Below are 144,179 nucleotides of genomic sequence, written 5' to 3'. Positions count from 1 at the left end.
AATCCATTCGAAGGATCCAAGAGGACAGTGATCAAGGAATATGTAGAGTTGAACTCAGATTAGAGTGGCGCAGCAGAAACAGTGAAGGATCAGAACCTTCAGAAGAACCGAACCACAAAGAGAAAATTGAAGAAAACGCGGAAAAACCAAGTAAAAAGAGTTGAGCAGAGAAGTAAAGGATGGTTGCTCAGCAGCCATTGGATCATTAAGATCAACAACTAGGATTAAGTCGCATTGGTGGATTCCCTTTTGAAGACATCGGAATGGACCTTTGTAATAGAGCGATTGCGATATTGCGATTAAGTGACAGCCGTCAGATCTGACATCAGATCGACGGTCCAAATCTGATCGCTTATTGCATATCGGAGAAGCCAAAGGTCTAGTGATAGTGGAATAGCGACGGGCCAATACGCAGATAGGGATAAAATTGGTGATCGAAGAGATTGGAGGTCGGAAATCAAAGCAGTGGAAGTTAAGTGGAAAGGATCAAAGGAGGCAGACCCAACGATAACTATAGTCGCAGTTATAATGTTTTTGAGACCCGTTTATGGGAATCAAAGCGGAGTTTTAATGTAATTCATTTATATTATATAAGGTGCATATCTTAATGAAAAGTGACGTTAAAGATTCTGATAGTCACATATCGGAGTCGGAGAGGTGATAATATATATATGAGGAGTGTTGCGGAAGTCTCGATAGCGATTGCGATAGAGGTACAGCCTCGGAATATGTGCAGAAGTCGTACAAAAGGCGGAAAAAAGGTATGATTTGCATACGTTTCCTTTTGTAATGGGTTCTATAACGAATGGCACCGATAGAGCATTTTGATGCGATAATTATATGTAACCAATGGTTAAGAGGGAAGGTTATATATATGCGGGCTTAAAAGGGATAATGAGTGTTATAAGGAGGTGAATAGTCCCGATAGGAGGTTTAGGCGGGGTGATTGGTTCCGATACAAAGGAACTGTATAAGAGGGCCAAACCATTGATATTTTGGAGATTTGACTCCTTTGAGAGTCAATTACCTGGGACAGAGGTATTTATGCTTATTTATGCATATTTTTGGTATGTGTGGGGGTAACCCTACATCATTAGTGGTATCCTAGCAGATTTGTAATCAAAGCAAGTTTGAAATTAGAGCGAGGAAAGATTTCTGCGAAAGGGAGTTTGCACACAAAAGAAGGTCATGTGCATAAGTTAAATGGATGAATGATAGAGAATACAGTAGAAGACTGTAAGGGGAACTTTTGAAGTTCTTGGGAGACTGCAGCAGTTCCAACGGAGGCTTGGAATAAATAGGAACATAGGATTTCTTGAAGGAAAGAGAAAGCAAGATTTCTTAATGCAAGTTCTGAAGGGAGAGGACTTGGAGACAAAACAGAGAACAATCCATGATGGAATGGTGAAACAAGATCATGTTGAGATCTTGAAGGAGAGGTAATATGTTATGTTCTGTTTTAAATTGAGAATGTGTGTTTTTATATTAATGCACAGGTGACAGCAAGAGAAGATATGAGGGGAGAACCAGATGTGTTCTTGAAGGCAGAGTAAGGAGAATACTCTGAAGTAGAAGTGGCAGTGAACCTGAAGAATCCAAAAAGAGATTAGACAGAGAGGACAACTGAAGTGTTCTCAAGAGAGAGTGAGAGATTGCAGAAGCCTAGAAGGAGAAAAGGTGTTGCTCAAGAGGAGGTTCCAGATAGAGGACCATGCTTACCAAAAGACTAAGTGAGGAGAGCTTAGTGAGGTAAGATTGCAGCGAGGAGGACTGGATTTAGCAGAGGCTTGCTGCAGATGAGTGAAGAACTCATGAAGAAAGAGGAGAAGAAGATGACCACTGATAGCCATAGCAGAGGTTCAGAGAGAAGCCATAGCAGAAGAAAGATGAGGAAAGAGGATGCCAAGACAAATGGCAAGAGGATGAGTCAAGAGTAAATTGACAAAGAGGTTGCAGAGCTAAAAGAACAACTCGATGCATTAAGAAGAATGCTAGAGGAAATCCAGAGACTAAGTTAGGTCTTGAGGAAGAAGCCAGTGGAATGGCATGAGATGCAGAGAAGGCTACAGCAAAATCAAGTGAAGTGGCTGATGGAAAAACTCAAGGAAGTTGAGTTGGGAATGGAAGAGTCCATTTGCGAACCAAAACAGAGAGAAATTCTAGGAGAGACTGAAGATGAAGACTTGAAGACCGAAACTTCAAGCAAGGCCAAAGGGTCATATGGTTCTAAATCTGATAATTTGTGTATGCTTGCAGGTGAAACATGTAAAGAAGGACAATTTGCTGATATTGTCATAAAGAAGAAGGAAGACCAGTAGAATCTAAATTATGTTCTGAAAGAAGATGAGATAGATAGGTCTCATATGCAGTTGGAGGAAGATATTAAGCAACAAATTGAAGGGCTTGAGGAGCTTGAAGAGGAGACCATTGAAGAATTTTTGAATCATATGAAGGATTTAGAACAGTAAGAAGATATGATGGTTGAACCATCAAGTGGGACCATAGAGTCTATTGTTTTTAAGATTGATAGTTTGTCTGTGGATGCAGAACAAATGCAGGAGAATGTTAATGCAGATGGCAAGACAAGGATAGCTCTTGGGGAAGATAAACAGCAAGAGACTAAAGGAAAACTTGAAGAAGAAACTATGTTAACTAAAAACATAGTAAAGGATCATCAATTCACTATGATGATAGGCACAGTGGAAGTAGCCATGGAAGCTGTAGAGACAGTCAAGGAAAAAGAAGGACATCTACTGAAAGATGTTAAGAAGGAAGAAGTCTATGAAAAAGACTTAGCAAAGGGAGAAAGAACACTAACAAAAGAATGTTTTGCAGAGGATGAGCAATCTCTTGAAGCTGTCAGAAGTATGGAAGAGTATCTTTCAAAAGATAAAAACTCTGAAGTAAAGGAGGATGAAGAATGTCTCTTAAATGAGAGAAGCAGTGAATTATTGCAGCATAAAGAACTTAGGATTGGAAGTGATGATGAAACACTTGCAAAGTGTCACAGAGAAATTGCATTGCTGGAATATTTGCTGGAAAATTCAGAGTATGACAGTATGATTGCAGAAAAAGGAGTTCACTATGGTGAACAAGAGAAGGAAGACATCATTAGGATAGATGGTGTGGAAGAGAGACTAATGGACAATCTCATGAATTCTTTTGAGAATTCAAATCAGCATACTGATGTGCTGACAAAGGAGAAAGAAACAGAGCAGCAAACTGAATTGTTTCCAAAGGAAGATAAGGCACAGCAGCCTTATGTTTTTTTATTTTAACAAGTGTTTTGTGAATGCAGGTTTTGTTGCAATTGCTGGAGGAGATTTGGCACAAGTAAACAGCCAAATAAAGGTGAAGGAAGAGAATTCTATGGAAGAACTCAATATATGGAATAGAGAAGTTAATTTGTTGGATAGAGTGTTGAACAGTCATGATTCAATCATGAAAGAGGGTAAGGATGATAGGGAGGCAGCAAGCAAGGCAGCTAAAGTTAGCATAGGAGTCACAACAAAAGTTGAAGAAAACAAAGCAAAAGTCAGCATAAGAGACAGCATAAAAGTCAGCATAGAAGTCAGCAAAGCAACCAAGGCAAAAGATAAAGTAAGTAAAATAAACCAGCAGCTACAAAGAGAAAGTAACCAACAGCAGATTGAAGAAATAGTGGACAGCAACAACAACCTGAAGCAAAGAGAAGGAGGTAGAAATATGAAACAGAATATGGACCAGTCCAAAGATGTATTGGAAATAGAGATTGAAGAAATGTAGCAACTGATGATGAAGCAGTTCAAATGGAGGAAAATGGCAGTAACAGGAAGAAAGATCAATCAGAATTTGAACCTAATTGACAAGAAGAAGAAGATGGAGCAAAAGACAGCAGAAGTACAATAGCAAAAAGGGAACAAAGCATGTGCACAATTACAAAACAAAGTGTGGGATCCAGGAAAACCAAGATTGGAAGACACATGATCAGGAGATCATGAATATTTTCTACTTTGGGAGTCTTATGCAGGATCATTCACCGAAGAGAAAATCATTGTAATTAATTAGACACGGGGGGGCATGTATTTTAGGAAGTTGGATTCCTAAGTGATAAATTGATGTAATTTAGGCTTTTAAGTGCATAGAATAGGAATAAATTGGATAGTGTGAGATATCTTGTAAATTCTCTCAAATAAGGAGGACATGAGTGGGATTAATGACAAAAGATTAAAAATCAAATATGACTTTTAAACAGTTCAATGATTCGAGGAACTAAGGAGAGCTTTTTGGAATTAATTAAAACTAGAAATGGACATAGTAGACAGAGGATTTAGGAGTCGGTTCAGTAGATATAGGAGTCGAACCGGGATAGACTCCTGGCATACATGTAAGCCTATGGGCAGAGTCAAAGAAAAGAGGCCACTAACATCGAACATCAGGCCTGTGCGAGACATAGAGTCTCAAATGTAATCGTGTTTATATATATATATATAGATATATATATATATATATATATATATATATATATATATATATATATATATATATATATATATATATATATATATATATATATATATATATATATATTCATAGATTTATTCCCGATTGTGTCAATGTTGAAAGAGTATTGAATGAATGAATTTCATATGAATTCGTAGTCTCTATAACAGGTTTACAGGCAAAATTTTGCAGAACGCACAAAATATCAAACGATTCAGAGGAATTGTAAAAGGATCTTTGAATCCAAGTGAAGCGACAAAGTAAGCTCTGGAGAGAAGATGCAAAGCGAGAATTCGCAGAGGAGTTCAGCTTAGAGGAAGTTGAGTAGCGTAAATAGAATGCAAAGTTCTGAAGAACTACGTAAGGAGAGGAACGATTCGGAGGAATCATAATGGGTCATTGAATCCAAGAGGACAGTGATCAAGGAATATGCAAAGTTGAACTCAGATTAGAGTGGCACAACAGAAACAGTGAAGGATTAGAACCTTCAGAAGAATCGAACCACAAAGAGAAAATTGAAGAAAACACGGAAAATCCAAGTAAAAAGAGTTGAGCGAAGAAGTAAAGGATGGTTGCTCAGCAGCCGTTGGATCATTAAGATCAACGGCTAGGATTAAGTCACATCAACAGATTCCCTTTTGAAGACATCGGAATGGACCTTTGTAATAGAGCGATTGTGATATTGCGATTAAGCGACAGCCGTCGGATCTGACGTCAGATCAACAGTCCAAATTTGATTGCTTATCGCATATCAGAGAAGCCAAAGGTCTAGTGACAGTGGAATAGCGACGGGCTGATATGCCGATAGCGATAAAAGTGGCGATCAGAGAGATCAGAGGTCGGCAATCGGAGCAGTGGAAGTTAAGTGGAAAGGATCAAAGGAGGCGGACACAACAATAACTATAGTCACAGTTATAATGTTTTTGAGATCCGCTTATGGGAATCGGAGTGGACTTTTAATGTAATTCCTTTATATTATATAAGGTGCATCTCTTAATGCAAAGTGACGTTAAAGATTATGATAGTCGCATATCGGAGTCGGAGAGGTGATAATATATATATGAGGAGTGTTGCGGAAGTCCCGATAGCGATTGCGATAGAGGTACAGCCTCGGAACATGTGAAGAAGTCGTACAAAAGGCGAAAAAAAGGTATGATTTGCATATGTTTCCCTTTGTAAATTGGTTTTATAAGGAATAGCGCCGATAGAGCATTTTGATGCGATAATTATATGTAACCAATGGTTAAGAGGGAAGGTTATATATATGCGGGCTTAAAAGGGATAATGAGTGTTATAAGGAGGTGAATAGTCCTGATAGGAGGTTTAGGCGGGGTGATTGGTTCCGATACAAAGGAACTGTATAAGAGGGCCAAACCATTGATATTTTGGAGATTTGACTCCTTTGAGAGTCAATTACCTGGGACAGAGGTATTTTTGCATATTTATGCATATTGTGGGTATGTGCATGGGTAACCCTGCATCATGAATGTATATGCTTAAGGTGACGAAATGTTAAGGAATCTTCTACAATAATAGACCCCTAGCCAACTCATACACAACTGGGTCAAGTTGATCTCCTTGGGAAAGTAAGCCTCTAGTTCTCAATTATGATTTTTTTCTTAATTTTTGTCAATTATGAAATAATTATTATCTCATAATTATAATACTTTGGAAAAATAATTATGATAAATTGCTTAATTATGTAATTTCACCCTTTTAACATGGAATAACCCCCACATAAGTAAATGTAGAGGTGAAAAGGGGATGCATTCTAGCCAGCAACTGAGGTAAGTTGAACTTAGGTTTCTCTCACTATAATGGAGTGGAAAATAGGGTTATAACACAAAGGCTAACCAACATATTGTTAGAATGCATAATTTAGATAGATAACTTAGAAATTAGAGCCAAGAGTTCTCCAGCCATCTCCTCATGGAACCTTTGGATGCTTATTTAACCATACATTGACAAATCAAGATTTTTTTTCCATTAAATTAGTCATTCCCTTATGCTTACATCCACATTGGTGACTAAAACAACCATGTCCCTTCATGTTCTTACGCAAATCTTCATTTATTTCCTTGTAAAACCATTTATGGCTAACTCAAAGTATTTCTCCCTTGATACAAAATTTCCCTTGTTTGTCAATTCCTCCATAGAATAGATCCAAATACTTGCTTATGACTATTACCTTGTTCAAATGAATTAGCTTTCTAGACTCATTGATATTACACATGGTTCCAGATTGAACTTTCATCTTGGTGTGTGATAAACCCTCCTATCTCAAGCCCTTTCACTTTTACTCGGATTCTATGATATAATCCTTCCATCCCTAGAGTAGAATGAAAACAAAAGCCCCCAACATCATATGGGTCTTTCCAACTAGCTTAGACTTAAGTTTGTATATCTTTGCTCCTTACCCCATGAATTTTAATTTTGCTAAAGTTCCAAATGGAGCTAATTCCACCCCTTTTCCTATTATTTCTTTTGTTCATTGAATACCCTTAAAACCTTTCCATATCATGATAGATTCATCCCTTGTGCCAAATATAGACTTTAGAATAAGCTCCTCTTTGTACTTCTCCCTTCTACAAAAAAATTCAGTAGCTCCTCCTCCATTATTCCTCAATTACTAAATGGTACAAAGTAAATTAAATTGTTTTTCTAAATACTTTTGCTTTTTAATCACACTTAGAGTAGTAAGGTGCACCTATAACCTTGTATGGAATGGATGTGTATCGTCATGTATGTTTGTGATGTTAATGAACTAAGAAAATAAAATTTCATAAAACTTAAAAACAAGAGGACCATTATAATAATATGAAGAGTAAATCGTTAAAAAAAAACATCCATCACCTTGATCCACGAGGATCCTAAAAGGACAACTATTCAAAGTCCTCAAAACACAGTGAAACCAGTCTCAAATTGAAGATCTCATCATTTTGAATCCAATGGCATGAACATCACCTTAAACAGACATCATATGAAGAAGTTATGGCCCACTAGAGTTTTTCGAAAACAGTGAATTTTTTTGCACGCAAAACCCACAGTGACACTTGGCATGCTTACATCAGTAGTACGGATGTTGATGTCAGCAAGGTGGCGTGGTCGAATAGTTATAGAAGAGAAAACCAGAATGCGACACGTGGCAGCAAACGTCAACAACCCAATTAGTCTCCCAGTCAATCGTACAAGCCAATCAGGACGCGACATGTGTTAGCCCAGTTAGCATGCTAGAATTCACTAAGGAGGTGACAATTTGGACCAGTCTGGTGGCCGACAGTGTCAAAATTGTCTCATGTTTAAAATTCCCAGTGACCCCTAGAAATGCGATGGGAAACCAAATTGTTGGGATTAAAATAATATTATTTTAAAATTAGTCGGCGACTTACTAGGGGGTGGTTAACCCCGTCGACCAGTCACTAGCCAGCCAATGGCCAATGACTACATGTTTTTTGTATATAGTATAATAAACCAAACTGACGGCGGGTGTCAAACCCGCCCGACGGGTCCACCGGCCAGTCTGCCAATGGCGGTGACCAAAAACAACAACCTGCCAATAATAAACAACCATACACAACAAACTCACACCTTACTTAAACCACGAGGAATGGTTTGGGTGGGGGGTCAACCCCGCAACCTCCGCCAGCCAAACACCACCCACCACCAATGCGCCAGTGGGGTCCTTTGTTATTACTGTCAGTCGTTTGATCCAATCCTAGAATATTCCTATAAGGGAATCCTATAGGGAATCTAAAAGATTCCCTAGAGCTCTGGAGGTCACCTACACAGAACTAGGCCAAATTTATAGTCCCTTTTCACGATTTTTCACTAGGAATCCAACCGTGCGGTCTGTTTCTTCAACATATGTCTACATTTTTAGGCCATCCCCGGAAGTGGAGGTATAAGGTGTCATTTTGTAATTCCTTGTAATTTGATTTCGCTACCTATTAATGAAAGAGGCCTCCCTACATTGAGCAAGGCCCGGAGACGTAATCCAGACTGGGTGAACTTTGTTTTTAGGTTGTTTGTGTGCCTTTGATCTCATGGATGTATTAGATTTACGCTTCTTTTATGTGTTTATGCCACTTGGTTACATGCTCTTTTAAATGCAATTTTGTATGCATCCTTGAAGTAAAATATATGTATCAAGTTTTGTATTAGAGAAGGTCTTCTTGATGTGAATTGCATGAGTGAATGCTAACCATGAACAAGCTCCAAATAGGTGATAGAAAACTCAAATCCTTTGATCCTAAAGCGGGGTGTGTAGCACGAAGACAAAACATGGTAGATGAGGAAGCTCGATTGGAGGAAGAGCGAAATTATCGCAAGATTTTCTTCACCATGGCAGAGAAAGTAGACAAATTGTTCATGGGATATGAGAAGAAAATCAAGCCTGAGAAGAAAGAGCTCGATGATCATCCCTCGTTAAATCATGGAGGTGGAGGAGAATAGCTCCCTCCCTCTCCATATTCTAGGGAAATCTCTTCTTCTTCCTCTTCTCATTATTCTAACAGGCATCATAGGATTTGCATCTAAAAAGCCATTTTTTAAGCTAGATGTAAAGTTTGATTTGCCCACATATAATGGATAATGTAGTGCAGAGAAGTTAAACAATTGGATTAGACGAATCGAGGTCTATTTTTAGATTCAGCAAATCGAGGAAGATGAGACCAAGATTCAATTATCATCTCTTCGGCTGAGTAGCACACTCTCCTTTGGTGGGAGAGAAAGTTGCAGAAAGGTAGCAAAAACTTGGGTAATCTCCTTTCTTCTTGGTCCTATTTTGTTTCTGCATTAAAATATCAATTCTATCCTTTGGGTAATGGACAAAAGGATTTAATGGAATGGCAATATTTGAGACAAAAAAAGGGTCAGAATGTACAAAGCTTCACATAAGAGTGTAGAAAACAACCTTTAAATTTGGGCATTTCACTTGATTCACCAGAAACTGTAACAAAGTAATTTGGTGCTTTACATAGTTACATCATGAATTCTTTGTTGCTATTTGAGCCTACTACTATTGATGCGGCCACTGTGAGGGCTATTCACCTTGAAAGTAGGGGAAAGAATGACAAATAAGATCAACCCAATAAATCATCTTTCGAATCTCATAATGGAAAGTTCAATAGAAAAGGTAAGGGAAAGGACAAGAAGGCAGCTACAACCAAGAAAGAAGAAGGAGCAAAGCCATCTTGCATGCACTGCAAGAAGGAAGGCCATGATGATGAACATTGTTGGAAGTTTCATCTAGGGTTGAAGCCAAAGATATTTGGTGGAAAGAGAAAGAAAACGACAGTGGAAACTATGTAGTGGGACCTTGGATCTGACTCCGGTGACGAGACACAAATCATAGCAGACGGCATACAATGTACCCTTTCTCTTCATGCTAATGAAAATTATGAATTACATGCAAGTACAATTTCTTAAAATTAGTCTCCTCTATATGAACGAAAGAGGACTGAATTGTTCCACAATAGAGTTGTGATGAAACATACTAAAGTGGAAACCTTGTTTGATCTGGGCTCACAAGAAAATTTGATTTCAGAATCCTTGGTTAAGAAATTAGGGCTGGATACCAAGCCTCATCTGAAACCATACCCTCTTGGTTGGGTGTGTGACAATGCCAAATTACATGTAACTAAACATTGTAGGGCTAGATTTATGCTTGCATCCAAACTAGTAGATGAGGTTGACCTTGATGTTGTACCTTTGGATATTTGTGGCATTGTATTGTGGATTCCATACTTGTATGACAGGAAAGCAGTTTTATTTTGCCATCGAGATGGAGGAGATAAAGAAACAAGTGCAGGAATTGTTGAACCAAAGGGTCATAATACCAAGTTCTTCTTCATGCAGCTCACCCATTGTGTTGGTTCCAAAGAAGGATGGCATATGGAGGATTTCTATGGAATACAATGCACCAACAAAATAATAGTGAAGAATAGGTACCCTCTCCCTCGCATTGATCATTTATTAGATCAATTGAAATTTTTTTATCTATTTCACAAAACTGGACTTGCGCAGTGGCTATCATCAGGTCAGGATTGCATAACAGGATGTATAGAAGACTACATTCAAGATAAAACAAGGGTTGTTTGAATGGTTGGTAATGCCATTCAGACTGTGCAATGCTCCAACCACATTTATGAGGGTGATGAATGACATTTTCAGACCTTTTCTTGATTATTTTGTACTTGATGACATTCTTGTTTTCAGTAGAACATGAGAATATCATGTGAGTCATGTTAAAAAGTTGCTTGATGTTTTGCAAAAAGAAAATTTTTATGTCAAAATGTCTAAATGTGAATTTGGTAAGACCTCTTTGGTTTACTTGGGTCACATTGTCGAAGCTGGACAATTGAAACTAGATCCTTTTAAAGTTGTTGTGATTGTGAAGTGGCGTAAACCCACCAATGTTACAGAGGTTCGTATCCTTTTGGGTACAGTGTAATGCTAGAGAAGATTCATTGCCAGCTTCTCCATCATTGCATCCCCCTTGCATGCATTGACAAGTATGAATCAAACCTTTCAATGGGGAGTAAAATAGTAGAAAGCCTTTGATACACTGAAAGAGAAGATCATTATCGCACCAGTTTTGGCCTTACCTGACCTCCATCAACGTTTTGAGATGAAGACAGATGCCAATGGGTATGTCACAGGAGCAGTGTTGATGCAGTAGAGGAAACTTGTATGTTACCATTCAGAGACATTCTCCCAAGTTGTTATGAACTACCCTGTTACACTAAAAAATGTCACCTTGACTACTTACAGTTAGTATGGCTCAAATCAACAGTCATGCTACCCTCTTAGGCAAGTCTCATGCCTCTGTTATCCATCTCAAACTCAAAGAAGAGAGAAAGTCTTGTAAAAAATATGTTTATCTCTGGGGTCGCAGGTTCTCTCTAGCCTTACCTGCGGGGACGCTGACCATGTTCACAAAATATGCGTCCATGGACGCTCTGTATGTTAAGGGACAGGTGCGTCCCTCTGTAAAAGGCAAAATGCGCGAGTTTTATCTTGAAAAAGTTACTTGTGGTTACTTCTAGAACATTCTAGAGGTCGGTTTGATGAAATGGATGCGCCTCCAGTTGGTTCATGTATCTCTATTAAGGGGGAACTTATCCCATCAATAAGGGAGCTATCCCACCCATAGAGGGGGATGATCCCATTGATAGTGGACCTGAATAACCTCTTTACAGCACTATAAATAAAGGCATTGAGCCAGAAGGAGAGGAGGTTGGAGCTATACATTTTCTTTGGGTAAATGCTGCAGGATTTAGGTCTTCCATTAGAGCCTTTGTGAGGAGAGATTGTCTTCACTTGATTCTACTTGGGAGAGGGTGAGCTTTGTCAAAGTAGAGGAAAACCCTTGATGGACCCTGGGAGGAACTTGCACAACACCAAGGCCAGGTTGTAAGAGTTTCTTTGTTTCGTTATTAATACAAACTGGTTTATTTTTCTCAATAGCTTGTGTTAATGAGTTATTTCATGTGTTCCTTGGTCTGCATGTTGAATATATGTTTTATTATATGAAATGCAAGTGCTTGGTAATTGTTTGATTGTTTGTGGTTGCAGGAATTGACTTGAAGGAGGAGCTCATCCGGATCGTCAAGAACGGACTTCAACAACAGCGTTTTGGAATAAGGTAAGCCTAAACACTTGTAGTTTTCATGTTGTAAAAGGTGTATTTAGAGAAAGATCACTCCATTTTGTCTTGTTTGTCATTAGAACGTCTTAGACTTCTAGGAAGGTCAGTCGTGTCCGCACCCTTGACAGATTCCGTGTGACAAATTGGCGACTCCGCTGGGGAATCCATTAATGAGAGAGTCTTTTCCTTTATATGAACTTTGCTTTGAGAAAATCATTTTTATTTTCTGGTTTTTGACTGTGAGAATTAGTATTTGGGTGGCTTAGCTTTAGATTTAGTTAGATTGGTTTTTCTTCATTTTTCCAGAAGGACGCAGTCTCTGAGTACTGCACAGTGCGTCTTTGGACGCGCTGTTGCCGTCTGCACAGAGCGGGGCCGCACCTGTGACAACGGGTTGCCTGCGTCTTCCTGTAAAACTTAAGAAAATTCCATTTTTGCTTTAAATTGCTTTTAGATTTTGTTTTTCCTTAGTGTTTTCTGCCCAGATCCTTTAGTACCCTGTCAAGAATTTTCACCTGAACTTGTTTTGTGAGCTTTGAGTGTTTTAGTGGTTTTCAACGAAGTTTAGACCTAGGGTTTGATTTTTGGAAAGGCTTTGTAGTGACTTTGATAGTAGAAAGTTGTCCAGCCTTAGATCTCTCTGGTTAGTCAACCTTCTTAGAAGTCGGGCCTGTCGTAAAGTCTCCTTTTGTGAGCAACTTGCCATTTGAGTTGTTTTGGGTCAAATTTCGAATTACTTGTTTATAAAGTATTGATTTCCATTTTACAAAAAGAACAAAAAGATTAGAGTTTTGTTTTGGCTAGTTTTTGATTCTGCAATAAGCTAGTCCTTGATTTGATTGTGATCAAGTAAAACACCTTAGAAATAATCATTGTTAGTTTTGGCCTCGTTAAGATTGCTTAGAGTAAATTTGCCTTTAGTTTGCTTATGAGTGCATTTTCATAGATTTTAAGAGTTGTTAAGATTGATTTTTGGTTATATTAGATTTATTTGCTTTATTAAAAGAAAAATACAAAAACATCTTCTTAAAAAGTCTTGTTTCAAGTAGCTTTTTGTTTTCAAAAGAAGAAAAGAGTTTTTTCGTGCATGTAAAGAGAAGTTATGTTTTTATGCTTGGAAAAGAAAAACGAATTGTTTCTTTGATTGTCTTCAATTAAGAAGTTGCTTTTATAAAGATTGCATTCTCTCAACTTTTTAGTTAAGCAATTCATCGAAAAAGTAAAGTAGTGGATAAATCATTCTAGGTGCATTTTGTAGTGGTTTCGAGTCGAGTCAACACACCACTGGTTTCACTTCCATCACCTTTTGACTTAAGAAACAACCTTAAAAGTAACGCTTAAATTAAAATCAATCTAGTAATCTTTATTTTTCTAGGGCTCTGAAGCACCAACATAGCTTAGGCTAGGGTCTTGGAGTAGGTGAGTACTTAACTCTCCAAGACTACAAAACCAAACAGATAGTCTATCTTGAGTAGAACAAATCCAATTGTTTCAGTTACATTCTGGGAAAGCTCCTCTTAAAGGAGAAACACGAGCTCGTGTCCGAACCAGTGAGGGGATCATTCCTCCCTCGTTGGGAACGACGCCAGGCAGTACGTATTACAAACGGTAAACCTCGGATTAACCATTGTCGAGGAGCCAGGGGTCACTTATCGGTAAACCTTGGATTGTTGTCAAGGAGCCGGTAAGGGGATTGGAGCTTGCTACTCTGCCCTTGCGTGCTGTCGGAGTTTAGACTGTTCCCCCAGGTGTAATTGTTGTGATTGGTAACCTTAGTGGCCATAATATCTAGGATTCTACCCAAGGTGACGGTGGAGGGAAGGTCCCACTGTACCTGGAGCAGACGTCGGTTATACTCACTTGGATTTTCTGGGGGGTTCGCTTCACTTCGAGACGGTTAAAGTGGAGGAACTTGGTCCAGTCTATTCATTAAGCAGGTTGCCGGGGTAACTGTTCCACCCACTATTTCTGTACTGAATCCTGCGAGGTTGGGCCTAATCACCAACTAGCGCTTTTGGTCCGGAAGACTACTGTTTGTGTGTGGTTTGACGCTCTAGATTATTTAGGCGTGTGCTTCAAATTTGATTGGTTCTTTAGAAGACTTTAGGTGGTTTGATTTGAAATTTTTTACTTTGTTTTCGTGTGTTGTAGTTAAAATCTTTAATTGTGGCGGAATTACCGAGAAGGTCCCGTCGAATTGCGGGCCAGTCTCCTGAAGTTGTTTCTGTGGCCGAATTGTTGAGAAGATCCCGTAGACTTAGGGGATCCCCTCCTCGAGACAACCCAGGTAATTTAGAAGGGTTAAAGGTCCTTGTAACTCCTCCTAGTGGCAGTAGAGTAGGATCACCTGAAGAAGGAGAATTTCCTTGGTAGTCCATCCAGATTACCAAAGTTTAGAAACAGGTTACAATCCCGAAGCTGTTACAGTTTCCGAGCTTGCTGGTAGTTTTTCATCTGCCAGTGAAACAGGCGAAGAACCTGAAATTTCAGAACCTGTTACTCCAACTCCTAGTGTTCCTGATTCACCAAGAATAGAAAGAATTATCACCGAAAATCTTCCTGTTGGATTAATTGCTATAGAAGAACTTGTTCCAGAGGAAGAAATAGGCGTTTCTGATTCTGAAGATCTAATTACCCTTGATCTAAGGGAGCGTGAATCCATCTTTTACAGTCCTCCTAGAAGTGAATCTTGGTACCTTGCATTAACCAATTTTTTAGACAACTCAGTAGGTTTTTCTACACCTCGTACTCCGGTTCCACCTAGAGGAATTCATTCTCCTGTAAATATGTCTGGTCAGTCATCTGTGTTTTCACAAAGTCCTGAATCATTTTTACATGGCGGTCCTTCTGTTCCTACTGGGTATCAATCACTTTCTGGTACCTTTGCGGGAGCATCTCCTCAACCCATTGATCATGGGTTATTAGTTGGAAACAGTGGTAATGTACCATTGAGTATAGGTGAAGTTTATATGATGTCAGGTTCAACTCCCATTAACCAACCTCAAGGTGGCCAATTACCGCCTGGGGGGCAACCTTCGTTAATGCCTGGGGGGCAACCTCAAGGTACTTCATTTGTGACTGGGGGGCAACCTCAAGGGTATCAACCCCAAGGGTATCAACCCCAGCCTCAATATGTACCCCAAAGTCAACCTCAGTATCAGTATCAACCTCAAGGATGGCAACCTCAAGGATGGCAACCCCAAGGGTATCAACCCCAAGGGTATCAACCTCAAGGATACCAACCTCAAGGTCAAGGTCAACCCCAGTATTCGTATTTACCTCAAGGTTATCAACCTACGGGTCAATACCCTGGTCAAGGTTATCAACCACCTCAAGGGCAATCATATGGGACTGCACCTTACAGTTATCAACCCTATCCTCAATACGGCTATGGATCTCAGTATCCTCAACCTGTTACGAGTCAATACCCTGGAATGTTAACATGGGATCCGTCACAGGGTCAACAGATGTCGCAACCAAGTATACAGTCGGTACCTCAAGCAGGACAACCTGCAGTTCCTGGTCCACCCCAGCAACCGCAACCTGTCCAGTCAAGTGTTCAGACCCCTGTAACTTCTGTAGTTACTCAGCCGCCAATTGCACCTGGTACTCCACCTCACACGGCTGCAGCAACTACCGCTTCATCTACCATGCTTACTTCTGGAGTATCGGCAGCTCCGGTTTCTACTGTCCCTGTAACCACTCCTCAGACATCTGTACCGTTGTCTGGACCCACGGTTCAAACCACAGTCCAGATGCCTGCAGGCCAACCTGGTACAAGTACGGTTGTTACTACTCAACCTCAATTTGTTCAACCTCCGTACCAGGGACAGTATCAACCTGGGCAAGCTGCCCAACAACCGGTTTACCAGTATCAACCGTATCCTGGGTACACTTATCAACCACCTCAGCAACCCCAGTACGGTCCGGTTAATCCTGGTTTTCCAGGAGGATATAATATCCCAAATGCGACTCCTGTTCCTAGTTATCCTGGATATCCTCCTCCTGGGGCTGGTATTGTGACTCAGAGTTTTAGAGATCCTAACCGGCAGTTACCGTTTATTGCGACTTTAGATTTACCCGACTTGACGCGCCTAACGAACGATCCAATTCAATATCTTCCGTTCTGGCCGCCAATGCCAAATAAGTTGCCCAGCGATATACCCAAGTTCGAAGGTAAGTCTGGAGAGGATCCGTCTAATCACGTGATGACTTACCACCTCTGGTGTGCATCAAATTCCATCTCAGATGATTCCATCCGCTTACGTCTTTTCCAGCGTACACTCATTGGTCTCGCAGCCAAGTGGTACATTGAGTTACCACGGGCCTCTTTTTACAACTTTAGCCAGTTAGCTACCTCGTTCTTAACTCATTTTCAGTTACCAGTCAGATACGATAATGGTACAGAATTATTAACTTCGCTAAAACAATCGACATCCACGTACATTTCTGATCACATCCATGAGTGGAGACGTCGAAGAAGATTAGTGAAAGTTTTTATCCCGGACCAAATCTTAGCTGAATGGTTTGTCAAATCATTATTACCAAGAATTACTGAAGATGTAGCTAAGGCCGGAGTAGTTACTGAGGAGCAAGTCATTGCTCAGGCACAATACCTTGACTTAGTTTACACTCAGTCGGGTACGTTACACGAGAAAATTCCGGATCTTCCAAAGTCAAACCAAATCGCTGCTGCTCCTTCGGGATCTCATGCCGCTGATGGTATGATCGGTATCGTGACTACGAAGAGTAAGAAGAAGTCTTCCAAGGCCTCCAATACTCCAATTATCACTTTGCCTGATTCTCCGACAGGAGAGTCTTCTCCTCCTGAACTTACCGCCGACATTCACGCTGTAGAGTCATCTACGGCCAAATCAAAAAACGGTGGAAAGAAGAAAGGAAAGAAGAAGGCTAAAGCAGACAAGGCTCCAAAGGAGAAAACGGAAAAGTCGGAAACCAATGACGAAAAGCGCAAACCTCGATATCCTTGTCTTATTTGTGAAGAAGATCATTTTACGAGAGACTGCCCTCATCGGGCCGAGGTAGTGAAAATAGTCAAAGGTTCTCCCACTCCTGCTGTGTTAAAAAATCCATTTCCAGAGCAGGAGAATAAGATGATAGGTTCTTCTTCGAATGCCAGTGAAGAACCCATTTTGATGATGTCTCATGTCAGGATTGCGACTCGATCGCAAGATTATGGTAGTAAGGCTCCTGTTGATGGTAAGGAAGCAGAATCTTCTCACTCTAACCCATCAACCTCAGCTCCTGGTTCCGATCCACTACAGATCGAAAAACCTAACCCAGACTTAGTGATTAAGCCGCCCGCCAAGGGTGTACTTCGAAGGTCTGCTTTCAATCCACATGCGAGAGCAGCCCAGAATTACAACATTGTTGAAGACTTAGCTGTTTCACCTTCAGCAATGTCGGCACTCGAAGTGCTGCAATCATGTCCAGCGCAACGAAAATTGCTTTTGTCGGCTATTGGAGCTGTCGATGTTCAGGACCCGAACCTAATGATCTTTGATCTAGAAAGTAGTACACCGCGTCTCCCCCATCAAATGGCTTTCCAAATTCCAGTGATAGTCAAAAACAGGCCTATTCATCGGACTGTGATTGATGAGGGAGCTTCTACGTGTATTATGTCGATTCAATGTTGGAGATCGCTTGGTTCTCCTTCGTTGAACCAATCCCCCACCATCCTTAAGGCCTTTGATGGCCGTGGGTTCCGTCCGTTTGGTATTCTACAAGAATTGCCTATAGGGGTCGAAGGTAAAACCGTTAGTCTGGATGTGGAAGTGGTTGATGCCCCTCTAGACTACAACCTTCTTTTGGGTCGAAGTTGGTCATATGCTATGACAGCGGTCGTTTCATCGGTCTTCAGAGTCATTAAGTTTCCACATAACGGTAAGATCGTGACTATTGATCAGCTGACATACTTTTCATCCGACCCAACCTCTTTAGAAACTATCCAGCATGTTGGTAAAACGACAATCCCTTATAGGGACATTGGTGTAGGTTTAGTTAAGGATTCCGGTTTACTGGGAACTTTTCCTCTCCCTCCACTCAATGCAGACCCTTCGTTTGCAACAATTCATATGATCACGTCAGAAAACATTATTTATGATGATCCTTGGTATGTTCCCTCTGACTCTGAGCTAGACTCACTCGGTGATGTTATGCCGTTGAGTCCGTATGAGATTGCTTATGAAGCTCTTATGTCTTTTACCGACTTTCATTCAACCGACCAAATGAATGTGGTCAGTGAAGAGTCACTTTTCACCTCACCCTTAGAACGGATAACGTTTCCCGAAGAAGTGTCATCTGACGAACAACTTCGCGAAATCCTAAGTGTAGATGATCTACCATGGGAAGATCTCCATCACAGATCTTCGTTTTTACCTAAGGATGATGCATTTGAAAATGATTTTTCATCTATCTTTACCGCTGAATATGTCAAAGACGCTCAGGATCCAACGAAACATTCTGATTCAGAGCTGAATTTAGGGAATATTTCTCGTACTATTCCCATTGATATTTCAGTGAAGCCCGGAATCGAGGAGAACATTCATATAGGTGCCGCATGTACTGAAGAAGAAATCCAAACTTACAAGGCCCTATTCCAAGAATTCCGCGACGTGTTTGCCTGGTCTTACGAGGAAATGCCGGGAATTGATCCTGCCATTGTTGTTCATGAAATCAAAACCTACCCGGATGCTAAACCCATTCGGCAACGGTTGCGTCAGATTCACCCTCGAAAAGCGGCTGCGATTAAAGCAGAAGTCGAAAAGCTGTTGAAAGCAGGTTTCATTTATCCGATCCCGTTAACGGATTGGGTATCGAATATTGTTCCCGTCAATAAAAAACAAGGAACAATAAGAATCTGTATCGACTATAGGGATATCAATCGAGCTTGTCCAAAAGACAACTATCCTACGCCTTATATCGATCAAATTATTGATGATTGTGCCGGAAGTGAGATGTTTTCCTTCATGGATGGTTTCTCAGGCTATAATCAAATCAATATTCTACCTGCCGATCAACCAAAAACGGCATTCATTTGTCCATGGGGGACATTTGCTTATTGCAAATTACCTTTTGGACTTAAGAATGCCGGGGCCACTTTTCAACGGGCGATGTCTTATGCATTTCATGACATCAAGCACATTGTGCAACCCTATCTCGATGATTTGCCTGCTCATTCTTTACAACGAGCTGATCACCTTGTCCACCTACGAGCAATCTTTATGAGGTGTAGGCATTATCGAATTCGGTTGAATCCCCACAAGTGTGTTTTCTGTATAGAAACAGGTCGATTGCTGGGATTTGTTGTTTCAAAAGCCGGCATTCGCGTCGATCCCTCGAAAGTCGAGGCTATCATCAAATTGCCTCCTCCTTCGAGTTTGCGCCAACTCCAAAGTTTGCAAGGGAAAGCGAACTTTTTACGCCGATTCATCCCAAACTACGCCGAGGTCACTAAAGGTTTTACACGGTTGTTGAAACAGAACGCACAATTCTTTTGGGACGAGATTGCCCAACAATCTTTTGATGCACTGAAACACGCGTTGACCCATGCACCGTTATTGCATCCTCCCAACTACAACCAGGACTACTTCTTATACCTCGCAGCTTCGCATTCCACCATTGGAATGGTGTTAGTTCAAGAAGATGAATTCAAAGCAGAGCATGTGATATATTATCTTAGTAGAACCTTAAATCCCACTGAGTTAAAATATTCGCATGTGGAGAAATTGGCCCTGGCAGCCGTTCAAGCTGTCCAGCGTTTTCGTCACTACATTCTTCTCCGCAAGACTACAGTTATTTCGGATTGCAACCCTATGATTTATATTTTGACAAAACAACTGCTAGGGGGCAAGTACTCTAAATGGATTGTTATCCTGCAAGAGTTCGACTTGGAGTTCGAGAAGTCCAAGTCTAAGAAATCTTTAGTTTTTGCGGAATTGATGTGTGATTTCCCGAGTGCTGACACAGAGACTGTGGCAGAGGAGTCCATTGCGGACGAATCTTTGTTTCTTATTAGCACTTTAGATCCGTGGTATGGGGATATAATCATCTATCTCCAAACCCAAACCTTTCGGCCTGAAGCTTCCAAGGAAGACCGTCGAAAAATTCGGTTTCGATCCCAGCAATACAGAATTATTGGAGATACACTTTATCGCCGGGGGGCAGACTTAGTTTTTCGACGTTGTTTAACTCACGAAGAGGCTGAGAGAGTTTTGAATGATTGTCACTCTGGAGCATGTGGCGGTCATATGTCTGGGTATGCCACAGCTCAGAAGGTGTTGCGCGCTGGCTATTTCTGGCCGTCTATGTTTAAAGATTGTATCCTTGCTGTCAGAACATGCCACAACTGTCAAGTGTTTGATCGAAAGATGCGCGCTCCACCTGCTCCTCTCCACCCTATAATTGCCGCTGGTCCATTCGCCAAATGGGGCATTGACTTTATTACTTGTAACCCTCACTCGGCCGGGGGGCATGCGTATATCATCCTCGCGGTTGATTATTTTACAAAATGGGCCGAGGCGATGCCTACATTCGACGCAAGCGGCAAGACAGCTGCAGTTTTCGTATTCAATCATATCATAACTAGGTTTGGTGTCCCACAAGCAATCATTACTGACCATGGGAGCCATTTTCGAAACGTCATGATGACTGAGCTTACAAGCCAGCTTGGTTTGCGCCACGATAGCTCTACTCCTTATTATCCGCAAGCCAACGGTTTGGTTGAGTCAATCAACAAAGTTCTAGTCATCATGATTCGACGGATCATTGGTATCCATCGAACGAATTGGCATAACATGTTATTTTCGGCGCTATGGGCATATCGAACTTCAGTGAAAAATTCAACAGGTTTCACCCCTTTCCAGCTAGTTTATGGCTTAGAAGCTGTGTTACCTATTGAATGCGAAATCCCATCACTTCAAATGGCTGTCGAATTACTTCCAGCTACTTCCGAAGAGGAGAAACGGTTATTATACTTGGCTAAATTAGATGAGACTCGACGTGACGCTACTTTAGCTATCGAGACTCACGCGAAACGAATGAAAGCTCAGTACGATAAAAATGTAACCCCTCGAAGTTTTTCGGAAGGAGACCTAGTACTATTATATGATCAAGCTAACGATAAGCTAGGTGCCGGAAAATTCGTTCCCATGTGGCATGGGCCCTACATTGTAAAGCGAAAGCTAGCAAAAGGGGCTTATGAGTTAGTTGATTTTGATGGGGACTCTTTGGGTAAACCCAGAAATGGACTTTACCTAAAGAGGTATTATGCTTAAAATGATGGGTATGGAGAAATTTTTAGATAGGTTAGATTTTCTTTCTAGCTAGCAAGTGTGTTAGTTTAGTCAGTGTGCTTAGCTTAGCAAGTGTGGTTTTTCGTCATTATTCTGGCTTATCTTGGTTTTACTCTTGATATTGTAGATGTCGACGCCTCTCCAAACATACATTGGATTTGCTGATGGTGCTTGTCGTAATACACGGAATATCTCTTCCGCAGCTTGGGTTATCTATTCGCCCTCTGACGAGTTAGTTTCTATGCATGGGGTAAGCCTCGGTCAAACAACGAATAACATTGCAGAATACAGTGCAGTGGTTGAATTATTATCCGAATCTATTTCATTTGGAATTCGACGTTTGATAGTGAGGTTAGATTCTGAACTTGTTGTATTACAGCTTAATAGAGTTTATGCCATTAGAAATCCTGTGTTATTAAGGTTGTTTTTGAGAGTGCGTCTCTTGGAACGTGAATTTGATTACATTGAATATCAACATATTCCAAGGTCTTTGAATACATTAGCAGATGCAATTGCTTCTCGAATGTTGGACAGACATTTACGATAATCATGCAAGTAAATTTAAAAACATTTCATCACATATGTTAAACAAGATAAGCCGGTAATAGTGATATATATAGATAGAAGTGTGTCAAAAAATATATACATCGTCTTCGATCATAGGTTTAAAACACCTTATGATCGGCAAAATGATAGTACAAAAAGTCAAAAATGTCACATGTGACTACAAAAGTGACTAGTCAATCACTGGTGGTGCTCTCTGTACGACACCACTGCGCGGGCTACCTTACGCAAAAATCTCCTAAACGGTCCAGGGACCGCGACTACGAAGCGCTGAAGCCTGATAGGAATGTCGTCCATAGTAGTCTCAGGTATATCTGCCGTGAGACGCTCTAGATCATGCTCCAACTCAGCTAGTACTTCTGCTGTCGCATCCTGTGGGGCCGGTACCGGTGCAGCTGGATGTAGTCTATCATAAGGCCGGAGGTTGGCTGGACGCTGTGGACCAACATCTGCATTTTGAAAGATTTACTATTAGTTTTGAGACGATATATATAAAAAATACAAAAAATACATAACTAGAAAACTTGTGAAAATAAAAAGTACCTCTGTCGTCCCATTGTTCTCCCTGTGGAAGAACCATGTCCGGATCACCTCTGAAATCCATTCCGGCATACGGAAAGTCCTGTATCACAAAAAGCTGGCCCTCTAACCAGTCAAAATAACTATCTGAGAATCGAACTACTGTCGCACCCTCGTCAGGATGCCGGGCCATCACCGCAACCCATCGTATCAGCTTTGGCTGCTGAGGACCCAAGATATCAACAGTGAGTTGCTGAGGGATCAGCATTGGAATTCTCTCCAAGGCAAAGCTCACGACTATAGGCCCATATCCAAAAGTCTTTAGTCGTCCGTTCTTTGCCTTGGTCAGTTGGCTCTTCATATGAGCCGACACAGCTTCACACCAGTTGAAAATGGTGCCTTGGTAACAGTCAATTGCCATCCGCATTTGGGATCCGGAAGCAATGTGTAAAGCGGCCGCGCCGCAAATTCTGGTAACCGTGAACGCTATGACTTTGAGTTCCGGTAGAGTGATGTGTTTTATCTCTATGCCTTTTGAATGGTGAGCCCCAGGTGTGCACCAATTCTCGCGGAGACTATCAAGGGATTGGCCACCCGGCCTAGTCCCCGCAAGACTGAGTTGCTCACCTCTGTTTGGCAAGCCAGTGAGAAAGTATACATCCGAGGGCTCTATCTCGAGCTGGTGCCCTCCTATGTAAAAGCATTGTTCTTGTACGTTCCATCGCTCAACCAGCCATTCCAAGAATCTTACCTGGCCCCTCATGCCCGGTATGGTCCAATATTTGTATAATCCGCATGCTCTTAGGGCATCCAGGGAAGGTTGATGATTTATTGCAGCTTCATCTTCCTCTACATGCTCTCTTTCTCTCCAGTCTAACATGATTAATGCCCTGCATATCAAAAATAGCAATTAGAAATTAATTTGGGAATTTTTGGTGGTTTTTTGAGAGAGTTGGGGTTTTGAAATGCGCGTTTCTCGGAGGACGCACCCCGGCTTTGTAGCACAGGGCGCCCGGACGCAGCTGGCCTGAAGGCGGGCTGCGTCTTCCGACCGTTTTCCCGTATGAGAAAAAGTCGGGGGACGCAGGTCACCCGAAGGGCACCTGCGTCCGCCGAGAGGCGCATTCCAAAACCAAAACCCCCCCAAAAAATGAAACTAAAACCTAAAAATTGATTCTAAACGGATAGAAATGCAGAGTAGGATGTGTAAAATACCTGGATGAGACGGCGTTCGATTCCAACGGTCAGATTTTCCGCAGCGACCACGGGAAGTTTCTTGTCAAAAGCTCCTTTTTCAACCTCAACAGTGAAACGGTAAAAATGACATGGTAAAAGGTCTTTTTATAGGTTTTTTGGATGAATTAGTTCATTTTTTACCATGAAAAGATGTTTTTGAATGTATTTTTGCCTATTTTAAACAGGTATGAGTAATGTGTCGCTTTTGTGCAGGACAAAGGGATTTCGAGGGAAATTGTAATTTTTCACAAACAAAATTTCAGAGTCATCTTTTAAGCCCTTTTCTGACTCCTAAAACATGAAAAGATCGCCGAGTGTTTCTTTTTCACTCGTTAAAACGGAATTAAAAGACGGTCCCCTTTTAGCTCTTTTCTGACCGCAAAATCAGGAAAAGATTGCCGGGTTTTTGTCGTTTCGAACTCGATAAGGAAATAAAACGACGTGTCCTTGATCGCTTTTTACTTTTCAGGTTAACGACACTATTATGAAAGTACTCCTTGGTCGCAAGATCAAGCGGTTCCCCCAGGTATTATTTTATACTTTTTCGGGCTTGAGGGACACAAATATACGAAAAAGTTCAACGTGGAGTCTCCTTTAGTTTTTTCAGACTCTCTAAAATTGAAAAACGCCGAGTTTCTCCTATACTGGGCTCGTTAAACTTTTACAGTAGAGGACCTGTTCAATTACAAACAGGAACGAACCACTCCTTCCTAGGGTTCGAATTTAAACTAGGTTGGACTCGTCCGAAGGATGAGCTTATAATCAAGCATATGTTATCCTCCTCAAGCTTGTTAAAAATAAAGAGGTACTTGCCAGAAATGGTGGGGGAAAAAAGAGAAGAATGAACCTATTTGTCACCTTTTGTCTCAGAAGAAACTTTATTACCGCTCTTGAACACGACACTTTTCATTCACCTGGGTTGGGAAATCTTTTACCTCACAGTTGACCAAATCACTTTGAAAGTCTTTAACCGGGTTCCAGGGGTTAACTTTGAGTTATTCGTCACCAAGCCATCTGTTGTGTCGTTATGTGTTCAAGAGGTCTGCAAGAAAAAACTTTCATCTGCAAAATACTTGTCATCCATTTGACCATCCCTGAGTCAGTCCTTACAGCAACATTTCTTCAACTTGAACAATGATTTCGTGTTGCGGGCTTGCCTGCAACGGGTCGCTTTCTATCGACATCGACACATTATCTAGAAAGATGACTTAGGAATCGACAGTACCTTGAAGTCTGCATGCATCAATGGCAGGTTTCTCGCCTTTGACGTCAGTTTACATCATTGACTTTCGATCAGAGGATTCCGTGAAGTGTTCGACATCAAAACATCTATTCACATTTCACGGGTTGTGCTTGGTACTTTGAGAACCATTGACATTACTGGTGGTTTCTCTCACGCTTGTTAACAGTTTACATCATTGACTGGTAATCAAGTGGTTTCTACCATGTTCGACATCGAATCATTTAATCACATGGCTAGAATCGTACCAATTCGGGAAGTAGAAGTGAAGACCCTGGATCTAGTTTCTACCATCCAGGCTGCGAGGAGTTTTGTATTCATTATCTATGTAGACTAATCATAAACAGATGGCTGCGTCCATACTGTGTCTACAAAAGTCTATAAAAATGATGTACTGCAAGATCATTCCTGTATCAGAATAGTTAGTCCATTAGTTAAAGTTTTGAATCTGAGTATGGGAATGCCTACCTCAGTGATGATATAATCTTATCCATGTATTTTGTGTTGAAAATTGCAGGTTCCAACCAGGCCATCCACAAGGCAATCCTTGAAATGATAAAGCGCTTCACCCTTCCTAGAATTACAAAACCCTATTCTATTCCAGGCTTCGCACTTTAGGGGGCAATCTGTTACACTAAAAAATGTCACCTTGACTACTTACAGTTAGTATGGCTCAAATCAACAGTCATGCTACCCTCTTAGGCAAGTCTCATGCCTCTGTTATCCATCTCAAACTCAAAGAAGAGAGAAAGTCTTGTAAAAAATATGTTTATCTCTGGGGTCGCAGGTTCTCTCTAGCCTTACCTGCGGGGACGCTGACCATGTTCACAAAATATGCGTCCATGGACGCTCTGTATGTTAAGGGACAGGTGCGTCCCTCTGTAAAAGGCAAAATGCGCGAGTTTTATCTTGAAAAAGTTACTTGTGGTTACTTCTAGAACATTCTAGAGGTCGGTTTGATGAAATGGATGCGCCTCCAGTTGGTTCATGTATCTCTATTAAGGGGGAACTTATCCCATCAATAAGGGAGCTATCCCACCCATAGAGGGGGATGATCCCATTGATAGTGGACCTGAATAACCTCTTTACAGCACTATAAATAAAGGCATTGAGCCAGAAGGAGAGGAGGTTGGAGCTATACATTTTCTTTGGGTAAATGCTGCAGGATTTAGGTCTTCCATTAGAGCCTTTGTGAGGAGAGATTGTCTTCACTTGATTCTACTTGGGAGAGGGTGAGCTTTGTCAAAGTAGAGGAAAACCCTTGATGGACCCTGGGAGGAACTTGCACAACACCAAGGCCAGGTTGTAAGAGTTTCTTTGTTTCGTTATTAATACAAACTGGTTTATTTTTCTCAATAGCTTGTGTTAATGAGTTATTTCATGTGTTCCTTGGTCTGCATGTTGAATATATGTTTTATTATATGAAATGCAAGTGCTTGGTAATTGTTTGATTGTTTGTGGTTGCAGGAATTGACTTGAAGGAGGAGCTCATCCGGATCGTCAAGAACGGACTTCAACAACAGCGTTTTGGAATAAGGTAAGCCTAAACACTTGTAGTTTTCATGTTGTAAAAGGTGTATTTAGAGAAAGATCACTCCATTTTGTCTTGTTTGTCATTAGAACGTCTTACACTTCTAGGAAGGTCAGTCGTGTCCGCACCCTTGACAGATTCCGTGTGACAACCCCACATATGAAAAGGAGTTGTATGCCTTGGTCCAAAGCGTGAAGAAGTGGAAGCACATTTGATTGGAAAGGAGACCATTATTCACACCGATCACCAGCCCTTGTAGTACCTACATTCGTAAATCAAGCTTCTACAGGCATGTCATTTCAGGTGGATGGGGTTCCTTCAGCAGTTTCACCTGGTAATAAAATACAAAAATGGCACTAGCAACAAAGTGGCAGATATGCTTTCTTACCCTCCCATTTCGACATCTATAATTTTTCAAAATGCTTCTTTTTCTTTTGAAATTTATGTTGAATAGCATGTTGACGACAAATATTTTAAGGATATTTATGCAAAGTTGACTCACAGATCACAAGTAGACAATTACCATTTGCAAGGAAAATTGTTGTACCATCTTGGCAAACTTTGTATCCCCACCAATGAAAGAATACATGTAATCAAAGAGGCACATACCTTTCTTATGTTAGGTCATTTTGGTGTAAGGAAAACTTTGTGTCATTTGCAGAGGTTTTGTTATTGGCCTAACATGAAAAACATTGTGACTCGATATGTAAAGGGATGTGTGTTGTGTTCAGTTTGCAAGCCCACTAATAGATAATGGGGCTCTACATACCACTCCCTGTTCTGATTCGTCCATGGGAAAGTGTGTCAATGGATTTTGTTGGCGGTTTTCCTTTGTCTAGGAGAGGTCATAACGATTTATATGTCGTTATGGATCGATTTAGAAAAATGTGTGTCTTAATGCCTTGTAAAAAGTAGATCAGACTACTCATCTCTTATTCCAATTTGTATGGGTCTACTTTGGGTTTCCCACGTCCATTGTGTCTGATCAGGACTCTCATTCCTTAGATATTTTTGGAGGAGTTTGTGGAGAATGATGGACACCAAGCTGAAGAGGAGTATGGAATTTCATCCACAGACCAACGGGAAAATATAGGTTGTCAACCGGAAAGAGATACATTTACTCCAGAGCTATTGTGGAAAGCATCCCAAGTTATGGGATGAACAGCTTCCTTATGTACAACATGCATACAATAGGGTAGTGCATTCATCCACTCAGATCTCACTATTCGAGACATGCTTTGGATATTTTCCAATATATCCCTTAGACATGGTATTTGGGAGATATGAAGATTCCAATGAGCAAGGTGATAGGGACAAAGCATGGAAGTTCATTCATTGAATCCAAATGATTCACGAGGTCGTGCAGGAGCAATTGGAGAAGAGTCAAGCTCAATTCAAGGCTTGACATGTCAAGCACTTGGTTGATCACCAATTTCAGGTTGGAGAGAAGGTGTGGCTCCATATCAGCACGGACGTAATGAAATGGGAAGGAAAGAAGTTGAGAACAATCCAATATGGTCCTTTCACCATATTAGAGAAGATTGGAGACAATGCTTTTCGTCTCGACTTGCCAGCATACATGCAAATGTACTCAATGGTGAACGTTGAAAACTTGAATATTTATGAGCATCCTTTGATCACAGACACAAAAGAGGTTGGACAGCTTCCTACAGTGGACAATTTTTCACCTGAATACTTGGACAAGCTACTTTAAGATATCATTCTTGACAGGAGAAATAGAACTTCATGACGAGAAGACGTGGAGTACTTTCGTATCGGTTTCAAGGGAATGGATCCAAAAAGGCTCGTTTGATTGAAAATGAGAAAGTGAGGGAGAAATTCCCTCACTTGCCAATTGATTGATAAATATTTTGGTAGCCCAAAAGCTCATTAGTGGGGAGGAATGGTCCAGGAGGATCTTAAAAGGACAAAATTTCAAATTCCTCAAAACAAAGTACAACTAGTCTCAAATTGAAGAGCTGGTATTTTTGAATCCAACAGCGTGAACGACACCTCAAACCAACATCATATGAAGAAGTTATGGCCTGATGAAGTTTTCCGGAAACAACTAAAATTTTATAGGTAGGACCCATAATGACACTCAGCATGCTAAAGTCAGTAGTAGGATGTTGATTTTATCCGTACAGATGTTGATGCCATTAGGGTTATGTGGCCATACGGTCAAAGGAGAGCTAACCAGAACGTGACATGTGGTTGGTTATGTCAGCAGGCCAGTCAGTTACCCAATCAGTCTTATAGGCCAATTAAGACATGACACAGGTCAACCCAGTTAGCATGTCATAATTCACTAAGGAGGTGAAAATTTAGACCGGCCTAGTGGTCAGCAGTGACGAAATTGTCGCTTTTTTAAAATGCCCAATGACCCCTAGAAATAGGGTAGGAAACCAAACATTTGGATATTAAAATAATATTATTTTAAAATTAGTCGTTGACTAGCTGACAGGCAGTCAACCTCGTCGACCGACCAGCTGGTTGGCCAATGGCCAATAGCGGCATGTCTTATATATATAATATAATAAAACAAACCGACGGCGAGTGTCGAACCTGCCGACCAGTGTTTCGAAACTGGTGACCAAAATCAACAACCCGCCAATAACAAACTGCCACACACAACAAACTTATGGCAGACTTAAACCATGGGTAGCGGGTCGGGCGGGGGGTTGATCTTGCGACCTTCGCTAGCCAAACACCTCCCGCCACCAATGTGTCAGGGTCCTTTGTTATTACAGTCGACCGAAATGTTATTTTAATGCATCCATTACAGCGCCAGGGGGAGGAGGTCACATGAGGAGACCAGAACCCAGCATTGAACTATGCACATGAGGATCGAGGTGGGGAGAATATTCTTTACATATTACAGGGAATATTCCTAGAATATAGCTATAGGGGAATCTTATAGGAAATCTAAAATATTCCCTATAGCTCCAAAGGTAACATGCACAGAACTAGGTCGGCTTTATAGTAATTTTTCACCAGGAATCCAACCGTGCAGTCTGTTTCTTCAGTAGAGGTATACATTTTCAGGCCATCCCCAAAAGTGGAGGTATAATGTGTTATTTTGTAATTGTTTGTAATATGATTTTGCTACCTATTCATGAAAGAAGCCTCCCCACATTAAGCAAAGCCTGGAGACGTAGCCCACACTGGGTGAACTCCATTATTAAGTTGCTTTTATGCATTTCATGTCATGGTTGCATTTGATTTCCGCCTCTTTTATGTGTTTATGTCACTTGGTTACATGCTCTTTTAAATGAAATTGTGTATGCATCGTTAAAGTAAAAGATCTAGATCACACCTTAATTAGGATCCTTTAAGCACTAATAGATTCATACCTTTACTTATTTTTTATCCTCGTTAATGTTAATTAACCCAAGGTTAAGATGGACCCATGTTGCTTAATACACATGCATTTTATACAAAAATGAGTCGTGAAGATAACTAATACAAGCTAAGGCGAATGTTTAAATAATTTAGCTAATTCAAATTTTTTATTCCACATAAAATAAAGAGTTTTTATCTTGGAACTACTATGACACAAATATTAGCAAACACAATAAACAAGCCAAATGCCCAAGTGAGATTCCATATTAGGCAGTTGTTGGAATTATGCTTGTTATATGAAGGGGTAATTTACCTTAGGGGAGGCTCCCATCCATCCACTATGGGCTTGTATCTAGCCACGAGGGTTTTCAATCCTTTGCTTCCCTACTTAGGCTCTTCAAGTTGCTTTGGTTCAGAGATAGCCAAAGGGGAAGTCAAAAACTTGTCAAAACATCAAAACAAAGGACTTCAAGCACCTATTTCACCTTTCCTAATATTCATGAGCAACTCACCTTACGCTATGTTTATGTCAACAACCATGGATAAGTCCATAATGGGTTGCATGCATCGATGAGTGCTCCTTTGTGGCATTCCATTCATGATATAGGGTTCTTAGGTTCAATAATCCACAAGGTGGCACACATGTGCCATTTCTATTTCCACCTCCCACGCTTACACCTAGTTCTATAGATACATATGGACACGTATTAGGGACCTTCCATGTCAAATAAATTATGTGCAGTGTAGTTATTTAGTGAATAAACTCATTTTTTCATTTTCCAAAGATGATATAAACTATCTACTCTATTTGGTGCCATGTGTGAAATTCCATGACCCATGGGAGTGAATATCCTAAAAGCATTTACTTATATGTTATATTAAAAGGGAGAAATGAATAGTAGATCTTAAAGACCCTATCTCAAATTGATTTGGTATAATTATAGTACCAAAATATATACTCAATGGTTTATTTTAGCCAACACAATGAACTTTTGTATTAGGGAACACCTAAGTACTAATTCAAGCATTGGACTATGGGAAAATTCTCACTGGAAATTTGATCAATAAAATGTTGTGGATATTCCACTGGATAGTTTGTCACAACAAATCTGATAAAATTGTATTTAAAATCTGAAATTCTACACTATTACAATTTTATTAGATTTCTAGATCTATATATTTACTGTTAATAGTGCATGCATGCAAATTAAAATTATGCAGAAAATAGAGAACGATAAAATAAAATCTCACACACACATTTTTTTATATGGAAAATTATCTTCTAAGGAAAAAAGGGAACTCCCTAGATCTAGTGGCCTAATCTAGAAACAACAGGTGCAAAAAAAATCAATGTTTTCCTTAAAGAAATTAGAATATGGAAGAAAGATCTACCTGGAATCTGTAATAAGCCCTCCTCTTCTCTTTGCCTGTAAACCCCAACTCTAGCTCCAAGCACTATAAATGAAACCTACAAAACGACTAAAACAAGCAATGGGACTATAATATCCACATAACATAAACTAATGTCTCTAATCAAAGAGTCAAATGGCATTGAAATACATAAGCATCAACATGACACAAGTATAGGAAAAATGAGTGCTTTTTGTATTATTGAATGAAGGAGAGAGTTACAACCATTTATAGATGCTTGACTTTGTAGATGTCTCCCCAATTGTCTTGCCCTTCCTTGCGACAAAGAAACCTTCAAACTTAACCCCAATGCATTAATGGAGGATAATGCATTAATGGAGGATGATTCCTTAATCTCAAAGTAGCGGCGTGAGGGTACTAGTAATCTCAAAAATTCAACTGAGACTCAATGGGAGGAAGTGAATTTATAGGGTAAAAGTGGTAGTTTAGGATTTACCAATGTAGGATTGAGATCCACATATGAAGTAGGATAAGATATAAGACCTCTAGAGTAGGAATTCAAGATCTTTATTAATGGTAAATGGTTAAAACCACCATAGAAGCTTCTAGAAGTTTCGTAAATATTTTTTTATTTTTGCCGAAATTATAGAACCATCACATCTGGCAAGGAGAGAAACCTGCGTTGATCAATGCAGGTGCTCAATTATGCAACTTGCAACCATTGCAAGTAGACTAAAGTGCAGAGTGCGTTGGTGCCAAAAACATAGTTTTTGAGTTGATTCACCCAGAAACTCAAACTTTTTGGAGAGGTAATGCTTAGGGCTTTGCAAAGGGATAATGATAATATGTTAAGGATGTTGATTGATCTGATTTTTCAGGCCATTTGATTGGATGTGACAAAATTACGTGTAACACATTTGACACAAGATATGCTCTGGGAAACCCTTTTGGGAGAAAAACCCAACTAGAAGGTGAGGCCTCTTTTCTCTCTTTCATTGAATGGAAATATGGCTACGAGGACAAAGAAGTATGGCATTTGGCTTGTGGGCTGCTATAGTGCACAAATCCTCTCTGGGTTCTCTACCTTCTATCCCTCTTGATTATTTTTTCTTAGTTATGGAACAAATGTGCTCAAAATAATGGAATACCTTTTCCTCCTAGTGGCCTGGTTATAACACAACTTGATAGCCTACTAGTGGTTATGTTTGACTACCTCAACTCTTAACTAGAGTTACAATATAAACTCTTCTAGAGTCTTCTACATCATCGTCATAATGCTAGCCCCTTTTCCATAAATCTTGCATACAGGCTCTGATTGACATGATTCTTGCATCATTTGAAAGGTATCTGTGTGTAGAATAGGATGAGAAGGTGTGGTGCTAAAAGGAAAAAAATTTACCCCTATAAGGTTTCAGACCTTGTTTTTCCAAACTAGGTCTTGCAAATAAAATGGTCTTGTGAGATGATTCCTCCACATTTTCCACTCTAAAAGCATTGAGATGGACAAAAAATAATATAATAATCCAATTCAGATCACACCTCCTCATTTTTGGAGGCTTTTCATCCCCAAAATCTTATGTTGAATGAGGTGAGGAAATTTTTCCCTCCACCTTCTCTCAGGTGTACCATTTAGATTTGCATAGAAGTTGTTGTTATGAAACCAGCTCACAAAAAGATAGAAAAGGAAGATCCACGCCTTAGAATTCATCCTCTTCGAGGGGACAACCTCCTTTACATTACATAAATGAACAATTCTTGGATGATACAAATGACAAAACCTCCTTTCTATATATAGGAGTCTAGGGAGTCACAATATAATCCAGCCGACCTAACAATAATAATATAAAGCCACAAAAATAACAATAGAGGGATTCTATGGGGCACAGAAATAACAATATGGGGATAATAGGGGCACAACAATATAAATAAGGGGTATAACTACAATAGTAATGGGGTAATCACTAGTATTATAGGGACCCAACATGCCCCTCTCCTTCAAAAAAGTGTTGTCCTCAACGCTTGAGTAGTTCTGGATACTTCTGCATAAAATTCTCATCCTCCCATGTGGAATCTTCAGCGGATAAGTTCTTCCACTTGATAAGATACTCTGAAATTGATCGATTTCGTAGCTGTCGAGTTCTTGTTTCTGTGACTGCTTCCGGTTCCAATATAATTTTTCCTTCCTCGTCAAGTTCTGGCAATATTGTTTGAATTGGGAGCTTGTCACCTATAACCTTCTTTAAACATGAAACATGGAAAACTGGGTGCAATCGAGAAGCTGCAGGAAGCTCCAATTTGTATGCCATAGTACCAATCTTTTGCAACACCTTGTACGGACCATAATACTTTGGTGATAATTTATTATCCTTCTTAGCTTGCTTTAGGGACATTTGCTTATATGGTTGTAGCCGTAGGAATACCCAATCACCTACATCAAAACTTCTTTCACTGCGATGTTGATCTGCCTGTTGTTTCATTCTATTTTGTGCCAACACGAGGTTATCCTTTAAGAGTTGGAGGACTTGTTGTTGATGTTCGATGTGATGTTCCACTGCCTGAACCTTAGAATTTTCTCTTAAATATGATGTGATGGATGGTGGTTGATACCCATAAAGTGCCATAAATGGGGTCATTTTTGTTGCTGTATGGAAGGAAGTGTTATACCACCATTCAGCCAGAGGCAACCATTTGACCCATTGTGTCTGTTTATCAGATACAAAGCAACGAAGATATCCTTCCAAACATTTGTTTACTATCTCAGTTTGCCCATCAGATTGAGGATGATAAGATGAGCTATGAGCTAACTGAGTACCAAGACAAGAAAATAATTCTGTCCAAAAATTTCCAGTGAAAATGGGATCTCTGTCACTTACAATAATCTTTGGGTTTCCATGTAGCTTTTGAACTGTTTCCATAAATGCAGTAGAAACTGTACTGGCTTTAAATGGATGTGATAATGCACAAAAGTGTGCATACTTGGTAAGTCTGTCAACTACCACCATGATGACACTCTTTCCCTCAGACTTGGGTAAACCTGTGATAAAATCCATTGAAACCTCCTCCCAACGTTGGCTTGGAATGGATAAAGGTTGTAATAGACCCGGTGTCTTAATTGTTTCAACTTTATTTTGCTGGCAAACCAAACATTCCGCCACAAACTTTTGAATATCTGATTTAAGGCCATCCCAAAAAAATTCCTTCTTAACCCTGTGGTAAGTTTTTAAAAATCCTGAGTGCCCTCCTAAGGGAGAAGTGTGCAATTCCATAAGAATCTTTTGTTTTAGCTGGGAATTCTTACAGAGGTATAAGCGATCTTTGTACCATAACGAATCATTTTGCCAGCTAAATGTATCAGAAGTACTGGAATCTTGTTGTAGCTTTCGAATAAGTGCCCACACTTCTTCGTCATTCTTCCATTCCTCCCTTGCTTCGTTTATCCAATCTGGTTGGATAATAGAAATGGCACACAACAATGCTTCCACATCCTCATCCTTTCTTGAGAGTGCATCTGCCACCACATTTTGCTTCCCTTTTTTGTAGATGATTTCAAAGTCATAACCCAACATCTTTGTGACCCACTTTTGTTGCTCTTCAGAGGATAATCTTTGTTCTAAAAAGTATTTAAGGCTATCATGATCCGTTTTTACCTTGAAGTGTCTTCCCATTAGGTAGGGTCGCCATTTCTTAAGTGCATGGAGTATTGCCAACATTTCCTTCTCATAAATAGCTTTGCTTAAAAACTTTCCCTTGATTGGACGACTTTCAAAAGCAATGGGTCTTTCATCTTGCATTAGAACAGCACCAATTCCATTTCCTGAAGCATCACATTCCACAATAAAGGTTTTTGTGAAGTCCGGTGTAGCTAAGACCGGTGCTTGGCACATTGCCTCTTTAAGATGTTCAAAGGCCTTTGTTGCTTCCGGAGTCCATGAAAATGAATCTTTCTTCAATAATGTTGTTAGAGGTGCTGCTATTCTCCCATAATTCTTAACAAACTTGCGATAATACCCTGTCAACCCAAGAAATCCTCGCAGATGCTTTATGGATGTGGGGATTTTCCATTCCTTAATGGCTTTAATTTTGCTAGGGTCTACCTTAACTCCTTCATGAGATACAATATGACCCAAATATTCCACCTCCTGGACTCCAAAGAAACATTTGGATCTTTTTGCATATAATTGTTTCTCCTCCAATAGTTGTAGCACCCTGTCAACATGTTCAACATGATCCTTCCAAGACTTGCTGTAGATTAGTATATCATCAAAAAATACTAACACAAATTTTCTAAGGAATGGTTTGAAAATTGAATTCATCAAACCTTGAAATGTTGAAGGTGCATTGGTAAGGCCAAAAGGCATGACCAAAAATTCATAATGACCCTCATGAGTTCTAAATGCCGTTTTCGGAATGTCTTCAATCTTCATTCTGATTTGATGATATCCTGAACGAAGATCCAACTTGGTGAAGTAAATTGATCCATGCAATTCATCCAGTAATTCATCAATAACAGGAATGGGGAACTTATCTTTAATAGTGAGCTTGTTGAGCTCCCTATAATCCGGACACATGCGCCATGATCCATCCTTCTTGTGCACCAATACTACTGGAGCTGAGAAAGAACTTTGACTCGGTTGAATTATACCAGCCTCTAGCATTTCTGCAACCATACGTTCAATTTCACTTTTTTGGACATAGGGATATCTGTACGGCCTGATGTTTGGAGGAACACTTCCTGGAATCAGATGAATAGCATGATCATGATCACGCATAGGTGGGAGACCTTTGGGAGTCTCAAATACCTTGGAATGATTGTCCAGGACTTTTTGGAGATCTGGAGAAATAGATGATTCCAATGTGGAAACATCTAGCGAACATAATTGTGCAATTACACCTCTTTGCTCCTTTTTTAGAAGCTTTGTCATGCCATTAGAGCTGATTATCTTTCCTGGTTTCCCTGCAATACCCCTTAATTCAACTTCCTTTCCTTCCACAGAAAATTTCATGAAAAGTTCTTGAAAATTAAAAGCTATTGTACCCAAGGATTGTAGCCATTGGACTCCTAGTACAACATCAGCACCTCCCATTGGAATGGAAAGCATTGGGCTAGTCAATACATATTCTCCCATGGATAGCTTGATATTATGGCACTTTCCAGAACAATTTATTGTTCCTCCATTTGCAATCATCACTTGACACTCTGGTGCTGGATATAGGAAGCAATTCAATTCTTTTGCTACCCTACAATGAATAAAATTGTGGGTGCTTCCTGAATCAATCAACACTATTACCTTTTTCTTCTTGATTTGTCCTTCTATCTTGATGGTTTGAGGAGTGGTAATTCCCGCCAATGCATTACAAGATATGGTCGGATTTATTTGTTCTTCATCTAGGCTTTGTTCCTGGAATATATCCTCTTCTTTTGACCTTTCTTGCTCCTTTTCTTCTTCCTCTTCACAATCTATGTAGAATAATTTCTTCTCAGCACACTTATGACCTTTTGTGTATTTGCTATCACAATTGTAACAAAGCCCTTTTGCTCTTTTTTCTTCCAATTGTTGTGGTGTCAACCTTATAGGTTGTGGAAGACTATGGGCAACAACACTTCCGTCTTTATAGTTGTGAATGGTATGCTTCCTAGTTGCCATAATTTTGCTTTCCATTTTTCTTGCTAACCTGAATGCCTTCTCTAATGAATCAGGTTCCCAAAGGCGCACATCATGTTGGATATTATCCTTTAAAGACCCTATGAACACATCAATCCTATGCTCCTCTGGAATATCTTTTACCCTTATGTTCAATTTTTGGAACTCCTCAATGTGCTCCATTATTGAACCCTTTTGTTTGAGACTTATCAATTGGCTAAAAAAAGTGTTGCTTTTTGTATCCTCATAATGTGCTATCAATTCTTCCGTAAAAATTGCCCAAGTGATAAATTGTTTACGAGAACAAAGCCATTGATACCATACAAACTGATTTGGTTCCAAATATAAAGTTGCCATACGTACCTTTTGTGTGTTTTGCACATTATTGAGATCGAAGAATTGCTCCATCTGTAATATCCATGTGGCGGGATCCTTGCCATCAAACTTCCTCATATCGATTTTTGGAACATGGTGAGTCTTCGATCCAACATTAGAGTCTATGGAATCATGATTAACATTTCTTTTGTTCTCATCATGAGTTTCCTTTACTACCTTTTCACCATTAGTGACCCTTTCTTGTAGCAACTTCTTCAATTCATCCATCTTATCATCCATGCCATCAAATTTAGCGTCAATCTTAGCTTCCATGCCATCCATCTTAGCTTCCATTCCCTTTATCTTAGATTCCACGCCATTTACCTTAGATTCCACGCCACTTATCTTAGCTTCTGTTAGCTTTTGTGAGCGTGACATTTGTTGCACTTGTTCTTGTAATTTTGATATATCATGTAGCATTTCTTCCTCTTCTTCATGAGTCATGCTAGAGCTTTCAGGTTCCTTACTAGGTGTTTGCATTTTCTTTCCTCGGGGCATCAGTTACCGATAATAATGCTTTACTATGCCCTTTGAATTCCGTTAAACCAAGCTTACACAAAAATTAAAAAAAAAACTACACACCTTTTTTCACTTTATAGAAGCCTGATATTGAATCTGATGTATCTCTGTAATTTCGGATCATCCAATTCTGAAATTTCTACCTGTAGTAGCCTTCTACGTCCTCTTTCCAATGCCACAAGTCTGAGCCAAATTGGATTCTCCAAGGAAGAGTTATGTGAAATCTCCCACAGTGACTTGCTTTTAGACTGGTTCAGTAGAGCGAACTTGTACGACGTGCCACGAGTCACTGTTTCAACCTTTGAATCTGAAACACACACACAAGAAACTACAGTCCGTCCTCTTTCTGTACCTTTTTACGAAATTTCAATCCGATCCTCAGAGAGAGAGTTATGACGATTTTCCCCAGGTCACCTGTTTTGAATGTAATTCAGGAGTCTGCAAAAAGACCAACTTCCTCAGATCATATCTCCGAAAATATCGCGATAAAAGCTCTGAAATTCGGACCCAAGGTTCAGCGCCAATTCTTCTCAAATGGGTTTTTTTTGCGACTTCTGAAACGTCACAGAAAAAAGTTATAGCGAAAATTCCACGATGACCTGTTTGGAGCAGCGAAACCCTAGAATCCAAAGCTCTGATACCAAATGTTATGAAACCAGCTCACAAAAAGATAGAAAAGATAGATCCACGCCTTAGAATTCAGCCTCTTCGAGGGGGAAACCTCCTTTACATTACATAAATGAACAATTCTTGGATGATACAAATGACAAAACCTCCTTTCTATATATAGGAGTCTAAGGAGTCACAATATAATCCAGCCGACCTAACAATAATAATATAAAGCCACAAAAATAACAATAGAGGGATTCTATGGGGCACAGAAATAACAATATGGGGGTAATAGGGGCACAACAATATAAATAAGGGGTATAACTACAATAGTAATGGGGTAATCACTAGTATTATAGGGACCCAACAGTTGTCCTTTCAACCAAATCTGACAAAGGTCATGTTGCCCCTGTCTTGTAGTTCTAGACCTCTTCTCCAAAATTGTATCTTTTTTCAACTATGCCTAAGCATCTTGTGCCAAATCCTCCAAAGAAGGTAGGACATGTTCCTCTTTCTAATCTAGCATGGAAAGATTATGGAGTTTCAAGTTCTCTACATTCACAATTGAGTAAGTGCGCATATATGGTGGTAAATTGAGTCAATAGGCATTATCACCCACCTTTTCTAGTATCTCAAAGGGACCATACCTCAAAACCTTGATTCTCTTACCATGCCTCTGTATCCATTCCTTGTTCAACTATATCCATACTTCATCTCCCACCTTGAACGATTTACTGTCCAAAAAACAATTTTGTTGCTTCTTGCCCACTAATGGTCTTTTTACAGGGCATCAGAACACACATCTTGCTTAACCTGCCAACTACCATGAACAAGTAGTCATGTCCCTTTCTGGTTGTTGGTAAACCTCCCACAAAGTCCATGGAAATGATTTCCCAAGGATGAGAGGGTACATGTAAGGGATGATATAGACCTTGTTTCCTGTTGCTAGGATTTTTTGTACAACAAAGCATGCATCCTCTTATGAACCTAGATACCTTCTCTTGCATCTTGGGCCAATACACATACCTCTACAAGTTGGCCACAGTCTTCCCTACACCAAAGTGTCATGTAACCTTGGAGGTGTGAGCCTCTCTAATCAGCTGCAATCGCTCACCTTTAGGAACACATAGCTTATATACCATATAGATTAACCCATCCTAGAGATTATAGTCAACAATGTTGTCACCATCATGCACATGAATCTGACTTTGTAACTGTTGTAGGGAAAAGTATCCGACTCGGATGACCCTATCCCACTCTAAGGGTGATAGTACCTCAGCAACAACTGTAAAGAAAACTACTTAAGGTTTACTTCTTTACGAAAGCAAGAGAGAATGAGGAAATGCACTAACCGTTGCCTTGCGCTTAATGTCGAATCCAAACTCTTCTCTTTGGCTGCTTGCTCCCAGCTCCTTGCTCTTTTGCTGGCCCAGCTACAATGAGATCCTGCAAAATAACAAAGAAGGAAACTACAAGAAGCATGCATTCATAACTGATTCAAGGATTAGCATAAATCAAATATACAATCATCACAATACATCATTGAAACAAATGCATATAGAAGAACCTCAATAGCTTTTATTAATGAAGAAGTAAAGTTCTGAGAGAGTTACAACCATTGAAGGCCCCAATCCAGCAACACCTCCCAGCAGAAAGAATTTCTCCTCTTCACCTCCTTCAAGCAATCACCCAATAGCTCTATAGTGAAACCAACAGCATATCATTACTTTGCACAAAATTCCAGCCTCCTGAGCTCATAGGAGAGAGCTCAATATATAGATGAATTGAGAAAGGATGAGTCAGCTTGCAACTGATGTGTAGCTGCCTTGTGTCCTCTCTCTCTTCAGTTGATCTTCAGTTCTTGAGTCCACTTGGAGAACCTTGCTTCCACTTGGAGAAACAGAGCCTCTGACTCATCACAAGGCGAAATCCCTGACCCAAGTGTCATTTTTGGAAGATTCCAGAGCAATGACTCAGTGTGCCACTTGTCCCATCTCGCTCAGCGCAGGTGGCCTTTGTTCCACTTGCTTTGCAACGCAGGTACACCATGGAGGAGTTGAGTTTCAGCGCAGAAGCCTAGTGGAGCACCTGCTTTGATTTCAGGATTGCTTGTTTTTGAGTGTTTTCAGGTGGAGAACTGATCTGAGAGTTGTTGGTTTGCTGACCTTGTTCCTCTAGGGGTAGGAACATCATGTTTAGGGACTTTGGATCCCTTGGATTATTGACAATTCATGCCTGATGCTGCAAGGCACAAAATTGTCTATAACAGATGCCCCCTAAAGTATGAGGTCGTTTATCGGGTGAAATGCTTTATTAGGAGGATTCGAAGTTCATTCAATCTGCTGAGAAGTGTCCTGTAATAAGATACAATACAATACATTATTTTTCATTCTTTTTCATGATCTAGCTGAGGCGGGCATTCCCATGCTCAGCTTTATAAATACATTTTGGTACATAGAACAGACGATCGTCTGATAATAGACTGATAATTCTCTGCTGAAATTATCATCCTTTGAGAAGGATGATCATCTGCTGCAATGATGTACATATCAAATGTCTTTATATCCTGAATATATATCGCAGCCCGGATGGATGAAACTAGATCCGGGGTCTTCAATCTCTTCCGATCTTCACTCGATGTACAAGTCGATCCATGTGAGAATTTCTTGAAGTCGAACATGGAAAGACATCGCTTGATTACCGGTCAATGATGTAAACCGTTAACAAGCGCGAGAGGAATCACCGATAAGGATGATGACCCTCAAGGTACCGCAGTACAATTCACATGGTGGGAATAAAGGACTTGGCGTCGACCACCATGCAAAATCTTCTGGTCGAAGGTCATTGATGTATACCTGTCGCCGGAAGTGAGAAACTTGCCATTGAGGCATGCAAGCTTCAAAGTATTGAAGGGGGTGTTCCTAGATCAACTCCTTGGATAATGAGCTGATGTCGACAAGGAGCGATCCGTCAAAGGAGGGCCTTAATGAATCCCACATCAGTGACACGGAACGGAGCTAGTGATTGTGATGAGCTGAAAACAAACTGTGGTGTATGATTCAGGGTGGCGGTCATGAAATGGATGAAGGACAATGTATGGCAGTGGATGGGACTCGGTTGACTCTTTGCAGAACAACATCTCTTGAACATATAACGACACTGATGTGATGGATTGGTAGCATTACCCCAAATGTGGATGGTGTGGCGAGGACCATGGTGATGAGACCGGTGAATGAAACAACCCAACCCGATGTGATACGGAGGACAAAGTGTCATGTTCAAGAGTGACTTGCTACCATTAAAGCTGTGAGGTTCTCCCAATTTTTCCCCAGTCATTGCTGACCAGTACCTCTTTATTTTTATCAAGCTTGAGGAGGATAACATATGCTTGTTCTATAACCTGCCCTTCGGGCAAGCCTATCGCTATGTTTTAACGAGCCTAGCGATAGGGAAACTCGTTCTCGTCTAAAGACAAGTTTGTCGCTATTTAATGAATTTAACGAGTCTAACGACAAGGATAACTCGGTCCTTTTCATTTTTAGAGAGTCTGAAAAGGTACATAAAGTCAACTCCAAAATTCCTTTTTCGTCATCTAATCCCTTAAGTCCGAAAAAGTATAAAACAATACAGAAGGGATGAATTTTCAATTGCTTTAACGAGCCGAACAAAACAAGCGCTCGATCTTTTTGTGCAATAATCCCTCAGGTCCAAAAAGATTAAAATCTAGAGGAGGGATAGCTCTTCCGGTCGTTTAACGAGCTGGAAGGCCAAAACTCGGCAAACTTTTCATATTTTACGAGTCAGGAGAAAAGAGCTCAAAGAAGACTCGTCTTTTGAGGAACGAGTGATAAACAGGGATAGCAGCAGATTCCAGGTACAGGTTGGAATTTTCCAATCACGGCAGTGTCACAAGGATGGCTAAGTGAAATCACTCTTCGCAGCTGTTCCTCAAAATGGGTAAACAAACATATGGAGATGAACGATTGGCCAAATGAACGGATGGAGGTGAGACTGCAAGAACACGACCAAGGGCTTTAATATGGCTGTCAAAGGTTACATTTACCAAGGTTATTTACCGGTTCAATTTTTCTGGGTGAGCTTGAACTCTAGGGGAAGATTGCTCACAACTTATGTTTATTTTTTAACGAGCATGAACTATGTGCTAAAACTGCTCGGTAGATAAGTTTGCATGCCCCCAAAGTATAATAATGCAAATCGAGGTGCATGCCCCCCAAGCTTCATTGCATCCAACTCGGTGGTTGGAATGAAGGTTTACCTCGGGGATTTGTTTCATTTTTTAATGAGGTTGACACAAGATAGGAACTATCCTCGACTCCTTGTTTCATTTTTTAACGAGGTTGACACAAGATAAGAACCGTCCTCGGGGCCGACAAAATATCTAGGAATCTTCCGAATCTAACCAGAAGATTGGATTAGATTTCATTTTGTAGGTTTCCACCGTGGCCACTCCCGCCAGATTACTTGGAGGCGGTAGGGCGAAAGTACCCATTAAGGCAGGGTCTTTTAGGAGACCTACTCCGATATTTTGGAGCAAATGATTCCTTCCATGGATCATTGGAATGCTTCCCGTAACTTGTGAACTGTTGGGGAGAAAAGTTTGTTGGTCGACGATTGTAATTCCTTCTTGGAAGGGAAATGCAATCTTCCTGAAGTAGGTCGACACAACTGCGGCCATGGCATAGATCCATGGTCTTCCAAGTAGGATGTTGTAATCGAGGTTTCCATCAATTACTTCAACATCAATTCCTACTGTTTTTCCCCCCAGTTCAACTTGCAAGTTACTTAAAATCCCGTATGGAGTGTATGATCGTCCATCAAATGCTTTTAACGTCGTCGACGATTTCGACAAGGGTGGTGAGCCTAAATCTTTCCAGCAACTCATCGAAATAAGACATGTAGATGCCCCCTCATCAATAATTGTTCGATGAACAGTTTTGTTGAGGGCTTTCACTTGAATAAGGAAAGCTAGTTGAGCTGGTAACTGAGGGTCATATCCTTTATGATCAAAGGCCACAAGATTGGAACCCATTGGGCCAATCCCACCTATTGCTGATAATAAATCTTGCTCTTGGGAGGGGCAATTTTGTGGTACTTCAAGTGTCGACATAGTGGACGGCGATTGGGCCAGTTCCTCTACTATATTATAATTCTGTGCTCCTTTGGCACGAGGATTAAATGTCGATTTGTGTACTACTCCCTTTGGCGACTTTATCATTGGCTCAGGAACGATGGGTGGCACAACTTCAGTCAAAGTTGTTGTTGAACTACTAGGTCGTTCATTAACCTTGTTGTTCGACAGCTTTGGATTCCCGTAATCTTTATTCCTTGTCAAAGCATTATTCTGCTGTTTTGAGGTAGACAACATAAGCACTTGGGATCGGGAAGCATTTTGATTAGCAACCAGATTTTGACCTGGATTAGGAAACGGATCTGCTGAGGTTTTTGAATTCTTAAAGAGCTTCTTAACTTCAGCTATATGTGGACAATATTTTGTCCAATGATCCTCATCGCATATATGACACCCCGTAGGGGGTTTCCTTTTTCTCCCTGATTTTTTCTTCTTGCCCCCTGGTTGCTTCAATTGTTTGCCCTTGTCGTTCGACGCGGCATTTACTTCTGAGGCAAGAAGTTCCTCATTTGCATTTTGACTATAAATTTTGTGTTTGCCAATCACGCCCTCGTCGGCATGAGAGTCATTGTTTGATTTAGGAGGAGGAGGAATTGAAAATTCCGGTCTAGGGGCATCAGGTATTTTGTCGTAGAGCGTGCCAGACTGAGTATAAACCAAGTCTAGATATTGCGCACGAGCTATAACTTGCTCTTCTGTTACGACTCCCCCCTTGGCCACATCTTCCGTTATGGCCGGAAGTAATGACTTTATAAACCATTCAGCTAATAGCTGATCGGGAACATATGTTTTTACCATCCTACGACGACGTTGCCACTCATGTATATGATCAGATATGTGGGTGGCAGTCGTCTGTTTGAAGTTGGTAAGGAGTTCTGTTCCCGTTTCATACCTTATCGGCAATTGAAAATGGGTTAAAAAGGTTGTGGCTAAGGTACTGAAGTTGTCGAACGAAGCTCTAGGCAATTCAATGTACCATTTTGCCGCTGGACCCGTTAATGTCCTCTGAAAGAGGCGAAGTCTTATCGAATCATCATTCAAGGTGTTCGATGAACACCATAGATGGAATGTCATCACATGATTCGACGGGTCTTCACCCGGATTTCCATTAAATTTAGGAATATCTGACGGAAGTTTATGTGGAATCGCTGGCCACCAAGGGGCATAAGTAATTGGATCATTCGTCAGCCGGTTTAGATCTGGTAATTCTAGAGTTGCTACAAAGGGCAACTGTTGATTCAGGTTAGGCGAAGCATATCCAGGATAAGATGGGATTGCCTGAGCAATGGGTCTTTGCAGACCAGCATAATGCTGGCAACTTTGACAAGGTTGATGGGCGTAACCATTATAGTATGGTTGCCCATTACTTACAAAGACTTGTTGCTCAGGTCCTTGATATGATTGCTGGAATGGCGGTTGTTGACCAATACTGGATGATTGACCAGGATGAGGAGTCACAGTAGTTGTTTGAGCCTGAGTCGCTCCAGATAAGGAGGCACTACCCTGAGATTGTGATTGAGTCGTTGAGACAAGTGGTTGTTGTATTGCAACCTGAGATTGGGGTTGACATACAACAGGTGGAGCTTGTACTTGCGACACATTCACTATAGCAGGTATGGTGGGAATATTCGACACAGGGTGTACTGGTTGCATCGAATATACAACCCCTGGTTGTTGAGGCAGTATTGGTAACCAACCGCTGGATATAATTCCAGTTTGACCTGAACTTTGTTGTGAACTCACGTATGGGCATCCTCCCGGAGGAGGTAGTGAAAGGGCATACTGCCCCCCATATGGTATCAATCCGGAACTCAAGGGGATTGATTGCCCAGATTGACCTCCAAATGGATCAATTTGGCGAGTTTCAACATAAGAAATACCAGATGATAATCCGGATGAAGAAATAGGAACTAACCATGTCGTTGTCCCTGATTGGACTCCGGCTTGTTGTTGACAATTTGCCGTGACAGATGGTATACCAGCGAACATCGTTGGAGTAGCAGCAGGAGGCTCTGCTGCAGCTGTGTCGGACAACACAGTCCTAGATGTCGACGTTTGTTCAGACATATCTAGTCTATCCAAAAGATTTCTTAGCGATTCTACAGGAACTTCCACTTGTGGTGGACTAACTTCGAAGATCAACGAGGGAAGGGTGATGATTATTCCGCTTAAAATAATTTTTATAACGACGCTTTAGACACAACTTTGCTTTTTCATGTTTTAAGAGTCGAGAAAAAGCTAAAGATGACTCTAGTCTCCTTCGATGTTTTAACGAGCCCGAAGTGACAAATGCTCGGATGGACTTTTTCAGTTATAGAGTTTGAAAAAGGCCAAAAGAAACTGCTCTGGAGATCTAGGCAGAGGGTGTGCCCAACCTTTCGCAAAACCACGGAATACGTTTTACGGTACGTGTGGTCAATCTTCGTGAATGCTGTGTTCACTGCATTGCGATCAGTAGGGCGGTCGACACGGCTTCCTAAGGATAAAGGATAAATGCCTATAGGGGTCTCCCAATATATACGCGACGGTACCTGGGAGCACAAGTCCGTATTAGTGCTATCGTCCCTCAGGAGGAATCACCCACCTTCGTAGAGATCGACAGTCACTACGTTTAACGACGCCGGAACACGTCTCTAGCTTAGACCTCTATGTGTTTGCGTTATGTTTCAATGCGTTGTTAGGTTCATTCAGTATATTTTAAGTTGATCTTTTTAAAGTTTGCCTTTCAAGGTTCACCACGAGATGTATATGACAAAAATCCTAAATGCAGCCTAAGATGAGAAGCAAGCTTTTTCAAATCTTTTTGACTGATGAAAATCTTAACTACTGAGGGAGAAGAAAGGTAAATCTTTTCACACAGTTCATACAGCACAAACTAATGCACTTTCTCCTAAATCATCATGCAAACCTTTTTCAAATGCAAAATGCACAATGCATGTATTTTCTTTTCCCTTTCTTAAAGTTGATGTATTACAAAAAGAAAGTTGTTATTTAACTTTGATTTCGATTTAAAGCGAAAACCAACAAGCTAGTCCAAAATCAAAAAACACCTTAAGATTTACTTGTTTAATCACTGGAAATACATGAAATCAAACCATAATGACGAAAGTAAAAAGACTAATCAGCTATGGACAGCAAACAAGCTAACTCTTTAGACCAGCAAAATGCCTAACACAGGTTCAGATCTAAGAGGCCAAAGCAAGACTGGTTAACTTTCGTTATGGGAAATTGTAAATGATGTAAGAAATACAAAAGAACAAGTACAATTTCGTTATATAACAGAGGCGGAATGATGGCAAGTAAGGTTGGTTTCAGAATAGGTACAAGAAAGACAACTTGCTGCAAAAACTATAGTGAAAATAGGCAAGAAAAAGGGAGGAAACCCCAACTGCACAAGGCAAAATTGGGCCAACGCAGGTGCTGCTCAGCCAGTCTGGCTCTCAGCGCAGGTAGCCCCTTCGGGACCTGCGTTGCAAAGCAGGTAGCCTGTGTACTACCTGCTTTGGAAAACGAAAGTTGCGTTTTCTCAGTTTCCGGGTCACAATTTTCTCAAAAATTCACAGTTTTTGCTCAAATCAGAAACAATCAATCAAGCACACACTAAGGGATGACAAGGAAGGTGAAAAGCTATCACTAAGAGCTTACAAGGATCCTTGTAGATCAGCTCTTCAAATCATGAACATGCTCAGAAATGAGCTAGAGTGGTTGCCCTCTACTTCGCTTTTGATATAGTCAAAAGCTTTTCGATTTGGTACTCTTTTGTTCAGGAAATGAATAGCAAAATACTACAAACAATCAAACAGATACAATCCCCAGCGGAGTCGCCAGTTTGTTGTAGGGAAAAGTATCCGACTCGGATGACCCTATCCCACTCTAAGGGTGATAGTACCTCAGCAACAACTGTAAAGAAAACTACTTAAGGTTTACTTCTTTACGAAAGCAAGAGAGAATGAGGAAATGCACTAACCGTTGCCTTGCGCTTAATGTCGAATCCAAACTCTTCTCTTTGGCTGCTTGCTCCCAGCTCCTTGCTCTTTTGCTGATCCAGCTACAATGAGATCCTGCAAAATAACAAAGAAGGAAACTACAAGAAGCATGCAATCATAACTGATTCAAGGATTAGCATAAATCAAATATACAATCATCACAATACATCATTGAAACAAATGCATATAGAAGAACCTCAATAGCTTTTATTAATGAAGAAGTAAAGTTCTGAGAGAGTTACAACCATTGAAGGCCCCAATCCAGCAACACCTCTCAGCAGAAAGAATTTCTCCTCTTCACCTCCTTCAAGCAATCACCCAATAGCTCTATAGTGAAACCAACAGCATATCATTACTTTGCACAAAATTCCAGCCTCCTGAGCTCATAGGAGAGAGCTCAATATATAGATGAATTGAGAAAGGATGAGTCAGCTTGCAACTGATGTGTAGCTGCCTTGTGTCCTCTCTCTCTTCAGTTGATCTTCAGTTCTTGAGTCCACTTGGAGAACCTTGCTTCCACTTGGAGAAACAGAGCCTCTGACTCATCACAAGGCGAAATCCCTGACCCAAGTGTCATTTTTGGAAGATTCCAGAGCAATGACTCAGTGTGCCACTTGTCCCATCTCGCTCAGCGCAGGTGGCCTTTGTTCCACTTGCTTTGCAACGCAGGTACACCATGGAGGAGTTGAGTTTCAGCGCAGAAGCCTAGTGGAGCACCTGCTTTGATTTCAGGATTGCTTGTTTTTGAGTGTTTTCAGGTGGAGAACTGATCTGAGAGCTGTTGGTTTGCTGACCTTGTTCCTCTAGGGGTAGGAACATCATGTTTAGGGACTTTGGATCCCTTGGATTATTGACAATTCATGCCTGATGCTGCAAGGCACAAAATTGTCTATAACAGTAACTATTGAAACACCTCCTTGAATTCCTCACCCTTTGAATATGACTCTCTATATGCATCATGGGTGAATGGTTCCATATGTGTAAGAGTTACCAAAGATGTGATCTTCGGTGTGGGTGGCCTTGAAAGCATGTCGGCCAACTTGTTTGTGTTTCCATTCTTGTACTTGATCACCAAATGAAATTATTGTAGAAACCCCATCCACTTGTAATGTATGCTCTGTTGTAGCTTACTTTATGCCTACAAGTACTATAGTGGTTGGTGCTTTGTATGGATTACTATCTCATTTCCCATCAGATAGTGCTTACACTTCTCCACAGCTTGCACCAGGGCATAGATCTCCTTATCGTAGGTAGGGTAGTTAAGAATTTCTCCATGAAATGCTTTAGAATGGTAGCATACAGACCTTCCTCCCTACATCAAGACTGCTCCCACATCATACTCACTTGCATTTGAATCCACTTCATAGGGTCATTTTAAGTTTGGTAATGCCAGAACTTGTGTTTGATTTATCTTCTTCTTAAGCTCCTCGAAAGCCCTTTGTTGACCCTTTCCCCAATGGAAACTCTTACCACTTGTTGTTGTGGTGTGGAGCGGTGTTTCTACTATTGAAAATGAGGTTATGAATTTCCTCAGGTATTGTGGTTCCCCAACAAAACTCCTAACCAAAAAAAAAAATAGTAGGAATCTACTATTTCATGATGGCCTCCATCTTGGCTGGATATATCTTCATCTCTCCTCCACCTATCACATACCCTAGATACAGCAAAGCTTGTTGTTTAAACTCACACTTCTTGAGATTTGCTAGAAATTGGTGCTTCTTTAATTTCTCTGGCACGTGCATCAAATGTGAGATGTGCTCCTCCTAGGTAGAACTATATACTATTATATCTGTGAAAATTCCTACACTCGAAGGAACCCCTACTGCAGCAAATATGAATCTATTTCACCTACTTTTTATTTTTAAATTACATTGATCAAGTTATTCTTCTGAATACTAAAGAAAATTACTTATGCAGCCTACACTAATTAAATATTTGATCTCATGAAACAAAAAATAGAGCAAAGAACAAGATACATAGGACACACTTATTTTTGGACACAATAGTCCCCGAAAAAACCCGATGCGAGAAAACCGATGCATAAGTTCTAAGGGTTTATTATTATGCATGAGAAATATCTAAAGACAAATCTAGTATTCTCATCTAGCAATCCTTTACAGAGAAAATATTGGCAGAAAATCTAAGTGAGTTTTACCTCACTTCACCCAGCAGAATTTCGGTTGATCCGGAACAAGACTGGCTAACCCCAGATATTTTTGTGTTGGCTCTGCATCAGCCCTACATCACCTTCTCTACCCTCTATGTCAACTCTCCCGGCTGTTTCGGCAATTCACGACAGTTCCAATAGTTCTCGACAGTTTCAGTTGTTCCGGCAATTCTGGATTTTGTGTGACAGGCAGTTTTTCTGCGTCAGCTTTCGCAGCTATTGCTTTGCCTCTGTGTCAGCTCTCCTGGTTGTTTTGTATTTTCCAGAAAGTCCTTCTCCTGGATTCTTTCTTCCTCTCAGCTACAAGATCTCCCTAATCCATTTTCCTCCTGAGAACTTCTCACCTCAGAAAATTGATTTCCTCAATCTCTTTGTGTGTATTTCCAAATGAACCCCAAGCCTCCATTTTATACTTTTCTAGTTGAGTCTTCAACGGCTGAGATTAAGTCTCCAATCAACGGCTAAAATTAAAACATGACTTGATCCACCTTCCAGATCATTCTCACCCATATTTTGATTAATACCGATTAACTTTTTAATCTCCCTAAGTTTAGACTTAGAAACTCAATTAAAAATATTATTATTTTAATAAAATACAATCCGAATGGAATTTCACAAAACGGTTTCTGGATTCTTTATAACTCGTGTTCCTTAGCCTCTCCACAAATTTTCAAGGCTATAGTACTTCCGATGCTACCAAAAACTAACACTGCCTCTTAGCGAGGAAACTGCTCTAGCAACAATTTCCACCTGCATGTTGCTTTGTTTCTAAAGAACTTCCTTTCTGCACTGTTGTTGCCACCAACATTGTGTTGTTGCTGCTATTGTACTGCTTCCCATGACACTTCCACTTCCACTGTTGCATTTTTACTCAGATCCCTCTCAAACATTGCATATGCTATGCTGCTAGCACTGCCACTATTAACATTGCATCTATACTGCAACTCAGTTGCTGAGAGAAGCAACTGGAAAAACAAAAAAAAAAAACAAAAACCAAAAACAAAAAAACAAAAAAACAAAACAAAGCAAAAACAAAACAAAACAAATAAACAAATAAAAAAACAAACAAATAAACAAACAAAACAAACAAACAAGTGAACATTCGAACTCCTTGGTTACAAGTCCTCTGAGGAGAAAATTCCCCTTCTATGTGTCTTCGCTCTTTTCCAACGTATTTATGCCCCGGCAAAAACTGAACCCTTCAAGCACTGCATTGAGGCTGTGCGTCACTCCCTCTGCGTTTGCAAACTCACGAACTGGAAATCACACCTCTCTATTGTCTCACTTATAGAGAGATTTCCTCAAATCTGCTTCCCGGCAAGTAATGCACAATCCCTTTAAGGGGATTCGAATTACTGCCAAGTGCAACTTTCGACCTCACTGCTCAGCACTGTATCTACTCTTCCTGTGTCAACATCAATGCTTTAATACCATGTGAAAATTCCTACACTTAAAGGAACCCCTACTGCAAGCAAATCTAAATCTACTTCACCTACTTGATTTGTAAATTACATTTATCAAGTTATTCTTCTGAATACTGAAGAAAATTACTTTTGCAGCCTACACTAATTAAATAGTTGATCTCATGAAATAGAAAACGGAGCAAAGAACAAGATACATAGGACACACTTATTTTTAGACATAATAGTCCCCGAAAAAACCCAATGCAGGAAAATCAGTGCAACAGTTCCGAGGGTTTATTATTATGCAGGAGAAATATCTGAATACAAATCTAGGATGCTCATCTAGCAATCCTTTACAAAGAAAATACTAGCAGAAAATCTGAGTGAGTTTTACCTCACTTCACCTGGCAGAATTCCAGCTGATCCGGAACAAGACTAGATAACCCCAGTTATTTCTATGTTGGCTCTACACCAGCCCTACATTACCTTCTTTGCCCTTTGCGTCAACTCTCCTGGTTGTTCTGACAGTTTCGGTTGTTTCGACAGTTATGGATTTTGTGTAACAAGCAGCTTTTATGCGTCATCTCTCTCGACTATTGCGCTGCCTCTGCATCAGCTCCCTTAGCTGTTCTGTATTTTCCAAAAAGTCCTTCTCCCAGATTCTATCTACGCCTTAGCTGCAAGATCTCCCCAATCAATTTTCCTCCTGAGAACTTCTCACCTCAGAAAATCAATTTCCTCAATCTCTCTGTGTGTGTTTCCAAATGAACCCCAAGCCTCCATTTTATACTTTTATTGTTGAGTCTTCAACAGTCGTGATTAAGTCTCTTCTAAATGTCTAAGATTAAAACATGACTTGATCTGCCTTCTAGATCATTCTCACCCATATTTTGATTAATACCCATTAATATTTTTATTTCCCTAAGTTTAGACTTAGGAACTCCATTAAAAACATTAATTATTTTAATAAAATACAATCCAAGTGGAATTTCACCAAAAGGTTTTTGGGTTCTTTAGAACTCATGCGCCTTAGCCTCTCCACCAATTTTCATGGCTAGAGCACTTCTGATGCTACCAAAAACTCATAATGTCATCCAAGTAGACAATAACAAATGAATCTATAAAGGGATGCAATACATCATTCATTAATCTCATAAACGTAGCTAGTGGATTACATAGGCTAAATGGCATGACTAACCACTCATACAAACCTTGCTTGGTTTTGAAAGCACTCTTCTAGTTATCTTCTTCTTTGACTCGAACATGGTGATATCCAAGCTTTAAGTCCATCTTGGAGAAGTATTTTGTTTCCTGCCACTGATTCAACATATCATCTAACTGGGGCGGGGGGTACCTGTTCTTGAGCGTGATTTTGTTCAATGCGCTACAATATATACGCATCCTCCAAGTCCCATCCTTCTTTGGCATAATGATGATGGGTGACCCACACGATGATGTTCTTGGTTGAATGACATCTTGTTCCAGTTGTTGTTGCAATTGTTTCTTCACCTCACTTACTTCTATAATAGATTGCTTGTGCAACCCAATGTTTGGCAATGGGGATTCCGAAAATAGGTAGATTTAGTGCTCCACTTCCCTCTTAGGTGGTAGTCCTTTAGGCTCTCAGAAAACGTCCATGTATGTTGGTAGAAACTCTTCTAGTTGTTTTTATTTCTTAGTACACCCCTCCAGGGATGCATTTCCTCTTACTGACACTTCTACAAGCCAATTTTCTCTTAAAAACAATAAAACATACTTCTTACTGGAACTAATCAATTTCTTGGCTTGGTTCGCATTTACCAGTGATAATTTTTACTTCCCTTTATGTGCGTTGATGACGAACAATTTTCCATCTTTAATGAGCCGATATTGGTTGGATCTTCACGTGAATATTAAATATTTCATGTACATGTAGGGACTCCCAAACATGACTCCACATACATCAAGGGGAACCAAATCTAGTTTTAATTCATCAATAAAATCAGCATAGATGGAAAATCTAATTTTGCATTGTTTTGTTACCTTCAGCTCTATATCCTTATATACCCATCCCAATGGATATGGGTTTGGATGATCATGAACTTCGAGCCCCAACTTCTTTACCAGCTCTCCTGCAATGAGATTTGCCTGTGATCCTGAGTCAAACAAAGTATTAATCTTTGTCTTCTTGACTTGTATCTTTATATGGAAGACTTTGCTCATTTCTTTCTCTTCTTGTTATTGAAGGCTACTAAAATTCACTTCCTTCTGCACTGATGTAAATACAATATTCTCATCCACATTTGAGCTTATTTCAACTTGGTTGCTCGAATCAGTGGCCATGAGATTCTTCTTCTTATTACCTTTCCTTTTTTCTTTGGTTTTAGCTCTAGATGCAACCTCCAACACTTCTCCTTTGTATGGTCGTCAATGTTGCAGTGGTTGAAATGGTTGTTGGGATATTTACAGTGGTGTGCTATGGTTGTCTTATTTTTATCTTTCCCCCTTTTTGTTTCTTCTTCCTCTCCTTAGAAGCATCTTGTTTCTCCTTGTTGGGCATGGGATCCCCTGCAGTAGGTTTTGGGGCTTAAAGCCCGAGTTTTGGTCAATTGTATTGTAAGACTCCGCGAAGTACGGGCGCGAAGCGCGAAAGTCTAGGATGAGTCATACGGTTGTTCGCCCTAAGAATTGTAAAATAATGTAAAGTTGGGATTGTATAAATAGAGTGAGGCTCTAAGTGTAAAGATAGTTTTTGGCAAACAAGTAATAGATATATGTGAAGGAATGGTTAGAGAATAGAGGGAAATTTGAAGTGTATTGGTTCGTAGTAGTAGGAAGAGTCTCTGCAGCTGAGTGCACAGAGGCCTAGTAGAGTCCGCAGCTAAGTGCACGGACACTTGTAGCTGAGTGTGCAGAGCGGAGTTGGGTTTGTAAGTGGATTGTACTTGAAAAAGAATACTAATAAAGATAATTTGGATTCGGAATATTGTGCATCTATGTTTCTATTTATCTTTATGCATTTATATTGTTTATGATTACGCGCACTTACCTGAATGTTGAAAGAAGTAATAAGAATATTGGGCCCTCACAAGTTAATTTAAGCACCAATATAATAGCGCAGTAAGAATAGAGATTAGGGTAGTACTTTCTTCGTGCCCTTATAGAGGTGCATGGAGGTAGTGGCATAGGTCGCGAAGGACAGACAGTTGTGCGGAGTAGCGCAAGCGCACAGGTTCAGACCGTGAACCTCCAGAAACTTCATCAAGATATCCCTAGGGTGTGGAACCCTGGTTCCAACACTCTCCCATACTACTTCGGGTGAGACCTCAATCTACGCTCCGCGAACTATTGCTGAAAGGGCCAGTAGTACCGGGATTTGCTTGGCTAAATCAGTTCCGAACCTGGGTCAGGCCCCACTAAGCCAACAAATGGTTCAATTTCCAGGACCAGGATTTGCATAAGGGATGTCTGATGTTGTGCCACTGGAACCCAATAAAGAAGGAAATTGAAGGGTGGTTGGATAAGAAGATTCAGGAGTTCGCGACACAGGAAAACAGAACTCCGCAAGTACCTAAGAAAAAGTGGTTGGATCACTATAGATTTTCTTTGCGTCTGTTAGCACTCAAATCTGCCTCAGGCTGAGGAAATCAAAACTCAAGGCAACATTAAACCAAGCTCAGCCTCGTAGCTAGCCCTACGAGGACAGGAGAGGGCTCTCTCCAGTCGATCTCGAGAAAATGAGCAATAGGATGCGAGATGACTCCAAACTCAAAACTGATTTTAGGCTAGTAAATTGATAGAAAGGGTTTTTAATAAATGAGTGGGTTTTCTAGGCTGCATGGGGCAAAGACAGCAAGAGCAGAGATTTAATCAAAGGCACATATTACTCCATAAGGCGAGGTAGGAGTGAAGTTTAGCAATTAACTTTGAAATAATACGAGATGAAAAGACTATTTAAAGAGCTGAAAAGGGCATTAATTAATGAGTCCTTTACAGACAGAAGACAATTACACAAATACTGAAACGCTCATTCAAGGCAGAGCAAATAAATTGGGTTCTACCTCCCACACTGTAGAGCATTCTACTGGAAATGATAATGAATGAAATTATGAAACATTACAAAGACTTATGAAATAGAAGAAAAACATATGCTAAACTTTCACACCACAAGAATCTTACAAATCAGAGTTGTGCCATTTAATTCTTTTCTCTATCCTTCAACTGTACAATAAAAACTCTGTATTTCTCCTCCCCAGCTCTAAAAAAAAAACTCCTTTACAAATCATTTGCAATACAATAAATAAACTCTCATGTTTGAAAAAACAGATTGATCCAAAACAAGGGATCTGTTTTATCATTATTAACAAATAAAACTAAAAAACCAATCAACTTTTCTGAAGATAGAATAGCTTTCCTTCTTCTACTCGAATCTGTTGATGACAAATGAAAGGGCGGAAACTGTAGCTGAAGACACTTTAAATTTGCAACTGAAGACCAAAATGGGCAATCGAACCTATCTTTCTGCCATGGTGGATATCCTTTGTTTAAATTTTGGCTTTGACTTTACTTTGCCTTTGAATAAGAACTAATCTTTAATAAAAATAGCGCAATATCTTCTCCAATATCAGCGCATACATATCCAGCCATTCGTAATTGCCAATACTCATCTACATAATCACCTTTGGTTGCCTAACCAATATCACTAATGCGCCAGTTTGACCTTTCAATACATCGCTGCTAATGACTAATAACATGCAGGGATATACATGTTATCCGTGCGAGAACTCCAATGGCTGACATCAACGTAGACCACATTTTTGAAGAATCGATGTTTCTGCTCTTTTGCACTAGATGCTTTGGACAAAGCAGTTTCAAAAACACTGAAGGAATCTTGTGTAACAAAAGGTAGCGATAGAAGTACTTCTCTTGGTGCAGAATATCGGTTGGAAAAGTGAACAAAAATCTCACGACAAAGGCTGACAAGATCTGCATGGATCAAAACCTTGAATAACTGCGTCAAATAAATATTTTGCCACAAAATTTTGGAGTTCAAAATTGCTTGTCGAAATTGATATACACAATATCAAGACCATGTTACTTCAAGCTTCGAATGCTTTTGGGTAGAACATCATAACCACTCACTCATATACCATCGATTTGATATAAGTAGGATTCGATCATGAACTAAATCACTTAGTGTGAATACCGCAGTCGATACCCAGGTCCAAAACCTTTTAAAACCATGACCATTCAACGTTTAATCCTGTGAGGAATTGTGTTCAGACCAGTGAGCCACTTAGGCGTTTAAATACCTTAGTAGGGGACAAGACAAAAAAAAATTGGGCTCTGTCACTGTATGGGTAGCGCCCCTACCCAACGCGTAGCGCGCAGCAAGTGCATAGCGCACTTGATATTTAACACTGGCTGGTGAGACCCAGTGCGTAGCGCGCACTATATGGGTAGCGCACACCTGTATCGTTACCTTCTTGAAACGCTGACATTACTGATGGCTTGAATAGCTTCCCTCACATCATTTGTTATAGGAGAAGAATCTTCAACAATAAGATGTGTACACTCTGACATCCATTTCTCTGTTGCGCAGGCTCCCATTGATGACACAATGGTACATAAACCATGTTTCCGGTTCAATTTTTCTAGAGCTGGTATACAGAATAAGAATGGAACAAAGTTCAACCTGAAAGTTGAATTATCTGTTCCAAACGTTATCAAATCCCCGTTACTTAGGATTGTCTCCTTATTTGCTAAAGAAAACACGGGCTTCGAGCAAATTTCCTTGTTGACAAATGTGCCAAACTTTAAAAGATCCTTCAGGTGAATTTCTGGTGAAGGGACGCTTGAAAAGCACTGCAAGGCCTTCTAAGAAGAGGTTGCCTCAACTATGATCTCCGCATGCACACTTGAGATAGTTTTATCAGTTTGAATTGCCACTGCACAATCTTTCCGACCAACTTTGTATGTTCCTTGAGATATCAAATAGTAATTAAAACAGTAGACCCATCAAACACTGTAATGGCCAAAATCAGCTTAGACAGATTTTTCTAAACAATGCCCCACACAGGCAGAGTTTGCTAGCTTTCGATTTCACATACCATTTCAATAGCTTTTAAGGTAATTTCTCTACAAAAGCAATGTCAAAATATTATATATGTGAATTATAATTTGAATCCAGCATGAATTTCTTGGGTTGTGTTATATTCTTTCCACGTAGTTAATAGGGGGTTTGAAGGGCACCCATAACCCCACATTATGGGGTCCAGGGCAGTGCCCCGGAAAATTTTGGTTTTGGACCATATGTTAGGTTGGGCGGACCCACCTATGGTTTTGTGCATGATTTTCGCACATGTTTTTTGGACGCGATGGTTTTCGGTCCATGGTATTGGACGCGATGGTTTTCGGTCCATGGTATTGGATGCTTTAGCATGTATAAATATGTATTGTAACATTGAAAGGAACATAATGAAAAATCAAGCTGGTAGTCCCGATTTTGGGATCCAGGGAAAAATCTCTGTGCATATGTGTTTTATGGGTTATGCTCTCGCATTGTTTATTTTCTTTGTTTAAGAATTCGTATGGAGGTAATTTCTGTACAGGGTTAAAACCTACATTTGGTATCAGAGCCAGGTTTTGGCTTCAAGGGGACGCCTTTGTTGCTGAGGGGTTTCGCTCGGGCCTGTGGTAGACCCTGTTCAATGGGAGATCTGCGAGATTGATTCTGGTGGTGAAAGAAGATGGCGAGCAGTGGAAAGATAGAAATTGAGAAGTTCAATGGTCAGAATTTTGAGTTGTGGAAACTCAAGATGGAGGATCTATTGGTGGATAAAGATCAGTGGATTGCGGTAGATCCGGGTACTAAACCATCGGGAGTGACCGATGAAGAATGGAAGAAGTTGGATCGGAAGGCAAAGAGCACAATACGATTGTGTGTCTCGGATTCAGTATTGTTGAATGTATCAGGGGAAGCTACGGCAAAGGCTTTGTGGGTCAAGTTAGGGACTTTGTACCAATCTAAGTCTCTGGTGAATAAACTGTTCCTGCAGAAAAAGCTGTATAACCTGAGGATGAAAGATGGAGACTCGGTGACAGAGCATCTGAATGCGTTTAATACTGTGGTAAGTCAGTTATTATCTGTTGATATTAAAATTTCAGATGAAGATAAGTGCATCAATCTGTTGTGTTCTCTACCAGATTCGTGGGATAGTCTGGTTATTGCAATAGGTAGCAATGCAACTGCTTTGCAGTTTGATGAAATAGTCTCAGCCTTGCTGACGGAGGAGATGAGACGGAAAAATATGGACAACTAGAATGGTGATGCCTTGTCTGTACGAGGACGGTCCTAGAACAGAAACAAAAATAAGTCATCGAGTGGGAGATCTAAATCTAGAGGGAGATCTAAATCTCTAGGAAAACCTACAAAGGTGGTGTGCTGGAAATGCGGAAAGGAATGGCACTTCAGAAGGGATTGTAAATCTAAAGCTCCTAATAAAGGAAAGGGATCTGATGATGCTCCTTCTGCAGAGGCAAAAACCACCTCAAATGAAGGTGGGGATGTGTACTTGGCTTCTTCAAGTACACATGTAGATCATGAGGCATGGTTGATTGACTCAGGTGCATCCTTTCACTTCACTCCCCATAGAGAGTGGTTCTGCGAGTATGAGAAATACGATGGTGGTGATGTCTTCTTAGGAGATAATAGGAAGGCTAGAATCATTGGTCGGGGAAAAGTAAAGTTGAAATTGCAAGGTGGAAGGGTTAGAACACTTCCGAGTGTTCTACATATTCCTGCATTGGCCAGAAATTTGATTTCTGTAAGCAAATTGGATGATGCAGGTGTAAAGACGGTGTTCGAGAAAGATACCTGCAAGATGGTTCGAGGAGCATTGATATTAATGCGGGGAGTTCGGATTGGAACTATGTACAAGCTGCAAGGTAGCACTGCTGTTGATGGGTGCAATAGTTCTATGGTTCCTGAAAATGGAGTAGAGAATCTAGTGGTCTCTGGAGAGAAGACCATGTTGTGGCATCAAAGGCTTGGACATATTGGAGAGAAGGGCCTTCGAATACTTCATGGTAAAGGTATGGTAGAAGGTATGAATAATAGCTCTCTGGATTTTGATTTCTATGAAAATTGTGTATATGGGAAGCAGAATCGGGTGAGTTTCCCCTCTGGTGGTAAGAGGACGAAACAGATATTAGAGCTTGTGCATAGTGATGTGTTTGGACCTGTGAAGGTTCCATCACTGGGTAAGTCTGTGTACATTCATAGATGACTTCTCAAGGAATACATGGATATATTTTCTTAAGAAGAAATCTGAAGTCTTTGACAGGTTTAAAGAATTTAAGGCTCTGATGGAAAATCAGGCAGAGAAGAAGATAAAGGTGCTGAGGACAGATAATGGGGAGAATTTTACAGCAAGGAATTTGAAGAATTTTGTAAGAAGTGTGGTATAGCACAGCAGAAGACTACTCCATATACACCTCAGCAAAATGGAGTCGCAGAAATAATGAACAAGACATTGATGGAAAGGGCAAGAATCATGCTTAGTGGTGCCGAGTTAGGACAGGAATTCTGGGCAGAGGCGGTGGATACTGCATGTTACCTGATCAACAGATCACCTTCATCAGCGTTGGAGGATAAGACTCCACAAGAAGTATGGACTGGTAAGAAACCCTCTCTTTCACATCTAAGGGTATTTGGATGTGATGCATATGTACATGTTCCAAAGGAGAAATGAACCAAGTTGGATAGTAAATCTGAAAAGTGCATCTTTATTGGATATAAGGATGGCTTAAAGGGTTATAAGCTTTGGAACCCAGTCACATGAAAGGTTGTGTACAGCTGAGATGTGTTGTTCAGAGAGGTAAAAGATGTTATTCAACATGAAGTCCAACCAAAGGAACCTGACAAGATAGAGTTTGAGCCAAAGGAGGAAGAATCAGACTCTGTAGCAGAGGAGGAATCAGAAGATGAAGAGCCACAAACTCCGGCTGTGAGAAGATCAGTTCGAGAAAGAAGGCAGCCAGAAAGGTATAGTCCATCTGCTTTCAGTTCAAATTTTGCTTTGTCTGTTACTGATAATGATCCCAGAACTGTGAAGGAAGCAGTGGATTCATAGGATGGAAAACTCTGGAAAGAGGCCATGGTCGATGAAATGGCATCTTTGCACAAAAATGCGGCTTGGGATCTGGTGGAGTTGCCGGCTGGAAGGAAACCCATTGCCAACAAATGGGTGTTCAAGAAGAAGACAAATGCAGAAGGAAAGGTGGAGAAATACAAAGCTCGGTTGGTAGCAAAAGGTTATTCCCAGGTGCCGGGAATTGATTTTGGTGATATTTTTCTCCTGTTGCCAAGGTAACTTCTATTAGATTACTTTTATCTGTTGCTGCTGCTTTTGATTTTGAGGTAGAACAGATGGATGTGAAGAAAGCATTTCTTCACGGGGATTTGGAAGAGGAAATCTACATGAAGCAACCTGAAGGCTTTGTGGTGAAGGGTAAGAAAAAATTGGTATGCAAGTTAAAGAAGTCTCTATATGGGTTAAAACAGTCACCAAGGATGTGGTATCATAAATTTGATACATTTATACGGGGACTTGGCTTCACCAGAAGCAAAGCAGATCATTATGTGTATTTTAAATTAATTGGTGACCGTATTATTTATCTGGTCTTGTATGTGGATGATATGTTGCTGATTGGAAATGACAAAGAAATTATCCAGGATTTGAAGACCCAATTGTCCTCCAAATTCGACATGAAAGATCTTGGTGCTGCAAACTATATTTTGGGCATGGAAATTAAAAGAGATCGGTCAAAGAGGAAGCTCTGGTTAAACCAGAGGAAGTATGTCGAGACAATACTCCAGAGGTTTAATATGCAGGATAGTAAACCGGTGAAGGTTCCTATTCCTGTAGGTGTGAGGTTATCTGTTGAACAGTTTCCCAAGACACAAGAAGAGGAAGAGGACATGTTCCGTGTTCCATATGCAAGTGCAGTGGGTAGCCTGATGTATGTTGTTATCTCAAAATCAGGCCCTGGAAGGCTGCTGACCAGGAAGACTTCAAGTAACTATTTCAAACCTACTTTAGGTTGAGGCTTAGCCTCCTCAACCTGAGAGGGCTCTCTCTAGAGGGGTTTATGATTTTGATTAAGATAAGATGGCTAACTCTTTGTGAAATATCTGTGGTAAATATGGATGCTGGAAAAACATTAAACAAGTTTCCATTGGGCCTATGGAGTCAACAACACCTCAGTAAACAATGATACTGCCTTTACATAGAAGTCAAGGCATTCAGCATTTGAGTATTCAGAACCTAACACATATGGAACCACAACTCATAAATGCATACAGGAAATCAGAGCACAATCAGTGAATTCTGAGTGATTATACATCTATGCAACTGTAAAAGACATTAAGGAAAGGATAAAATCACACATTCTGAACATAGAAATCCTTCATGAATCCTGAGAAGTAAAGCAGCCAAATTATATTACTGAAACTCTGTCTTTACATAAGCCAAAACAATGCTCTGTTATAAAATTTCCCAACCCCCATTACATTTCTGTTTCAGCTATATATAGAATTCTTATTCTACCTGATCGAGATTCCTCCTCCAGCATGAGGGGAATTCGATAACTACCTCTAATGACACCTATCAACTATTTAATTAACTAATTAATACAATAAAGTGCTGACTGGAACTTTTCTTAGAGATCTAAATCAACTATGACTCTAACTCCATTTTACATGCATGATGGCTTTAATTACAATGATCCTCGTTCTTTGACATCTGGTCCTCTTTCAGTTTGGCTGAGATGGATGTTTAATGCCCCATGTTGACCTTGGATGCTTGGATGCTGAATCTACTTAACTGTCCATAAATATTAGGAAACTATCCTTGCTTCTCGGCTTCAGTTTTTCCCAAAATATCCGAATGCACAGAAACATGTCCTTCAGCCTTTTGATTATACAAAACATATCAGAATGCCACGTCCTTGATCTGCTGTCCACCTTTGCCATGTGTGAAGATAAAAACCTCCTCCAAGCTGTCATTTTTGTGACAGTGGCAACAATTTTCTCCAATTCAGAAGGAAACAATACAGACCACAGTTCTCTAGTTTTGAAGCAATAATCCTTAAACACCATATCTGACATGTCCTGATTGTTGATACCATAACGATCCTTTTTCTATATCAACAAAATATAAGTAGATATTTGACATCTGTTCAAGAAACATAGTCAGTGCTTCATTGGTTCTAGGAAACAAGTGTGCCCTTGCATTGTTATCAACAAAAAGATGTAGCCGTTGCTCAGTTGAATCTGTCATTGGCAGAGGAATCACTTGAGATATGGGATAGGAAAGCCTATAAGATTCAAGTTCTTTGCCACTGTGAGAATCTACAAATGAAAGAATCTCTGTTTCATCATGTCCTAGACCACATTTCCCTATTATCAGAACAGCTGGACTCTCATCTAAAGCATGTTGGTGAGGGATCCGCCAAGGAAGGACCTTCAACACAGAAGGAGCTTGGCATTCTTCTGTTTTCCGGAAAGGAGGGAGCAACTGTGACCATACAATGCGACCATCTCCAGAGTGAAGAGCCAAAAGTTTTCCTGCCTTTGTTAATACTATAAACAATTTTCGAAATCCATTATGATCCCTGGTCATTTTTGTTTTCTCTGCAACTGTAATTGAGCAAGTTGAGTATACTACATAACCTCCTGATTTTGAGCCTGCATCCGCTATGTCAATTGCTGCAAGAAGTAATTGCTTTTGCGGAAAAGCACATTTTGGCACCAGATCCAAAGCATACACCAGTTCCATAGAAACTTCAGCGGAGCCATTAGATTGAAATCACACCACTCCTGAAGGAAGCCGCAGCACAAGTTGCCCTCCTACAACACTTTGAACATAGTAGTAGCAAAAGTCTGCCAAAATAAAAGTCTGAACAATCTCTGACAAAAGTACCATGGACGGCCACAAGCCATGGCCCAATGTAAAACAAGTAGCCACGGCTATTCAAAACCTAGAGTACCCAATGTGCACAGCTGAAAAACCTTGCAATACCCAATGCAAACACATAATGGGCTGTGAATGGTTCAACTATCTTTGTATTTTGCATCACGCGAAGCTGGGGTAAAACTGCAACAGCTTCAAGGTAAACACAAAAGGCCCAAAGTATCCTGTTTACAATATTATGGGATGTTGATGGATGGATAAAAAGGGCAAGTACTGCACATGGAATCACCACATAATATATCGGAAAATTATCCAAATCTTCATCATGTGTTGCCTTCAACTTGAAACGTATCATGTAAATCACCCACAAAGTGGTGACTAATGTTGCACAATCAAGCACTGCGTGTATATCATATTCCATAACAAAACTGCAGTACACCCTCACTGCTAAGAATATAGCAGTAAGCTCCTGAGATTTAAGTGATAAGCCTGCACAGTTCCGTTCCTTGAAGAGCTTGTAGATCAAGACAGAGATGCCCACAGCATGTGTTGCTTCGGCAGCAACGAAGAGATTATCATGGTTGTGAACCACGAATCTGAGAGCGACAAGAGCTGTGATGTCACTTACTACCGCTAGAAACGCCTTCACCTTTGGGGGTTTTTTCTATCTTTCTGTTTTTCAAGACAATTTGCAAATTAGAAACAAAGGAAGGTGACAAGAGCCCATTCTTCCCAGAAGTCATACTGCCAGATTGATCACAAATCGAAACCAGAATCAGAAGTTTCGGTCTTAATAGAGAATTTTCAAATTTGGTTTTGGATGGAAATCTCGATTTGAATAGTACAGGCAAGAATCAAATTTGAAGGCTACAGAACACGTGTCAAGACCGACATGTAAGACCTTGCACATGTTATCCCCGTAAAATTCTTGCAGAAAATATGACAGCTGGGGTGAGATGTGTTATGGATCAGCACGAATTCCCCATTTCGTAGCGCAGTTAGTGCAAAATCGGTGTTTTCCGCTACGAAATCACCTAAACCGAGGTTTCTGCGCTATGAACTTTACATGAAACATGTTGCGCTGCGAAAACACCTAAAACTGACTTATGCGCTACGAAATCACCTAAAGAGCTTTGTAGCACATAATAACCTTTGAACAAAGTTGACACATGGAAATTGTGTAAATTATGAGACTGGTGGTGAATGAGGATGCATAGTGGACTCCTTAGACTCAGACTCTAAGGCAAACAAAACTCAAGACTAGACTAGCACTGAATTTTTTACCATCAAACTAATGTGAGCGGTTTTAAAATTAGAATTCTTAAGTGATAACAGTGGCTCCACTTGGGATAGTGTGCTCCTGTAGTACACTAAGAACTCGCAGGTCCAGTGCCTTATCAAGCATCCCCTTCAAGATTCTGGGGGCTTCACTTCATCATCTGCATACCTCACATTGTCAATTTTCTGTGACAAAGACTGTCTAGTTGAACCAGGCTCAGACATTTCATGTACTCCATCTGTTATATGTAGTGACATTGTACTTGATTTTCCACCAGTTTCAAGAGCAGAATGTAAGCTTGCATCATTAGTACTGCTGTGCTGATCATCACTCCACCCAACTGGAGCAGAAATTAAATCCCCATCTTTGAACTCCTCTGCTTCATCATAAAAGCATTCCTCTTTCTCTCTACCAGTATAACTTAACTGTTTTTTTTTTTTAATTAGCACCACCAGCAGATATCACACATTTTCCAGCATTATCAAGTAGAGGTCTACTGGCACGACCCATCATTTGCAAAAGATCAGTAATAGGATAGTCAGTATTAGCATTCTCACGCCCATCATAATACTGTGTCCCCATGACAACAACCAAATGTGCAGACAAGGACAACCCCCAACACATCGAACTGCTTGCTACACACACCTGAATTTCCCCTGCACTAAACAGCTGGGTGACCAATTCTTTTTCCATTAAACTGAGACCTTCATGTAGATACCCAACACCGTGAGTCAAAATATGACTCAAGGTAGATTCTTTAACTTTTCGCAATGAAAGGTGCCAGATCTTCTTTAGTACATTGAAGAAATTGGGATCTCTCTCCACCATCTGCATTTGAATATGTGACTAGATCAAGAGCAGTAAGTCGTGCATGTTTCCGTGTTGGCACAAACACTAGAGCTGGTTTGCCTTCCTTTGCATGTTGAACTATTGATGTGTATGTTGGCTTAGTCATTGCTTGCATTCGAGCCTCAAAATTGGCTATATCAATTCCCTGAATGTGAATCTCAATTGGTACAGGACGCACACCAGGTGGAAAATTGAAAAGCCCATGTGCTGTAGCACCAATCCACTCTCCAAGATCTTTAGCATTTGCAAGTGAAGTAGAAAGAGCAATAATGCGGATACGATTTTCAATTTGGCTTGAAATATATCTCATTCTGGATACGATTACCTCCAGGATTGGACCAGCCTCTCCACTAATTAAATGAAGTTCATCCGCAATGAAAAGGCTGACTTGTTGAACCAGTTTCCGCTGCTTCCATCTCCGAGACAAAGCATCCCATTTCTCTGGTGTGCTTATTATTATTTGACCCTTTTCAAGGAGCTTCAAATCAGTTGCAGATTCACCTGTCAGTTCAACTACTTTCAGATCCAATCCTTTTCCAAATTTCTGCTCCCAATCCCGATATCTCTCTTTGGCAAGAGCTTCTATACCTTTGTTCGTACCCCAGGAAATTTTACCGCACCTGCTATATATTGCATCCACATAATTGCAGCACATTGTTCTAAGACCTTACAAATACTTTGTTTAGAAGCATCGAGCCACTCATAGAATTTTGTTTGATTATTTCCTAACAACTTATCAAAGCCTCCATGTAAGATATCCAATGGTTGTCCCTGGTTTGGTTTCGATACCAGTAGTTCCTCCAAAGCAGCACGGCGATTTAACAATAGATACCTGATAATATCAGTGGCCATGTTTTTTGCATTTTGTCTTTGATCCCAAAGCAATGAAATCAAGTTCACACAAAGACAGCAAATAAGATCAGTATCAGAATTGTTTGGGCAGAATATTAGCCTTTTGTGAGCAATCAATAACTGTAGAACTGTGCATGTATTGACTCCAGAAGAATCTGTAGTTGGAACACCAGCTGCATTTCTTTTAAGTTCAAGATGTAAGCTCATATGTGAAAGTATGTCATCCTTGCCAATGGAACTTAAGAATGAAGGTGAAAAGCAATACAATATCATACGATTTGTGTTTTTCAATAAAGCTTGTACATATACTTCTATTGATTTGCTTCCTCTTGTTAGTGAGAGAATGCTTTTGCCAGTTGGCATTGCTTCTTCAACACGGCCATATTTGTTGGCAAGCTGCAGCATGGACAACAAAAATTCTAATGCTTTTAATGCCCCCCCTGGCAGGCTTGAGCTTGATGATCACCGTAGGAGAGAGAAGTCTATATCTACTAAAAAATAAATGCTCAGTCAACCTTGAGCTTATTTGCATTTTCCTACCTACCTACCCTATCAATTCAAACTTCTTTCAGCTCAATCAATGTGAAATTTCCAATGCAGCCAATCATTTGTCTTATCTGATATTTGAGTTTTTTGACTGCATCGGAGTTCAGAGCCACAATGATATTGTGATGACCTCTGCCACTGAAATTGCCTCTGATCTTCATAGAAAAGCTGAAACACTGGAAAGTAACACTCTTTCATATAGTCAGCTATAGGATCCCAGAATACATGATCAGCTTGATGGTTCTCGTAACTTTCTGGTTGTACCAACTGATCCTTAATAACAGTGTATTCTTCCTCAATCACAAAAGAGAAAGGAAGCAACACCCTCTCCTTATGTTCTGACATAGGAACCTTTTGAAAAGAATGATCACAACCATGAAGACTATATGATTGAATTTGACCTTGTAGACTTTCAATGTCTTTCTCAATGTCCTCAGCAACTTCATCCAAAAATTTCATCTTATCCTCTGTCTTGCAGTCAAATGATTTTAGATACGGGGACAAGGACAAAGAAAAATTTTCATTGGTTTCTCCATTACTATGATCATTATTCCATTGTTTGAAACCTTGAATTGAAGGAGAGTTTGCCACCGTATCTGATCTATCTATCCATTCCTCCAAAAACATAAGCCAAAAGTCTTCAAATGACTTAATGGATTTGGTAGGAAAGCTTTCAATCCATTGTTTACATTTCCCTTGAAATGAATCATAGAACAACATAATGCAAACATCCTCATGCTTAACTCTAAGAAGCTCTGTAAAATCACAAAAATCTGATATGTGCTTCAAAGTTAAACTTAAATCTTCTCCATTGAATTTTGGACCATTCCTTAGAAAATATGCATCCTTGGGAAAATGATTTGGGAAACCATGAATTCCTGAAAAATTTATGCATGCATACCTTGAAATAAGAATGGTAGCATTTGGGTCCTTCATAACTCCAGTGGAATCACCATGAATCTATGAATTTCGAATTCTTCAACAATGGAGTCGCCAAGGTAGATTTGCAGCCTCAAAAAGTCTTCTGAGCTCCTGCTACCTTCAGAAGTTCAGCTTCTTGATTTCGGGAATGAATAATCTTCAGACTCCCGGCAGACGCACCAAAATGTTATCTCAAAATCAGGCCCTGGAAGGCTGCTGACCAGGAAGACTTCAAGTAACTATTTCAAACCTACTTTAGGCTGAGGCTTAGCCTCCTCAACCTGAGAGGGCTCTCTCTAGAGGGGTTTATGATTTTGATTAAGATAAGATGGCTAACTCTTTGCGAAATATCTGTGATAAATATGGATGCTGGAAAAACATTAAACAAGTTTCCATTGGGCCTATGGAGTCAACAACACCTCAGTAAACAATGATACTGCCTTTACATAGAAGTCAGGGCATTCAGCATTTGAGTATTCAGAACCTAACACATATGGAACCATAGCTCATAAATGCATACAGGAAATCAGAGCACAATCAGTGAATTCTAAGTGATTATACATCTATGCAACTGTAAAAGACATTAAGGAAAGGATAAAATCACACATTCTGAACATAGAAATCCTTCATGAATCCTGAGAAGTAAAGCAGCCAAATTATATTACTGAAACTCTGTCTTTACATAAGCCAAAACAATGCTCTGTTATAAAATTTCCCAACCCCCATTACATTTCTGTTTCAACTATATATAGAATTCTTATTCTACCTGATCGAGATTCCTCCTCCAGCATGAGGGGAATTCGATAACTACCTCTAATGACACCTATCAACTATTTAATTAACTAATTAATACAATAAAGTGCTGACTGGAACTTTTCTTAGAGATCTAAATCAACTATGACTCTAACTCCATTTTACATGCATGATGACTTTAATTACAATGATCCTCGTTCTTTGACATCTGGTCCTCTTTCAGTTTGGCTGAGATGGATGTTTAATGCCCCATGTTGACCTTGGATGCTTGGATGCTGAATCTACTTAACTGTCCATAAATATTAGGAAACTATCCTTGCTTCTCGGCTTCAGTTTTTCCCAAAATATCTGAATGCACAGAAACATGTCCTTCAGCCTTTTGATTATACAAAACATATCAGAATGCCACGTCCTTGATCTGCTGTCCACCTTTGCCATGTGTGAAGATAAAAACCTCCTCCAAGCTGTCATTTTTGTGACAGTGGCAACAATTTTCTCCAATTCAGAAGGAAACAATACAGACCACAGTTCTCTAGTTTTGAAGCAATAATCCTTAAACACCATATCTGACATGTCCTGATTGTTGATACCATAACCTTGGATTGATCCTTTTTCTATATCAACAAAATATAAGTAGATATTTGACATCTGTTTAAGAAACATAGTCAGTGCTTCATTGGTTCTAGGAAACAAGTGTGCCCTTGCATTATTATCAACAAAAAGATGTAGTCGTTGCTCAGTTGAATCTGTCATTGGCAGAGGAATCACTTGAGATATGGGATAGGAAAGCCTATAAGATTCAAGTTCTTTGCCACTGTGAGAATCTACAAATGAAAGAATCCCTGTCTCATCATGTCCTAGACCACATTTCCCTATTATCAGAACAGCTGGACTCTCATCTAAAGCATGCTGGTGAGGGATCCGCCAAGGAAGGACCTTCAACACAGAAGGAGCTTGGCATTCTTCTGTTTTCCGGAAAGCAGGGAGCAACTGTGACCATACAATGCGACCATCTCCAGAGTGAAGAGCCAAAAGTTTTCCTGCCTTTGTTAATACTATAAACAATTTTCGAAATCCATTATGATCCCTGGTCATTTTTGTTTTCTCTGCAACTGTAATTGAGCAAGTTGAGTATACTACATAACCTCCTGATTTTGAGCCTGCATCCGCTATGTCAATTGCTGCAAGAAGTAATTGCTTTTGCGGAAAAGCACATTTTGGCACCAGATCCAAAGCATACACCAGTTCCATAGAAACTTCAGCGGAGCCATTAGATTGAAATCACACCACTCCTGAAGGAAGCCGCAGCACAAGTTGCCCTCCTACAACACTTTGAACATAGTAGTAGCAAAAGTCTGCCAAAATAAAAGTCTGAACAATCTCTGACAAAAGTACCATGGACGGCCACAAGCCATGGCCCAATGTAAAACAAGTAGCCACGGCTATTCAAAACCTAGAGTACCCAATGTGCACAGCTGAAAAACCTTGCAATACCCAATGCAAACACATAATGGGCTGTGAATGGTTCAACTATCTTTGTATTTTGCATCACGCGAAGCTGGGGTAAAACTGCAACAGCTTCAAGGTAAACACAAAAGGCCCAAAGTATCATGTTTACAATATTATGGGATGTTGATGGATGGATAAAAAGGGCAAGTACTGCACATGGAATCACCACATAATATATCGGAAAATTATCCAAATCTTCATCATGTGTTGCCTTCAACTTGAAACGTATCATGTAAATCACCCACAAAGTGGTGACTAATGTTGCACAATCAAGCACTGCGTGTATATCATATTCCATAACAAAACTGCAGTACACCCTCACTGCTAAGAATATAGCAGTAAGCTCCTCAGATTTAAGTGATAAGCATGCACAGTTTCGTTCCTTGAAGAGCTTGTAGATCAAGACAGAGATGCCCACAGCATGTGTTGCTTCGGCAGCAACGAAGAGATTATCATGGTTGTGAACCACGAATCTGAGAGCGACAAGAGCTGTGATGTCACTTACTACCGCTAGAAACGCCTTCACCTTTGGGGCTTTTTTCTATCTTTCTGTTTTTCAAGACAATTTTCAAATTAGAAACAAAGGAAGGTGACAAGAGCCCATTCTTCCCAAAAGTCATACTGCCAGATTGATCACAAATCGAAACCAGAATCAGAAGTTTCGGTCTTAATAGAGAATTTTCAAATTTGGTTTTGTATGGAAATCTCGATTTGAATAGTACAGGCCAGAATCAAATTTGAAGGCTACAGAACACGTGTCAAGACCGACATGTAAGACCTTTCACATGTTATCCCCGTAAAATTCTTGCAGAAAATATGACAGCTGGGGTGAGATGTGTTATGGATCGGCACGAATTCCCCATTTCGTAGCGCAGTTAGTGCAAAATCGGTGTTTTCTGCTACGAAATCACCTAAACCGAGGTTTCTGTGCTATGAACTTTACATGAAACATGTTGTGCTGCGAAAACACCTAAAACTGACTTATGCGCTACGAAATCACCTAAAGAGATTTGTAGCACATAATAACCTTTGAACAAAGTTGACACATGGAAATTGTGTAAATTATCTGACTGGTGGTGAATGAGGATGCATAGTGGACTCCTTAGACTCAGACTCTAAGGCAAACAAAACTCAAGACTAGACTAGCACTGAATTTTTTACCATCAAACTAATGTGAACGGTTTTAAAATTAGAATTCTTAAGTGATAACATATGCAATGGTCTGTACTAGACCAGACATTGCACATGCAGTGGGAGTATTGAGCAGGTTTATGTCAAAACCTGGGAAGGAGCACTGGACAGCAATGAAGCGGGTTTTCAGGTATTTGCGTGGCACTAGTGATTATGGTTTGTGCTACCAAGGAAGACCAGGATTGGACAGAGTGTTGGATATTCATGGCTTTGTTGATGCAGACTGGGCTGGAGATCTGGATCAGAGAAGATCTACAAGTGGGTATGTGTTTAACCTATTTGGAGGTGCAGTCAGTTGGATGAGTAAGAAACAATCTGTAGTGGCACTATCAACTACAGAGGCAGAATACATGGCAGCCACTCATGCAAGCAAGGAAGCAGTTTGGTTGCAGAGATTGTGTTCAAGTATGGGGTTAGTACAGGGAGCTATAAGAATAGACTGTGACAGCCGAAGTGCAATTTTCTTGGCAAAGAACCCTGCTTATCATTCAAAGACAAAGCACATTGATGTTCAGTATCACTTTGTGAGGGATATGATAGAAGACAGAAAGGTGTTGCTGGTAAAGGTGGACACTTTGAAGAATACTGCAGATGCATTGACAAAATCTGTGAGCTCTGAGAAGTTCTCTTGGTGTAGAGAAGCAATGGGAATCTCAGGGCTGAAAAAATGACTAAGCTCTCATGTGGCCCCCTGTGGAAAGAAAACGACAAGTGGGAGATTTTTGGGTTGTGTTATATTCTTTCCACGTAGTTAATAGGGGGTTTGAAGGGCACCCGTAACCCCACATTATGGGGTCTGGGGCAGCGCCCCGGAAAATTTTGGTTTTGGACCATATGTTAGGTTGGGCAGACCCACCTATGGTTTTGTGCATGATTTTCGCACATGTTTTTTGGACGCGATGGTTTTCGGTCCATGGTATTGGACGCGATGGTTTTCGGTCCATGGTATTGGATGCTTCGGCATGTATAAATATGTATTGTAACATTGAAGAACATAATGAAAAATCAAGCTGGTAGTCCCGGTTTTGGGATCCAGGGAAAAATCTCTGTGCATATGTGTTTTATGGGTTATGCTCTCGCATTGTTTATTTTCTTTGTTTAAGAATTCGTATGTAGGTAATTTCTGTACAGGGTTAAAACCTACAGAATTGCGACTACTCCGCCTGAAAGGTCTCATATTCAACTTTGTCAAAGCCTGCTTCCTTAATCATTTCAGCGAACTTTTCCTGATATGGACACTGGCGTTCGCTCTCCACTAAATATTGGTAAGACACACGATCCCCAACAACAATTTCTCCAATAGATGGAATAACTGAAAATGAGTAAAACTCATATAATTCTTGGAAACCAGGGATGTTGACATGGCTCAACTCAAGACACAGAAAGCTTCCACCCCGCCTTAAGACTCTGTATGCTGCGCTCAGAGCTTTTTCTATATGTGTTTTCGAATCATGTTTAAAAGACCGATAGTACCCTAGAAAAGATGATGTTTCACAATGCTACGCCAGGGGCTTCTAATACCTTCAAAGTGCAAGATTTTGAAACAAATGTTTCCCTCTAAAAGTGAAGTTTCTTTCTATGGAAATCCTTTAGATATTCTAAGTTTATTTATCTCCAGAGGTATCTGCTCTTCAAGTTTTCTCCAAGCAACATACAGTAGCTATGCCATCCTCCATTGAATAAGCCACATGGTACATTCTCTGACTTCATATAAATGAAACGCTATATTCTAATCAGTGGAGTTCTTCTTAGTTCTGTCCTTCCAACATTTGACATGGCTGCAGCATTATCCTGTAGATCTCCAACTTCAGCAGAATCAAGAATATGCCATCTTATTTATGGAACTTTCGATACATATGATAAGTCCTCATGTTTACATAGACTGATGGGGCTATTGAACCTTGCAAGATGACCAGGGCCTGTATTTCGAAGTACTCCATGATGGAAGGCTTTAAAATGCAAATCTATTACAAAAACAAATTTGTCGATTTCTTCTCCAAAACAGAGTTTTGGAGAAGGAACATTTTCGAGCATTACTGATGATAAACTCTTGAAGTAAGAGACTTATTCAACCTCCCTCTGGCCTGCAAGCGTTATTTCACATTTCTGGAGACAAAACCCTGGACTCAAGAAGTAAAATGACTCTTTTCTGGACCACAGTAACATCAATGACTGTGAATGACGAGAAATGAACCTTGGTGAATTTGACTGCAGCGAGCTGACAAGACGGAGTCTAACATTGGCTCCAATGGGGATGGCAGCTGCAGCTTCTTGGAGGTGCCAAGAACTGTAGATCTTTGGGAGAGCAGACAATGCCTCCATCCATTGGGCTATGGAGTCATTATTTCAACAGAAAACACGAGACTTCTGACTCATTTATGGACTGAAACTTGACTGAAATGCTTAAAAAACTAACTCGGCAAACTTCACACTAAAACTGTAATGAAACTCAGAAGGTAATGCTGCCTTATGGCTGCTTATTTATTTACAAAATCTACCCTACTTTGTTGTAAAAACAATAGATCAAGTAATACTGAAATGCCAGATCAACCATTCAAGTAAACCTGAGAATGATGCCGATTGAGAATGTTTCCACCAGGACACAGATGTAATTGTCGGCAGCCCTTCATGCACGTAATGAGCCTGATCATGTAAAAGACAGTTTGATTTGTCAGTCAAACTGAAAAACATTTCATGTACATCGCAATAGGATCGCGAAAGCCAGACTCCGTTTGCTGCCCCAACTCTGCAATACATACATCCAGCTGCACACGATCAATGCAAACATCTGTAGGCAACTCTATTGTTTCTTGTTTCGAAGGAGGAATAGTTTCCAAGAACTTTTTAAGGTCTAGGAAATCATATGACTGGATCTGCTCATTCAAATACTGAATTTCCTTCTCAATTCTTTCAACAACTAACTCACAGACACTAGTTTTAGCTTCAAGAGGTAGCTTCAGAGATTTCAAACATTGAAGCAAGGCACTGAAAAAATCTTCATTAATTTCAAAATCTGCTAACTGATTTCTTACTTCTTTTACAACTTCACAAAGTGCAGGGTTTGCCACATACCCTACCATTGCATAAATGGATCAGCGAGCACTGGAATGTCTGGACCGAGTTGGAGTCGCCAGGTGAATGTCTCAGCCTTCATATATGTCTAACTACTGTCCACCATCAGCATCAGATCTGCAACTTGATTTCATGTACTGGGACAAGACAATCAACAAGTCCAATGTCACATCAACAGCAAACCATCTCCCCAGTATGATCGCCACTACGTTAGCGCTCAAATCTGCCTCAGGCTAAGGAAGGCAAAACTCAAGGCAACATCAAACCAAGCTCAGCCTCGTAGCTAGCCCTACAAGGATAGGAGAGGGCTCTCTCCAGTCGATCTCGAGAAAATGAGAAATAGGATGCGAGATGACTCCAAACTCAAAACTGATTTTAGGTTAGTAAATTGATAGAAAGGGTTTTTAATAAATGATTAGGTTTTCTGGGCTGCATGGGGCAAAGACAGAAAGAGCAAAGATTTAATTAAAGGCACATATTACTCCATAAGGCGAGGTAGGAGTGAAGTTTAGAAATTAAATTTGAAATAATATGGGATGAAAAGACTATTTAAAGAGCTGAAAAGGGCATTAATTAATGAGTCCTTTACAGGCAGAAGACAATTACACAAATACTGAAACGCTCATTCGAGGCAGAGCAAATAAATTGGGTTCTACCTCCCACACTGTAGAGCATTCAGCTGGAAATGATAATGAATGAAATTATGAAACATTACAAAGACTTATGAAACAGAAGAAAAACATATGCTAAACTTTCACACCAAGAGAATATTACAAATCAGAGCTGTGCCATTTAATTCTTTTCTCTGTCCTTCAACTGTACAATAAAAACTCTGTATTTCTCCTCCCCAGCTCTAAAAAAAAACTCCTTTACAAATCATTTGCAATACAATAAATAAACTCTCATGTTTGAAAAAACAGATCGATCCAAAACAAGGGATCTGTTTTATCATTATTAACAAATAAAACTAAAAAACCAATCAGCTTTTCTGAAGATAGAATAGCGTTCCTTCTTCTACTCGAATCTGTTGATGACAAATGAAAGGGCGGAAACTGTAGCTGAAGACCCTTTAAATTTGCAACTGAAGACCAAAATGGGCAATCGAACCTATCTTTTTGCCACGGTGGATATCCTTTGTTTAAATTCTGGCTTTGACTTTACTTTGCCTTTGAATAAGAACTAATCTTTAATAAAAATAGCGCAATATCTTCTCCAATATCAGTGCATACATATCCAGCCATTCATAATTGCCAATACTCATCCGCTCAATCACCTTTGGTTGCCTAACCAATATCACTAATGCGCCAGTTTGACCTTTCAATACACCTCTGCTAATGACTAATAACATGCAGGGATATACATGTTATCCGTGCGAGAACTCCAATGACTGACATCAACGTAGACCACATTTTGAAGAATCGACGTTTCTGCTCTTTTGCACTAGATGCTTTGGACAAAGCAGTTTCAAAAACACTGAAGGAATCTTGTGTAACAAAAGGCAGCGATAGAAGTACTTCTCTTGGTGCAGAATATTGGTTGGAAAAGTGAACAAAAATCTCACGACAAAGGCTGACAAGATCTGCATGGATCAAAACCTTGAATAACTGCGTCAAATAAATATTTTGCCACAAAATTTTGGAGTTCAAAATTGCTTGTCGAAATTGATATACACAATATCAAGACCATGTTACTTCAAGCTTCGAATGCTTTTGGGTAGAACATCATAACCACTCACTCATATACCATCGATTTGATATAAGTAGGAGTCGATCATGAACTAAATCACTTAGTGTGAATACCGCAGTCGATACCCAGGTCCAAAACCTTTTAAAACCATGATCATTCAACGTTTAATCCTGTGACGAATTGTGTTCAGACCAGTGAGCCACTTAGGCATTTAAATACCTTGGTAGGGGACAAGACAAAAATTTTCTGGGCTCTGTCACTGTATGGGTAGCGCCCCTACCCAATGCGTAGCGCGCAGCAAGTGCGTAGCGCACTTGATATTTAACACTGGCTGGTGAGACCCAGTGCGTAGCGCGCACTATATGGGTAGCGCACACCTGTATCGTTTACCTTCTTGAAACGCTGACATTACTGATGGCTTGAATAGCTTCCCTCACATCATTTGTTATAGGAGAAGAATCTTCAACAATAAGATATGTACACTCTGACATCCATTTCTCTGTTGCGCAGGCTCCCATTGATGACACAATGGTACATAAACCATGTTTCCGGTTCAATTTTTCTAGAGCTGGTATACAGAATAAGAATGGAACGGAGTTCAACCTGAAAGTTGAATTATTTGTTCCAAACGTTATCAAATCCCCGTTACTTAGGATTGTCTCCTTATTTGCTAAAGAAAACACAGGCTTCGAGCAAATTTCCTTGTTGACAAATGTGCCAAACTTTAAAAGATCCTTCAGGTGAATTTCTGGTGAAGGGACGCTTGAAAAGCACTGCAAGGCCTTCTAAGCAGAGGTTGCCTCAACTATGATCTCCGCATGCACACTTGAGATAGTTTTATCAGTTTGAATTGCCACTGCACAATCTTTCCAACCAACTTTGTATGTTCCTTGAGATATCAAATAGTAATTAAAACAGTAGACCCATCAAACACTGTAATGGCCAAAATCAGCTTAGACAGATTTTTCTAAACAATGCCCCACATAGGCAGAGTTTGCTAGCTTTCGATTTCACATACCATTTCAATAGCTTTTAAGGTAACTGCTCTACAAAATCAATGTCAAAATCTTATATATGTGAATTATAATTTGAATCCAGCATGAATTGCAACTACTCCGCCTGAAAGGTCTCATATTCAACTTTCTCAAAGCCTGCTTCCTTAATCATTTCAGTGAACTTTTCCTGAGATGGACATTGGCATACGCTCTCCACTAAATATTGGTAAGACACACGATCCCCAGCAACAATTTCTCCAATAGATGGAATAACTGAAAATGAGTAAAACTCATATAATTCTTGGAAACCAGGGATGTTGACATGGCTCAACTCAAGACACATAAATCTTCCACCCCGCCTTAAGACTCTGTATGTTGCGCTCAGAGCTTTTTCTATATGTGTTTTCGAATCATGTTTAAAAGACCGATAGTACCCTAGAAAAGATGATGTTTCACAATGCTACGCCAGGGGCTTCTAATACCTTCAAAGTGCAAGATTTTGAAACAAATGTTTCCCTCTAAAAGTGAAGTTTCTTTCTATGGAAATCCTTTAGATATTCTAAGTTTATTTATCTCCAGAGGTATCTGCTCTTCAAGTTTTCTCCAAGCAACATACAGTAGCTATGTCATCCTCCGTTGAATAAGCCACATGGTACATTCTCTGACTTCATATAAAGAAAACACTATATTCTAATCAGTGGAGTTCTTCTTAGCTTTGTCCTTCCAACGTCTAACATGGCTGCAGCATTATCCTGTAGATCTCCAGCTTTAGCAGAATCAAGAATATGCCATCTTATTTATGGAACTTTCAATACTTATGATAAGTCCTCCTGTTTACATAGACTGATGGGGCTATTGAACCTTGCAAGATGGCCAGGTCATGTATTTCGAAGTACTCCATGATGGAAGGCTTTAAAATGCAAATCTATTACACAAACAAATTTGTCGATTTCTTCTCCAAAACAGAGTTTTGGAGAAAGATCATTTTCGAGCATTAATGATGATAAACTCTTGAAGTAAGAGACTTATTCAACCTCCCTCTGGCCTGCAAGCGTTATTTCACATTTCTGGAGACAAAACCCTGGACTCAAGAAGTAAAATGACTCTTTTCTGGACCACAGTAACATCAATGACTGCAAATGACGAGAAATGAACCTTGGTGAATTTGACTGCAGCGAGCTGACAAGACGGAGTCTAACAGCGTCCTTTCCTTCTGAACTGTATGAGTGGATCGCGAGGTTATCCGACAGCCAGGGAAGGTGTAGGCTTGACCAACCGACAGTGTGGACTCCGGAATTAGTGCACATACTAGAAGCCCCGGAACATAAGATAGCGCGAGCTGTGGACCACTGGCTCAACCGAATAATAGGAGGATTTATCACCGAGTTTGCGATGGACATGACTGTCAATTACAGCGAGGCAGAGCGACGTTTTCTCAAGGGACCATGAGGTAAGTATATTAAGTCTTTGAATACTTGGATTAAGATGCTATTGTGTGAAAAAAGGGTCATGCGAATACATTAATGTTTGGGACTATGCGGAGTGGAAAGATCTACAAAAGCAGCGAAGAATTAGAAAACAGTCCCTTAATTTCACCCTCGTGAGAGAGCAAGGAAGAGCTCGCAAAGGCCTCTCCGAGAAGCGCGGTCAGTTTGATAAGGCAGCACATTTTGTGGTTACCACCCACTTCACCTCCTTCACCTCCATCTCCACCCACTCCACCTCCACCACCTCCATGGTTCAGTATGGCGAGCGCGATCAAACTACCAGTATTCAGAGGAGTAAGGTATGAGGATCCGGACCAATTCTAGTTCGTGGTAAGGGCAGTATGGAAAGCACAAGGTGTCACAAATGACAACATTAAGAGGGCTACATTGGTGAGTGCACTGCAGGATCGTGCATTAACGTGGTACATCAAGCACTCTAACAACCACCCAAACGCAGGGATAGCAGAGATCCAGAATGTGTTGAACAGAGAATTTAGCAGGCCAAAATTAGAGACACAACCAATCTTCAGGTTTAAAGAGATCACGATGCTTCCAGGCGAGACCCCCTAGGATCTGGGCCAAAGGTTGAGAGTACAATCTGCGAGGCCAATATGATGCTAACGGATGTGCAGCATCGCGCATGGTTTGTAGCATCTCTGACACCACACTTGAGGACGGCGTTGTCACAGCAGAAACTTTCTACCCAGGCCGAAGCGTTGGAGATGGCGATGAGATTACATGAGACCCCCATACAAGACCCTAGGTTGGGATTTCAGCAAATCCACGTGCATCTACAGAATTTGTGTTTGGAAATGAAAAACTTGAAGCAGGATAGGGCACCACGGCCAGAGGTGCATGAAGAAGTGTGGTGCATAAAATGCAAAGGCGAGGGTCATGAAAAGGATCATTGTCCAGTGTTCGTGAACTACTTGGCATGAGGAGGGCCATAGCCATTAAGACTGAAGGCGCAGGTAAGGTCGATCGCAGCACCCGCTTTATGGTGCGCGATCTGTCAGATAGGAGGGAAACACACGACGGACAATTTTCATTTTCTGCAAAACATACACAGACACCCCAACAATTGTTTTGTAATTTCTGCAGGTCAATAGGCCATGATGAGTGCACTTGCCACAGTTACAAGCTAATGATGGATCATAACCCAGCCTATAGAATGAAAACCGAAATGCAAGCGCTCGACCCAGATGCGGGGATGGCGTGCGCTGGATTTCAGGGGCGAGGTCGAGGACGAGGTGGAATGGGACTAGGAATGGGTCATGGACAGTTAATTTGTTACAATTGTGGAGGACCAGGGCACTATGCCTGCGACTGTACCAACCCGACGAGGATATCCTGTATGTATTGTGCTCAGTTTGATCATGAAACAATAGACTGTCCTACGTTGATCACAAAGATGTGCGAAAAAGGGGTATTCCAACCTCCCCCGACTCAAAATATACAAATGATGAGGTCTGAACCACGCGAAGAGGACCCGAATGTAAACATGATGCTCAGAAGTGGTGCGACCATGGGAGAGGATAAGGGAAAGCAGCCAGAGGAAAGTACGTGGGTTCACAAGGCTCCTACAAAGGAACCCGAGTTTGACTTAGAACACGCAAAGGAGACATTCATGGAAGCTAAGAAGAGCTTCGCGAAGGCCTCCACTTCAGGTAGTAAGGATCAACCAGAGCCAGGAATGGATCCTTCAATGCTTACTACCTTTCTGGAGACATGCATGAAACTGTTGCGCGACAACAAGGCAGTTAAAGGACTACAGGAACTGATCACCAAGTGCACAAGGTCAGGGGAACTGTGCGTCGTCCGGAAATTGGGGAAGCATGCATTGCGCACTAGAAGAGAAATGAGGTTGACTGCACAGATTGGGGAATATGAAATGGATCAGGTAATCCTAGATCTGGGTTCAGACATGAATGTATTACCAAAGAAAACATGGGAACATATGGGCAGGCCCGTGTTATAGTGGTCCCCTATTCAATTACGAATGGTGAACCAACAAAAGATTTTTCCCATGGGAAGGTTGCAATGGGTAACAGTTGATATTGAAGGTGCGAGCACACATACGGATTTTGAAGTGATAGAGATTTTCGATGACAGCAATCCCTATCCCGCGTTGTTAGGAATAGACTGGGCCACCGATATGAACAGAGTCATCAATCTGAAGAAGCACAAAATGATCTTCGAGAAAAAGTCACTACGCATAGCAGTCCCACTAGACCCAACTGAAGGCACGTGCTACATTGAACCAGTACGTGATGATCTCGATTGTATTTACAAGATAACTGTGCGAGGCCAAGATTGGGTGAATTTGACTTCAGACGAAGAAGTAGAGCGCTGGCAGAATTGGTTACACGAAGTGACAACGCTGAATTGCAACATGATGATTAGATCATTACGTTGCGTGACAGCAGAGGCACGAGAGCTACCGACATATGATGGATTGACAGCGGTGGATGAATTCTTGAACAAATTTGAAAGTGTAGTACCAGAACAGTAGCGGTTCGATGTGTTGAAATGCGCACTGCGCGCAACACCCACACGATGGTGGGATACACATCAAAAAAACTTTGAGAACTTGCGCAGATGTAGAAGGATGATGCGCCTGCAGTTTGGGAAGCCACAACTATGGCTAGAAGACAAATACGATGGGCGAGATGACCCGCGTAAGCACCTCGCGAAATGGACCAAGGTCTACAGGGAAGAACCACAATCTGAATGGGTACACTTATTCTACCATACCTTGGATGTCATACCCATGAACTGGTATACTGAAATAAAACTTCGACATGGTACGGGTGAATGGGATGTCTTGCACAAGGGATTTTTGTTAACATTCACATTTGAAGACTGGTGGTCGGATACTATTAACGAAGCGCTGCAAGCAGTAAAAGCTGCCATCTTCAAAATACCACAGGAGCCATTGGAAATGCTACAACCAGTATGGGCAACCCAGTTAAGTAGCACTCTAGAATGTTATAACGTGCAGGTGGAGGAGGATGATGACGACCCTGAAATATTGATATCCCTGAAACTAAAGGTTGTCGCGAGGTTTGAGGACCATCAATTGAGGATCCTAACATCACTGCGCCACTAAAAACAAAGTAGGTAAACATTGGCACAGAAGCGGAGCCGAAGTATGCGACACTTGGGGACTATTGGGACGATGCTACAGTAGATAAGGTCACTGAGTTACTCTGCGAATACCAAGACTTGTTCCCGACCAAAATCACGGACTTAAAAGGGATCATTGGTGACTTAGGGATGATGAAGATCACTCTGAAACCAGACGCGAAGCCAGTTAAGCAGTGGCCTTACCGCTTGAACCCAAAGTATAAAGAAAAGGTCCATGATGAACTAGATAAAATGCTCGTAGCCAGAATTATCGAACCAGTGGAAGAATCCGATTGGGTGAGTCCTATGGTAGTGCAGGAGAAAAAATAGAAAGGTGAAATAAGAATATGCATGGACCTCAGGAAGCTCAACGACGCCTGTGTTCATGATCCATTCCCGACACCATTCACAGATGAAGTATTGGAGAATGTTGGCAGTCAGGAAGCTTACTCATTTATGGATGGCTTCTCAGGGTACCATCAGATTAAGATCGCGCCGGAATATAGGAGAAAAACAACCTTCGCAACAGAATGGCACTACTTTCAGTACACATTATGCCCTTTGGACTGAAGAACGCGCCAGTGATATTCTCGCGCATAGTGGTGGCGGCGTTCAAAGAATACATCCACAAGTTCTTGGAGGTCTATTTGGATGATTGGACTACCTTTGGATTAGTTAAGCACCATGTAGCGAGCTTACGGTTGATGTTGGATACTTGCCGCCGACACCAAATTGCGCTGAACCTTAAAAAGTGTACCTTCCTCATTCCCTTTGGCAACCTGCTAGGCCATGTGGTTTGCAAACAAGGCCTAATGGTGGACCCTACAAAGATTGTTGTTATTCTGAATCTGGAAGCACTACGCAGTGTCAAACAGTTACGCGCTACGTTGGCGCACACTGGCTACTATAGAAAGTTTATCAAGAGTTATGCCCAAATAACCTCGCCGATGGAAAAGATATTGAAAAAAGATGTGACATACTGCTAGAATGATGATTTCATGAAGAGCTTGGATGTCCTAAAAGGGAAACTGGCCTCCGCGCCAATTTTGGTCTTCCCGAAATGGGACGTGGAATTTCATGTACATGTTGATGCATCATGTATCGCATTGGGATTTGTACTCACACAGGAGGGCGCAGAGGGTGTGGATCACCCGATCACATTTGCAAGTCGAAGATTGTCCAAAGAAAAAAAGAATTACTCTACCACCGAACGCGGGGGGTTGGCAATGGTGTACGTGCTCCAGAAATACCGACACTATTTACTTGGAGGACATTTTAAGATGTATACTAACCATTCTGCGTTGAAATACTTGGTGAACAAGCCTGTGTTGGGGGGCACATATGCAGATGGCTCCTATTGTTTCAAGAATATGATTTTGAGGTCATAATCAAGCCAGGACGCTTAAACGCAAGACCAGACCACTTGTCACGAATTAAGACAGGCGAGGAACGAACAAATTTGGAGGAGGGACTACTCGATGCACAGCTCTTTGTAGAACGCGTTGCGGATGGACACTTCGAAGATATAGTCCATTTTCTAACAACAGGGACTACGCCAAAGCAGTACTCAATCCAACAGAAGAAGGAATTGGTGGTGTACGCGGCGGACTTTTCTGTCATCGCAGGACACCTCTACAAGATGGGCAATGATGAGATATTGCGAAGATACGTACCTAAATTTGAGCGAGGTCAGATCCTTGTGGAAGCACATGGGGGTGTTGTAGGAGGACACTATGCAGGACACACGACCACACAAAATATTCTTCACGCAGGGTTATGGTGGCTGACCCTGCACCAGGATTCGAAAGCGCATTATAAGGCCTGCGATATATGTCAAAGAACAGGAAAACCATCACGAAGGGACAAGATGTCGTTAAATCCCAAAATGAAACTACAGCCATTTGAGAAATGGGCAATCAACTTTATAGGCCCAATCAAACCTCAAGGAAAGACGGGTGCGCGCTACATCATCACCGCGACGGAGTACCTTACACGATGGGTGGAAGCACAACCGGTCAAGGACTGCACGGCTACCATGACTGCAAAGTTTTTGTTCAAAAACATGTTGACACGATTTGGTTGCCCAAAAATCTTAATCAGCAATCGTGAAACACATTTCTTGAATGAAGCCATCAGCGCGCTCACAAAAGAGTTCCAGTTTTATCACCAAAAAAGTACACCATACCACCCACAGGCTAATGGAACAGTAGAAGCATTCAATAAAATACTGGAGACTGCGTTGACCAAAATATGTAACGCACAGCGAAACAACTAGGACCTGCGCGTACCCACTGTGTTATGGGCATATAGGACAACATGCAAGAAATTGACAGGACAAACACCATTCTGGTTGGTCTATGGTACGGAAGTAGTCATGCCGATGGAATACATCATACCTAGTCTACGAATAGCAACGCTCACAGGCATGATGGACCGTGAAGCTCTAGAAGAAAGGCTCGCACAATTAGAAGAACTCGAGGAAGAATGATTTTTGGCCGGATTTCACCAGCAGGTACAAAAGCAGTGTGAGAAAGCCTGGCACGACCACCATATCAAGTTGCACACCTTCAAGGTAAACGATTTAGTGTTTTTGTATGACAGCAAGTTCAAAAAATTTCCCGGAAAATTCAGAATGCAATGGTTGGGACCATATGTGGTGAAAGAGATCACAGACGGAGGCGCGACCCAGCTAGTCAAACTTAATGGAGAACCCTTCCCAGGAAAAGTAAACGACAGTCACGTGAAGCCCTACACGGGTGGGCCAGCTATTTGACTAATCGATCAAAGCACAGTCTTCGCGACCCGAGAAGCCGGACAGAGGTGCGGGACTATAAACACAAGCACTAGAAGTCGGTACCAAAGAAGAGAATCGAGTTAGACGCAGAGGATTCAGAAGCAGAAATGAAGCAAATCCAGCGGACGGCAGAATGGTGTGCTGTGGACCTTCGCATAGCACAAGCACAGTTGGAGGGGTTCCATGCCACGATTGTCGCACTAGCAGAGTGACTCGAGATGAGTCACGATGATTGTGTTGGGGGCCTGTTGGGCATGGGATCCCCCGAAGTAGGTTTTGGGGCTTAAAGCCTGAGTTTTGGTCAATTGTATTGTAAGACTCCGCGAAGTGCAGGCTGGAGCGTGTAAGTCTAGGATGAGTCATAGGGTTGTTTGCCTAAGAATTGTAAAATAATGTAAAGTTGTGTCGGCCTACCCATGGTCTGCGGACCGTGGGATTATATAAATAGAGCGAGGCTCTAAGTGTAAAGATATTTTTTTGCAAGCAAGTAATAGATAGATGTGAAGGCATGGTTAGAGCATAGAGGGAAAGTCGAAGTGTATTGGGTCGTAGTAGTAGGAAGAGGCTCTGCAACTGAGTGGGCAGAGGCCTAGTAGAGTCCGCAGCTGAGTGCGGGGATCCCTGCAACTGAGTGCTCAATGCAGAGTCGGGTTTGTAAGTGGATTGTACTTGAAAAAGAATACTAATAAAGATAAGTTGGATTCGGAATATTGTGCATCTATGTTTCTGTTTATCTTTATGCATTTATATTGTTTATGATTACACACACTTACCTAAATTTTGAAAGAAGTAATAAGAATATTGGGCCCTCACAAGTTAAGTTAAGCACTAATATAACAGCGCAGTAAGAATAGAGATCAGGGTAGTACTTTCTTTGTGCCCTTACAGAGGTGCGCGGAGGTAGTGGCACAAGTCGCAAAGGATAGACAGTTGCACGGAGTAGCGCAAGCACGCAAGTTCAAACCACAAACCTCCAGAAACTTCATCAAGACATCCCTAAGGTGCGGAAACCTGGTTCCATCACCCTCCCATTATACTTCGGGTGACACCTCAGTCCACGCTCCATGGATTATTGCCAAAAGGGCCAGTAGTACTGGGATTTGCTTGGCTAAATCAATTCTGAACCTGGGTCAGGCCCCACTAAGCCAACACTCCTTTTGCTTTGATCCACTTGATTGTGCTCTCTTCAAGCCTATGTTCTCCAAGTAATGTGCTTGTATATAAGCCTCATCCAATGATTTTTGCTTTAACAACATCACTTGCTCCCATAGATGGTGGTATATACCCCCCAAATACTTGAGGAGTACATATGGGTTCTTTGGGGAGATACCCAATATTATGGCCATCTTTTTGAACTTTGTGGTGTACTCTTACATACTTTGCCCTAGATTTTGCCTAAAATAGTGCCATCGGATCCACTAGTCCTCTACATACCCAATAGGGTAAAAAATGTGACTTAATGAGGCTTTTTAAGTCCTCCCACTTAGTCATTGGAGGCTTTCCCTCCAACCTCAAGGTTTTTGTGTGTCTTTCCCACTAACTCAGGGCACAGCCCTCTAATTTCAGTCGAGATGTTAGGTCCCTATAATACTAGTGTATCCCCCTTATTGTTATTGTTTTTCCCTTGTAGCCCCCATATTTTTATTGTTGAGCCCCATAGAAGTCCACTATTGGTATTGTTGTGCCCTTACATTATTAATTTTATGTAGGCTCTAATTATATTGTGACCCTTGAGAATCCTATATATATATAGAGGAGGTATTGTCATTTGTATCATCTAATAATTAATCATTTTAGTAATGTAAAGGAGGTTTCCCCCTTGAAGAGGATAATTTTTAAGTCGTTGATCTATCTTTTCTTCTATTTTTTGATATAGTTGCATAACATTTGGTATCAGAGCTTTGGATTCTAGGGTTTTGCTGCTACAAAGAGGCCATTGTGGTATATTCGCTATAACTTATTTTCCACAAAGGTTCAGAAGCTAAAAAAATTACCATGAGGATCCAAAATCCCGATGAACTTTGTGTAAAAATTTCAGATCTTGGGTCGCTATATTTTCGGAGATATGGTTTGAAGAAGTTAGGGTTTTTTCATGCTCCAAAATTTCATCTCTAATATGTGACCTTGGTAAAATCATCATATATTCCTCTACGAGCATCGGATTTGAATTTCATAAAAAGTGGCTAAAATTTCACGGACTTTAATATCTTTTATATTATTTTCAAGGCCGAAGGTCAAAACAATGACACGTGCCACTTCGTACAAGTTCGCTCCACTGAACCAGTCCATAATCAGGTCATTGTGGGCGATTGGACATAACTTTATCTTGAAGAATCCAAATTTGGTGTGACTTGTGCCATTGGAAAGAAAACTCAAAGGGATACCACGGGACCTAATTTTAGACCTTGGAGATCCTAATTTATAGAGATACAACAGATTCAATATACAGCTACTACAAAGCCAAAAAAAAAGTGTGTTTTTTTTTAAATTGGCATAAGTTTTGTTTGAAAAATCAGCTTGAAATGATTCAAGGGACACAGTAAAGCATAAATATAATTTTTTATTCCAAAATTACTTGAATCAAGAAAATGGAAACACCTAGTAAGCAACTAGAAATCTCTACCATGATGCATGAAGAAGAGAAAGAAATGCAACATGATATATCAAAATTACAAGACCAAGTGCAACAAATTTCGCTCTCTCAAAGAGTAACCAAAAATGAAGTGGAAGATAAGATAGATGGTTTGAAGAATGGTATGGAAGCTGATATGTATGGTATAGAAGCAAAAATGAAAGGCAGCATGGAATATTTGAAGAATGGTTTAAAAGCATACATGGAAGGTTTGAAGGAAGGTTTGACAAAGTTGCTACAAGAAATGCTTCCTAATGGCGAAAAGGTATTAGATGAAACTCATGATGAGAACAAAAGGAATGTTAAACATGATTCCATAGACTCTAAATTTTGATTTAAGACACACCATATTCCAAAGATCGATATGAGGAAGTTTGATGGCAAGGATCCAATAACATGGATACTACAGATGGAGTAATATTTTGAACTTCATCATGTGAAACACACACGAAGCGTACGCATTGCAAATTTATATTTAGAACCCAATAAATTTGTAAGATATCGATGGTTTATTTCTCATAAACCACTTGTCACTTGGTCAATTTTTACGAAGGAAATGATAGCACATTATGAGGATACACAGAGCAACGCCTTCTTTAACCAATTGATAAAGCTCAAACAAAAAGGGTTCAATGGAGAAGCACATTGAGGACTTCCAAAAATTGAATATTAGGGTAAATGATATTTTAGAGGAGAATAGGATTGATGTCTTCATAAGGACCTTAAAGAATAACATCCAACATGAGGTTCGCCTTTAGGAACCTGATTCATTGGAGAAGGCATTCAAGGTGAAAGAAAAAGTTGAAAGCAAAATTATGGAAACAAGGAAGTCTACCACTCACAACTATAAAGATGGAAGTGTTGGTTCTCTAAACATTCCACAACCTACAAGGTTGACATCACAACACTTGAAGGAAAAAAGAGAAAAATGGATTTGTTACAGTTGTGATAGAAAATACACTAAAGGTCATAAGTGTGCTAGGAAGAAATTATTTTACAGAGATTGGATAGAGGAGGAAGAAAAGGAACAAGAAACATCAAGAGAAGAGGATGTACACCAGGAACCAACCCCAGAGAAAGATGAAATGAATTTGGCTATATCTTGTAATGCATTGGCAGGAATTACCGATCTTCAAACTCTCAATATAGAAGGACATATCAAGATGAAAAATGTATATTCGGGTAGTACCCATAATTTTATTCATTGTAAGATAGTCAAGGAATTGAATTGCTTCTTATATCCAGCACTAGAGTGTGAAGTGATCGTTGCCAATGGAGGAACTATATATTACTTTGGAAAGTGCCATAATATCAAGCTATCCATGGGGGAATATGTATTGAATAATCCAATTCTTTCCATTCCAATGGGTGGTGTTGATGTTGTTGTTGGGCTTTAGAATTAATACATTTTCTTACCTTATTTGCTTATCATTATATTAGTTTTCTAAGCTTTTTACAGGTAGAATATGATATTCGTGTGATATACATTCTAAATATGATTTAATGGATTTTCATTACTTTATCTCCTTAATGAATCAATTTAAATCATGAAAAGCATTGTTTACTAATGATTTGAACCTCTAATTGAACAAGGATATTTGATATCAGATGTTGTTCCTTGGAATAGTCGTGGAAGAACGAGTTTTGAGGAGTTGTTCGGTTTAATTATAACCAATTGAATGAGATCGACTTATATCATGGATGGATCAGGTTAAGAATAAATATTGGCCCTGCAATTCCAAGGAAACTTTGGAGATTTGTAATTTTAATAAAGCATCCTAAGAATCTTCAAATTCTTAGGATCGCTTTTCTATTGAAAATAGACTCGTTTGTAATATATAAATGAGGAATTGAATCTCAGTAAAGGGGTTTATAAAGTTTGAGCTATATTCACTTTTTATCTATGTTATAAGTTTTTATAGACAATCCTTGTAATTTTCTCATTATAATTTAATGGAGACTTTTGCAGTTCGATCTTAAATTATATCGCTAAACTAGCTATGAAACAGTTGAATTCCAGTGATCTTGAGCCCACTCCTTGAACTACTACTGTCCTTTCTTGTATTCTTAAATTCATATTTTTCTTCCAAGTCTTTGTTTTACAGCTATTCAATTGAATTTTAGATCTAATTTTTGGTTATCATATTTACTATTACAGATTGATCTTTTGCAGTAGTTGCAGTGGAATATCATAGAGTTAAAGTTATTGCAATTTATTCTTTGAGAATTATCTTTCATTGTTGTTTCTTGTGATTAATTTTGAGTTTTTAATTCATAAGGTTTGATATTATTTTCAGCAAATTCATTTCTAGTCATAGTGTTGTTCCTTTCTTACAGATGCAGTCTCCTAGGAAATAGCTTTGTATGTAGTTGAATTACTTCACTGTTTTTGGTAGGAGATTTAATGTTTTGATTCTTTTAGCAATCTTGATTGTTTAATTTTGAAGTCTAGAAATTGATAAAAAGTCGTTTCTTTCAGTAAGTGTGAGTTGTTCCTTCCATTTTTATGCCTTTACTTTTCATTAGGACCATATAGGTTAGGTGAAATTAGCACTATCTCTTGCACAAACTGTGTGGATAGCCTTGAAATAAATAGATGAAACTTTGGGTTGATGTTTTAATGTTTGGAGATCATTTTATCATTTATGAACAACTAAGCACCCTAACGTTTTGGTGTCGTTGTCAGGGAGGTTGTCAAAGAAGTGCTAGTCGTATCTCTGAAGGGTTGGGTATTAAAGACGAAAGGTAAGAACCTGAACATGCACTAAGTAAAAATATTGTGCCAGTGCCTACCCTTAGCCGATACATTTAGATCACTTAGTGTGTATGACTAGGAAAAAGCCTAGGACTACAAATGAGATAGTTATAGATCAAAAATATACCTCAAAAACCAACAAACCCAAGGCCAGCCTGGCTTTGGAAGGACGACCTTTATATATGAAATCATTCACAAATCAGAGTCTCAAGCATTGGTAAGTCCCCGAACAATATTTGGGAAGGGTTCTAATTGCCCTTCGAGTAGAAGGCTCATCTATTGCAACTCACGCCGAGATTCACGACAAAACTGTCGGAATTGAGAAAAGATTTCAAGATACATATATTAGTTATCTCAGTCCTTCTAGTAAAAGTGAGGGGCATTCTTGCAATTTAAGAGAGGGGGGAAGTGAAACAAGTGAATCGTACCCATGAATTTCTAAGCCATAATTTCTTGCAACGCTTGTTGTAAGGAAAGAACTCGAAGTTCCTGATCAGAATAGTGTTGTGAGACCTACTCAACCTAGCCAACATATTACCTTTCAGATAGTACCTCTTGATCACGAAATTCCTAAGGATTACTTGCATATTTTTAACTAGATGGAAAACATAGCACTAGGAACATAAACTTTGACCATAGAATATCCTATTGTCGATCCGCAGGCCAATGCACCATTGAAAGCTATCCTATTATAGAATCTTCCAAATTTCCATGGAATGGATTCTAAGGATCCTCATGCATTTATGTTTGAATTTGATGTTTTATGTCGGGGTTATGACTATACCACTAACCCTCAAAAATTGAAACTATTTACTTCTACCTTAAAGGGAGCAACCTTACGTTGGTTCATGGGACTAGGAGGGGGTACCATAACCTCATGGGATCAAATGAAAGAAGCCTTCCTGACTAAATATGAGGATTATTGTCGATCCAGGGATTTAAAAGAAGAAATATTTAAAATGATGTCAAAAGAAGATGAAACATTGGAAGAATATGTTGAAAGATTTCAATATAATTTGCAAAGATCACCTTACACTACCCTACCTAGGGAAGTATTGAAAACTGCTTTGATTAAGGGCATGAAAGATGAATGGATAGAAACACTTAATTTAATGGGACAAGGTGATATTTCCAAAGAAGAATATGACAATAACAAAAAATTGTGTATTAGGTGCTCATGAGGAAGTACACAAACTAGATATGGACTTCAAGATCCTCTCAGTAGAACTAAAAAAACTGTAGGCGGAGGAGTAACACGAGCAAAAATTGGTAATCTCTTAGAAGATTTTAAAACTGATATTTTGAGTACATTAACTACACAATTGGATGCCCTACATGTAAAACAAAAGCAAGCTAATGCAGAGTAGGCCTTGGCTATTTTCTGTCCTTGTTTCCGAAAGAAGCACAGCGGAAAAGAGTGCCCATTGTACACAGTTGAATTATGTGCTATCTTTGCTAAAGATCACTCAATGGAACGATGTCTCTCACTCCTTGGATTAAAGGTTGTATTCAAGGAAGCTGAGGAATATCCAAAACAAGTGTACCTCATGGCACAAAGATGGCAGCGATACACTCCCCCTCCAGGTATGATGAAAGATTCTTCTCTATTTTATTCCAGTAAATATGCTCAGCAACAGATTCTTGGATCAACATGGCAAGGCCAGCAACCTTTTAATACCACTTGGAAATCTCAGTCTTACTATGCACGACCTTGGATAAATCATCATTTTCCTAGACCTTTGTGGCCAAATCAACAGTATCCTACATCTTCATATAAGAACCCATCGAATAACACATACCCTTCACATTGGGAAAACTTATCCACACAGGGACTAGTGTGTTCTCAGAACTAGCAGCGTCCTGCAAGACCGATTAATCCATCTGTCGGAATGTTGCCTCAGTCACAACCACCATTGCAAGCCCCACTCCAATTACCCTGAAATGTTCCAACTACATTGCGTCCTCAATTACCTGCTCAGAGGAATCATAATTTGAATAACAGGCCCATCCAATATTTGGAAATTTTTGAAAACTCATATTGTGGTTCTACTTCCTTTGAATGTAATGAACCATGGTTGAGATCTGGATGGACTATCTTTCCAGAAGACAATAAAGGAAACTGAGAGAAGGTACACAGTGAAAGTCCTATTGAAGAGCAGTCTTTAGCAGAAGACCCTCCTCCCACTGTAGTTGTCAACGAAATAGAGGACCTTGACAAGTCAACCAAACGACAAGAACCTACTAAAACTATAGACGTTGCTCCTCCATTCCCCGAGAGACTTATTGTGATCAAACCATTGGTCTATTCTAATTTCAATCTCATAGGGGAGCTAAAAAATTTAGGTATAAAGATCCCTCTTCTCTAGGCTATTCAGGATGTCCAGATCTATGCTAAAACCATCAAATAATTGTGTGCCAAAAAGCCTAAGAGAAAACCAAAAGACCCTCCTACATTCCATGTTTTGGGAAAACTTTTTGACCTTATTTTAGGGAAGAAAATACCTATTAAATATGATGACACTGGAAACCCAATGTTTACTGTTCAAGTTCAAGGTCATAACTTCTGAAATACCTTAGTGGACTTAGAATCCGCAGTAAACATTTTGACCGTAGAAACCTGTGCGATCCTTGGAATCACAACATTGAAACCGACCTCCGTTATGCTAGAATTAAGTGACAAATCAATAGTGAAACCAAAAGGCACTCTAGATGATATTATCATTTATGTAGATTCTTGGGAGTATCCAGTGGACTTTCTGGTTATCAATACTGGAAATAGGTTAGATGGACACACTCTTATATTAGGGAGACCATGGCTGGAAACTGCAGATGCATATATAGGATGTTGGACAGGGAATATGACAATTGCAAAAGGGACTGTTTTTAAAACTCTCATCTTGTATCCACCCTCCAAACCCAGCCTATGAGTCAATAATTATCAATCATTCCCTCCCAAATATCAGGAAGAAAATTTGCTTTCTCCTCTTACTCTGGATGAAACTCTTATTTTAAAAATACAAACTGAGGATGATGTAATTAATGGATTTCTTAACCAACCTTCTATTGTTTGGAATTCAACTTGCCAAATTTTAAAAGCTATGCTCGACAATGAGGACCAGGGAGATCCACTAGAGGATCTGAATAATGATCACATACCCACAACTGCAGTTCATAATAGTGTTCCTATCGAAATTGAACTTGGTAGGACTTTGAACACTAATGCTAATATGAACGACCTGCGACATAAAAATTAATTCAAATCCTCCATAAATATAAACAGATTTTTGCGTGGGAATTTTCTGATATGAGAGGCATCAATCCTCAATTGTGTACACATCACATTTATATAGAAAAATATGTTTGTGTCATTCACCAGCCTCAAAGAAGATTAAATCCACACCTTACGGATATAGTAAAACAAGAATTGCAAAAGCTTCTTGACGTAAATTATATATCCTATCTCTAACAGCTGACGGGTTTAACGTTGGTTGTGGTCCCTAAGAAAAATGGAAAATGGATAATTTGTGTGGATTACAAAGAATTGAATAAAGCTACACAAAAATATCACTTTCCTCTTCCATTTGTAGATTAGGTCCTCGACACTCTTGCTCGAAAGAAAATTTTCTCTTTCCTGGATGGTTTCAATGTATATAACCAAATCCATATTGTTGCCAAAGATCGGGACAAAACCACATTCACCTGTCCATGGGGAAAATTTGCATACAGGGTTTTACCATTTGGATTGTGCAATGCACCAACCACTTTCTAGAGGGAAATCTTGAGTATTTTTTCTAACTTAATCAGTGAAGGACTTGAACTATACATGGATGATTTCACTCCCTATGGCAATGAATTCGACCAAGCCTTATAGAATCTAGAAAAGGTTCTTGAACGGTGCATCACTACCAGATGATGCCTTTGTAATGAAAAGTGTCATATGATGATGATATAGGGCGTAATTCTAGGGAATCACATCTCTATTGCAAGCATCCAGGTAGACCCAGAAAATATTGAGGTAATTCTTACGTTACCTACTCCTCGTACACCAACTGAGGTGCGTAATTTCCTTGGTTATGATGGTTATTATCGTCACTTTATAGCAAAATTTTCAAAAATAGTAGCGCCATTATATCTATTGACAAGAAATGCATAATTTGAATGGACTGATAGGTGTGATGTTGCTTTTGTTGGGTGTGGAGCATGATTATTTATAGGTATTTGTTTCAGCCGGATGTATACCCCAGGAAGATTGTACACCCCTCCACACGGGGGGGTGTGGGGGGGACTTGTCCCCCCCACAAGGGTCCGAGGGGGCTAATCCCCCTCGGCTAGGGGGTTCGGGGGCTAGCAGTCCCCTAGCGGGGGTTTCGGGGGCAGCACCCCAGAAGCTCAAAATAGATGTAAAATTGCCTTGTAAAAGTATAGTAATTTCTAGTCAATCTAGGTCGTTCATTAGGCAGATGATCTGACAGTAGAACTTATGTTTAGTTTAGGGTTTTTTGCCCTAGAAGGAAACCCCTCTCATATTATGAGGGCAATGTATTGAGGTTGTGTAATAGATGTGTATTCTCCAAGCCAGAAACAGAGAGGTGAGATTGTGAGAGAAAACAAAGGATATTACAGAGGATCTGTTGTAGGTTGTGTCTCTTCATTTTGCTAGATAATAGAAAGGAAGGACTGGCTATTCGGGCTGGACGTAGCCCAAACTAGGTGAACCACATATATCTGTGTCTCTCTATTTTTATGTGTTTGTGTTTTTGCACGTATTATATGTCTTGAATTTCTCTGTCATATATAATATTTTTCTAACAGCTTTTGCAAATCTTAAAAAGTTGGTCTCAACAACTCATGTGTTACGTGGGTCAAACTGGAATTTACCATTCCACATTTCATCTGATGCATTAGACACAACAATAGCAGTTGTACTTGGACAGGAAGAAGAAAATAAGCCTTATGCCATCTATTATATCATAAATAAACTTACATCGACAAAGCTAAATTATACAGTGACGGAAAAATAATTCTTAGATTTTGTTTATTCTATCAATGAATTTTGTCACTACATAACATGATACCCATTCTTTTTATATACTTATCATTCTACCATTAGGTATTTATCTAATAAACCTATTACTAATGGTCGAATAACTCGCTAGTTACTGTTATTACAGGAATTCGATATTACCATAAAGGATCGACCGGGGAAGGAGAATCTTGTTGCAGATTTTGTCTAGAATTCCTATATTGGCCGATTTTTTACATGTGGAAGATCAGTTTCCATATGAACACCTATTTTTCGTGATAGTTAAAACACCTCAGTATGCTAATGTGGCCAATTACCTAGTAGCGAGAAAATTGCCTTCATATTTATCGTCTCAGGAAAAGAAGATTATTGTTAAGCGTAGTGCACGGCTCTCCTGGATTGATGATTAACTTTTCCATATCGGATCTTATTTTCAAATGCGTAGATGCATCAGGGAAGATGAATTTTATGATATTCTTAAGGTTTGCCATGACGAGCCCTGTAGTGGGCACTTCGATGATCGAAGAATTGGGCATAAAGTGTTATAGATGGGCTATTACTAGCCCACTATTCAAGGATGCAAACAAATATGTCAAGAGCTATGATAGATATCAGATTATGGGTCACCCCATTCAAGCCGATGAAATTCCCCTGCAACTGCAAATTTTACTTGAACCCTTTGAAAGATGGGCGTTGGATTTTGTGGGCCCATTCAACCCACCGTCAAATCAGAAGGTCTATATTCTAGTTTGCATATACTATGCAACTAAATGGGTGGAAGCAATAGCTCTCTCAAAGGCTACAGAAGAGGTAGTTATTAGCTTTTTGTTTGAACTATTTGTGTTGTATGGACTGCCTAGAGAAATCATAACAAACGAGGGATCATAATTTACTGCCCATAAAAGTTTTTCTACCTTACAGAAATATCACATTAAGAAAAAAATTACTTCCCCTTACGATCCTCAAGCAAATGGACAGGTGGAAAGCAACAATAAACTTTTGGAGGCAATTTTGACCAAAACAATATCTGCAAACAACCGAAGTTGGGCCGCCAAACTCCATGAGGCCTTATGGCCTTATCAAACAACTTAGCACAACACTACTGGCTATTCACCGTACCAACTTGTCTTTGGTAAGGAGCCCATTTTTCCAATATAATTTGAAATCAAGGCTCTCAAAATCGCAAGGTAAGTCGAATTAGATTAACAGAAGCGCAAAAACAATGCATGCAACAACTTAATGAACTGGACAAAATGCGCCTATCGGCCCTGCAGTGTACAATTGTTATTCATCAGCAAAGGGCCAAATGGCATGATCAGTTCAACAAAAAGAAAAATTTTCAAAAAGGTGATTGGGCATTATTATATGATTCTAGGTTTCAAGACTTCCCAAGGAAGCTCCATACGAGATGGCTAGGACCATATGAGGTCACAAAATTTTATCACAATGGTACAGTTAGCCTTACTATGATTGATGGTTATGGCATCTCTTTCCTTGCCAATGGACACTGAATCTGCTTGTATCGCCAGCCACTCACACAGGAGTCTTTCCTTCACAAGGTAAGTAATGATTCCAACCTGCAGGTTATAGCTGATTGGGGACATAACCCTGTAGCTACAACTAGCTAAAGTATTTTTAAGAATTATTTCATTTTGTATATAGTCTACATATGTTTTGTGAAAGTTTTATGTTTCTTCTATAAAAAAGGGGGGTGTTATTCCCTTAGTCGTAGTTGTTGTTCCCTTTGTCACAATTGTTGTTCCCTTGGTCGTGGTTGTTGTTTCCTTACTCACATTTGATGTTCACTTGGTCATGGTTTTTTTTCTATTAGTCATATTTTTTGTTCCCTTGGTCGCAGTTGTTGTTCCCTTAGTCACAGTTGTTGTTCCCTTGGTCGCAGTTATTGTTCCCTTAGTCACAACTATTGTTCCCTTGGTCATGGTTGTTGTTCCCTTAGTCACAGTTGTTATTCCCTTGGTCACGATTATTGTTACCTTAGTAAAAATTGTTGTTCCCTTGGTTGCGGTTGTTGTTTCCTTAGCCGCAGCTAATGTTTCCTTAGTCACAGTTATTGTTCCCTTACTCGTGATTGTTACTTTCTAGTCATAGTTGTTTTTTTAGAAATAGATATTCTTATAGTTTGATTTTGAAGCTCTTCTTTGATATCATGGTGAGATAATTAATTCACCCAAATTATTGCCATAAGAGAATGCTTTATAAGAAATTTTTAATAGACTTTTGAGCCTCTTAAAACTTTAACAACCCTGATATTGTAAATACATAAAGATATTCATAATGTATTTCTTCAATCACCACTAGAGGAGTTTTTCTTTCCTTTTAGTTTCTTATAATTCTTTGATCTCCTTGAAAAATAAATTTTGGGAAGAAAAATGGCAGAGCTAAAAAGGTAATTATTACAATACTTTTGACACCATCCCTAACTCTTAAGGAGTTGATGAGCCACCCCATTCACTAATATTTTTATCATCACAAAATAAGAATAAATAAAATTAATAATAAATAAAAACAAAAAAGAATATGTTCTGAATTGGATCATTATATTGTTTTCTATCCATCTCAATGCATTTGGAGAGGAAAAAGTGGAGGAATCAACTCACGAGACCGTTTTTACCGGCAGGACCCAGTTTGGCCTAACGGGGTCTGAAATATTCCAGGAGCGTTTTGAGGCATCAAAAGATGTTTTTTGGGGGTAAAACGTTTCTTCCTCAATGCTGATATTTTCATGCTATTCTACACACACTGAGATTTCCAACGGTGCAAGAATCGCGTCAATTGGAGTCCGTATGCAAAACTTATACCACTCAGAAGTTGACCTTCTTGTTTTCACGCCTATAGTACAAGAGGGTGTCATGTCAGCCCCTATTATTCATGGAAAAGGGGATAGCCATGTTTTTTGATGTAAAAGACTCTAGAAGAGTATATTTTGTAACTCTAGTTAAGAGTTGATGTATTCAAACTTAATCACTAGTAGGTTATTGAGTTGTGTTATAACCAGGCCACTAGGAGGAAGAGGCATTCCATTCTTTCGAGAGAATTTTGTTCCATAGTTGAGAAAAGATAGCTAGGAGATATAGGAGGTAGAGAACACAAATTGGATCTGTGCACTGTAGCATCCCACGGGCCACAGACATTACTTCTTTATATCTGCAACCATATTTCCAGACAAAGAAAGAGAGTGAAGCAACCTCACCTTCTAGCTGGGTTTTCTCCCGAAAGGGTTTCCCAGAGAGCATATCTTGTGTATTATGTGTGTGTGTGATTATTTTTTCATTCTCTGTTTTTCTCCTTGATTTACATTTACATGCATGCACTAATCACTGTTAATTTTAGAGATCCATAAATTAAATAAAATTGTAATAGTGTAGAATCTCATATTTTTAATATAATATTAACAAATCTATTGTGATGAACTGTCTAGTGGAATATCCATCACAGTTTACGAATCATTTGGTATCAAAACGGGTTTCTTTGGGTATTTTGTGGAGATTTCGGGGATCTAGATCAGTGAGGCCGGAAATCATAAAACCATAATCGTGGGCGACGAAATTGTAAACGAACCTCATGATCCTGCAGAGGTGAGGTTTATCACGAGGTGAGGTTTTCGCAGCTTGAAGAACAAGGCACAGATATAAACCACAATGTCAACCTCCTCATGGCAACCCTAAGAAATAATTTGGGGATATTTGTAGAAGAAGGGGGTTCAAATGCAAAAGTCAAATCAAAAGGGGGATCAGGAGATCGGGAAGACACAGATAACCAGCCGATGAAAGAACCTGGAAAAGATCAACCCAGTTCGAGTGTCGTGAACCAATCCTTTTTAAAGTGGAAGGAAAAATTGATATCAAGCCATACCACGATGAGATCGACGCTCTAATACTGAACCACTTTTTGTAGCAACTGGAAGTTTATATCAATGTCCATCAGATCAAGGAAGGGCAGAAGATCTCATTTGCGCTGCTGAAATTGGAGGGTCATGCACTGACTTAGTCGGAGAGCCACACAAAAACCCTAAGGTTGGAGGGAGAACTTCCAGTGACTAAGTGGGAGGATTTCAAAACCATCATTAAGTCATAATTTTATCCCATTGGGTACGTGGAAGACCAGTGGATCCAGTGGCATTACTTCAGGCAAAAGTTAGGCCAAAGGTGCAGGAGTACACCACAGAATTCAAAAAGATGGCAATAACATTGGGTATCTCTCCAAAGAAACCAGATGTACTCCTCAAGTATTTAGCAGGTCCGCAACGCCATCTACATGAGCAAGTGATGTTGTTCAAGCCCAAAAAAGTGGACGAGGCTTATGTATAAGCAAAGTACCTAGAGAACATAAGCCTAAAAAGAGCGCAATCAAGTGGATCGAAGTAAAAGGAGAAACAAGATGTCTCTAAGGATGAGAAGAAGAAGCAAAAAGGGGGGAAAAGATAAAAATATGGAAGCCACAACACGCCAATGCAAAGATCCTAGCAACCACTGCAACCACTGAAACATTGATGACCATACAAAGGAGAAGTGTTGGAAGTTGCATCCAAAGATAAACCCAAAGAACAAGAAGAAAGATAATAAGAAGAAGAATCTCATGGAAGCAGTGCAAAAGGAGATGAATCTGAGTAGCCTTCAGCAACAGGAAGAGAAAGAAATGACCAAACTTTTCCATGTAAAGATACAGGTCAAGAAGATGAAGATTGATGCTCTGTTTGACTCAAGATCGCAGGAAAATCTTATTGAAGAAGATCTAGTCAAGAAGTTGGGGTTGGAAGTTCATGATCATCCAAACCCATATCCACTGGGATGGGTACATAAGGATGCAGAGTTGAAGGTAACAAAATAGTGTAAAGTTAAATTTTCTATTAGTGTTGACTTTATTGATGAAGTAGATATGGATGTGGTTCCCCTTGATGTATGTGGAGTCGTGTTTGGAAGTCCATACATGTACATGTGTGATGCAATATTCGTGAGGAGATATAACCAGTACCGGCTTATCAAGGATGGAAAATCATTCATCATCAATTCGCACAAAGGCAAGTCAAAAATTTCATTGGTAAGTGCCAACCAAGCTAAGAAATTGATCAGTTCCAGCAAGAAGTATGTTTTATTGTTTTTAAGAGAAAATCAGTTTGTAGAGGATTCAATAAGAGGCAAGGCATCCCTAGAGGGGTGTAGTAAGAAACAGAAACAATAATTGGAGGAGTTTTTACAGGCATACAAGGACATGTTTTGAGAGCCTAAAGGGCTACCCCCTAAGAGAGAAGTGGAGCACAAGATCCAGCTATTTCCAAACTCCCCATTGCCAAATATTGGGTTGTACAGGCAGTATGTTATAGAAGCAAGTGAGGTGAAGAAACAGTTGCAACAACTGCTAGAATAGGGTGTCATTCGACTGAGTACATCACCATGTGGGTCACCCATCATCATTGTGCCAAAGAAGGATGGGACTTGGCGAATGTGTATAGATTACAGGGCGTTGAATAAAATCACGCTCAAGAATAGATACCCCCTACCCAGGATAGACGATCTGCTAGATCAGTTGCAACAAGAAAAATATTTCACCAAGATGGACTTGAAGTCTGGATATCACCAGGTTCGAGTCAAAGAAGAAGATACATGGAAGACTGCCTTCAAAACCAGGCAAGGTTTGTATGAGTGGTTAGTTATGCCATTTGGCCTATGTAATGCACCAACTACATTTATGAGATTAATGTATTGTGCCCTTTTATAGATTCATTTGTTATTGTCTATTTGGATGATATATTGGTATATAGTGCTACTTGGGAGGAGCATATTTCACATTTGACACAGTTGCTGGAAACATTGAAGAAGCACTAGATGCTAGAAAATATCAAGAAGTGTGAGTTTGTGTGGCAGTGCTTAGTGTATTTTGGATGTGTGATTGGTGGAGGAGAATAGAAGATAGATCCTTCCAAGATGGAGGCCATCATGAAATGGTCAGTGCCTATTAATGTTACTGAGGTTAGGAGTTTCATTGGAGCATCACAGTACCTGAGGAAATTCATAGCCTCGTTTTCATGGGTAGCAGCACCGCTCCACGCCATAATAGCTAGTGGAAAGAGTTTCCGGTGGCGAAAAGGGAAGCAGAAGGCTTTCAATGAGTTAAAAAAGAAGATGAGTGAAGTACCAGTTATGGAATTACCAAACTTGCAACGACCCTTTGAACTGGAGACAGATGTGATTAGGCATGTTATGGGAGTTATCTTGATGCGAGGAGGAAGGCCCATTTGCTACCATTTTGAAGTATTTCATGAGGTGGTTCTTAACTACCCTACCTATGATAAGGAGCTCTATTCCATGGTGAAAGTTGTGAAGAAGTGGAAGCACTATCTGATGGGAAAGGAGACAATAATCCACACGAATCACTAGTCATTACAGTACCTGCAGGCCCATAATAAGCTACAACAGACCAGGCAGTACAATTGGATGGGGATTTTAAAGCAGTTTCATTTGGTGATCAAGTATAAGAAGGGCAGCACAAACAAGTTGGTCGATATGCTTTCAAGGCCACCCACATCAAAGATTATAGCTTTGGGGACTCTTATGCACATGGAGCCACTCACCCATGATGCATACATAGAGGCATATTCAAAAGATGAGGACTTCAAGGAGGTGTCTCAACAGTTGTAGAGTCAGGGTCATGTGCACGATGGTGACAACACCATTGACTACCATCTCTAGGATGGGTTACTCTATAGGCTAGGTAAGCTTTATGTTCCTAAAGGTAAGTGTTTGTAGCTGATTAGAGAGGCTCACACCTCCAACGTTGTAGGGCACTTTGGTGTAGGGAAGACGGTGGCATGATCAGCACATAACAGAGAAATCATTCAAGGTGGGAGACAGAGTATGGCTACAGTTGAACAAGGAGAGGTTAGAGGGGCCTGGTAAAAAAATTCAAGGATCTAATGTATGGTCCCTTCGACATACTGTAAAAGGTGGGCGATAATTCCTATCGACTCATTTTACCACCATATATGCACATTTACTCAGTTGTAAATGTAGAGAATCTGAAACTCTATGAGCCTTCCATGATATATCAAGAAGAGGAATAACTCCTACCTTCTGTGGAGGATTTGGCATGTGATGCTCAAGTAGATTTGACAAAAGATATGGTTTTACAGAAGAGGTCCAGAACTACAAAACAAGGGCAACAATACCTTTGGCAGATTGGGTTGAAGGGACAACTTCCAGGAAAAACTAGATGGTACACCAAAGAGAAGGTGGAGGAAAAATTTCCTCACCTCATTTAGTAAAATATTTTGGGGACAAAAAGCCTCCCAAAATGGGGAGGTGTGATCTGAATTGGATCATTATATTGTTTGTCATCCATCTCGGTGCATTTGGAGTGGAAAAAGTGGAGGAATCATCTCACAGGATTGTTTTTACCAGTGCGACCCAATTTGGCGAAACGGGGTCTAAAACCTTTAGGAAGTGTTTTGAGGCACAAACGACATTGTTTTGGGGTAAAAATTTGACACTAAAATGCCACACGTTTTCATGTTATTCTACACACATATAGCTTTCTAATCGGAGTCTGTATACAAAAGTTATGCCACTCATAAGTAGACCTTCCTGTTTTCACACCTATAATTTGGGAGGATGATGCGTCAGCCCCCATTATTCATGGAAAAGGGGCTATACATGTGTTTTTGATGTAAAAGACTCTAGAAGAGTCTATTTTGTAACTCTAGTTAAGAGTTGATGTAGTGAAACTTAACCACTAGTAGGCTATCGGGGTGTGTTATAACTGGGCCACTAAGAGGAAGAGGCATTCCATTATTTCGAGAGAATTTTTTTCCATAGTTGAGAAAAGATAGCCAAGAGAGATAGGAGGTAGAGCACACAGAGAGGATCTGTTCACTGCAGCAGCCCATGGGCCACAAATATTACTTCTTTGTATCTGCAACTATATTTCCAGACAGAGAAAGAGAGCGAAGTGACCTCACCTTCCAGCTTGGTTTTCTCCCAAAAGGGTTTCCCAGAGAGTATATCTTGTGTATTATGTGTGTGTGACCTTATTTTTTCATTCTCTACTTTTCTTCTTGATTTACTTTTACATGCATTCACTAATTATAGTTAATTTTACAGATCTAGAAATTAAATAAAATTGTAATAATGTAGAAACTCGTATTTTTAATATAATATTATGAGATTTGTTGTGACAAACTATCTAGTGGAATATCCACGACAGTTTACTAATAAGAATTAGACAAGGAGAGGGTGTCTCATCACAAGCCGGCCTACCATGATCATAAGATTTAATGAGGCAATGTTACCACTCTGGTCACCAAGCGAGGATAATGGCCTTTGATCCTTCGGTCGAAGGACAAGAGGTCTCATCATGAGCTGACTTTTTCGTCTCATCAACTCTCGTGAATGGCATTGTTATCAACTGGTCACCATGCCAGAAAAATTTCCTTTGACGATAACCAAAAAATAAAATTTATCAATCTTTCCTAGTAGAATGGGATATTGGCATATCAATGGGTTAAAAGGAAACCCTGTCGAGGCTATGGATGCTTGCTGGAAATAGAGGCCATGCCTATGGTATTGAAGTACATTTGAAATTACCATCTAAAGTTAGTCATTTTTCTCTCCCTTAGCAATAATAAAGGAAAATCGTTGGATTATTATGGAAACCTATTAAATTTTTCCTTGGAAAGTTGTAATGATGAGTATGTCTGAACAATTAATTTTAGCTTTACGTATCGAGGATGTGATTTTTTTTTAATAGCTACTAAGTATTTCTAAATTTCTTTTCTTTTTCTCTAAGGGTAATCTTTAGGTGAATTTGTCATATCCATTATCAGAGTTCAAAATATCTCAATACGCTTTTACTCCACTTTAATGCTTTGGGTGTCGTAAATGTCTAATCTCGTTAGCATGCTTTGCGATTAATGCATTCAATAATTACGTCACATGCTTCACCCATTATTTCTATTTTTTTATGGTTGCTCCATTATATCTAATTAATACACTCTTATCAGATTGCTCATGTCAATTGTCTTAACAAATAATTTTCATGATGGAAGGTCGTGGGTGACCTTTAATTGCACCGGGGGGGATGAAAGGATAAACATATAATTGCACACTTAAAAACTCTATAACATCATTTCATGCTATAGTTGTTTGAATTTTCTACTCTCTGCAGCGATTTTGTCCCTGTATCTACTGAAATTATCTATTTCTAGCTCCAAATTTCTCCCTTTCGAACAATCAAAATGGGCGGCCATTCGGTGCATAGTGAACCTGCCCAATTGTGAATCTCTGAGCAAGCATGCAATATTCTAGACCAAGTAAGGTGGTCATATTATTTCTTGTGACTACAAAGATTTGATAATGAAGTCGCCTTGGAATTTACATGAAATTTGAGCAATGGAATAAAAATGGTAAAGGGCATACAAATACAGGTAAATGAAAAAGTTTTTTCATAAGTGACATGCCTTTCCACAGAAGGCAAGAAGTGGTTCGAAATTCATACTCCACTAGAGAGTGTAGCGTCCCTGTTTGTGAATTATGGAGAGGAACTTGTCTAAAAGGGAAAAGGGTATAATCCTAGCTCATTGCTAGAACCTTGGAAGGAATTAGCAGGGGTTGTCTAAAGATACATTATGTGTGATGGTTGGTACGACATGGTAAGAGGGAAACATTTGATGTTAATGGCAGCATTGAGACAAAACGTAATCCTAAACTTGCCTTATTTTTTGAATTTGCTATTGCATGAAACTGCTTTAAGACTTAAAATATCTAATGACCAAGCCTTAGTGGTGAGTCACCATGGGCTCATAAAATTGATATTTTTTATTGTTTTGAACCAAGCGCAGTTAAGTTGGGAAGAGTTCTTAGGAGCTCCTGAGGTTCCACCAGAAACTGAAGCACCCATTGAAGATTCTAGAAATATCCCACCTAATAATGAGCAGCCGAAAGAAAATGAGGGGACCAATCAAAATGAAAAATTTATGGTACAAATTACATCGCAAGGAAAACCACAAACTCTAGCCCCCCAACAATTAACTAGGGTAGAGAAAAGAATGGCTTTCCTCTTGGCTTCCCTGCCTAGAAAAAGAAGAAGATCGGCTAGGATAGCTAAGTCACGAAACTCTATAGACTCCTTTGAATAGACGTTGGATGAAAATGGACCTCAAGAACTTCCTAATACATAGGAAGTACATCAAGGGAATTCTCCTCAAGCACAGGAAATGGAGGCAGCCCAAATTCTGGAAGGATTGGTAAAAAATTTGAATTCTCTGAATTTCAAAGAAGACGTGAGTTGCTTAGGAAATCCTTCTAACCAAAAGACACCTCCTAATTCTCCAATCTCTCCCCCTAATTCCGTAGCCATTGACATTTTGGAACCTGCAAAAGAACCTAAGAATACTTGTCTTCAATAACATTTTGCAGACACTGTTGCAACCATCCTGGAACCCCCTTCTCCTAAACTAAAGAAGTAGCCTTACAATCTCCTTTGGAAAACATGGGACAAGAAGTCAATATTGACTTTTTAATTGAACCCCGGGTTGACAGAGACCTTATGGAACCCATAATTGATGCTACATTTGAGTCCACTAATAAAATGGTGATTTAAAAACATAAGGCTACAATTGTCGTTTCTCTCTCCTCTTCTCTAGTTACTCTGACCAAAAATTCTAAGAAAAAGATTGATAAGGGATTGAAGGATAAAAGGAAAAGCAAGACCAGACAATAAATGGAGTTTTTGAGAAAAGAGAACAGGAAGCTACGAAGGAAGGTACGACAACTAAATAAATGGTTGTGGGACAATAAGGCCCAAAGGCATTATGAGAAGGGAAATGATAAGAAGAAGGATGTTCGAGAGAATGAGACTCAAACTGAAATTTGAAGACTTTATTGTTACCTCTATTCTGGGAACTCAAACTGAGTCAGACACATTAAATATTGATGTTATGACTACTGAAGTAGGGACCCAAACAGATTCACCAACTCTCATTGTGAGAAGTACACAGACAGAGCATGTGCCTCCATATGATCCTTTAATTGTGGAAGCCACCATCCAGGTTTAAATAAAAAGTTGGAGGAACAACGAGAAACTTTAATGTGATATCCAAAAGAGGTAATACCTCAAAAGGAGCATCAAGAACTACTTCAAAATTTTAAGGCATTAACAGTTACAGAGGACTAAACTTATGCCAAGATGAGAGAAGCTAAGAAAAATGTCTAGTCCCTGAAAGGTTAGCTTGAAAAGGCCAAGGAACAAAAGAAAGAGGTTTGTTCTATTTATTATGATGCTCTAACGTATGGATCTCCAACCATAAATTATGCTTTACTTCTCTTAGAATGGTATGCTTCGTTAAAGTCAAGACCATTCAGTCAAGGTAGCCATATGAATTCAACAACATTTTTTATTTTGTTAATTCTTTTCATAAGCAGGATGATAATACAAAGTACTTCTTATGTGAACTTTACATGCAAAACTTCTCCCTATTAGAGCAGGTAGATGAGAACCTTGTTCCTTTTATAGGGGATGTGAAGTTCTAAGATTTTATATCATTCTCTAGAAATCAGATAAAGTGGGCTAAAGCCCATAACATATTTCAAAGAAGAGAGCTTGGAATCGAACTTTGGGTTAGAGGAGAGCCACGGAGCCCTTTGCGAACACTTATATGTCATAAGAGGTTTATGGAACAATCTGGTGTTGTTAATGTTTTGGCACTGATTGGCAATGATGTTATGTAGTCAGGACTAGAGTACCTGGGAGACACCAAGGTTGAAGCTCTCAAAGGAGCCAAGCAGAGATGGTAGGCACCATCCGATGAAGTTAAAAATAGAGAATCTTTTAGCCTTCATAATTTTCAGGCTGCAATGAGCAAGGCATGGGATTATGCTCATCTAGTGTTGGAAGAAGGTCCAAGTTGGATAGGGTGCAGATACGGGTTCCCCATGATCTAATGCCCTTAAGAGGATTACAAATATGAATATGAATTGACCGAGGTAGGTAAGTATGATTCTTTTTAAGAAATCTAGAGTAGAAACGGATTTCGACATTATGGAAAAGATCCTTACCCAACCTATTCCCTAATTTCTCTTCATTTCAATCACTTGTTTGCATGAGGTCATGCAAATAGGTAAGTTGGGGGTTGATGTTGGGCTTCATAATTGGTACATTTTCTTCCCTTATTTTCTTATCTTTATATTAGATTTCTAAGTTTTTTGTGTGTAGAATACAATAATTCGTGTGATATAGATTATAAATAGGAGTCAATGGCTTTTTATTACTTTATCTCCTTAATGAATCGATTTAAATCATGAAAGGCATTGTTTACTGATGATTTGAACCGTTAAATGAACAAGGATATTTGATAACGGATGTTGTTCCTTGGAATAGTCGTGGAAGAATGAGTTTTGAGGAGTTGTTTAGGTTAATTATAATCAGTTGAGCCAGATCGGCTTTTATCATGGATGGATTAGTTGAAGAATAAATCTTGATGGGAGTTAATGGATTTTTATTACTTTATTTCCTTAATGAATCGATTTAAATCATGAAATGCGTTGTTTACTGACGATTTGAACCGTTAAATGAACAAGGATATTTGATAACAGATGTTGTTCCCTAGAATAGTCGTGGAAGAATGAGTTTTGAGGAGTTGTTTAGGTTAATTATAATCAGTTGAACGAGATCGGCTTCTATCATGGATGGATTAGTTGAAGAATAAATCTTGGCCCTGTTATTCCGGGGAAACGTCGGAGATTTTGTAATTTGAATAAAGCATCATGAGAATCTTGAGATTCTCGGGATCGCTTTTCTAATTGAAAATAGACTCGTTTGTAATATTTAAATAAGGAATTTGTTTGGTTTCGGCGCGAGCCAACCAGTTCTTGATTTGCAGCAACAACTCTGGGTTTGGCGAGTTCTGTTTTGCCTCTTTTTGTCCATGACGGGTATGACATCAGGCTTCTCAGTAAAGCCTCTGCAGGCGATAGTTATGATGTGTTAGACTCAGAACAGAATTATTTTTTAGTGAGTCAGTGTCTAACAAATCAAGTTTTTGAAGTCTTTAATCCTGAAAGGGCAGATAGTAGGATATGTATGTCTCAGAATCTCTGGCTGAGGGCTGGCCTTTGCCCCCTCTGAGGTCTCGACCTCCATGTACATATTTTTCTCTTTTTTAATAGAATTAGTATTTACGCAGAAAAAAAAAATAATAATAAAATATATATATATATATATATATATATATATATATATATATATATATATATATATATATATATATTTAAATAAGGAATTGAACCTCAGTAAATGGGTTAAGAAAGTTTGATCTATATTCATTTTTTATCTATGTATAAGTTTTTATAAACAACCCTTGTAATTTTCTCATTATAATTTAATGGAGACTTTTGCGGTTCGATCTTAACTTATTGCGTTGAATTAGCTACGAGGCAGTTGAATTCCAATGATCTTGGGCCCAGTCCTGGAACTACTACTGTCTTTTCTTGTATTCTTAAATTCATATTTTTCTTTCAGTCTTTTTTTACATCTATTCAATTGAATTCTAGATTTAATTGCTAGTTATCAGATTTACTATTACAGTCTAAGCTTTTTCAGTAGTTGCAGTGGAATATCACAAACTTAGAGTTATTGCAATTGATTTTTCGAGCGTTATCTTTCATTGTTATTTCTTGTTATTAGTTTTGAGTTGTTAATTCAAAAGGTTTGATATTATTTTCAGCAGATTCATTTCTATTCATAGTTTTGTTCCTTTCTTACAGTTGCAGCTTCTTAGGAAATGAATTTGTATGTAGTTGAATTACTTCATTGTTTCTAGTAGGATATTTAATGCTTTGATTCTTTTAGAAATATTGATTGTCTAAGTTTGAATTCTATAAATCAAGAATAAGTTGTTTCTTTCAGTAACTGTGATTTGTTCCTTCCATCTTATGCCTTTACTTTTCATTATGAACATATAGGTGACATTAGCACTATCTCTTGCACAAAATGTGTGGAAAACCTTGAGATAAATAGAAGAAAATCCAGGTTGATGATTTAATGTTTAGAGGTCAGTGGATCCTTTAGGAACAACTAAGCACCCCAAAGGTTGTACTAAGAGTCCAATGGTTACAATCCTTAGGGATGATAGCTTTTAAATTTCAGGAACTTTCTTGATTTTTTTGGGGGAAGGAAAGGAAGTTGAATTAAGGGGTATCGCAGAAAAACACTAAAGATAATCATCTCTAATGGCATGAAAAATATTCTAAAGAAAGAACAATGGGGAGTAATTGCACATTTTTCTCACTAGAGGTTCAAACATAGAAATCATCTATTTCTCCATATCTCCAAAAAGTCTTGGACAATCATTCCAAAGTATTTGAGACTCCCATAGGCCTCCCACCTATTCATAATCATGATCATGTTATTCACTTGATTCTAGGAAGTGTTCCTCCAAACATCAGGACTTAAAGATATCCCCATGCCCAAAAGAGTGATATTGAAAGTATGGTTGAAGAAATGCTAGGGGTTGGTATAATTCAACCTAGTCAAAGTTCATTCTTTGCTCTAGTAGTATTGGTGTACAAGAAGGATGGATCATGGAGTATGTGTATGGATTATAGGGAGCTCAACAAGCTCACTATTAAAGATAAATTCCCTATTCCTGTCATTGATGAATTGATGGATGAATTACATGGAGCAATTTACTTCACCGAGTTGGATTTCGTTCAGTATATCATCAAATTAGAATGAAGAATGAATACATTCTGAAAATAGCATTTAGAACTCATGAGGGTCATTATGAATTTTTGGTCATGCATTTTGGCCTTATTAATGCACCTTCCACATTTCAAGGTTTGATGAATTCCATTTTCAAACCTTTCCTTAGAAAAATTGTGTTAGCATTGTTTGATGATATACTAATCTACAACAACTCTTGGAAGGATCACGTTCAAGATGTTGATAGGGTGCTCAAACTATTGGAGGAGAAACAATTATATGCAAAAACCTCCAAATGTTTCTTTGGAGTACAGGAGGTGAAATATTTGGGTCATATTATATCTCATGATGGTGTTAAGGTAGACCCTAACAAAATTAAAACCATTAAGGAATGGAAAATCCCCACAACCATAAAGCATCTTCGAGGATTTATCGGGTTGATAGGGTATTATCATAAGTTTGTTAAGAATTATGGGAGAATAGCGGCACCTCTAACATCATTACTAAATAAAGATGAATTTTCTTGGACTCTAGAAGCAACTAAATACTTTGAACATCTTAAAGAGGCAATGTGCCAGGCACCAGTATTAGCTATGTCAGACTTCACAAAAACTTTTATTGTGGAATGTGATGCCTAAGGAAATGGAATTGGTGGTGTTTTAATTCAAGAAGGAAAACCATTTCTTTTGAAAGTCGTCCAATTAGAGGAATGTATTTACACAAACCTATTTATGAGAAGGAAATGTTGGAAATACCACATGCACTAAAGCAATGGTTGACTTACCTAATAGGAAGGCACTTCAAGGTAAAAACAGATCATAATAGTCTTAAATAATTTTTGGAACAAAGATTATCTTCAGAAGAGGAGAAAAAATGGGTCACAAAGATGTTGGGTTATGACTTTGAAATCGTCTACAAAAAAGGGAAGCAAAATGTTTTTGCAGATGCACTCTCAAGAAAGTATGAGGATGTGGAAGCCTTTCTTTGTGCCATCTCTATTATCCAACCTAAGTGGATAACAGAAGCAAGGGATGAATAGAAGAATGATGAAGAGGTGTGGACACTCATTCAAAAGTTGCAGCAAGATCCCAGTACATCTGATACATTTAGCTGGAAAAATGATTCATTATGGTACAAAAATTGCTTATATATTTGTAAGAATTCCAACTCAAACAAAAGATTCTTTTGGAATTAAACACCTCCCCCTTAGGATGGCACTTAGGAATTTTTAAAACTTACCACAGGGTCAAGAAGGAATTTTTTTGGGATGGACTTAAATATGATATTAAGAAGTTTGTGGCAGAATATTTGGTTTTCCAACAAAATAAAGTTGAGACAATTAAGACCCCGGGTCTATTACAACCCTTAGCCATTCTAATTCGGCATGGGGATGAGGTCTCAATGTGTTTTATCACAGGTTTACCCAAGTCTTAAGGAAAGAGTATCATCATGGTGGTAGTTGATAGACTTACAAATTATGCACACTTTTTTGCATTATCTCATACTTTTAAAGCCAGTACAATTGTTACTGCATTAATGGAAACAATTCAAAAGCTTCATGGAAACCCAGATATTATTGTAAGTGACAGAGATCCCATTTTCAATGTACATTTTTGGACGGAATTATTTTCTTGTCTTGGTACTCAATTAGCTCATAGCTCATCTTATCATCCTCAATCTAATGGGAAAACTGAGATAGTGAACAAATGTTTGGAAGGATATCTTTGTTGCTTTGTATATGATAAACAAACACAATGGGTCAAGTGGTTACCTCTAGTTGAATGGTGGTATAACATTTCCTTCCATACTACAGCAAAAATGACCCCATTTATGGCACTTTATGGATATCATCCATCATCCATCACATCATCTTTAAGAGAAAATTATAAGGTTCAAGCAGTGGAAGACCACATCGAGCATCAACAAAAAGTTCTCCAACTCTTAAAGGATAACCTCACTGTGGCGCAGAATAGACTGAAACAACAGGCAAATCAGCATTACAGTGAAAGAAGTTTTGAGGTAGATGACTGGGTATTTTTATGACTACGACCATACAAACAAATGTCCCTCAAACAAGATAAGAAGGATAATAAATTATCACCCAAGTACTACATTCCTTACAAGGTGTTGCAAAAGATTGGTATTATGGCATACAAATTGGAGTTGCCTACAACTTCATGAGTACACCTAGTTTTCCATGTTTCATACTTTGAGAAGGTTATTAGTGACAAGCTTTTCATTCAAACAGTGTTTCCAGAACTTGACGAAGAAGTAAAAATCATATTTGAGCCTGAAGCAATCATGGAAGTAAGAACCCAACAGCTACAGAATCGATCAATTTCAGAGTATCTCATTAAGTGGAAGAACTTACCCACTGAAGATTCCACATGGGAGGATGAAAATTTCATACAAAAACATCCAGAACCACTCAAGCGTTGAGGACAACACCTTTTTTTAAGGAGAGGGGCATGTTAGGTCCCTATAATACTAGTGTAGCCCCCTTATTGTTATTGTTAGTGTATCCCCCTTATTGTTACTGTTAGTGTACCCCCCTTGTTGTTATTGTTGTGCCTATGTAGCCACCATATAGTTATTGTTGTGCCCCATAGAAGCCCACTATTGTTATTGTTGTGCCATTACATTATTATTGTTATGTAGGATTGATTATATTGTGACACTTTAGACTCATATATATACAAAGGAGGTATTTTCATTTGTATCATCCAAGAATTATTCATTTATGTAATGTAAAGGAGGTTTTCCCCTTGAAGAAGATAATTTTTAAGTCGTTGATCTATCTTTTCTTCTATTTTATGAGGTGGTTGCATAACACACAAATTAAATATTTTGTTCTTATTCAATTTAATGGATGCTAACATACACTTTCAGCGTCTACAACTAATGATTCAGCTTGAAAGCGTTAATCTCGTCATGGTATGACTTGATATCGACATTTGCTTCCATTTTAAACATGGATTGTAATTAATTCACGACACTCGAACTGGGTTGATCTTTTTTGGGTTCTTTATTTAGTTGGTTCTCCATTTGTTCTTGATCTTTTGATCCCCCTAAGGATTTGTCAATCGCATTAGAACCCCCATCTTCTCTTAATATCCTAAGCTTATTGTTCAGGGTTTCCATGAGGAGATTTATATTATGACTTATATATGCGACTTGTTTTTCTAGTCGCAAAAACCTCTCCTATTCAAGATCACGAGGGTTATTCGTAGATTCGTCAGCCATGATTAGGGTTTTTCAAATTTTTGCTTAGCCGATCTAAATCCCCTACAAATATCCACAAAATACCTAAAGAAACCTACTATGATACGAATACGATCTGTAAATTTTTGTTGATATTCCATTGGATAGTTCATCGCAACAGATCTGATAAACTTATATTTGAAATCTGAAATTCTACAGTATTACAGTTTTATTAGATTTCTAGACCTTTAGATTTATTGTTAATAGTGCATGCACATGAATTAAAATTATGCAGAAAATAGAGAATGACAAAATAAAATCTCACACACATTTGACACAAGATATGCTCTGGGAAACCCTTTCAGGAGAAAAATCGAGCTAGAAGGTGGGGTCGCTATACTCTCTTTCTCTTAATGGAAATATGGTTGCAAGTACAAAGAAGTATGGCATGTGGCATGTGGGCTACTACAGTGCATAAATCCTCTGTGTGTTCTCTACCTCTTATCCCTCTTGGCTATGTTTTCTCAGCTATGGAACACTCGAAAGAATGGAATCTCTTTTCCTCCTAATGGCCTGGTTATAACACAGCCTGGTAGCCTACTAGTGGTTAGGTTTGACTACCTCAACTCTTAACCAAAGTTCCAATATAGATTCTTCTAGATTTTGCCACATCATAATCACGTGTCTAACCCCTTTTCCATGAATAATGGGGGTTGAAGTGGCATCCTCTCAAATTATGGCAGTGAAAACATGAAGGTCAACTTTTGAGTGGCATAAATTTTGCATACATACTCCAATTGACACAATTCTTGCATCATTGGAAATGTCTCTATGTGTAGAATAGCATGAAAAAATGTGATTCTTAAGCGGTAAAGTTTTACCACCAAAAAAAGTCCTTTGGTGCCTCAAAATGCTCCTAGAAGGCTTCAGACCATGTTTTGTTAAACTAGATCCCTCCAATAAAAATTTCTTGTGAGTTGATTCCTCCACTTATTCCATTCTGAAAGCATCGAGATGGATGGAAAACAATATAATTATCCAATCTTGATCAAAAGCAATCATGCAAAGCATGCTTCTTAGGGTTCTAGGTAAGCCTTTTGATATGGACTTCAATGTATAAAGCCATGTCTTTTCTTGGATTGAATATCCATAGTCCTTTTAGCTTTGCATCCAACTACTATTGATCATCAACCATCTTGTACTTCTTAAATCATTTTGTTTGGTTCCATCTCTGGTATTTTCCCCAAGCTTGAGGTCCTTGAAGGCAAAGCGTCAAAACAAACTATCCGAAAAAACATTCAATGCATCCCAAGTCTTTAATCTCTACTACAATTTTCATAATATTCCATTGGATACTTGATCCCTTTTTTATAATAGTCTCTTTATTAAAAATAAAGCAATTTGGATTAACAATTTATCATCCCAAAAGATAGTTAGCAATTAGCAAAGATTGTGGTTGTTATACGAGAATCTTGACCTTGAGTAATCATATTTCTAAAACCAACTTGTGCTTAATTATTTCCAACATATATCATATGTTTTTTACTAAAAAAACCACCTTTTATTATTACTAAATCATATATGATCAAAAGAGTTTATGAGTTTATACTATTTTAGAACTTCCACTTAAACAAAGGTCCAAAAATAATGTAATTTCTTAAAAAAAAAATTCAAAAAATCAAACTAAATTATTAATTATTTTTATTACTCATTTTAAATAAATGAAAACACACAATATAGTTATATGAAAAAATTCACATAAAAATCTTAAGTTTAACATTTAAGCTCATTCCTAAATCTCATATAAACAAAAGAGACATAATAACCAAAATCTCAAAACTCCTTTAAAATAAATCAAATTTATAAAATAAAATATCATATCATATCTAAATCAGATATATGTGATATTTTCAACATGACATATAAGTAAATAAGCTATGATAGATAACTAATGTCTACATCTAAAGAAAACTTGCAGTTATAAGATTGGCTTGGTGATGGATTGGGTACTTATTTGTGTTCAAAATAAAGGCTGAAAACCTATGAACACTAACCATTGGACACCACACCATGTTGGAATTGTTCATTAAACGCTAAACTCATATATCCACTCCTATTTACTTTAAAATCCTCCCTTTCAACTTTATTGTAATGCTTAAAATAAATTTTGCATTATTATAATAAAGAGAAGCTCTCGAGATAAAATAAGATGATGCTAACGAATAACCTACAACAACAAAGATGTTGGATCTTACATTATTATAATGAAGAGAAGCTTTAAAAAAAAATATGCCAAGAACAAAGTTGTGGCATATTTTAAATCTAATAATATAACAAAAATATACATGGTAAGGACATAAAGCCAATTTTTAAAGAACATTTCACAGTAAACGCTAACCTCTATTATAAGTTATGCTATTTCACATGGAATTTATTAAGCATCTCTATGAAAGAAAAAAAATATTGAATTATTTTGCCTCCTCCTTTATTAACATGGTTAAATTTCAATTTATTATTATGAGCTCTTTTTTTTTTTTTTTTTAAATTTCCATCCCATTTGAATATACATTTCATACACCAAAACCTAAAATTTTCCAATGGTATGGCTACTGAGTAAAGGTCAAGTGGCAAGGAATTTTTTTCTCCCTTTAAAACAAATTTCCATCCAATTTAATATACATTTCATACACCAAAACCTAAAATTTTCCAAGTGTGTGGCTATTAAGTAAAGGTCAAGTGGCAAGGAAAAGACGATTATTTTTTATGACCTCGTAATGACTTAAGGAAATTCAATAAAGTAAAAGGCACAGGGTTTATTATAAATCCAATAGTTCGGTGGGTCACATGAAAGTAATGACTTAAGTAAATTCAATAAAGTAGTAGGCACAAGGTTTATTATAAATCCAATAGTTGGGTGGGTCACATGAAAGAATGGCATACTTTTTTTCAAGGGTGGGATAGACCCTCCTACCTCAAGCCCTTACAGTTCTACTTTGTACTTAGAAGACGATCCTTGAAGCCCTCGAGTAGAATGGCAATAAAATCCCGTAAAGTCATATGGGGTCTTGTCCACCAACTTAGAGTTAAGTCATTATACATGTGCTCCCTCCTCACAAATTTGTTTTTTTCTAAAGTTTCAATGGTAGTTAAGTACCACCCCTTCTCCTATTTTGTTTTATTTTCTTTCATGGAATGTTCTTTGACTTTTTGCATATCAATTCATCCCTAAATTGTATTTTGCATATTAATTGAAATAATATATATAAAGAGAGGGGGACGATTGATACAAAATTTCTAGCAAATTAATTGAATATATATATATATATATATATATAATTTACTATATTTAAAATAACAAAATAATTTATTTATATAATTATAATTATAATTTACTATATTTAAAATAACAAAATAATTTATATTTACAATTTTATATAAATGAAATGTGTTTTATTATTAATTGGTTTATTTTATATTGTTGAAAGAAATTTGTTATTTTTCTTATTTAGATAAATTTTACTAGTGATCTAATGAGTTGATAGAAAGAATAAAAAAAGATATTATTTTAACGTCCACGAGTTTAAAGATAGTTTATAGGACAGATTGCTTCTTCATCTGCTTGATGTATTCGGCCCTTTTTCTGTGAAGCTTCACAATAAATGCTCCCAGCTTCTCGACAAACCCCTCGCTAAATAGATTATCCCAAGAGCTAGCTGCCAGCATATCTATATAACTTTCTCTGTTGTCTTTGAAGGCCACACATTCTAAAATGAAATGCTTTTATGTTACCACTTTTCCAGAAGAACAAAAAAAGCATATTCTTTCCTCCCACACTTCTTTTGGCCTTTTCCGGCGCCCTGTTTCACAACGAAGTTGATGAGAATTATTCCTTAACTAAGCAATAAGAATTTTGGCTCTCCAAGAGATATCAGCCTCTAGGTATGTTTTTTGTTGATGACTATGAGTGGGATTAAACACTTCAATATAGTACTTTTTCTTTCTTCCTAGCTCCTTATCCCAAGTTCGCTTATGGAACTTATTCATAACAAAAGCTTTTAACTCTTTGTTGCTTATGGGACATGTGTTCAAGCAAATACCCCATTTACTAAACCATTTGTTATTTTGTTGCATCCAAGTTTTTTTTTTTTCTGTTGCACAATCTGTTATTAAAGACAACCTTAGGCCATCTACCCTCTTCCATTTGCTCAATTTTTTTTAAATACCTTATGACTCGCACCATAGCAATTGCTTCAATAGGAGCAGCCCCTGTTTCACTTAACAAGATAGCATAAGGAACTACACTTCTAATCTTGAATTTGTTTGTAATCAAACGCTTCTAAATTTTCTCAGTTTGCCTCCACTGCATGTCGGATGTACTGTTGGCCCATAGTTCACAACCATAGAAAATCATCGGCATCACTAGAAGCCCAAAAATAGTTTGAGTGGTTTTCCAGTCCCATAACTCTGCCTCTCTACAACTATTTTGAAAAGCATAAAATGCTTTCCAACCCCCCAAAGTTATTTTCTTTCTACAACCATCCCAGCTTAGATTTTTGTAATCCACAACTTCTTCCAGAATGTTGCCTTCAAAGTAGAACTTATGATGGTTATGTTTTCTTTTTTAAATAAAATCGCTACTTTCGTTTTGTTGATATTGACTTGCATCCCCACACTTCTACAAAAATACTCAAGGGATAGTAAGTGCTCTTGCAAACCAAGAGTTGATTTAGCAATCATAATAAGGTCATATGCATACAGAAGAATCCTTGTAACAAACTTGCCCAAATAGATACCATCACCCACTTGCGAATCTAACCACTCTTCAAGCTTGTCGATAGATAAACCAAAAAGGGTCGGAGACAGTGGGCAACCTTGCTTGACCCCGATATCGCTTCTAAAACTTTCAGAAATGCCTGCTGAAGTTCTAATTTTGACTTTCACCTCTTCATACAGCCTATGCACAGTTGCTCTCAAATGTTTAGGAACCCCAAGTTCCTCCATTCTGTGCCAAAGATTATCCCTAAGAACTGTGTCAAACGCTTTTCTGAAATCAATAAAGCAACAAAAGACTTCTTCCTTTTTCTCCCAAACTTTTTCAATGATGTCCCTTAAAGTTATACAATGATCAATTGTGGAATGTTTAGGCCTAAAACCTACTTGCCCTTTAGCACACTTATCTTTTTCTTCTGCTCACTTGCTAATTTTATTTTCTAGCATGCTTCCAAATAGCTTTGCAAACAAAGGATTTATCATGATGGTTCTATAATTGAAGGGATTATTGATGTCACTGCTCTTGAAAAGAGGTATTGCTAGACTAGTTGTCCAATCTGTGGGGAGCCCCTGTTGTATGATGTTGTTGAATTTTTTTGTAATGTGAGGTGCAAGGATCTTTGAGCCCCACTTTAAATATTCTGCTTGGATTTCAACTACGTCTTTTGCTTTTCCAACACCCAACTTCTTGATACTCGTCTCTACCTCTTGCACCGTGAAGAATTCAGTATCAGTGTTGACCAAGGGATGTCAAGATTGTTGCAATGGCTTCAAACCTTCTTGTTGAAAGGCCAAAAACCCTGGAGTTTATCTTACTTTACTTACACGCTGGAGAATGAGTACTTTATTATATGAAGGAAAAAAATTGTATTGTTACATATGTTTCTAATAATAAAACACTAAATTGAAAAAATACTTAAATTTTAAAAATAATAATAATAATAATAAAATAAATAATAACATAATATAAAATAAATTAAGGTAAATCTATCTTAGTTATGATGTTTTATAATTCAATATGGATGAGATGTATGACTTAATATATATTTGTGATGATAATAAATTTAGAAAATAAAATTTATAAGAATTAAAAAAAATGGCCATGCAAATCAACATAAAATAAAAGTTCGTAAGTGTCATAACTCCAACAACACAAATATTAATTAACATAATAAACAATCTAGTTGCCCAAATAACTCCTATGACACAAATATTAATTAACATAATAAACAATCTAGTTGCCCAAAGTGAGATATTATATTAGTTAGTTTTTGGAATCATGCTTGCAAAAAAAGAGGGTGTTTTTCCTCAAGAAATGGCTCTCATCCATCCACAAGGGTTTCCTATCCCTTATTATCCTAACCAGGCTCTTCAAATCACTTTGGTTCAAAGATAACAAAATGGATCATCAAAAGTTTGTCAAATCAAGGGACTTTTAGGGCTTATGGTGGTATCTAGCTCCTTCACCTTTCCTAATGTTCACAAGTAGATCACCTTGCCCTATGTTAATGTTAACAACCATATATGACACTAGAATGGGTTGAATGTGTCAACGAGTGCTCCTTTCAGACACTTTATTCGTGATACAGGGCATGTTGGTTCAATAATCCATAAGGTTGCACATATGCATCATTTTTATTTCCACCTTCCCATGCTTACACCTAGATTTGTAGATATATATGGATGCATATTAAAAACTTCGTATAAAATTATATGCAATGTGGTGCTTTGGTGAATAAATTCTCATTTTTATTTTCCAAAAATGATATAAACCACATGCTCTATTTCTTGTCATGTTGTATGAAATTCCAAGGCTCATGGGAGAGAACATGTTAAAAGCACCAACTTCCATGTTATATTGGAAGGGAAAAACTAAAAATGGAGCTTAAAGGCCCAGTATGAGGCTAATTTGGTATATTTGTATTATCAAATAAATGCTTGGGGTTTACTTTTTACCGCACAATGGACATTTGGGTTGGGGAACACCTAAGTACTAGTCTAAGCATTGACCTAAGGAAACTTTTCTATTGACAAGTGACCATGCAAAACATTTTTTTTTGGTTTCAAATAAGCCTTCTAGATGGATTTCATTATATAAAACCATGTCATTTCTTAGATTCTCTAGAGTATCTTTTAGTTTTACATCCAACTAATAGTAACCATCAATTGAGTTGCACTTCTTAAATCCTTTTGTTTGATTCCATCTCTAGTCTTTCCCTCAAGGTTGAAGCCCCAAAAGGTCGAGATTCAAAACAAATAATTTGGAACTCAATTTTGAATTTTGATAATAATGACACAACATAATTATGAAAAGCAAACTTAACCTTCTAACACATCCTAAGTCTCTAATATCTATTCTAGTTATCGTATGACTTCCCTAGATACTTGATCCCTCTTCAATAAATTCTCTTCATTTAAAATTAAGAAATTTGAGGTAGAAATTTGCCAATCCCATAAGATGACTAGTGATCACTAAAGATTGTGGTTATTATAAGAAAACCTGACCTTAGGAAGTCACATTTACAAAATCAATTTGTGCTTAATGACTTCCCATGCCTACCACGTGATTTAGTGACAAATGTCACTTTTATAATGATGAGAGCATATATGTACAAAGAACCTACAAGTTTAGATTGTTTTAAGAATTTCACCTAAAAGAAGCTTCAAAAGAAATGTAATTTCTTTTAAAAAAATCAAATTAATTAAATTAAATCATTATTTTTTTATAATCATTTTATAAAAATAAAATATATAAAATATATATTAATCGCATAGAAAATTGTTTGTACATAAAAATTTTAATTGGACATTTAGAGCAATTCATGAATCTCGTATTTACAAAATGGTCATGATAATACAAGTCTCAAAATTATCTTAAAAAATATCAAATTTATGGTCTAAATATCACAACATAGGTAACACCTTAATCACCTTATTCGAGTTCGTGTTGGAGTTCAACCAGCTTAAAATGTGAAAAGAAAATTAGCCATTCCAAATTTTGATTATAAATTTTAATTTATTTTTTAAATATATATAATAAAATTTATTTAATATAAATAAATAATGAAAATAAAATATAATATAATATAAAAAATATAAATGGAATTATTTAAGTTAATTTGTCTCGATCTGAACAAACTCTAAGAAATTTCTTTAGATAATCAAATACTTTTCTTTAATTTACATTCAATTCTATTTAAAATTCCAAATTAGTTTATTTTTTGAATTCCCATTCAATTTTATATAAAAATCTTAAAATTCCACATACATGATGTGGTGGTTGGGGTGGTTGGCTTTCGCACCCCCCAACCACGTTCGAATCCTGTGGGATGCGCGTTAGCTGCTGCAGCATTTCGATGTTCATGATGACGTATTCTGCTCGTTGATGATGACGTTATGTGATGGATGATGACGTATTCTGCTTGATGATGACGATTCTGCTCGCTTTGGCGATATTGTATGATGAATCTGCTCGCTTCGGCGATATAAGATGTATTATGATTCTTCAGCGGGGATTCTCTCCCCCACTGAAAAAAAAAAAAGAATGAATATATTTAAATTAAAATTTCTTTTAAATACTAAACTCAATAACTTTATCTATATATATATATATATATATACATACTTGAAAATAATAGATGAATTATGATGAATAGTGAGTGCATACCTTAAAAAAAACTCATAGTTATAAGATTAGCTTAGTTGATGGGTTGTGGAGTTATTTATCTTCAAGATGGAACTTAAAAATTTCTTATCACTAACAATGGGAATGAAAGAGAATACCTATCTTTTTTATATGGTTTTAACTAAATAGATTAGCTTAGTTGATGAGTTGTGGAGTTAGCTTACAAAAAATTGTCACTAACAATTGGAGCGAAAGAATACCCATATTTTGTCACTAACAAATTGGAGTGAAAAAGAATACCTATTATTTTTTATATGGTTTTAACTAAGTTTTAAGTTGATATGATGAAGAAAAACTCCCAAAACATTAACACTATAATGTTTAGATGAGTTGCTAATAAATATTAACCTAAGAAAAGAAAGAGATTAAACTCATTAATAAAACACAAAGATGACCGAGAAAGATATAGAGCCAATTTTGTCAGAATATTTACAGAGAAATGCTAACCTCTAATATAAAGTAGGTTTCTTTCACGTGGAATTTCTTCAGTATGCCTGTTCATTGTTTTTAATATATTATTTTGCTTTTTCCAAAGTTATTTTTTTTGTTTATTTATCATAGACATGCAAATTTTTATCTTGTTTAAACCAGTTTTCCATCAAAATTTGAATATACATTTCATCCACCCAAAGCCTATCACTTTCCAACAATGGTGCTATTAACCAAATGTCAAGTGGCAAGAAAAATATGAATAAAATTAATGACTTCATGATGACATAAGGCAATCCAATAATCCAATAGGTCGCTTTCCAATAGTGTGGCTATTAACCAAATGTCAAGTGGCAAGAAAAAGATGAATAAAATTTATGACTTGTTGATGACATAAGGTAATTCAATAATCTGCTAGGGGACAAGGTTTATTATGAATGCAATGGTTGGTGGGTCACAAGAAAAGAGGAGGTGCTTTCTTTTATAAAAGGAAGAGTGGGTGGGTCAATGCAACATTTATGGTAGGACAAAGAAGGCAGTGATAGGGAAATTCACGGAAGTTATGGCATAATGTGAAGGAATTAATATATTGGTTACAAGTTATTCTCAATGGTTTAAAAAATGATAAAGAGAGTAAAATATGTTTAAAGTAATTCACACTTAATCTTATTCGAATAGATAGAATTTTAATATAAAAATTGGAAAAAATAATATTTATAATATTATATTTTAATAAAAATCTATAAATTATTGTAGTATATTAATTAAATTTTTATATATAATTTAGATAAATTATATATAGTAATTGAGTTTATTTTGAGTGATTAGGAAAAATGATTGTTATTTTTATTTGTTGAGATGAGAGATTCATTCTATAGTCCAGTATGATGTGTAATCTTGTTCGTCTATTATCAAAGTTGAAATTTTGCTCTTATAGGCCAAAATAAAAAAATATATATATATAAATTAAAAAAAATTAAAAAAAAAAAACTATACAAAACATTTAAATAATGTCGGCTCATAAAAAATTTGTACGTGAAGAAATTGGATTCCTCTCGGCTCAATTAGATTTGTATTTAAGATGAATCTATGCTGGTATATTAATTATTTTTTTATATATAATTTAGATAAATTATTTATGGCAATTGAGTTTATTTTGAATGATTAGGAAGAACGATTGTATTTTTAATTGTATGATGTGTAACATTGTCCGTCTGTCATCAAAGTTGAAATTTTTCTCATTGAGCTGAAAGACTCATTCTACATCCCAGTATGATGTGTAACCATGTTCGTCTATCATCAAAGTTGAAATTTTGCTCATGTCGACCAAAGAAAAAAACAAAATAGAAGAAAACATTTAAATAATGTCGGCTTATAAAAAATTGCAGTGAAGAAATTAGATTCCTCTAGCTCATATTAGATTCGTATTTAAAATGAATCTATATTGATTATAATTAAGTGGTTGGAAAAAATGATCATTATCCTTTTTACATAAATTCAAATCCCATATATATTTTTCTAAAATTAAATAATTAAATTACTAAATAAAAGAAGTTCAAGTTCTTTCTTATTTTATAGGGTGGTCTTATACATTAAATTAGTATTTAGTTAAACCATAACTTCAAAAATTATTTCATTTTTTTTAAAGGGACATTTCATATATTGATGTGTATTTATTTAAAATTAATTTTTATTTTATTTTTATTATAATTTTCTATATATATATTTATGAATGACATAAAATAAATACTTTTTAATGATTTTAATATGTAATTCATGTGTAGGTGTAAATTTTAATTTTAAGGTAATGATCAAGTTATATATGAAATAATAATTTAATTATAAGGTCACGATAAAGCCAAGGTGTATGAGCCTTCCTTGTTTGTGAGATAAGGGACCCCTTCCATATATCAATTTAATTGACTCACTCTAGATTTGAACCTATGGCCTTTTAAGATGAAACACACTTTTTAACCACTAGGCTTATTTAAGTTGGAGATATATATAACCAAGAAAAATGTGCACTTGCTATTGAAGAAGAACTAACAATACATTCCTTTGGTGTTGATGTACATACAATATACAACTAGTTTTCTATGGCCTACGGGCCCACTACTAGTATATCTTAACATAAGTTGTTCCAAAATATTTCAAATCTAACTAAGTTCTAAACAAATATGTCTTCATCAGTTAAAACATTATATATCAACAACCAAATGAGATCAAAAATCTAAAAGGTTACAAGTCCTTGACAAAACCAAATGTCCCTTGGTAAATTCATCTTAGACAAGAAAACCTTTCAACTAGGTGCGAGGCTTTCTTAAATGGTGCATCAACAAAACTATTCAGTTCTCTAAATATATGAGTGAAACTAACCCTTTGAAAAATACTAGAGATGTCCTTCAAATGCAAAGCCAACTATAAAACACTAGTAGAATGGGCTTAGATTTCGTCATTCATCCAATTGATGATCATTTCAGAGTCTCCAAATACTTGTAGTTGCATAATATTTTTCTCTAAAACACACTTCAATAGGAATAATAATGCTTTAAGAGAGAACGAGACTTCGGACGGAGACAGATGGAGGAGCGATCGACTACCCTGCCTAGCAAGGGCTTAGGGTAACTCTTTATCGTTTTTACTGCAGTACCACCGAATAACCTGCAGTCCTCCAGCTGACCATTTTGCGTCTGTTTCCCTTCTCTGTTATCCACTGTCACCGGCGGTCACAGTTGGCATTTCCCTATTCGAACATGGACGAGGTCATGGACATCGAGGAGGTTGACTATTCACCGGACCCATTTCCCGAACAACCCATCTTCAGAAGCCCTAACCCTAACCCAACGGTTTCTGGTCCCCCACCGACTTCCGCATCAGATCTGTCCTGCTCCGCCCCAGTGGTTACACTCCCTGGTCTCACCACATCCTCACTACACTTCGGCACCCTCTCTATCGATTCTCCTGCTCTGGATTGTCTGCCACTCTCCCCTGGGACACTACACCTGCTTGCCGCGGTCACACCGCCCTCGCCCTCGTTCGAACCAAACCCTCCAGACAACCATCTCCACCTGTCTAGTGCTCCTCTGCCTCCGAACCAGACACCTGGGGGCCTTCCAAACCTCGGCATCAACCCGTCAACTTCTGCAAACACCCCGTTAGGTTGTTTTGAAACTCCTATGATTAGGGTAAAATCGACGGCTCAACAACAACAGGACGGGCATACCTCCTCTGACCCGCTCTAGGATCATCCATCCGTGCCCCGGACTGGAAAAAGGAAAGTAAAGTGTGTGAAGGCTTCGTCAAAGGATTTCACCATTTGTTTCGGTGAAGGTATATCAATGGGTGAAGTTGCGAATAAGGCTAGCTCTGTCCTGGTTGGGCATGTCTGTGGTAGGGCTTATTCGGCGGAAAGATTGACCCTCTGGGTACATGAAATTTGGGGCAATACCCTGAAAGAATTGTCGGAGGTCCAGATCCTTCCTCGGGGGTGGTTTGCCCTGCATTTTTCCAAGGAGGAATATACAGATCTGGTACTTGCTCGATACTGGCATATAGAGATGGCTCCGGTCCTCCTTAAGCGATGGAGTCCTCTGTTTGATCCGGAAAGGGAATAAATTGGGGCAGGACCACTCTGGGTTCGTTTACCTGGTCTCCCACTACAGTATTGGTCAGAAGATGTTTTCGTCAGGATTGGAAATACGCTCGGCACCTACCTTGACTATGATAAATCATATGTCTAGACCAAGAATCGAACCCTAGCCCGCATTCTGGTTCATTTGGATACGCGCGAGGGTTTGGAGGAAAAAATCACATTAAAATGGAGGCATTTCACTCGGGTTCAGATTCTGGACTATGAAGGAGTCTCGTTTCGCTGCAGAAGATGTCACAAGGTGGGGCATATTTTCAAGGAATGCCCACTGATCAAAAAATCTCTTGATCCTCCGAGTGCGCCAGTCATCTCAAAGGGTCAAGCAGTCTCCCTCCCGGATCGTACTCCTGTATCGGCCCCCCGGGCATCTGTTCGAGACGTCTCTCCCATGGCTGCAGAAGGCACGCACAGGACACCATCCCCACCTATGACGTGATCCCGAGCTGCTGCTGAGGCTGCGAGAAAAGCGGGTACTCCTCTTTCCTCTCACCCTAACTCCTCTATCTCTCTTTCTTGCAATGCATTTCATGATACCTCATCTTCTATGAACATTACTCCCTCCATACCCTGCTCTCATACCTTGCCCCCTCCCATCTTTTCTACCACTGCTCCATCTTTCCCTCCACCACCCTCCATTCCTCTCTCAACCTCTTCGGACTAGACTGAACCGCCTCACTCATATAATTTTTTCTCTTGCTCACACCCTGAAGGTCATACACCCATCTATTCAGGATTTGGTCTCACCCTCATAGGATCTTTCGCCCAATCATCTCGTGGTCGAAAATCCTATCTCTCGAAATCCATACAAAAGGCTGGGGCAGAAGTCGCCACAGGCAAACAATCCACCTTAGAAGGGGTTCTTAGAGCATTGAATACCCCAGGGAGGTTCCCCCCATGAAGTGGCTCTCCTTCAACTGCAGAGGTATGGCTAGTGCCTCCAAAAAACTAGCCCTGCACAGATTATTTGAAGTCGAGTCTGTGGATATTATTATGCTGTAAGAAACCCTTGGTGATGCCGACCTCATCACCAGAACCTTGGCACCTTTAAAACTAGGCTGGCACTTTCAATCTCTTGATGCTATGGGACGTTCTGGGGGATTAGCCATTGGTTACAACCCCCGCACCATTAAGGTCATATCATCATGGGGTGGACTAGGGTTTATTGGAATGGATATATTCTCAGCCGAACTTGGCATGAATCTTAGGGTCATTAACACATATGGACCCTGTCATCGGCGAGAGGATTTCTAGCAGCGATTCCTCAACCTATCGATAACTTCATCCAACCATCTGGTCCTTGGGGGTGACCTCAATTTCTCCCTGGGTTTTGGGGAATCATGGGGTTCCCAAGCCCAAGTGGATCCCCTTTCAGGATATATGATGAATTTATTGGAGTAGCATAACCTTACCGACGTCCCCATGAATAAGCCCCTTCCTACTTGGAGGAATAGAAGGGTTGGGGAGGCAGCACTAGCTCGAAGGCTTGATCGATTCCTGATTAAGGTGCCCCTATTACAACATCTAAATCGATATAGACAATGGGTGGGCTCTAGGGGCATATCTGACCACTCACCCATATATTTGGAGGTCCTTGGCCCCCACTCAAAGCCTAAATCCCCATTTAAATTCAATCACGTGTGGCTGCAAGATCCGGGATATATCAAGATGGTCACTGACTATTGGAAGGAAAACCCCATTTCGAGACACAGATCTCTGGCTGAGGGCTTCTATCACAATCTTTCTTAGCTCAAGCATCTATCTATCACCTGGGCCAAAGAGAAAGTATAGAGGGATGATCATACCCTATCACAGATTGAATCAGAACTGAGTGAGCTAATGGATGATCGTAACAAGGGTTTTACAACTGCAAATGAAAAATCCCACCTTATTGAGCTTGAGAAACAGAAGGACAAGATATTGAAGGAGAGAGAGGAAACCTGGAGACTCAAGAGCAGGGCCATTTGGCTACTAGCTGGAGATGACAACACAAAATTCTTTCAGAACTATGCCAAGGGAAGAAAGGTGTCAAATACTATCTGGAATATGCCCTTACCTGATGGAGGTGTGGCAGACACCTTCAATAAGTTATCTCTTCTGGGCACCACACATTTCCAGAATCTTTACAAAACCCCTCAAGAATCCAATCTTGCGGATATTATTCAAGTAGTTGGCCATTTTCCTCGTTTTGTGGATGAAGATATGGCAGATAATCTCATCTCACCAGTGACAACTGCTGAACTTGAGGAGACCCTGAAATGGTTTAAAAAAGATAAAAGTCCAGGGCCTGATGGCTGGACTATAGAATTTTATCTGGCTTTTTATGAATTCTTGGGTCAAGACCTGCTCAATGTAGTGGAGGAATGTAGGACCACTGGAAAATTATATGATGCCATAAACTCCACCTTCATCGCCCTTATCCCCAAGTCTGATTCACCAACATCCTTCAACGACTTCCGCCCCATCTCTCTCTGCAATTGTCTCTACAAAATCATTGCAAAGATCATTGCCAACAGGATCAGACCTGTCCTCTCTCACCATATATCACCCGAGCAGTTTGCCTTTCTTGAGAATCGACAAATACATGAAGCCATTGGCACTGCCCAAGAGGCCATACACTCGATCAGATCCAAAAAGCTAAAGGGCCTCATATTAAAGATCAACCTGGCAAAAGCCTTCGACCGTGTTAGCTGGCTTTACATCAAAATGCTTCTCATTCATTTGGGCTTCCCTCATGACTTCATCACCTGGATCATGTCTTGCATCACCACTGCCACCTTCAGTGTACTCATCAATGGATCTGCTTCACATTTCTTTCATGCTGAGAGGGGACTCAGACAGGGTTGTCCCCTATCCCCCCTTCTTTTCCTTATTGTCATGGAAGGACTCAGCCGGCTCCTTGCACAAGCAAAGAGAAATGGTCGACTGTTTGGACTAAAAATAAATGACCTATGTCATCTCACTCATCTTCTATTTGTCAATGATGTCCTCATTTTTCTAGACGGTAGCATCCGAGACTCTGCTTCTTTTGCCAATATACTCTCCCTTTTCTCCCGGGCCACGGGCATGATGGCTAATCAAGGGAAATCCACTATTACCTTAGCCCACACATCCATCCATGAGTCTCGATATGCTCACCAACACTTCCCATACAACATCCTCCCACTGGATCAGGGATTCAAATACCTGGGGTTCTGGATCAAACCCCTGAGCCAAAAAATTGCTGACTGGATATGGATAGTCATTAAGTTGGAGAAAAGGCTATCAAATTGGTGTCATCGGTTCTTATCTAGAGCAGGAAGACTTGTGCTCATCAAATCAGTACTGGAGGCCACACCTGTTTTCTGGATGGCTTTGGCATGGATACCCAGAAGTATCCTTGCCCGCCTTCAACAAATATGCAGCAGATATCTTTGGAATGGTCATCAAGATAAGAAGATTTTTGCCTGGGTTAGTTGGAACAAGATTGCTCTGCCCAAAAAATGGGGAGGTTTGGGATTAAAATATTTAAATCTTTTTGCTCAAGCACTTGCTGCTAAAATGGGATGGACACTTCTTACTGGACAAAACCTCTGGACCACTGTCACTTATCACAAATACATCTGGCCTCTACAGCTCATGGATTGGGTGTGCCTGCCACGATGGCCGAGGATAGGCATATCTTTGTTTGGAAAGCTTTGCTACACTCCTTACCTATCATTCGCAATAATTTGGCCTGGCGGATAAATGATGGCACAAAAGCGCGCATCGGCCTGGATCCCTGGACTGGGGGAGGCAGTCGACACCATCTACCGAGAGAGCTAATCCACCATCTAAATCAGCGAGATATCAGAGTTATCGCACACATTGCTGATCAAGATAATACCACCATATTTGGACAAGGCTGGAAATCTGCTCATCTGCTTAATATCCCACCCCATTGGCACCAAACGTGGCAGAATTATATTTCTGCACTGACTGAATCCCACATCAGAATAAAGGAGGGACCTGACGAACTTATGTGGTGCCTTGCTGAGAATGGAATATACACCCCAAAAGTTGGCTACCTTGGGCTGATAAATAATAGACAACCGAAGAATTCTCAAGATTGGTGGCAGGCTATCTGGAAGTTAAAATCCCCACCGCGAACCAGGCTCTTTTTCTGGTGTGTGCTTAGCAATAAAGTTCCCACTGGGGAATCTTTAACCCACCGTGCCATATATGGACCACACTGGTGTGTCCTATGTAAGCAGGCATCTGAATCGACTAATCACCTATTTCTTAAATGTGATACTACGGTCAATCTTTGGCAGTCCATTTCTACATCGATCCAATTTGCTGGCAGATGGGATGGGGAAAACATAAACCAAGCCTGGAGAAACTGGTACAACGCGCACCACAGATCTAATCTGATTTGTCTCCCTCTGCTTATATGTTGGTCGATCTGGCTAACCCAAAACAGAATTGATCCGGATTTAAAAAGGAACGCAACAAATTACAGAGATAACCATAAAAACATAGATGCAGCGGAAATAATACTTCATTTCATTAATGTAAAATACTGAAATATGATTACAAACATAAATGGAAATAAACCAGCTAGGGCGATGGTAGCTTTATCTCTAAAAAGAGATGTGGTGGCTACATGCCTCTTAACTGTGTTACAATGAGGCTCGAAGGCCTATTTATTGTTGAGAAACAATGGAAAGCCCTTCACATCCCAAAACCTAACCCTAGAAGATGAAACACCAAATTGTGGGCCTCGTTTTGGGTAAGTTGGTACATCAACTTCCCGAGATCGTAACTCTGGCACATGATCTTCGTTTGACATGTACAATAGCTCATTAGAAAGATCTATCTGAGCATTACAACTTTGGGAAGAGAAACATCGGTCCATGGACCCATGTTGCTCCCAGATTTCCCAAAAAACGTCATTTAGGGCCTCAAAACATCTCCGGAAGTTCAAGACCCAAAAAATTGCTAAAAATAGTAAATTTTGCTACAATTACGGAAACTGAAAAACTAAAAGAGACAGTTGTGGGGGTCCAAGTGGGATCAGTGGGCGGCCACCAACATCCACTTGGATCATTCCTCCCCCCTTAGGAAGCAATGGTCCCCATTGCGTTGAGTTCCTCCATCTGCTGAACTTGGTCCCTAGTGAGCTGTTTTGCAATCTCTGATGTGTCCAGTAATGGTGGGAAGCATGGTCGAGGGCGTTCCACATTGAACACTCGGTGCAAGCGAAGGAATGGAGGACTGTTGTGCTCCAAAGCATTATTTCCCATAGCCTTGGTAATGGTGTAAGGACCATGTCGGCGTGGTCGGAGCTTCTGATGGGCTCTTGTAAGGCGTTCTTTCTGCAGATGCAACCAGACTTTGTTGCCCACCTGAAGCTTGTGTGGTACCCCTGTGGGTGAGGAGAAGTTGTTCCTGTGTTCTATCATGACCATATCCCTTTGTTGCTGCTGCTACATGGAGGAACCCTTCACGGGGGTCATGGATGTGGTGACGATCTTCCCCTTACTTTGGGAGCGAACCAGACAGAAAATGAATTTCCTAGTCTGGGAGATGAGCTTGCTGCCTTTCTTGGCAGTGATCAAAGAGGTGGCGGTAGGTGGGGCTACCTCCGGTATCCTGTATAATGAATTATTCAAAGAAATAATGACAGCACGAGGCCTTGACTCATACACAGCATGTCGCCTCCACAAGTATGGTTGGCCTAATAGTACATCACAAACATCCAAAGGTGTAACATCACACAATACCTCATTTGTGAAGGGCTTGATGCTATAGGGAAGGCAGCATTGCTGGCGAACTTTGAGATCTCGTCCTTCATGAAGCCACCTGATACTATACAGTTGCGAATGTGGTGTAGTCGGTAGGCCCAACCACTTCATGACCTCTGTTGAAATGAGGTTCTTTTGGCTGCCACTGTCAACAATGAATTGCAGCGCCGAACCCTTCACCCACATCTGTGAGTGGAAAAGACGTTCCCCCTCCTCTGGGTCTTCGGGCTCATTCTTCTAGATCTTGGCAGTGGCAACAGTGACGTTGGGCTTCGCATCAATGATCTGCTTCTCTTTTCCATTCCCATTCTCGGGTTCTGACACAGGGTCGGAACATGCATCTGATTCTAAAGCCTTCAACTCGGCCACTAGCGACTGCTTGGTCTGACACTCACTTGTGTTATGAGTGGGACTCTTGTGGAACTCACACCACTTTCCTATGTCCTTCTTCGACTTTGAGGTGTTGTTATTTTCTTGCAGCTTCGACGAGTTGTCTTGGGTCACCCTGCCTTGGCTTTGCCCTTTGGTCTTCAGATTTGTAGATCCAAAGTCTCGCTTCTTCTATTTTAACTTTACTCGATTTTGACAGTGTATCGGTACACCGTGCCGAGCGAGGAGATGTTCAAGAACTCCATCTCTTCCTGAATGTATCTGTGTAGGCAGCCGCGGTATTTGAGTACCCAATGCAGCTCAGAGTCCTTGATACCCAAATATGTGCGAAGGGTATGAAAAATGTTTGTCAACTCCGGAACATCTTGGTCCCTTCCCTATCGCAGTGTGGTCCATTTGATGTATTTGTCCTCATAGCTTTTGACAAGGTAGTATTGCTCCTTGACGGCATCCCAAAATGAATCCCAAGTGGGTGCGGATGAAAATAGTGAGCCCATACTTTCATTCTTCTACTCGCAGTAGGTTTCCCACTAGTCCTTGACGTAGGGGGCTGCTTTGAGAAGAGCGAAAACAATCGTTTCCCGACTCAAAAATTCATGAACAGAAAATACCCATCTAGCATATTTAACCATTTATTGATGACATTTGCGTTTATTTGACCCTCGAAGATGGAGATTTCAAAATTAACTTGTACCTTAAACGGTGTGGCATTTTCAGAGTAGCTGTTGGAAGCCGATGCGTTGCCTCTAGGTAGCCACTGAAGGATCTGGGAAAAGTTGTCCATCATCGCATTCTTTTGTCGCTCGAGGGCTTCTTTGAGCAAGATTTTGATAGGATCTCATGCCCCCTCGTCTTTCTTTTCATCCGCCATGGGAGGCCGTCAGGATTTGCGAGGCTGATCTTGCAAAGGTTCGACCATTTCAAGCCCTAACTTCTTATATCCCGACCTCGTTGGGGACACAAAAAGAAAAACAGAGAAAAAAGCAGACCGCTCTGATACCACTGATCCAGATTTAAACAGGAACGCAACAAATTACAGAGATAACCATAAAAATAGAGATGCAGTGGAAATAATACTTCATTTCATTAATGTAAAATATTGAAATATGCTTACAAATAGAAATGGAAATAAACCAGCTAGGGCGATGGTAGCTTTATCTCTGAGAAGAGATGTAGCGGCTACATGCCTCTTAAATGTGTTATAATGAGGCTCAAATGCCTATTTATTGTTGATAAATAATGGAAAACCCTTCACATCCCAAAACCTAACATTAGAAGATGAAACGCCAAATTGTGGGCCCTGTTTTGGGTAAGTTGGTACATCAACTTCCCAGGGTCGTAACTTTGGCACCCAATCTCCATTTGACGTGAACAATAGCTCGTTCGAAATATCTATCCCAGATTTTCCAAAAAACGTCGTTTAGGGCCTCAAAGCGGCTCCAGAAGTTCAAGACCCGAAAAACTGCTAAAAATAGTAAATTGTGCTACAATTACGGAAACTGAAAAACTGAAAGAGACAATTGTGGGGGTCCAAGTGGGATCAGTGGGTGGCCACCAACATCCACCTGGATCAAGAATTATATTTGAGGATGGAGTCGCCAGATGGCAGATTATTACTGCAAAGATCATCTCTGCCTACCATGAACTGCTTGAATACACTGCGCCTCACCCTTGAAGATCACTTGCACCTAATCCCATTGATAAATCTATCCCCTGGGCATACTTTGACGGTGTTGCACAGGAACATGGGTGCGGGGGAGGTTTTCTATTGTATCTATCTGAACATCATCACTTCAAGGTCAAGATGGGACTTGGAGATGGGACAAACAATTATGCTGAATTAATCACCCTCCGCCATTTAATGCATTTTTCTCTAGGCCATGACTGCATCAATCTACAGATTTATGGAGACTCAAAAATCACTATAAATTGGTTCAATAACATCACTTCCTGCCATGCACACACTCTTAGAAATATTTTGGATGAAGTGAACATATACAAAGCACAGTTTAACTCCATCTCATGTCATCATATTTATAGGGAGCATAACAATAGCGCTGACAGGCTTTCCGAGGAGGCCACGCTACTACCCAGAGGCCCGTGGATGATTCAGGAGCAGAGGGGTACTACCCAGTACCAATACTACCACAGGCCATATATTGATCAGGCATATCACAGGGCAGTTGGGCCCTAAATTTTTTGGGACATGCTCAGTCATATTTTTATTTTACTGTATATATCACAGTATGTGTTTATAATCAGGCTATATATTATGATATCGCCCTACGTGGCGCATTTATAGACATCTCAGTTATAGCTTTCTATTTTCAGACTCTCTCATACTATCACCCTGTGTGGTGAATATTGCTTATTACTCAACACCATTTTTAGAATGGCCATGGATATATTTTTTACTCATAGACATCGATATGGCTACGGGCCAAATACTGCATATGCTGCCAAGCATCTACTATATGTAATTTTTCAAAATTAATGAAAGATTACGATTTTTCCTTTGGAAAAGAATAATGCTGTAAACTCACCTTAATTATTGGTCCCGGCACCCAAATTTGCCTTACTAGTGAAATAGTGATACTCGATAGTACATAACACACAACCTAAACTGCACAAGTGTTCTAGACCATGGCAAGCTCCATCTAAGAAGATCCATACATAATTCTTGTTCATAATCACCTCTCCTATCGCATCACTAGGTTTTGGCTTTATATGGGAATATAAAAAGAAAACAACAAAAGAGCTTCTATTGAAACATAGAAAGACGAAACTTGACCATCTTAAAAAAGCATGGCATTCCTCACCAACCAGATTCCCTCTGTCATCAAGTATGGAAGTGTTTTATAGTCCTTTAGTTCTCTTCTATTAAAGCACTCTTGAAAGAAATTTTTAAGGTGCTTATACTTGGATTTGCTTTATTTATCTTTTGAATTCTATCCCAAGGTTAAGCCTCCTTGTTGATAATATGCCAAAGCAATAGAGTGAATTTTGGAGGTGCTCTAACCTTCCATATTTTTTTCCAGCACCAACAGACTTCTTGTGCCTCAAGTGTTTGTAAAGTTGTGTATCCAAGTTTAATAGTATATAAACCTCTAGTTTTTTCATAAGCCCAAGAATCATCTTCATCCATGAGTCTTACATGTGCCTTCCTAAGCTTAGCGAAAAATCCATCCTAACATTGATTCCAATTACCTTCGAGGCCCAAGGCCTAAGATTGTAGCTAGCCTTGGCTCCAAACTGAGGTAAGCAAAGGATTATCAAATTTTTTCAATGTGCATCTTCCTTGTTCTTATAACAAGAGAATAAAATCTTATGGGAGGAAATTGTCCTCATTTCAATTTATAATTGCATCGACACCTACTCTAACTTGAACTTCTAAGCTAACATTCCAAGCAAGGAACTAACCTATGATTGCAAAAGCTAACGTCAAAACTTTCCACTATTTAGATACATTATGAATACTCTTTCTTCTCCTCCTAATATTTTCTATGATGATTCCAAGGGTAGCATATTTTTTAATTAGAATCCTTCTCCATAAAATATCTCAAGTCAAGAAATTTCAAAGTGACTTTGTTGCTAGGAATTTACCAAAAAAGAAGATGTTCTTAATGCCCCAACTGACTTCATCTTTAAGAAAAGCAATTACCTTGCAATTTTCCAAATGGGATCCCTTATAACCATAAATACCATTCCCTAGATAGTTAAAACAGGGGCGTCCAACCTTATGGCCAGTGGCTTAGTTGGGATATTTGGTCCTAGACCTTTCGCATGAGCTAAATATACCTCTATCTCCTCCAACCTATTGTCCATGATCTTAATTACAATTGGAGTTCATCTAATAACAACAAGATTTCGGCCTTCATGTCATTCCTCTCTAGCAAGACTTTTCCCATAAATGATTTTAGTTTCCAATATAGATCAACAATATGCAAAGATCGATTTATACGACAACGGATATTACCTATGTCAAGCACATAGTCTATCACAATAGTGAAAACCTTGAAGTTGAATGACAATACCTCGCATTTATAATTTCCTCCTTCGCTTTGTGTAATTCTTGATGCACTTGCAACGATGTTTGCAGATGGTAGAGTCATGTCGATGATCAGGGCCATGCATGATCTTGAAGCCACCAGGAGAACCCTAACTGCCACCACCTTCTCTACATTAGGCTTGCTACCTAGTCATATTGGTAACCCAACTAGAGGAAAGAAACAAAGATGTTGGAGTGAGAATCCACTGGTGTGAAAGTAAAGGCTATGGAAGAAATCGCTATTGACTTTGTAGTCCCATAAGGTCTTCTATATTGGTTTGGTGTGTTAGCATGTAGAAGATATTTGATTGCCTCTTTAAGTGCTTGCTTGGTGGAGCAAATGATATTATGATTTCTTTCCTAAGGTTAACTTGGGAAAAGTAAAATAATTAATCTAATTAATAATTGTGGACTACTAGGGAAAATTTATAATGATAAACAATACAATTATTTAAGTGACTTAGATATAATCTCAACCATTGATCTCAAGTGAGGCTTAGGGTTTAACCATAGACATTGATCACTTATGGTAATAAGGTTAATGGTTTTGGATTAATGGAATTATAAAATAAGCCTAAGGGATAGGTGAAGACTCACAATTGTGGAGGAAGTGATATTATCTAGAGTGAGAAGTGTTGAAAATGAAACAAGATGATGGAGCTTAGTGAAAAGAAGTTGCCTTCACTAAGTGGGCCCGCAGGCTATTTTTGGCGCAAAGTCTATTTTTAGACATATGGATCATGGTCTATGAATTGTAGGATGTTATTTATGGATGATTGTCATGTTGGTAAAAATAGATGGACCTCTATTTTTAGACATATGGGCAGAGTCTATTTTTAGACTGCCAGTCTAAAAATAGAACAGTGAAATATTATTAGCTCTTAATAATATTTGGACTATAAACATTATCTTATCCTCTTGCAGCACTTCAGTTCGAGCTACGGATGTGGCACATGCAACTGCCAGAAGAAAATACGCTTTTCCTATGGGTTAGTTGAGCTATTGCATGATGGACTTCAGTTAGAACTCAAGTGATTGAGTTTGGTGGAGTTGATTGAGGAGTTGAGGGAGTTGTGTTCAATTTGACTTAGTTGAACTAGTTGTATTTAGTCTAATTTCCAAATACACTAGTGATGAGTGATGTGAATTAATTATTAACTAATTCACTAATTATTAACTCATAAATCAACTAAAGAATACATCAGTTAACTCAGTGCATGGACAGTTCAGTGGAGACAAGTGTTAGAGGTGGGTGAAAGGGTGAGACTACTATCAGTTGTGACTATAGCTGTGCATGAGATTTGCACAATCATTGATTGAGATTGCCAATGAGGATTGTGCAGTACAAGCCAAGGGAATTCAAACTTGGATCTGATCTATTCTCAACTTGGATTGCGCCGTAGAGGCAGGCAAATAGTGGAGGAGATTTGAACCCGTGACTTGTTCAGATCTGAGCTAGTTTGTGTGTAGCATGTGGAGATAGTACTTAGTACTTGTGAGGAGTATTGTACTATGTATTGTTACATGTTCTCTATCATTATAATATACAGATAGTTGGGGGTTTTCAGTTGTATGCTTTCCCCATTACATACTGTGTTGATATGTGTGATTGATGTTTCAATGTGCGCATGCGATTGTTTTTTTTTGCAACATGGTTCAACTGCACTTTCCTACTGAGAGCATCTACAACCCTTGTCACCTTACCCTTGATGTATCTAATCTCAAAGTCAAACTCACTAAGGGTAGCCAACCATCTAACTTGTCTGGCGTTCAAATTCGATTGGTCAAACAAATATATTAGTCCGCTGTGATCGCTCATCAACAAAAACCTCCTGCCAAGAAGATAACGTCTCTACATCTTCAAGGCATGAATAATAGCTGCCAACTCAAAATCATGAGTCACATAGTTCTGCTCGTACGCATTCAATTTTTTGGACTCATAGCATATCACTTGTCCCTCCTGCATAACGACTCCACCAAGCCCTCTCTTGTAAGCATATGTACATATTACAAACTCTTTATCTGGATCTACAATCTTTAACATTGGAGCATTTGTCAACAACTCCTTCAGCTCCTCAAAACTAGTTGCACACTCCTTTGTCCATTCAAACTTCTTACATTTCCACTGTAATGATGTAATAGGATATGCAATGCGTGAGAAGTTCTTGATGAACCTCCTATAGTAACTTTCTAATCCCATGAATGATGTGACTTCCTCCACATTTCTAGGAGCTTCCCAGTCTATGATATCCTTTATCTTTTTCGGGTCTACTACCATGCCATTCTTGGAAACCACATGTCCCAAGTAGTGTACTTCTGTCTGAAATAAACAACACTTTCTAAGCTTAGTATACAACTGATGCTCTCTTAGCAATCTCAACACTGTTGCTAAATGCTCGACATGCTCTTCCTCATTCTTAGAATATGTCAGGATGTCATCAATGAATACAATAGCAAACTTGTCTAGATAAGGATGCAACACATTATTCATCAAACACATAAAAGTAGTTGGAGCATTATTCAAACCGAATGGAACTACAACAAACTCATAATTCTCATACCTGGTCTTGAAGGCAGTCTTGTAGATATCCTCTTCTTTGATGCATACCTGATGGTATCCTGATCTCAAATCAATCTTTGAGAACATTGTTTCTCCCTTAAATTGTTCAATTAAGTCCTCAATCCTCAGCAATGAACACCTGTTCTTGATCTTCACCTTGTTCAATTTCCTGTAATAAATGCACAATCTAAGAGTACCATCCTTCTTCTTCATGAACAATATCGGTGCACCCCAAGGCGATACACTTGGCCTAATGTATCCCTTATCAAGCATTTCCTTCAGCTACAACTTTAACTCTACTAATTCTAGAGTGCTCATCCTATAAGGTGCTTTTGATGTTGGTGTTGCCCCTGGTACCAACTCAATAGAAAAGTCTACTTCCCTATGCGAAGGAAACTTGAGAATCTCTGCTGGAAACACATCATGAAACTGTTGCAATACAGGGTACCTCTTGAATATTTCTGCATCCTCAACGTCCTTACCCTTGTCACTAGAAATATGAACTACAAACATCACACACCCTTTTCTACAGTTGCACTTAGCTTGCATAGCTATGACCATCCTCACTAATATAAGCTTATTCTTCCCCTGCAAGATTCTCTTCTCTCCATTATCATCCAAGAATTTAGTAGCCTTGTCATCGAAATCTACTTTGGTCCTGTGAGGATAAAACCAATTCATACCCAAAAGCATACTATACGATACCAATGGTAGTACATTCAAATGTTTTGTTGTATGCATACCATTCAACTCAAATGCACAAGCTCTTACCCAATGATGAACTCTCTTCTTCGTACCTGTAGCCAACTGCACCAACCAAGACTCTGCATGCACTTCTTTTCTTAAGCCACACTTATCCACCAGGTCAGGATTAACATAACTATAATTAGATCCAGGATCAATCAAAATATAAATAACTTGATCACAAATCTTACCATCCATCTCAATGATAGATGCCTGGTGATCCACCATCCTGTTGTCCATAATTGCATAAATCTGAGGAATACTATGACCAACATCCCCAACTATCTACGCCTCCTAAGCACTATAGATTTGAGGCCTACCTCCTTGGTACAATGGACAATCCTTCTTACAATGGTCTTTGCCACATATCCAACACTGCAACTATGCTCTATTATCAACTCTAGTTTGCTGATCTCAAGGTTGCGACACATGTCCCTTCTCAACTATATTAAACTTCTTGTAAGGAGCAACATTTTCTTTCTCACCTACATCTTAAGGTCTTCCCCGCTTCGATGGCCATTTTCCTTTGAATTTTTCATTTCCTTTCAAGTCATGTTTAGGCTCAACTTTTCGCTTTGACTGCTCATAACAATGCTTTAATTTACGAATGGATTCCTCTAACGATCTAGGCTCATCAATCTTAATCCAGTCTCTATATGCTACTGGAAATCCATTGATGAATCTCTGAATCTTAGCCTTCTCCTTCTTGAGATATGGAACATACCTCAACAACTCCAAGAATCTGCTAATGTACTCATCATCTGTCATAGAACACATATGTAGCTCATAAAACTCTGTAGCTCTACCATCATAGTACCTCTTTGATAAGCACTTCTTCTTGAAGAGCCTCTCGAACTCATCCCAAATCAAGTCTTTTTCTTGAATGCCCTTGACATTCTATACATCTTCCCACCAAATATTTGCTTTCCCTTTAAGATTGAAAGTGGCTATCTTGGCTTTCATGTTCTCTGAATAGTTGTGCAATCTGAAGATTTTCTTCATTCCAAACAACCATGCCTTTACATCTTCTAGCTTCTTCATCTCTCTATCAAATGTAGGAGGCTTCACCTTCTTGAACTCTTCAGGAAAATACCCACTCCTTTTATAAGGATGATGATGGTGATCATTGTAATGATGTCTTATGGATGAGGAACTAGAATGATGCCCATACATACCAGTCATGTCAAGTGTATCCAGTGATCTTCCACCTTTGACTGTGTCCCCTCTATCCAACTTGTATCCCGATCGAGACCTGCTACCACAGGCTCCATTTGTTTTATCTTCTTGCTCTTGATTAATCCTCAGTTGTCCCTATCTCTATAGCTTTGACAAGCTCTGAAGGGTTGTTGCATTAACCTCTACTTGCTTCTCTTGAGCCATTGCAAGTCTTTCCTGAGCCTCAACCAACCTGTCATTGTCTGCTTTGCAACTTTTGATATCTGTCCTCAAGCTCCTCAATGTATGTGTTATACCAGGAGAATACTCTTCTCCTTGTTGCCCAACTAATCTGTAGGGAAAGTCATGGGAACTGTAACATACCATTTTGCTTGTCATCTTGAATTCTCTTCTTCCTGTAAGGATACCATGTCAGATAAACCAAATAGATACCAAAATCAAATCCATATCTTAGGGATGTTTAGGGACATGTATAATCATAAGCATATCCGTGTAATAATATAACATCACAACAACATCATGCATGATCATACCAACTATATACCCTGATCCCATGCATAACAATCATAACCTTTACAACATCAAACTTACTTAAAGAAAGTGAAACCATGCTCTGATACCACCTTGTGGTATCATATATGACCCAAAGAGAGCGCAACCCATTTTGATACCACCCTGTAACGTCGCCTCCTCTCACATCTACCCACTTTCACCGATTCACCCGAAGTAAACATGAGATGGGGGTTTACTATGATATGACTCAACCTCCTAAACAACCTTAAGGAAATGGAGTCGACACAACCAAACCTTACTGACCTCCCTTAGGTTCCACAAGACCCCCAGGAGTAACCCAACCCCTCCAGGTGTCCAATCCCTGAGACAACTCACATTTTCCTTAACCTAGAGCCCTAGTCACTCCCTTGCCAAGGCCTCCATGTGACTATGGGTTCCCAGTCGCTCCCATAGGCCTGCATCAATGTGACTATGGCCTTTTTCTGCTAGTGTTGTGCCAGCGACTACGAGAATTAAGGCTACTTTCCAGGGTTGGGGCTAAGCCTCTGCCCATAAATCCATGAAACTTTCAAAACTCATAAAAGACATGAAGACAATGCTTGTAAACCAAAAATGGAACTAGGACTTGACCTGACCATCCCCAACCGAGACTGATATTTTGTCAAACACTTGGTAGATATGCCACCTACAGGTCATGAATGCAAGTCTGAACATAAGGGACTGAAAACTTGTCCAAGGTTTAACAAGAAGGGTCTATACCTTCTCACATTAACTATCATAACATCAATTAGGTCTTGCATTCATTATTTATTCAGTTATGAGTGAAAAAATGAAAAGAGCCATGACTAAGATATGTCATAAAACCATGCTTATAACCAGCATATAACCAGATAATTAACAATAAGAGAACAACCATTAAAGCCACAAAATAACCAATACATTTCCTTACCAAAAGCAAGAGAAACTTAACTTTTATTAACCATAGGCATATACCAACTGGGTTCAGGACTTCCACATTCCACCCGACCATAGATTAGCTGAACCATATCTTTCTTTTAGTCAATCACCCCCGTGTCATATTCCAAGCATGAATGTGAGATCTCATGGGACAAACCAATCCAAAAACAACCAAGGGAATCCAAAGGTTAAACCACCTCCACCCTCTCCATACCGTGATCGCACCTAAACCGGTGTCGAGATCATAAAAATGAAGCTTGGATGCCTCAAAATTTCTTCACCATCCTTGAGTAATTTTCATGTCTTCACCCGCAGGCTTTACCATGTATCCCACCATTATCAGTCAAGGGATTCTTAGGCCTTTGGGAATTTTCCTGAGACCACCTCACCCCAGATTCTAAAACCATCTAGAAACCCAAAGCTCAAACCGAGAACAATCTGATCACACCATGGTTATCCAGAAATGGAAAGGCTAGGCTAAAATCCATTGTCAAACCCGACAAAACCCGTGGCAATGACAACAAAAGAACCAAATACCGACATGCAAATATCATGCATGTCAAAACCAGCTAGGAAATCACACATGCAATATGTTATCTGCAAGCATCCCCAATTAAGTTGCTTGATCCTTGCCTTCCTTTGCTTTCCTTATCCTTCTTTGCTTTTTCTTTTCCTTTCCTTGCATTTCATTTCCTTTCCTTGCTCGCTTACTTTCTTTTCCTCTTGGTGCTTTTCCTCTTTGAAACAATTCTGACACTAACTGACAAAAGACTAACAAAAGGCTACTAACTGATGCTCTGAGGCCTTTTTATCATTGATGCCTCTATTTTTTCAATTTTCCATTATTTTCATTCTCACATGCAACCTGTGACCTTTCACCTTCCTTTTCTCCTAGTTTCCATTGTTTTCATAAATAATGTGCCAAAAATACATTTTTGCCTCTCTAAAGCCTTAGCCATTGCCTTTGTCAATTTCCCTTAGCCATAAAACACAAGAAGTGATGCCCACTAGGATATATTTCCAACATTCGGCTTGGAATAAGTTCCCCTTTCCCATGGTCTTATTTTACCTTTATTAACTTTTATTACATGAACTTTTAACCCGGGGCTGTTACAACTCTCATTACAAGCCTTCCATGCGATTGCAACCTTTTTAAGGCAGTTTTGTGCCAACGACTCTGAATTATGAGCCACTTTTTTCAGGGCTAGGACTCATGCCTCCGCCCAAAACTTGATGAAATTATCAGAAATGATAACTAACAAGAAGACAAGGCCCTAATGCGAAACTTGAACAAGGACCTAACCAGACTCATCCTAACCATGACATGCCTTTCGTCAAACACATCATAAATATGTAATGTACAGGTCATATAAACACATCTAAACACAAGAACCTCATACTTATTTGGTATTCGTCAGGAAGGTTTGATGCCCTCTCACAATAGTTGCATTATCATCTATTAGGTCATACATTCTTTAACATTTCATTTACTAATCAAAACATGATGAGAACGACAACCAAAGTTTATCATAAACGATGCTCATAGCCATCATATAACCCGCATAATAACAATGATAACACAACCATTAAAACCACATAATAACATGTACATTTACACATGGAACATAAGAGGGAAATAACTTTTTTAACATATGCAAGGGCCAACCAAGTCATGGACTTCCACGTACCACTCGACCATAGATTCAGATGAACCAAATATTTCTTCCAGTGAATCACTCCCGTGCCATATTCCAAGCATGAATGTGGGACTCACAACAAAACCAACCAAGGCTTCCTCAGGCTTTACCTTATATCCCGCTAATACCGATGAAGGATTCCTAGGCCCGAAACCCTCATCTATCCAACCAGGCTTTACCGCAATCTCGCCAAGGGATTCCTAGGCCCAAAAAAGAAAAATACACTACCAGGCTTTACCGCAATCCCACCATACACTGGTCCAGGGATCACTAAGCCTATACAGTCATGGATGCCTTCGGATATCTCCACCTAAACCGTGAGGAATTTGTCTGTCTCCACCCTATAGGATTTACCGTGTATCTCGCCATTATCGGGCAAGGGATTCCTAGGCCCAACAAGGGTATTCACAACCAGGCTTTATTGTGTATCCTGCCATTACCAGTCAAGGGATTCATAGGCCTTGTGATTTTCCCCTGAGACCAACCCACTCAGTTTCGAAACCATCCCGTAATCCAACTCAACCAAGTGAAAGAACCCCATCACACCATGGTTATCCGGAAATGACAAGACACGGTTGAAAACCACTATCACACCTAGCAAAACCCATGCCAATGACAACACAGAACCAAATACACACATGCATATACCATGCATGCCAAAGCTAGCAAGGAAATCATACATGCAACTCGATGCCTGCAAGTAATCCTATTGTAGCCGCTTGATCTCACTCTTCCTTGCTTGACCTTTTCTTCCCTTTTACTTTCTTGTCCTTCCTTTGCCTTCCTTCCTCCAACGCTAGCGTGCTCCAAGAATACTCTAAGTGTGTGAGAGTATGAGAGAGTAGAGAGAACAGAGAGAGAGAGAGAGCTCCAAAGCTGAACTGACAAAATGTAATACTGATAAAATCCATGAACTGATCATCATAAGCCTTTTTATCATTGAGGCCTATATTTTCTTCATTTTCATTCATTTTCCTCCTCACATGCAACCTGTGACCTTTCACCTTCCTTTTCTCCTATTTTCCATTATTTTCATAAATAAAATGCTAATTAATGCCTCTTTGCATTTTCAAATGCCTTTGCCAATTTCCTTAGCCATAATAAACCAAATGAACACCCACACTAGGATGTTTTTCCCAAAATTCAACTTGGAATACGTGTCCCATGACGTTGGACTTATTGTGCCTTTATTAACTTTATTACATGGATTTTTAACGTGGGGTTGTTACACATAGTAGGTTTGACATTGAGAAGATTGGAAGTGTAAAACTCTCTCCTAAAATGCCTCACGTCAATTCATATAAAATCCCAATTTTAAAATAATTGATATAACATTGGTCTTCTTCTTAATTTTTGAACTCATCAAAA

The 144,179-nt window shown here is 39.3% G+C and overlaps 1 protein-coding gene across 1 annotated transcript; it reads right to left on the bottom strand.

Moving 5' to 3' along the window:
- Positions 1-69,471: 69,471 nt before the first annotated feature.
- On the bottom strand, positions 69,472-124,442 carry LOC149235709 (uncharacterized). Its single transcript, XM_089368632.1, has 2 exons — positions 124,161-124,442; positions 69,472-70,301 (listed from the first exon to the last, which is right to left on the bottom strand). Exons 1-2 carry the CDS (start codon positions 124,440-124,442, stop codon positions 69,705-69,707), a joined length of 879 nt encoding a protein of 292 aa, XP_089224758.1. The 3' UTR covers positions 69,472-69,704.
- Positions 124,443-144,179: the final 19,737 nt, after the last annotated feature.

The sequence above is a fragment of the Pinus tabuliformis genome, chromosome 8 (genome assembly GCF_031772625.1).
Source record: "Pinus tabuliformis cultivar Carrire ecotype Pingquan chromosome 8, CPIR1, whole genome shotgun sequence".
NCBI lineage: Eukaryota > Viridiplantae > Streptophyta > Pinopsida > Pinales > Pinaceae > Pinus > Pinus tabuliformis.
The sequence above is the reverse complement of the archived record's forward strand: the minus strand, read 5'-3'. Positions and strand labels throughout refer to the sequence as shown.

Bases quoted from the DNA above. Each gene is read 5' to 3' on its own strand.
- LOC149235709 (XM_089368632.1), bottom strand. From the start codon at position 124,442: ATGCCGAGGTTTGGAAGGCCCCCAGGTGTCTGGTTCGGAGGCAGAGGA. The intron at 70,302-124,160 runs GTTGGGTTAGGG...ACAGAAAGATAG, and splicing joins TCGGTGGGGGACCAGAAACC to AAAAAAGCCCCAAAGGTGAA.